Below are 135,992 nucleotides of genomic sequence, written 5' to 3' on the forward strand. Positions count from 1 at the left end.
CAGTGATTCAAGTAATGAATCAGAAAAAAGGACAAAACAAAAAAAAGGAAAAAATCAGCAATTTGCAAGAAAATATACTGACTATCTATTTGATAACTCGTAAAAGAAAGACTTGTCAGAATAACAGCTAGAAAAGGAAAGAAAAGTCTAGAGTGGTAAAAAATTATCAGAATAATCAGTTGTACCATGAAAATTTGATTTTCTCAGCTACATGCTTAAGAGTCATTCCGCCCGTCCGAAAAGACGCAAACAAGCTTTTTACAACTATCCAATTGTTAGTCGTGCAATCAATTCTTGTTTCATCAAGTTTCGTCAGTGCACAGATAATTTTAGCCTTCTTTCCAGTATAAAATATACCTGCAATTGCTAATTTGTTCTTCACGAGGCTGAGGCCCACCAATGAATTCCCTGAAAACGTATATCAATGAATTTATGCCATTTAAACAAGTTGTAAACCAATGGAAAAGTTAAATATTACTTACTGTATAATGCATAAAATAGTGCCAGTTGGACTTTCTATTCTTGACCTTTTGTATTCAGAAAGAAGCGTAAACAAGTTTCCATTCAAAGGCTCGACGACGAGCCAAAATTCCTGTGATTTCTTTGAACCAAAAATCAAATATCTCAGCATTGTTCATGGTTAGTATCCCGGAGAATGGTGAATGTCGTTCCATATCTTCCCTGTCCTTCATTTGACAAATGAGCGCTTCACAGGGTCCACCATCTTCAATGTTCCGGTCCAAACTCTAACTTTTGGTCCTTCTTCTTCGTCAAATTTAAACCAATATTCTAGGCCACCAATACTCTAATCTTTCTTGATTATCATTCTTTCACAATTCTAAAAAAATAAAATATTATCATTATTCACATTTTTTACAGTTTTGGGTTTAAATAATTAATTTTAGTATTCCACATTGAAAAACTGGAATGGAATGAATTTTAGTTTCTTGATAAAATGAATGAACAAAATTCTACAAAATCCACCTCTTAATATATACTGATCCTTCAATATCATGAATCGCAAACATCATTTTGATTAGTGAAAGTTCCTTTGTTTTATTTTATGCTTTCCCTTTTTTTGGTAGTTGTCAAACAAGACAAGTGTCACGGGTTGCTTGTTTTCCTATAAGCCAACACATCGTGCGGCACTAGCAAACGTTCAAGACTTAAACTATGAACGGTTGGCTAGTTCTACCTAAATACAAAGTATGCGGAAGTTATGTAGAAGCATAAGAGTAGTAGGCAAAGATAGAAGTATGTGTGACAAATGACAGCTTATATTACACTCAAAACTCTTATACAAGACTACAAATGGAAAGGGTTTGACCTATTTATAGACAAGCCAAAAACATTACACATCTCTAAAGGATTTTACAAAGTGTACACCTAAACATGATCTCTAAAAATATTCTATACAAAGTGTGTGTACATTTGGACTCTAGAAACATTTACACAAATCGCATCTTATCCACAAGATTCTAGACCATTCCACATGGCTCTTGGATAGTTTAGAACGTTCCACAAGCTTCTAGTATATGCTACATAATTCTAACAACTTGTGACACAATTTTCATGCCTTAGTTAAGCCTACAAGATTTGGCACTTAGTTGGAGAAATAAGGTGTGGGACTACTAACGGTCCCAACTTTTCTACCAAGACTATTATGTACAGTGCTGCAAAACTTAGTCAACTGGGCATGGTCGCGCGCGGGTTGGGTGCAATCTATGTCACAAGGAACTTGGCATAAAATGCACTCTAGCAACTAATGAAATGATATTTCACAATTTCCAAACCAACTAACCAAAAATCTAATCGAATGAACACAATCACACAAATATGATCAAAGGAAACTAACGAAACTTCAAAAGACCCATATGAAAAATTTACATCATTCATTCTTTTTCATCTAACCAACAAGCATTACATGGATGTCAAGCAAAATTTATGGACATCAAGTAATAACTTGCATAAGCCAACAAAGAAGCACTAATTTAAAGCCATAAAAGATCCTAATACTAACCGAAGGTATTTTTTTTTCCTTGGGTTAGTATTTAACATGGATCAGTACCTCCTCCTTCCAAAGTCTGTTTTGATTGAGGCTGGGAAGGTTAGCATTCGGGAGAAAGCCGACATCTTCACCGAACATTCTCACTTTCCAAAAATGGCGCCAAATGTAATTTTTGAGTTTCAACCAGTAATATTATAGTGTACAAACTATGAGACTTTTTTTTAAAAAAAAAAAATAGATTGTGAAGCTTGCAGGTTTTGTTTGGATGGTGATAAGATGTCTCATTATCCCAAAAAAAAGGAAGAAGAATAAGTATCGCCGTCGGTGGTGAAAGTAGCGGAGAAGGACGGCTGTTCCGCCTGAGCCGTAGTTTGTCTTCTACTACTAGTAAGTTTGCTCTCCTTTTCTTAATCAAATCCCATACTACTAGTATATTTTAGGGTTTAGGGAAATGTGCGTTTAAGACATACTCCAATAATTTAGGATTTTTAAAATGTTATTTGCACTCCAATAATTTATTGTCTAGCCCACATCTACATGAGGCTCAATTGGAACTAAACTAGGCTACAAGCCGGAGCACATCAAGGTGTTAAAAGTAATTTTATTTTTTGAAGCTTAAAATTTTTTCCTTGTTTCAAAAAATAGAAAATTGTAATCAAAACTTGGATTTCTAATTTGTCTGAAAGCTAAAAAATTTGATTCAAGTTCAAACCTAACAATTATGCTTGTTTGAAAGGTGAGTTTTTTGGATATTTGTATAAAATTGTACTGTAGATCACTGTAGAAGTTGTAGAAAAACTTTTGTAGAAGTTTGGGTGTTTGTAAGATGAAATTTTTTTTTCCTTTTCATTTTATTTCTTTCTTTTTCTTTTTTCTTTTATTTCTTTCTTTCTTTTTCTTTTCCTTCCTCCCTTTCCCGCTTCTTCTCCCTCCCTTTTCCTCCCCCTGTTCCCTCTCCCGAAACTTCCATGGCAGCAACTAACAGGTGATTCTTTTTTTTTCTTGCTTTTTTTCTCTTCCCCTCTCCCTCCCCCGCCATCCCTCTTCTCCCTCTCCCTTCCCCTTCCTTCCCTCCCTCCCCTTCCCTGCCATCCCTCTTCTCCCTCTCCTCTTCCCCTTCTTTCCCCCGCCACCCCTCCCCTCCCCCTGCCTGCTGGTAGTTGCATGCCTCCTGCAATCAGCGAATCAAAAGACACATCTTTTTTTGATTTAACCATCAATTGCCCCACAGATTCCATAACTGATTTGTGTTGGGTTAATATTCACTGCAATTTTTGTCCGTGGTTCCAAGGAGCATGTGGACTCAAACAAGTCTAGCAAAATCACAGAAATAGTTAGGCTTCAACCCGTTCTCAAGAAATGGAAGAATTCTCGGGTGGCTCTAGTGCCGTGGTGCCCAAAGGGTATCTAGCAGTATACGTGGGAGAAGGGCTCAAGAGATTTGTGATCCCAATGGAGGATCTTCGCCCCCGCCCCCCTCCCCTCCCCCCCTGCCCATGCCATGCAGCTTGAAAACACAATGCAATTTGATTTAACCATCAATTGCCCCACAGATTCCATAACTGATTTGTGTTGGGTTAATATTCACTGCAATTTTTGTCCGTGGTTCCAAGGAGCATGTGGACTCAAACAAGTCTAGCAAAATCACAGAAATAGTTAGGCTTCAACCCGTTCTCAAGAAATGGAAGAATTCTCGGGTGGCTCTAGTGCCGTGGTGCCCAAAGGGTATCTAGCAGTATACGTGGGAGAAGGGCTCAAGAGATTTGTGATCCCAATGGAGGATCTGGGTCACCAAGCTTTTGGGATTCTACTGACAGAAGCTGAAGAAGAGTTTGAGTTCCAACAAGGAGTTCTAAAGATCCCTTGCCAAGTTGCTGTCTTTGAGAAGATCCTGAAGATGATGAACAAGAGGAGGGATGCGCCGAATGCATTTCACTTGCACGATTTCAGGCAGAGGCGAAGAGGGGAAGGGGAGAGAGAAAGAAAAAAAAAAGAAAAAGAGCACCAACAGATAGGTCAAAGGGGAGGGGAGAGGAGCAAAGAGGGTGAGGGAGAGAGAAAAAAAAAAGAGGAAGGCCAGAATTGGCTGCCGGAATAGTGACTGGCGCCGGCAGCGGTGGTGGAGGTGGTGGCCAGCAACGAAGGACGTGGTGAGTTGGGTGGGGGAGGAAAAAGAAGAAAAGTTGAAGAGAAAGTTTTTTGTGTATTTTTTAAGTGTGTAGGTTAAAAATTTTGATAAGTTTTTTGGAATTTCTGTAGCAAAAGTTGTTAAAAAACTAATTTTATACAAACTTGATAAAAAATCAAGGTTCCAAATAGGCCTAATGTTTTAAAAAAAAGGGTTCGAACTTGACAACGTTCAAATATTAGGACCTCAACTCTGGCTCGAGCTTATAGAATCTAAGTTCAAACTTATGAAAATTCAGCTAGTTAAAGCTCAAATCGACTTTTATATTTTTTTGTAAATTTAAATATCCAATTTTGGCAAAAATATGTTGAAATGCACAAAAAAAGAATTTAACGAGCTCAATACTATCCAATATAGGTCCAATCTGACTTTGACCTCAAATTCTATGTTCATGTAAGTTTCGAACTGAAACCCAAGCTTCAGATTCAATTTGTTTGTAGCCCAACGAATGGAACCCAAATGCATCCTCGTTTAGTTGCTTGATGTATCAAACAGAGACAACATATGTACAAGTCGGACTCCAGCTCCTATAAAGAGCCCCTTGTAGGAATTCAACTATAGCAGGTGGTAAACTGGAAAATAAATTATCACTAATGAAACCGATTAAATTTCTTGAGTACATTAACATTGCGCGGGCAAGAAACTTTAGCCTTGAAAAACTTAAAGAGCATCTCTTTTCTAATTTAATTTAATCAAAAATTAAATAAGAATACATTGATGATATAAAAGAAAAAATATAGTGGAAAGAGTAGAATCCTAATTTTAGTATATAATTCTATTCTAAATGCTATTACGCAAATTATTGCATAATTGTGAATGTAGGCTCCAATAGATTATGATTAAGAATCATGATTAGATTAAAAAGGAAAAAGAAAAAGTGATTACCAATATGAAGAAATTTGCTTCAAGAATGATATGTGAAGATCGAATGAGGAGATACATTGACCAGGTAATCCTCAGCTATAGTCACAATAAACAGAATTATTTACCTTTACGAGGCACTAAAACAGTTTTCTCTACATTTCGCTTTCATTGGTTTGTTATTTCACAACCTCGGTCTTGGTCATGCCCATCGATTTTCAGAAGTTATAAAATGCAGTGTTTCCCATGACCTTTGCTAATACGGAATCCATATCTTGTCAGGTTGAAGACATTGAAGGTATCATACATTGTGAGGAATCATGTCACCCTACCTTTCATAGATGATCAGGTAGTTTCCACACACACCGTCTGTCAGAGTAATTGGTGAAATAAAATGCATGCCTATAAATTAATCGGCAGCTCTCACTTTAGTATTTAATTGTTCGTTTAAAACATAGCATGCGACCTCTCACAGATTTTTGGGCTTTGCCAAAGCTCTGAACGACGTCCTTGATGGCATGGCAAAGAAGGGTTTACCAATTCCTCCTGCCTGCCAAAATTAAGGATGGTAGCCACGAGGATCTTCCTTCTACTATTTTAGGAACACTTTTAAAATCACACCTTTGCTTCTACGGCACTTTTGTCACGTCTTTGTACATGTCTTTAAGTTCTTTTTGATCAATAATGTCTTCAAAAAAAAAAAAAAAGTAAACCACAACTGTGTTTTGCATTTCCAAAATAGAGCTACCTTGCAGGAACAATTAATCAAAGAAAGATCAAGGGGAGAAGAGTCGAACTCAGCAAGATCACCACATCTGTCCATCTTCTGGAAAGCATTGTAGCCATTACTTAAACAGGTTACGTGAAAATCAAAATATTCATCCACACCTCGAATAAACATAAATATAACCAGAACTTACTTCATGGACCCAAAAAAAAAAAAAAAAGTGGGTAACAAGGAGGTGCAGATTCTTGCATATCTAGAAATTCACACAACAGATAATGGTTCCCTACTCCACCCTCGTTGATCCCTGCAAATGGATTTCATTCACAAACCCACTAAGAAGACAGAGAAAAGCAAAGGTTCATTACAGTTCCTGATGTAAAATCAAACGTCGTTAGAGATCACATGCTTGACTACAGGGCACCAGAGGCATGATTGAACATTTAGGATGTTGAATTGAAATGACATAAGATCAGACACTAAGGACACAATTTTAGTTTGAGATTCCGAGCCTTTGCAGATAAAAGTGTTAGCATTTTGCAATATGTATATTCGAGTAAAGAGAGCAATCGGGGACCCAGCCCAGAATTTGAGCACAGATCAGAAGCATCAGAAACAGTAGTATCACTACAATCCCCATCATCTTGCAGTCCAATTGAATTATACCGGGAGACAAAATAGCTTGTGTCATTCATACTTTCAGGTTGTGGTACAAAGGCAGCCTATGAAAACAATCACTGGCAGATAGTAAATAATATAGGAAAAGTGGTGACAGTAACCAAGCAATTTAAAGGAATGTCCTAAATACTAGATTAATAAACAGCATTCTGAGAGTTGTTATTCTTAAATTCAAGATAATCCTTTTTCTCCTCAAGTCATTTGTGCAAACAAAAGCTGATAATGACCACATTCTGCAGGAAAAACCGCTAAAAAAATACAAGCTCATAATTAACCACTCCAAACATGAAAACTCAACACATAAAGGAACAAGAGCAAAAGATATTTCCACTGCTGACCTTTTGTAAAGCAAGATTGTCCCAGTCAGCTGCCGTGAACAAAGGATGTGCTTTGACCTGTGCAAGGATCAAGGAAATGTTAGATTATCTTTGGAATGCACGACAACTTATTTTCTCAGTGATCAGAACAAATAGATAATTCTCTTATTTGACAACAAATTATGCAAGGTCAATTAAACCTCTGATGCTCCCTTTGCTCCAAGCTGCAGATCTGGGTCATGGTCAAGAAACCTACAAGATTGATTTGACATTAGTCATGTGGAACAGGTAGTCTAGTAATTGACAGAGAACAGAAGCGAGGCAAAAAGAAAAGGCAAACTATTGCGAGATGCTACAAGGAGACAAAGGTAATTTTAATTTATAATTGCTTTGATCTTGCTTCTCCAAAAAAGCCATAAGAGAGGGTATAGTTGGTACGTTGAAGTGCTTCTTTCAAGAGTTATAGCGTATATCTGTGCACCTTAATCTTCAAAAATTGGAAAGAGAAAAGTCGATACAAAGAAGTCAGCTAGGAGCATTAACAGCCAAAGTCATCAGAGTAAATTTTCCTTGGCCTAAACTACATGTAATTGAGAAGTTCCCTCTTTTTATTCAAGAAACTCAACATTTGAGAAGAGAGGCTAACTCACTGACTTCGATAGCATCTGAGCCCTGTTCTTTAAGTGTTAAATCCATGAACTTAAAATGATAATTTTCCTGTAACACTTTCAGCAATCATGGAAAAGGTAACAAAGAAGAAAAACCAACTAGAAAATCGAAAATTCAAAATTGTTAGTTGTTTGTTTAGGCCATATTAGCTCGCTGTTCGTGCAATAGAAAAATTAAACTAGATAATTACCTCGAAACTTATGACCAAGTCATTACATACTTCTAAACAATGACTACTAACTGACTTGCATTATATTCCAGTCAAAGAAGCTTTTTACCATTGCAGACACAGGCAGTTGGAACTAACCTAACTGCAGCATAAAACAATATAGGAACCACGAACCAAAATGTTCGAGATAATGCCTAGTTGCTCATTCTGAGACACAGGAAAAGACTTCTATAAAATACTGCACGTTACAAATACACTATGTCACCACATATAACAATTTTTTTACAAACTAACCTGTCAATCAAGTCTTGGGCTTCATGGGACATCTCAATACGAACAGAAGGCCAAGGAATAATCATGTTCAGTATAATCATGTCAAAAATTATCTGTCCAGCCAAGAAGATGGGCAGCTGGAGGGAGTAAGAACAAAGATAGTACTAACTCTCATTGCACAAAGTAAAACTATTTAATGTTTGCTCATACAGGGATTAATAAAGAATTTATAAGAAGACTTATGTCACACGTGCATGGAAAACATTCTGCAGACAATAAAAAGCAATATACGCTGAGTCTATGATGCTTTTTCCTCATCTTAATGATGCATGAAAAACCAAAAACTTAATTGGTCCATTTTGTCTACTTTTGTAATCACTTGCTCCGACGTCGAAAAACATTAAGAGCCTACTCAAATCAATATAATGGACACTGCCTCTGGAAGTTCAGTGGTAAATGGTGGAAATCCTATAAGGAGTTCAAATGTTATAATTGCAATAGACCGCCAGTCTGCCGCAAAACCTGCAGATAGTTCATGAAGTCCTGTTATTGCTTGTTCATCCTGCAATACCTCCAATCACAATAGAAACGGAAGACAGAGCCGCACAATGTGGTTGATTGCTTTTGTTCATGAAGTCTGCTAGTAGGACTGTTTGTGTGAGATTGCAATTCCCTGCAATGATACTTCCACGGCATCAGAGTACCCACGCACTGTTCTTCTTGGGTTCAAATCCCACTTTCTGAAGGTTTTGCGGCCACTCATTTTCTTTCACTAATATCAGCGGGCACTCTGTTTAATAATTTTACTAAAGTATTTTGTTATTAGTACAATCGGATTGAGATATCCATCTCCACCAATAAAACCGTTTTTCTGATGCTAGGAGACGAAAGTATTTGTAATAGAAAAATCGCTTATTAATGGGGTGCTTTAGTTCGATGGAATGCAACTAGCTAAAATTCCTACCTTTCTTACACGACTAAATACAGGAGAGGCTCATATGCCTTGAACCCTTTCTTTATAAAAAAAAAAAAAAAATCACTTATTTACAACCTTGCCATATACACCACAATTTGCAGGAAAGAAAATTACATGATCTTTAACTTAAAACAGAATTCTATCGTCCCTAGATTAATTGCCATGAAAAGACAATTCAAGCATCAAAAGTCATAAAGCCCCATAAGCCAAGTCAACCTAATCCAGAGTGAAGAATGCTTTCACGCAGAGAGGATATCAAATTCATGGGGCATGAAATCTTCACTCGGTCTGTAGTATTTGTCTGGCGAATAGAGACCCAAATTTGTCACTTGACTTGTATAGAGGCAAGCAAATCTCTCCACCTGATACAGATCCTCAACTGAATTCAGGGGAAAAAGAAAAGAACGAAAAAAAAAGAGGGGATACTTCCTTGCAAAAAAATAATAAAAAAGAGAGGAAAAACTCATGAATACTTCTGGTCACCTGATGCGCAAAGCGAGAATTTTGATAGCCAGTTTTCATCAGTTGTCCCCAGGCTTTATGGAACTGAAAAGATTTCAAAAACGTATATGAAATAAGCTTCACAGAAATGTCATGCTGAACATGGATTTTCAGAGAATGATTTGGTCATGATTTTTCTTGAACTGACAATCTTCAGCAAAATATGCCAGCGTCATTCTCTATTCCCAAACGCAAGTCCAAGTTTGTAAGGCCAAGCAAGATACATAAAACACTTGAACTGCTTACCTTTTGGTGACATTCCCGTTGGGCCTGTTGGTGACTTAGCCTCACTTGCTCTCTCAGAGACTGGAGTAAAATTATTCAGTCAGAAACTCGTCTGTCGACACTTTGGACGACAATGATACTTTCCAGCACAGAGAATAAATAGCAACACTCACAAATATGTAAATATAAAAAGATTACAAACCACTGTAAGCAAAACAAGCTACGCATTTACATGTAAAGCATATAAAAGGAAACAGCAAAAATGTCTTGGATCATTTATTTGCCCAAACAGTAATGTTATTGTTGTTTAATATTATTATTCTCATTAAAGTCAGTAATGTATAGACATTGTTGGTTGAAAAGTCATCTTTGACAATTTCATGCCTCAATAGGTGTATAAACTACCTGTAGTTTTTCAATCTCAGATGACATCTCTTCCTTGTTAATATCCACGTGTTCAAACCTGAATCATACGAACATTTAAGCGTGAAATTGTTAAATATGCTGAATATCAAAATAAGATAAATTCCCTGAAACCATTCTCCAAAAATCTTCACGTATATGATTTGGACCCAACAAAACTTGGGTGACTTCAGGACAACGAAAATGTTCAAGGGTAAAAAGAAAGCAAGGGGTACAACCGTCCTCCTCACTCACTTTTTCTTACTTTTATCCACATTTTGGGGCCCGAAGAAAGGAAGGTAGTGGTTTACTACACATAACTGACAGAGAAGAGAGCACTTACATGAGAGACCACTTCAAATGATGTATCTTATCTTCAATGTGGTCACGCTCACTCCTCAACGACTGAAGTTGCTGCAGAGAACAATTAATCACTTGAGGAAGAACATAAGGATAATAACATGAATTTCAAACATAATGTAAGTGCGTTCTGGTTATTGTCGACACCATTGTAATCTCAATGAGTATGAATTTGCTCAAGCACTCAATCCTATTCGCTTTTCCTAGTTATTTAGAGAGAAGCACGTTTTAGCATGCCTCTCATATTCTTCATGTAGAAAAATGTAAAGAAAAGAAAAACTAAAAGTTATTCCACATGAAACTATGATTTGGTGAACATACAAATTATCATCAGCCACATACCTGCTCTCTGCAAAAGACAATAAAATACAACCCGCACGCGTACATGTGCACGCACACACCGAGAGAAGATAGAAAAGGAGAAATAATCAACAACAATCATTAATTTCTACTTCCTTGAAATATCTAATAAGCGTTTCCATGAAAACTATTCTACTAAACAGTTCAGTAGTACTATCCTTCTTCTGAAAGCATAAATTGTCACTACATTATTTTCTAATTACATAATATGAAGACAATGCCACTTTTTGAATCTACTTCACTTAGCCATGAAGGAAAATAAAAATCATTTTCTTTTCTTGTGAAAATAGAAGAGGTAGTTTATTTGTCCGGCTCATTCACTTAATGAGTTGTCTTGACGGAGTTGCAAAATTACCAGAATATTCAACTAAAATCAACCAAAATCAATTTCTCATAACAAAGTATTTAATTTTGCAACAATTACAAACAATGATAACCGTATTCGCTTTTAAAAGTCTATTATCTGCGTATAATAAGATTGAAGAGGTTAGTTGCATCTACACCTTGCGTGTATCCCTTATTTCCCAGAGAAGTTCGACCTCCCTCTCAAGCTCAGGAACAACAAGCATTGTTCTCCACCCTGTTCAAAAGACATATCTTCAACTTCATTCTGGCTTTCGAAACGAAACAAAACAAAACAGGTGAGACACAGCACTCATTAGATATGGTGATATCTCTATGCTATTCATTTCAGCAGCTCACCACTAATTATAGTAACTTTTGTTGGACCAAAGTTGTGAGTGGAGAAAACAAAGTCTATAACTTATAAGAACAACACTATTAGGAATTCGAGCATTAGGTTTACCATTTTAATATTTAAGTTAATTTGCTGCCCAGCTGACGTCTAGCAGATTACATATATAGGTAGAACCAAATAGATGATACCTCATATTAACAACATTCTGTGAACAAGTACATGATTCACATTTGAGATTAAAAAAAAAAAAAAAGAAAGCGTAAAAACTTCTACTAGATCATACACCAGATTATGATCAAATGTCGTTGGGATGCATATGCTCTTTGAACAGATTCAAGTATGGTAGCTTCCTTCCTCCAGTTAACCAAAGGGAAAAATCAAAAAGGAAAAAAAGATTTCCATCAACAACAAAGACGTGCAAATGAAAGGAATTTTAGAAAATTTAAAGCAAAAATTTTGGGAGGCTTGATAATGACTAACATTTTTTGTTGCCAAACAGTTAATTATAAGCATGGTGTCCTCATCTCGTAGACAATAAACTTGACTGAGTGCGTGCTAATATTACAACGAGGTATGCAGGAAACATTTATGATGTTTCAGAAAAAACTAAGAATCCTTTTTATTTGAGAAAATAAAGTTCTTTTTGAAATTTTATTCGCACTCAACTTTAAGCAAATTATAGGATAGGAACACATGAGAAAATGGTAGAAGGTATACCAAGAACTTTTTTACTGCGTAGGATATCTCCATAAATGTGATCCCCAACATAGAGTACCTAAAAACAGACCATTAGTAACAGATTTTACACCATAAAAGTCAATAAAAATTTACACAATATAAGCATCAGCATAATGTATCTTTGAATTATTACTTCCTTTCCTTATCAGAACAAAAATTATAAGCATGATCATTAAAAATACTACAATTTATTTCTCAACACTCTGCCATAAAGGAGCCTGCATGCAATTATGTATGTACCAATGCAATGATTGTACAAGTAATCAATTCTAGCTTACTCGCAGCAATTTGCACTAACAGAAGCAACACCGCTTTGTAAATGCCTGAAAAGTATAAGAGAAGTGAAGGAAAAAATTTTGATAAATCCAATACCTGCGAGCTTGATTCAATAGATAACAATTTATGCAGATGGCCGACATTTCCTCCCTGGAAAGAAAATAACGAACTCAACTATCATAATGAAGAAGATTGCAAATTCGGAAACGAATACTAAAAGAAAATGATATATGTTCACTTTTTTGCATAGAGGCTATTTTTTTACTACATCTCAAGCTCAATATTTACCTGGAAAACTTTGCATTTCTTGTTCAGACCGTTTGATGGCAGTCTTAATAAAGTATTTCCTACCTAGGAAGTGTAGACGAGAGTCAATAATGGATCTCAAAACATGTAAGAGATTGGGAATAACATATAATCAGGGAACATATATCTACCTGATGTAGTTAGTGAGGTACATCAAAGAACAGAATGGCTGGAGATGTCGTATTATAAAGATCAACAAGATATCAGACTGACCTGAGCCATAGGCGTTCCATTATCAGTATTGAGAAGCATCCCAGACTCTGGAACAACCTCAAATAGATTGGCACGAACTTCATCATGGAAAAAACCAGGCTTGGCACTGCAGGTTAGTTTCCTTTAATCCTTCAGTATGGGAAAACTGATCATAAAAAAAAATAAATAAAAAAAAAACCTAATAGTGCGAGTATCAATCAACTTCAGAAACATAACTACGTCCAGCTAACAACTCCATACACTGAACGTTATTTCCCCCATCTATATCTAGGATACCAATACTGCCAACATCCCCAATATGGGCAACTGTAGTGTCACTTTTTCAGCTTATGAAAAAGCTGAAAAGAGCAGAAGAACAATGGATCAAAATTAAAACCTCTTATCACAGTCCTAAGTCACCAAAAATAGGACTCCCAAAAGTTTAAAAAAGAATTATTGAAGATGACCCGATTAAACCCACAAATACACATTACTACAAGCACCATTAAGAATACAAGATTACGGTGTTAGTGGAATTGACCAGGCACAAGCCAAAGAACGTTTCAATTTGGAAAGTGGAAAGTTACCAAAGGAAGCCACTTTTGCATCCAACCACTTAACCAAACCTTTACTCTAGGCAGATCTTGTAGTAAGTGTTCGAGAAATTAAGCCAAAGTAAGTCATCCACAACGGCCATTGGCCAAGTATTTATTCTTTTTTTTTTTTGTAGGGTGAAATCTCATAAGAGCCATATCACAGAAGTTCAATTGAACTTACGGCATCAGAAAATTCTTATGTGTCCACATGCATATCCTTTGGTTCAGCAAGACAAGAATAGCTTACTCACTTAAAATTGAAAATACAACTTCACACCAAGTCAGAAATAAAAACAAAAGGACTCGACTGAAAAGTTTAAGATTCAAAGAAATGATATGACCAGTGCAAGTAAGAAGTGTGAAGTAGTTACAAGAATAGCAGCATCAAGAAAACAGATAAAACACTATTCTGCTTGGCCTACTGCTTATTAGTGGATATACTACAGCTAAGAGGAAAAAACTGACCTGCCAGTAATGACCACATCAAAGTACCTCAGCCAATCAAAACTCAAAGGTGAGCAGCCATCTACACTTCTGGGTCCACAAAGGAAGTTCATGACAATGTTGGTGTAGTCCCATAGGCTGCATTAAAAACAACTTTACGATTTTGCTATCTTATCCTTCAAATTAATGAAAGACCTAGCTGCCAATGAATTATCTAATTCTTTATCTCCATCAATGCTCAAAGTTTGACCACATGACTGGCATCAATTTACTGAAAAATCTAGGAAATTCCTGTAGAAGCTAATAATTCTCAGCCAAGAAAGAACCATCAAAATTCACATTTGCAAGAGTACATCAGTCTAGTATGTATGGCTGTTATCCACAGAATTCATTTCCTTCTTTTCTTCTAAGGAATATATTAAGGGAGAACACGATTTTGCTGAAAAAGTTGCGAGTGCATATCATTTTTTCACCAGTACAAGACCATCAATAGAATTTGGAAGTGCCTAAGTGCATAAATGAGTAGGATTTTGAATCATGCTTTAAACATAGCATCACCACTCACCCACTCAAAACAAGGAAAGATGTTAAGGTGGAAAACGCACAGAGAACCTGAATCAACTTGTAAGCTTTCGCTCCGCTTCAAATTTTTTCTTTTATTCTTTTTCCCCAAAGTGCTCCTCCCTTCAATTTTTGATTTGCTAGTCTTTACCAAGTCATTTGCCATGCTATTTATTAGCATTAGTGAATCCTACTGAACATTTAATCCTTCTACAAAGTCAAAGTTAAATTTGTCAAAAACCAGATCTTTCTGATAAAGTACGTTCTTCCCAAGAGTTGAACTCATCCTTAACAGTATGAACAAAGACCTATAGCCCACATCACCCATAAGAGAAAGATCCAAGGAGATTAGTTTGATTACACTATGAATTTGGTGCAGTAGATTTTTCATGTTTGGTGAGTTGCATGATTTGCTTGAGATGGAGAGAATGAAGGAGGGGCATGCATTTGTTCATTTGCAAAGAGCATCAGAGAATTGAGTTTTAATATGGTTCAGCAACGTGGCAAGTTGGTTTTTCATCTTTGGTCAGAATCAGATGAAAATTTGCTTTCAACTTCTATTATCCCCCACCCAGGAGAAAGTGATATATTTCCAAAAAGATTTATGGGCTTATGTATTGAACTTAGAAGTTTGTCTTTACAAGAACACATTTAAAGAACAAGAATAAAACATCCCCCTCAAGAAATAGCTAATTGGAAGTAATAGAAAGGTTTAGTAAACTAACAAGTCAGACTAAATCAGAAACCTTGGTTATTGCATCAATAACTTCATTTTTGACATATTTACCATATCAACCAAGCATATTATTGGAATATATTCTAATTCTTTATTCTGGGTATAGAACATATTCATGCTAATTCTCTGAAGCTAAAAGCTACCTATGGAAAGGGTATATGGGGCAAGTTAAAATGTCATCACCTGTTTGTCACCAAAAAAGTTGCACGTCCAGACTCTCTAAGCATTTTGAGCATGGGAACAATTGCAGTATCCTCATTAATATACCTGATAAGTAGCACAAAATACAGATAAATATCACTTACAGATGAAAGAAAATATTATAACTACTAGACACTGTAAAGTTATGTCCAAACATTTTAAAACCAGCATACAATGCTATCTTTTACATTAAAAAGTAAAAAAATTATATGTTCACATATGATATCAATGAAAGAACCATTCTGAATACCTTTTCGGATCTTCAGCAACCATCTGCTTCAAAGTCCCATCACGATGGCACAGGTCCACTGCAGCTCTAACATCCTTGTACATTTGAGAGTAGCTGTAATCATATAGGAATTTAGAAAACTCAGAAAGCGAGGAGAAAAATGACAACTGTATAACTAGCTAAAATTCTTATCATTTGATGATATGCAGATGCGTAGCACGAGTTCATTTTCAAGAAACAATCTAATAGAATCAGTAAGTTAGATATGACGATGAGCTTTGCTATGCTGCATTTTTGACTGGGTTTCGTGCTATTAATGCTGGTTTTGAATTGGATGTACTTAAATTGTCCGTATATACAGTTGTTGTACACTGCTAAGCAACCTGATCTGCATGAGGTTGAGAATTAAATATCAAGCAGTACAAGGAAAACGTTATCTATGATCTCAAATACTTTCCAAAAATGATTTCCTAATGCATAGGCAGCTCAAATGTCTTTACGTACTAATAATTCAGAAACCACTAATTATCCTTCCCAAAAGGTGTCTGTGTTTATGAATACCAAAACATGTATTACACAAGGAACAAAGTTACCAATATCAATATCCCCAGAACCAACATAGTCACAGCACAAGGTCTTAAACTAATTGAAGTTAGAAGCAGAGAGTGAATTTCTGACATAACATCAAAATATCTGAAAGCTATGGTAAGTCTCTTACTCTACCCTGCCCAGAAGTTTTCCAGGATTGTTATCCTTGAAGTCCACAAGCTGAGCAAAGAGATAGGCTTCGGCCAGTGAAAAAAGAGTATCAATGAGAGCATAATCTGGCTCATCAAATGAGTCCCGTATCAAAGTACTTCCATAGGTAGCAACTTTATCTTCCTTTGACATCTCCCTAAATCCATGGTAAGCTACTTTGACATACTTGTGTCTATCCATCTGAGATATAACAAATAAAGAGGGTTGTTAGTGTTATACTTGCCCTATGTGGCGCACATAAACTTAACTGCGACCAAAACCTTTTTTAACAGCCTTGAATACAAACCTTCAAAATATTGCCTCTCTTTTTGTCAAGAACTAAACCTCTGACCATGTACTTCCAATCAAAGGTCCATTCCAACAACTACAAAGAACCCAAATTAGTTAAAAGGCTATATTTCTTGCTTCAGAGTCAAAGCATTAAAAGGTCCATTCTTTTATTTGTCTAGGCATTTTTCCTTAACAAACGCATTCACTAAAGGCATTGTTTAAAAGACGCATTCAGTGAATACATTGTTTCGAATTCTCACTATTTGCGAACTCTTTTTGAAAAGTGCCACTATTTCAGAATTTACTCCTTATAAAAGATTTAGTATTACCCAAGGCAAATCAGGTTAGAGACCCTTTCTCATAATCAAGTACAAGCTCAAGTTTGTGTACGAACCTCCGAAGGGTACCCTAGATCATAAACTAGCTTTCTGACTGTGCCTCCATAAGCCAGAGATTCAAAAGTCTCGGGCTTGTATTGTGCCAAAGTGTAATCCATGTCAAATCCGACAGCAACAATATTCTTCATGTTTAAAGATCTATTGCAGAAGATTTGTTTTCCTATGTCAATTTTATGCCCTCCTTCAGGAGACGACCATATATGAGGGTCCTGACCACCAAATCTGCCAGTGGTTCTCTCAAAGTCTGAAGTTTTGCCATCTAAGTCAGTCCCATCCATTGTACTGCCAGTATGCATCTGTTTACTTCCTGCTATATTTCACAAAGAAACTATATACAGTAAAGATCATGTTACATGAAGTCAAGCCTGCTTATCAAACAGAATTTGAAAGTGCATGATAATAGCCATTGACTAGTAGAAAAGGGAAGGAAAACAAGGCACAGAGAAAGTAAAAATGGACTAAGCAAGTAACTTAACCTTGTCAGTTTTACTTACAAACTTAAAACAACCAAAATTCGCAAGTGTGATGGCCTACAAAAGGCAACATAAATATACTGACCCACTTCAGTGAATTTCATGAAAGCATTATAGCCTCAAATTTGAACTTTACACCAAGAGGGAAAGAAGAAAGGATAAGATTCTGTCCCACAGCCAAAATTTTAGCAGCTTACCTTCAGATATAATTGTAAATGAACAACGAGGCACGGAGTTAGGTTCCAACTTGTAAGCCTATACTCCAAGATATGCTCCAGGGGACACCTATATTTAACAAATCTTTCACTCTTAGACAATCCACTAACTGAATTCACGCTATCACATGTCATGACTAATCCCAGGCAAAAGAAAATTCATAAGCACCAAATTTCCCCGAATGTAAATAGCAAACCAAACCATGCAGGCCAGAGTGATAAAAAGATAAACCTGGAGACCCCGAAAAGGCCAACTCTAGGACAAATCAATAACAAGATAACTTTTTAGTGAACAGCATTGATCATAAACATTTCATCCCTATTCATTTCTTTCTACTTATGACCCAACATGTTTTATAGCTGGGACAACTTTTATCCCACGAACAGCAATTTCAAGTAAAAAACTCATTAAACCCAAATAAGCCTGTAATATCTATTTCCTAATAAGTTTAAAACTACAGCCAAGGAAAGGAGGCACACCATCAAGCACTGATATTTTAATCCCCGTTAAAATGAAAGAAAAAGAAAAGTCGAAACAAAATTTGGTTGAAATTGTTAGGACAGATTTTTAAAGAATTATTTAAATAAAGAAACAACATGCATGCACAATTGATTGATAAACTTGAATCCTAGAAAATTTAGAACGGGACTCAGAAAATCAGAACGATTGAAATTTCAAGGAACGGAGGACGGACTAAAAAATAGTAGTGAATTATTGAAATAAGAAAAAAGCAACAACTTTAACAAAAACTAGAAGAAAGACAATATACATCAGAAATATAACAGCATAACAAGCATGCATGTTGACATGAAACATGGCATCCAAAAACGATACCATTAAAGAAACAAGCATTCCCCTCTTCAAGAACAAAAACTTTGACAATTCAAGAACTGCCAATCAATGAACAATAATGATGATGGCCAGGGTCTAAAGTTAACAGCTAATAAGGAGTGCTAAAAAGAAGGCAAAGAGGTGCAATCCAATGATTGAAAAAAAAAAAAGAGGAGGACATAGTAAAAAAGAAAGCACAAACCTTTAGGACGGAGGAATTTGGCTGCGTCAGAAGAACGACGAGAAATACAAGTTGAAGCGAGAATTCCGGAATGGAAATGGAGAAATGTAGAGAAAGAAGGATAAGAAGAGGAGGAGGAAGAAAAGAGTAGTAGGTCGGGAGGAGGAGAGAAAAGGGAAGAAAGGCAGTGGGAGACGGAAACAGGAAGAGGACGCTTGGGAATTCGCATCTTCAACTTAAATAGACATTTGGATTTTGGTGATGCCGATGATGCAATTTTGGGAAGGCCAGCAGATTTACTAAAAGATGAGGAATCGGATACCAATACAGATACGGATACGGTTACGAATACCGACACGGATTCCACCGCTCCCTTAACTATACTGATCCCTGAACCACCAATCCTCTCCTTCTCTTTTGCGATAAAGCCACGCCTTCTTCCCAGCGATATTGCTGCTTGTGCTGATGTAGTAATTGGATTTGCTAATACTTGAGGCATTTAAAGCTGATTAAATCCTGTTTTGCATGGTTTTTCCAGCTTACGGAAAGGAAACAGAATTGAGAATCCAATCCCCCCTTTCCCACCGGATCAGCAAATACTTTAATGCACCGGAACTCACACGTGGATGGTTAGTCCAGTGTCAGGTGGCGGCGGCGGGTGACGCCTCGGTTGCGGTAATTTTTTACGGCGGAGTGGTTGTGAGAGTGATTTTAACAGTTTTTCTTTTCTTTTTTTTTCCCCCCTGTTTGATTGTGTGTACTATGTAGTGGACAGTGGTGTTGTACCATAACCGGGAGCTGGGGTTGGAACTTGCACAACAAATCCCAGAGAGAATGGAACGGCGGAAGGAGAAATTCAACGGGCTGGATTGGGTTACATTTGGGTGGGGCAATCGACGTGGACTTTCGATGGGTCCCATGCCTTGAATATTTTGGCACATTTTTATTTTTCCTTCGTGCATTGTGTTGTTAACGTTATCTAGAATAATTTATAGGGATAATTTCAGAAACCTCCCCTGAGGTTTCTGACATTTACACTCACCTCCCCTATGGTTTGAACAATTACACTAACCTCCCCTGAGGTTACTAATCCTTTACAAATTCAGTCCAAATGATTAAAATATTGTTTTAGAAAATGAAATTAGAATTTTGTATCTGATTTGCTCTTTGTGCTACATGTCCAATGAATGACAAAGTATTACAAATTAATTAATAATTAATAAACTTTAAGGAGCGTAGTTTATAGGCAAATATGTATTACTTATTTAAAGTACCAGCTCTTTACAGGTATTTTACTTTCAAACATTTACTTTATTACAAATATTTATTCTCAAATACAGATTTCTATTTACTCTCAAATATTTAATTTTTGTTAAATAAAAAACCTACCTGTTTTTCTTCCGTAGAAATATTAATATAACACTTTTTCAATTTTAGTTATAAATATTTATGTATTTAGCATAAATTAAATGATTCAGGATAAAATACTCATAAAGAGCTAATACTTTACTCATGTAATGGATGAAAACCATAAAAAATTAATACTTAATGGGCCATTTCTTTTTTTTAAAAATATTTAATTTATATTAAATAGATAACCTACTGATTTTCTTTTTGCGAGAATATTACTGTAACACTTTTTACTTTTTAATTACAAACGTTAATATATTTATCATAAATTAAATATTTGAAAATAAAATATCTGTAAAGGGCTGGTACTTTAAATAGGTTATATGCATTTGCCTATCAACTACACTCCTTACTTAAATCAATAAACTACACTCCTTATATTATTTAAAGTACCCGCCCTTTACAGATATTTTATTTTTAAATATTTAATTTATGATAAATATATTAACATTTGTGATTAAAAATTAAAAAGTGTTACAGTAATATTCTCGCAAAAAGAAAATTAGTAGGTTATCTATTTAATATAAATTAAATATTTTTTTAAAAAAGAAATGGCCCATAAAGTATTAATTTTTTATGATTTTCATCCATTACATGAGTAAAGTATTAGCTCTTTATGAGTATTTTATCCTGAATCATTTAATTTATGCTAAATACATAAATATTTATAACTAAAATTGAAAAAGCGTTATATTAATATTTCTACGAAAGAAAAACTGGTAGGTTTTTTGTTTAACAAAAATTAAATATTTGAGAGTAAATACAAATCTGTATTTGAGAATAAATATTTGTAATAAAGTAAATGTTTGAAAATAAAATACCCGTAAAGAGCTGATACTTTAAATAAGTAATACGCATTTGCCTATAAACTACGTTCCTTAAAATTTATTAATTATTAATTAATTTGTAATACTTTGTCATTCATTGGACATGTAGCACAAAGTGCAAATCAGGTACAAAATTCTAATTTCACTCTCTAAAACAATATTTTAATCATTTGGACTGAATTTGTAAAGGATTAGTAATCTCAGGGGAGGTTAGTGTAATTGTTCAAACCACGGAGGAGGTGAGTGTAAATGTTAGAAACCTCAGGGGAGGTTTCTGAAATTATCCCTAATTTATATAGCGGAGAATTTTGGTCTCGGTATATTTCTTACACCGGTAAAATAAGATGAATTTTGGCTTTCTAAAGAGTCTTCTTGGGTCTCGATAATCTATTGTAGAATCTATCATATTTTATAGGGAAATGAGCCTTTTTTTTATTACAATGATATTATTTTTATAATCTAATATATCATATTCTATAAGGAGGGGAGTCTCATGATAACATTTCTATAACATAATATATTCTATTTTATAGGGAGGGAGAGTCTAAAAGGGCTATGTAAGGGAAGAAAAGCTTTACGATAATATTTATATAATCTAATGTATCCTATTTTGCAAGGAGAGAAATCTAAAAAATCTATATAAGGAATTAGCAAATATACAAATTTGACTAGATCAAAAGAATAAGGTTTGAACCCTAACTTACAGTTCAAAATTTAGTGGTTAAAAAACTATTATGAGAAGAAAATGTCCATGTCTGGTGTCTATCCATATGGCTAATTCTTTAAATATTATCCAAAAAAATAAAAAATCGCATAAATGCTTTTTAGATAAAGCCATGTTCTAAATATATGCCTGTGGTGCTGGCAGGCAAAAAAAAATTTTTTTAAATTTAGAGCGCTATTGTGCACGACAGCATCTTGAAATTTTTTAATACCAAACTAACTAACCTCAAATGTCGCTCCATGCCATTCAGGAGACGACTGTCAATTGATGAATTCGAGGGATGCTCATTCGAATTGCTACGTGCTTTTTATGACTCGTCGAGAATCTCTAGCCTGTCTTCTCATGTTATAATAAGGAGTATATTGTTTAAGGTGCCTCTCGAAAACCACTATTTTATCACATTTGATTTTAAAAATAAATTATCGACACCAAAATTATAAGCTCCAGAATAGACTATTAATTGGTCCCAATAGTTAACATTGCAAATTTTCTCAAGATTTTAGTGTGAGGTTTTTTTCTTAGGTAAAACACTAAGACCTTAATTGATTATCCCGTTCATTCCATTTCTCTCATATTAGTAGTTTGACATCAAGAAATGAATAAAAAATAAATCAACTTCATATAATGAATATAATTGGATGGATTGAAGACCAATTCCGATTTCCTCACGAAAAGCTAAAACGGGAAAATAAAAAGAAAATTATTTTTTTTGGCAAATTTCTACCAATAATGCTCATTTCAAAAAATATCACATTTTTTTGTGTTTTGTGGGAACCTCTTCCTGGTCGCTACATGTCTAAAATGCGGTGACCATGAAACATTATTTGCTTTTTCTTTTTTTTTTGTTATGTATCAAACTACTGTAAAAAAATTTTTACTGGAATTTGTTAGAATATTTTACAACCTTTTTCCGAAATTTTTTCGCTTTTACATGTAATTTGTTAAGTCACTTGCTACTAGGGACTTGATATCAATTCAATATCTATAAATAGAGATATGATCATACTACAGACATTAATTAATGAATAGCATTTATTTCAATATTTATGGATATTATTTATAAGACTTTAATAATTAATGTCTAATTATAACTGTCCAATTATAATGTCCAATTTTTTAAAACAATTGTTTTCTCTTCCGTCTGAATTTCTATTTCATTTATCAACAAAGGCGCGTGAAGGGAGGAAGATAAATGCAAATTCAATTTTATATTCTCCTAAACACCATTTATAAATATGTCTTTCCCTTGTTCCCGTCCAAAGTCAATTCATGTCAAAATTGTCAATATAGAATGGATTCCATGGAAATGTTCAACCCTATTTGGTTTGGATTACTCTTGCCCCACCCATTTATCAATAATCCTCTTTCAACCTAGCTAACATAGTCCCCATAAAAAAGAAATATTCAACATGGCAGCACGTAATTTTAAAAAAAAAATCCAAGATGCTGTTGTGTTGAAAAAAAAAATCAGTGCGGCAAAGCATATATTTAGCTAGTGCCATAGGTTTCTTTTACAACAATCGTAGAGCTATCAAGCAAGACATGATTTCTTTTGCAAATCAACTACCCGTTGCAGTACAGTATTCGGATTATGTAACTTCTTTTGAAGATAAAAAACGCACAAAGATACTGTGTTTGGTATTTGGTGGCAGTTGTTAGGTATTATGCAAAAACTTTCAAACCGGGGGTTCTATTATATGCAAGGTTTTTTGATTGATTGAAAAAGCAAATTAAGGGGGGTCGATCTATAAATTTTGATATTTATCTATTTTTTTATTTTTATCTAATTTTTTCCGAGATTTTCTTGTATTTTCATCTGCCTCTATTAATTTCATTTTTATGTTTTTGTTTTGAATGCATTAGAAAATCTTTTTTATTTGTTAGCTCAACACTTTGATTGTCTTGTCTAATGCCTTTGTTTGAATTTGTTTTCATTCTGATAGCTAAAAAGAAAAATTCATTTGCAGTTTGAACAGAAAGAAAGCAAAGAGATGAAAAGGAAAGAGCACCCAAAGGAGAATGCTAGTGAAACAGTATCCGAAAACGCAAATGAAGAATTTGTAAAAATCTCCATTATCCCGAAACCAAACCAGAGACACAAATGAAATATTTGTAAAAATCTTTAAGTACTTTCACTTTTGCAGGCTCGGACTACCTTAAATGGTCATAGGAGACTTTATTGTAGGATGATAGTTGATTATTATTAGTTCTCATAATTGATGATTTCTTATGATTTGTTAAATCATTATCGAAGAATCTGTAAAAAGTTAAGTACTTTCACCTGTGCAGGCTCGGACTACCTAAAATGGTCATGGGAGACTTTATTGTAGGATGATGACTTGGATTATTACTGATTCTCATAGTTGATGATTTCTTAGTATCTGAATCAAACTAAAGACATAGACGTTGGTAATCAAGAATTCTGTCCTTTCCTTTTGTTGGCTGGATTGAAGATTCTTCTTGAGTCTTGATAATGATCTCTTATTCTCTTTGGAGGTTTGTGATGCCTAGTGAAAGAGCTAACGTCATGCATATGTCTAGTGAAAACTTCAAAAGAAAAAGTTAACATGAGAAAAAAATATGAAAACTCGTACTAGATTAGGGGTAAAAGTATACTTAACGAATGTTTAATAGATATTGTGCACTTAATCTGTCTAATTTAATTATCTAAAAAAGTGTACTTAATTTCTTACCCTTTCTTATATTTTTGACTTTTTTCTAATTAAAATTTTATTTCTCTAAAAAACTAACATAAAATGTTCGTCCTTTTTTTTTTATTGAGCCAACATTAAATGTCGGTCTTAATTGATGTTAAATTGAGCACCAGTTAAATAAATTCTTTTAGTTATCATTCTTGGTATTCAATATCTAATTTTAATGTGTAAGTGATGGGGATGCAAGTTGCAAAATTCACGGTTTATTTGTAATGGTAATCTTTGCTTGGCTAGAGCAAGAAAACGATCAAAGTAACGCTTTCTCTATGTCACATGCTAAAAATGAACTTTTATCTATACAGTAGTAAAATTGTAACACATAGCTTGTTTGTAATTTTCTTGGAAAGCAGTCAATTATTTATTTTTCTTTTTAGTTTTTACGAAAGCAATAGATAGTCAACCACTTTGTCCAGAAGTGTTGAAAAATAATTTGAAGGGTAAACTTTATGGAGAAATCAAACTTGTTTTTTTTTTTTTTACTTCGTAAGGATTTGGAAAAAAAAAATCGATTCAGTAAATTGGTTTCCTTCGATTTTTTTGGATTTGCATTTCGTTTTATATTTCAGAAGAGAACCCGAAGACAATAATATAGGCCACAAAGCTAACAAGATAACTGGTACAGTCGATTGGTTCTTTTGATTATCTACAATAGTGCTTAGTTCATTTATTCAAATAGTATAATAGAAAGCTTATTGATCTAATTTCAATATTATAAAGGGAAAATGACCTGTTTCATTCTTCACATTTCGCAAATATATTCTTTTCATCTCTCACTTTTAAAATGAAGCAAATTTGTCCCTGACATTTAAAAATTAAAGTTATTACATCCCTGAACCTAATTTTCAATTTGAATCGAACCATTCAATAACCCAGTAATAAATTTCGGAAGTAGAATTGATAGATCATTCGGTCAATTTCATCATATTCACATGACATTTATTCAACCAAAAAAATAAAAATTATAACATAAAAGGTCATTCTTTGTCTTGGAATAGTAGAGTTTTTTATTGGATAAATCTTTTCATATACCGTTAGTATATTCGCTTGTGAATCTAAATGTGTGTCATAAATATAAAATTTGGTGTTTAAATTTAAATTGAAATGATATGATGGTACATAAAACTGTCAGTGTATACAATGATAATTTAGAAAAGATTAATCTTTCTTTTTTATGTTATAATTTTTTATTTTTGGGTTCATTAAATTTTACATGAATATCAAGTTGAGTTAGCCAAGTGATCTACCAATTACACCCCCAAAATTTGTAATCAGGTTGATTGGTGGTTTGATTCAGATTGAAATTTGGGTTCAGGGATGTAAGAACTTCAGATTTTAAATGTCAAGGACGAAATTGTTTCGTTTTAAAAGTAAGGGACGAAAAGAATATTTTTGTGAAATGTGAAGGATGAAACCGATCATTTTACCTATTATAAAATGTGGAGAACATATAGACATTAAAAAATTACTAATAGAATAAGCAGCATATGCACAGATGGAACGTGTAACAGAAATTCTGCATCAGATGCTCATCTGGATTCCTGCTTCTGTGCTTCGCAGCATGGGAATATCCGAACATGGGAGCAAGTAGCAACTGCAAAGTTATGCCTTCACTTTGTATAATTTTTTGTTGCCTTTCTTTTTTTTTTTTGGGTCCAATATTTAGAAAACTAGAAGAAGAAAGAGCAAAAGTAGTCTTCTACCAGAACATAAAACTTCAAGCTTTTAATGGCATTTTATAGCACGTTTTTATTTCTGGTACTAAAATGAACCCTTTATGCAGACCATATCAGGCGCGGGCTATGAGTTGAAAAATTCGTAAAACAAGGGGTATTAGTTACAAAAACTTTTCAAAATTATAAACCATGATTTTTTTAACCAACTAGGAAATTTTCCATAATAGGTTAGATTAGGTTATAGAAATTCTATCGTTGCGACAAAAAAAAAATTCCTATACGAGTGGTCGCACGGTACTGAGGGACAGAATTTCTGAACTTCAACTCTTTATGCTACTATTAAATTTTTAGATGGCATTCCACACCAACAAATCAGAGTGGCGCAGCGGAAGCGTGGTGGGCCCATAACCCACAGGTCCCAGGATCGAAACCTGGCTCTGATATGAAGAGTAGCTTCCGATTTTCCACTTGTTGGATACGTTTTCTTTTTCTCTATTTTATATTAGTTTTTATTATGCATAATAAAAACGACGTTGATCACCGGGGGATGTAGCTCAAATGGTAGAGCGCTCGCTTTGCATGCGAGAGGCACGGGGTTCGATCCCCCGCATCTCCATTTCCAACTCCTCCTTTTTCTTTTTCCCAGCGCTTTCTGTCTTTAAACGTCAGTTATTCTCCTTTTTCTTTTTCTCAGAGCTTTTTCCTTTTTAAAGGTCAGTTATTTTCTTTTTCCAGCGCTTTTTCTTTTTAAACGTCAGTTATTTCGTTGGATGGAGCCAATTTCAACCAACGGCCAAAATGCCACCGCCAGCACCACCAACTCATTCTCCAGTTATCCCTAGCACCACCCTCGCCGCCCCATTCCTTCCAAAATCACCCGCGCCAGTCTCACCACTTCACCTCTCCCCCACCCCGTCCCCTCATGAAACCATCGCAGTCTCACGCCGACGCGCAGCCTCTTTGCTCTCAATTTTAACTGTCCCTCCTCTACTTCTTTCAGTGCATGACCCACCCACAGCTTCCGCATTCTCCCTCGGCATCTGTAAGCTACCTGCTATTCCTGAATCTCCTCCACTCTTTTGCTTTTTTCATTGTCAATTCTTTTGTCAAAGTGATTATGAATTTCGTGGGTAGGTATTGATTATGAATTTCTCCCTACTACAATTAATGAATGTCTCAGCAGGACCGAAGAATTGGCTGAAAGAACAAAAGAAGAAGTCGTCCAAATTCCTGTTAGCTCCGGTTGATGCTTCTCGGAACATCCTCCGCTCTGCCTATCTTCTAATGAGTACATATTCCTCTCCCTTTTTCGCTGTTTCTACAATTATTCCTTCTGTTTTATTTACTAATATGCCAGTCTAATTGGATTTTTGTTTGTTTTTGTTGTGGGGTTAGCTAAGGGTGAAACGGAGTATGAGGAGAATGACTTGGAAGAAGTTAAAAAGTTGGTGACATCTGCTACTAGAGATTGTGTGGCTGAACAAAGGAATTCATTTGTGGCTTTCCAAGCTAAGACTGGAGTAGAGGTTAATTTCTCTTATTTACTGATTTACGTATTGATATCTTTTGCAGTAGTTACCTTCTTAATTTTTTGAATTTAAGTATAAATTACTACTTGAAATTGGATAAGCATTATCCTCCTCTTTTAAATAGTACTATAGCATTTGACAAATTGTAGAAGCTTGGTTGGGTAAATGTGGAGTATCCACCTTAGAAAATCGAGGCAAAAATAGAATATGAGAATGGCAATGAATAGGTCTATATTTTGCATATTAAATCAGATGCTAACTGGAGCTGTCTAAACCTCAGGTCTGCACCTTCCGGTTAATTGTGAAAAATGCATCTTCTTTGCTTGATGATAAAGATCCCACAAAGTTAGAAGCTGAATCCAAGCTCACTGATCTGATAAGGTACCAAATTCATAGTATTTTTTGTCAAATTTTGCTGAAAATTTACATGTTACAATCTGTTCACATTTTGACATGGTCATGGATGACTTGTGAAGGTCATTAGTTTATGTTTCTTCAATTTAGGTTGGTCAGCTGAAAATCTCTTTTCATAGCTGGCTAATTGAGCCTCAGACTTGTGCATAGCATTGAATTCACAATTTAGTTGTCCAAAATTTCAGTTCTTTATATCTCCTACCTGTTTGACGACTAGTGGAGACATTTCTGCAATTACAAGGTGATGGGGATTAGGGTCTGTCCAAATGAGATGAATCGTGCATCTTACAGTTAGTCATATTTAGACTGCTAGAAATGAATGCAACCTAATGAAACCATATCTTCTCAGAATCCCTCCAGCTAAATTTGTCAATGATATTTTCTTTGCTTAACAACTGTAGATCGTTTACTTCTCTCAGTGATATGACCAATGAAATAGATGGTCAAGCTGCTTCAAACAGGTATTGTAATATGAACTTTATGAATTTCCAGCATTTTAAAACTTGTGTCTTGACCAATGCTTTCTGCTTCACCCATTTCTGCAGGCAAAGAGTTGCAAATGCTCTTATGGATGCATTATATTCCCTTGACAACTTTGAGCAGGGAATCAAAGATTGCCTTGAAATTTAATGTTCAGATACTGGATTCTGAAAAGAAAAAAGAGCAAGAAAGATTTTAACGGTGAATCGCTTATTAAATATATTGCAAAGAGGAGGTCCAAGAATGTCATCGTTGAAAGTTGGGGCTGTTTTTTATTAGTTCAATTTCGTGTTTCTTTATTTACATCATGGTTGAAAGTTGGGACTGTTTTTTATTAGTTCAATTTTGTCTTTCTTTATTTATGTTCTCATTTTGTGACAATATGTATATTATTCCAGCCAAAATCTTAGTGCAAACTGAAATGGTTCAAAAACATAGACTGGCTTATGCCCCTTAGCTTATGAGCATCTGACAGGTAATTTAGTAAATGCATTGCTTCATTAACGTATTTACTTTGGAATACCTACTTATACCTACTAACCTCTTAACAGCTAATGTGTGTAAAAATGTGTTATTATTTGATGTTATCTGACCAAACAAATTATACTGAATAGAAACTGACTTCAAATGTTACAAATATGGTTTTTCTTTTTTATTTTTTCATCATACACCTGCACACAAGTTGACTGCTTTCATTTTTCTTTGCTGTTGAGAAAGAATTTAAGATGGTCAGGTTGGCAGAGAACGTAATCTGACATGTTATAGAAGTCCAACCAATAATAAAGATGCCATGTGGTTTCCTAAGTGATCTTTGCTATGTTGTCAAGAACTCCGCAGGTAATTTATACATTCAAAGAATGCAATCGGACTGGTTGTGTTGTCATCGTCTCCTTTACCTCAGCCTCCCAAAGGAACAGATAATTGATTGGAAATTACCATAATTTGTAGAACTATATCATTATTTTGTCACTGGAATGCAGTTTGCACTGCTATACTCCTGGGAACAGTAAAAAACGATTGCGCTTGAACCTGTATCTATATACTGAAAGTTAGGCTAGTATAAATCTTAATAGTTGGACTTGGTTCATTGAATAGTTGGACTTGGTTCATTGAATAGTTTAATTGGGTAAGCCAGAGGCTTGGACCAAATATAGCCGACAGCATGGTGTTCCATCATCTGGGTGAGTTTGAAGAGATCTGGGCAAGGCTCGCAATTTGTTGAACAAGTTTAATGGATCATGCAACAGGCCGAAGTGTGCATCTGGATCACCAATTTGAGAGAGCTTAACATCAGAGAAACCAAGAGATGGCAGCAATTGTTCCGGCCAATCACAATAGAAACGGAAGACAGAGCCGCACAACGTGGTTGATTGCTTGTTCATGAAGTCTGCTAGTAGGACTGTTTGCGTGAGATTGCAATTCTCTGCAATGATCTTCAGTACTTCAACGGCGTCAGAGTGTGTTAGATAGTACAGAATACCTTCTAATACCCACACTGTATTCTTCCTGGGTTCAAATCCCACTTTCTGAAGCTTTTGTAGCCAGTCATTTTCACTAATATCAGCTGGCACTCTGTTTAATGATTTTGCTGTCAATAATGGATTCTGATTTTCAGTTGTTGAATCTGCTGCTGCTTGTAGTATAGTGGTTTTTGTTTGCAGGACCTCAGGGAAATCAACCTCAAAAATACTGCTTTCTTTCAAGCAACTCAAGCGATAGGCCCTTGTATCCATACCTGCAGGGTAAGCAGAAAATTTTGACTGGCTTAGAAAGTATCAAGAGAAGCGCCTGATACAGGGACGATGCCATTTAATCTTTCCTCTAACTGCACGTGATTTGCAAAAGTTTAATCTGGGCAGATATTGTACTTATTGGAGAAAAGAGTTGCTGGAAAATATGTAACATTTGGCAAAATAAACATTGTTTTTTATTTGAGTAACATTGTGAAAGGTTTGGTTCTGTAGGAACTGGACTCTGAATCCCTTGTCTGAAGCATTACGAGTTCTTAATTTAATAGGTACCGCATACTGTAAGACTATCTTGCATTTCCCCTTCCCCTGAAAAGCAAATCAAATGAATTAACCATGATTATTAACGTGCTCGCTGGGATCCTCTGTATCTAACCAAACCAATAGATCGTCTATGAAATATGCATTTGCTATCCATCAATTCGCTTAAATGAATTTGATGCTTCAACTCAATTGTTACTAACTAGCTTTGGCTGTAATGCTTCGCATCTTCCATAGGTGCAAGAAGAAACAAGTTGATTTTTTTTTTTTTATTCCCATCTGACACTAAAAGTGAAAGTGCAAATGCAGCAGGTTAGTGAAGGGGTTCACCTGCACCAAGGAGGACAATCTGCGCTGCTCCACCACCAAAGGAATTGAGAGCTGCTTCAATTTTTGAATCAAACCAGAGGGTCCTAACAGCAAGAATAACTCCAGATACTTCTCTGGCATTGTTGAGGCGATCTTTCTTGATCTTTTCATGAGCAGTCCTCAAGCTTGTCTCTCCGGCTAGCAATTCAGCTAGTGGATCATGGACGGCATGCTTCCACAACGCTCTTCCAGCTGCAGTCTGACACGCTGATTGACGGGTGGCATCCCAGTCATTTTGTATCGCTCTGTGGATTTCTTGAATGGCGTCAGTGTACGACAAGTCAGGTAGTTCCAGTTGTGGCCAGGACTGGACGTCATTTGATCGGCCGATCTCTTGATCGGCCATTTTTCTTTGCAATGCTGAGCTTTAGGGACTAATAGAGGAGAGCGAATGAAGAGATAGGCCATGAAATATATAGCACATTAGTGCAAGAGGAATGCTTAGGTAGAAGGAATTTGATTCTAAGGGATAAGGAAAGAGAGCCACACACAACCGACGTCGAGAAAAAGCTCAATCGTATCCAGCGTCTTTGCCTAAAAGAAAAGGAAGGTAACGAAAGAGTCCACGACTACCCACCTTTTCATATGCCCATGTTGTTTCTCCTCCCTTTTTTTTTTTTTTTTTTAAACTCCAAAGCCCTCCTCTTCCTCTCCCTCTCTGTGTAAACTGTCCTTCTACCAAGTTGCAAAAAGGTAGCAGAAATTGGTTCCCACCAACAATGACTTCTTCTCAAAATTGGGTGGTTCCAGAACTCAAAAAAAGTAATCTGTCCCTCTAGGTTCTCGTTTGTCCTTTAGTCTAGCATGGTTGCAATCAACCATCTTTCCAATATTGTTGTTAGTCGTACGTCGACTTTGGTGCACCGAGATAAATGGTTTTTTGTGGTTAAAATTAAAAAACATTTTGCATTTAGTTGCCCGTAGTTTCCTATATATCTCACTGTATAGTGCCTTTTATCATGTGGTAGCCAGCTCCTAAATCCAAACAGATTTGATATGTAACAGAAGGGAAGGAGATGCGAGAAGGAGAAACGAAACGGCAGTCCCAGAATCCCAGGAGATGCTTCATTGCTGAATTCTGAGGTTTTGGACCATTGGGGTTGCTAGGTGTGCGTTCAAGTTAGTTTACTGATAATCTGATGCGATAACGTGGTGGAAGTTTGGACTCTTCCTGGGACTTGGGATCATCTGGAGCTAGTTGAAAACGATGTACCAACAAATAAAAGGGAATTATACTTCTCTTTCCCTTTCGGTTTTTTCATTTTTGGCCTCAAATTAGAATACTTGTGGTTGAGAAGTTAGCATCCTGGAATCCAGTATGCTCCAAAATTGTTTGGGAATTTTTCCCTTTCTTCTAGTCCTTTCTTTTTTCCTTTTTCTTTTTTTTTTTATGTCAAATTGGGACGGTTGAGTTGAGGCCTGAGGGACGTTTGCTTGCTTTCAATTTGAAAACATATAACACATTCTTTGGGAAACCCAAAAACAAAAGGTGCGGTGCACATCAAGCCAATTCCACACAAGTGCAAAGAAGAGAAATCCATAGAATTTCCATACATTAATTGCTGTTACATAAGCCCAAAGAAATTCTCTCTCTAAGAGGCAGCCACCATCCCTTTAGCATTCCTCAATTTCTTAGAAATATCTTGAAAATTTTTATTTTTCTTAATTTCCATTCAAGGCCTTGTTTGTATTGTTATTTTTAGAATTTTTTGTAAGAAAATATGCTGTATGAATTTGGTGTATTTGAGATAAAAAAAAAAGGGTTAATTCCACTTTGTCCCCCCAAACTTTGGACGATTATCCACTTAAGTCCCTAAACTTCAAAATGGGACACTTAAGTCCCTAAACTTATAAATACCTCCCACTTAAGGAAAATTGTTAACAAATCCTGAATGCCGTGGGTGGTCAAAGTGTCCCATTTTATAAGGGTTTAGGGTTTTAAGTGTCCCATTTTATAAGTTCTGGGACTTAAGTGGGAGGTATTTATAAGTTTAGGGACTTAAGTGTCCCATTTTGAAGTTTAGGGACTTAAGTGGATAATCGTCCAAAGTTTGGGGGGACAAAGTGGAATTAACCCTAAAAAGAAAATAATTGATAAAATGTGTTCATCGAAAACGTAAATTTTTTTTTTTTTTTAAAAATGACATGTTTCATCCCTTCACCATTTCGCAAAAATATTTTTTTCGTCCCTCACTTTTAAAATGAAGCAAATCGCCCTAACATTTAAAATTAAACCTAATTATATCCCTGAACCTAATTTTCAATATGAATCAAACCATTCAAATAACCCAGTAATAAATTTCAAAAAATGAAATTGATAGAATCATTCGATCAATTTCATCATATTCACATGACATTTATTAATCCAAAAAAATATAAATTATAACATAAAAGGCCATTCTTTGTCTTGGAATAGTAGAGTTTTTTTTTGGTAAATTTTTTCATACACCGTTAGTATATCCGTTTGCGAATCTAGATGTGTATCATAAATATAAAATTTGATGTTTAAATTGAAATTGAAATGATATGGCAGTACATAAAACCGTCAGTGTATACAATGATATGGCAGTACATCAAAACCGTCAGTGTATACAATGATAATGGAGGAAAGATTAATCTTTCTTTTTTATGTTATAATTTTTTATTTTTTATTTTTGGGTTCATTAAATTTTACATAAATATCATGTTGAATTAACCAAGTGATCTACCAATTACACCCCTAAAATTTCTAATTAAGTTGATTGGTGGTTTGATTCAGATTGAAATTTGGGTTCAGGGATGTAAGAACTTCAGTTTTTAAATGTCAATAACGAAATTGCTTCGTTTTAAAAGTGAGGGACGAAAAGAATATTTTTGTGAAATGTAAATGATGAAACCGATCATTTTCCCTTTTTTTTTTGCTGCAAAAAACCACAATCCATGCATGTGGATCATGGATGGTATAGGCTGGTGGCTTTTTGAAGCAGGCCTTAGCCTAAACCTGCTGGCCCCAACAAAATAAAAGCGTTTGGCAGTGTTGTGTGTGGGCCTCTGAGGCCATGGCCCATGGCTGCAAGTGAAAAGCATGCCCGTTCCGACACTCCCAATTGGCCCAATAGTGCTCATTAGATTCCGTGGGGCATATTTCGCAACCACCACGATCCTCTGCATTTACACGACAAGTAGTCTACTTTTTATATAAGAACAAAATATATAAAAATTAAAGTTGAAAGAGTGATAGCACAATTAAACACAATTAAATAGCACAATTAAACACGCAGTGGAAAAAATCGAATCCGGACAGTTAGTTGATGACAAATGCCCTCAACTTCTTGGAGACTCAAAAGCCAAATAATACACAAATTTGAGTCACAAAAATTAGCCACCAGGGGCTGGAAATCAAACAAACACTAGACTACTAGCTTGTTTGGATTACTATTTTTTTTTCTTCAAAAAAGTTTTATATTTTTCGTAAACATATTTTTTAATTATTTTTTTCTCATATACATCAAATTCCTAAGACATCTTTTTTTTATATAAAAATTCAAAAAATAACAATCCAAACAGACTCTAAGAATAGCAGAATAATAATAATAATAGTGGCAGTAGTTTAGACAATTAAAAATCGTATGGATTAGGATTTTGACCCTTGTAAAACTTCGGGCATTTCGCACAAGTATTTGCAATATCCAACATTAATTCCTATAATTCATAAGACTATAACTTTGATCGATCTGGTTGTTTAAGAACCTAGAGAGTGATGATTTGGCTGTCATTGTAATTTCTTGGCTTACATCCAATTAAGCGAGATACATTAAACTCACCAAGTGATCTATAATCTTTGTGAAAACTTTACAATAGTAGGTTGATGGTGCATAACTTCGATCGATCTGGTTGTTTAAGAAGCTAGAGAGTGATGATTTGGCTGTCATTGTAATTCCTTAGCTTACATCCAATTAAGCGAGATACATTGAACTCACCAAGTGATCTTATAATAGATACTTTCTTTGTGAAAACTTTAGATTAGTAGGTTGATGGTGTATAATTTTTGCATGAGCATGTAAATATAACAAAATAGTGGTCATTATTACTGCATCTCCCTTCTTTTTTTTTTTTGTTCAACTGTAAATATATGAAACTACCATTAATATTATCCCTTGTTTGATTCATTTTTATACATGAAATTAATCATCCGATGGAAATAATCTAATAGATAAATTAATCCGTGGTTTTATATATTAGCAATTTGATGGGATAAGTAAATGTCATGACATTTAATATTTGTTGAATTTCAGTAACATAAAAGAAATTACCAATATGAAATATCAAATGAATAACCCAAGAAATTATAGGTAGGATAATCTCAATAATCTCTATATAATTATATGTGTTTGGATTGCATATTATTTACATCTTATTTATACGAATTAATTTACTTATATTATCAACATATTTTTTCAAACATCTTTTAAACTTATATATATCATGTCAAAAAAATAATATAATATTTTTTTAAAAAATTATTTCAAATAATCTCCTATCCGACATAAACTGAAAGCCATCGTTAGCCATTTTATCCAAGAACCAGATGTGCCCGACAAACATCCGAGGACGAAATCTTAAAACTGCACATTACGGAAGCAGTCAATTCGGATTGTGATCAAACCGAGGCAACTTAAAACACCTCACTGCTGATTAAAAAGCAAAATAAAAGTACTACTACTACTACTACTACTACTACACTTGTAAACCAAGCACAACAGCATCGGAAGGAGAAAGAGAGGGAGAAAAAACCAGCTTGCCTATTGGTCTTCCATTTTCCAAGAAAACATCAAATTTAAGGCAGCAAGCTGGTGAAGTTGTTTTCTATTGCGGGGAGAGAAGAAGACGAGTGGGTTTTCTACTATCCTTAGTAGGAGGATATGGCACAGGACGATGTTAATTGCTGTGAGTCGAAGTTTTTTCTGTTCTTAGCAATAATTGTGGGATTGGTGCTATTTGCTGGGCTCATGGCTGGTCTCACCCTTGGCCTTATGTCACTGGGACTCGTCGACCTCGAAGTTCTTAGTAAATCTGGACGCCCCCAAGATCGTATCCACGCCTGTCTGTGTTTCTTCTATTCCTCTGCATCCTAGTGTCTGTGTGAACTAAATGGTGATGATGTTGTCGCTTTTACGGTTTTACAGCTGGATTAACACGAGATCCTTGATTTCAATTAAGGGCTTTTTTTATCAAAAAAATTAATAAAGATTAGAGCTTGCCCTTTTCTTTAATTGTTGTCGGTACTGTATATGTTTGTCTGTTGTGCGTGCTTACAAATAGTACTGGTGTCTCAGAATTTTGATTTCCTGAAGCATCAGGGTAGTATTATGGTAATGGAATGTGATGAAGTTAAACACTACTAGCTATAAACTTTTGAAAGAATTCATTGTTGTGCTTACATAAGTTTATGTTGATACTTTTGTTCCAGAGCAAAAAAATATTGAAACCTAGACCGGACTTGTGCTTAAATAAATTTAGGGGCAAATTGATCTATCAAAATAGTATTGGATTTGCTATGCTGTGTTTTGCATGATGATTGATTCACGATAAGGTCAAGGTATATGACGTGTATGTGTGGTTAGTATCCCTATTGAAATCATCTGTTTTGGCAGCTAAAATACTTCCAGTGGTAAAAAATCAACACCTATTGCTTTGTACTCTCTTGATCGGCAACTCTTTAGCTATGGAGGTTTGTAGAAGTTTTATTTGTTTGCTGACATTTTGTTCTCAAAGATCCGATACTGACCACTCTTGTTCTTTTTTCCTCCCACAGTCTCTTCCTATTTTGTTGGACAAGCTTGTACCTCCATGGGCAGCAATTCTAATATCTGTAACACTCATCCTCATGTTTGGAGAGGTTTTTTTCCTTATCAACAGAACTCTAGATCCTTGGTTCTTGACCATTTATGCTTGTGCGGGGATTATGTGATCTTTCTCATGCAAGTGTTATTTGTTGCAGATACTTCCTCAAGCAATCTGCACTCGTTATGGATTGACTGTTGGGGCAACAGTGGCACCCTTTGTCCATCTTCTTCTGTGGATATTCTTCCCTGTTGCTTATCCAATCAGTAAGGTACTCTTATCGTACCTCTAAACAGCTATTTCATTAGAGAAGAAATGTCATCTTTTTGTATGTGGAAACAAATTAAAAACCTAATAAGTTAGTCATTTCATCAAATGGCTATGATATCAGGTAACCGTGTTATTATTGCTCCGATTTAAATTTAATATCTTTTATCAATTTGATTCTAGGTACTGGACCGGATGTTGGGGAAAGGGCATGCTGCCCTTTTACGCAGAGCAGAGCTTAAAACATTTGTGGATTTTCATGAAAAAGAGGTATCCAATCAAAATTTCAAGTTTGCCAAGTTCATTGGATCCATATGTTTACATTGACAGATGCATGTTATTGCGTCTATACGTGTCTGTTTGTCAAATGTATCATGTGACACAGTAGTCTCTGAATACTTTCTGATTTGAAGAGTTTTATGTTTTTTTTTAAAAGAAAAACTTGGTTATTCTTCGGATTGATTCTCACCTACAATACCAATGTTCATATTCTCCCAAAAGGCTGGAAAAGGTGGTGATTTGACACATGATGAGACAACAATAATTGCTGGGGCGCTTGAATTGACTCAGAAGACCGCAAGAGATGCCATGACCCCCATATCAAAGGCATTTTCTCTTGATCTGGATGGAACACTCAATTTGTGCGTTTATTTCTTGCTTGTAAATTTGATTATTCTGTTTTTGAAGTGATGTTTGTTGTCTAATCTCTTCCTTTCCATGTGCAGGGAGACACTTAATGCTATAATGACTATGGGCCATAGTAGAGTTCCTGTTTATTACAGAGATCCGACTAATATTATTGGTCTTATATTGGTAATTATCTTTCTTAATGTCGGTGGTCTTATATTGGTAATTATTTTTCTTAATGTGGGTGGTCTCGTTAATGGATTGTTGATAATGCACATTTTCATGGGTGGCTTAGGCCTGTTACTGATGATTATCTTTTTTGCACTTGGTTGTATACCTAATATTTAGTATGCCAAGATTTATGAGCGAATTTCTGTATAATATATTCTTTAATTTCTACTATGTGCAGGTAAAAAATCTTTTAGCTGTTGACCCAGAAGATTCAGTTCCTTTGAGGAAAATGACAATCAGAAAAATTCCTCGGTAAGGATGACCTCAATCTCTCTTTGGCAGGCCCAATAAATCCCTGGTACTCCTGAATAGATTTTATGTGGCTGGTTAGAATGAGACATTTTTTAGGTCATGCAGTTACACTGTTATAGTTAGGTCTCGACTCTGTAATCGTAGCTGCACATTTTCTGCAACAACACAAGATTGCAAAAGAAGCAGTTCTTGGTGTTAAACACCTTTAAGTAATTGAAGGCTTTCCTAGTTTCTATGCTAGTAAGGAGTTGGTGATATACATTTATTAGAGATCACCTTTGACAATTCTGATAGTGAAAGTCTTGGATACTGACCTTTGTAAATGTCAGTTAGGTCAAATCTGATTAATCTCCAGGAATAGCTCTAATCTTGATATATGGGTTTGATTCAGGTTCTAATTTGATTGCAATGACTTCTACTTCACTTGTTGTGGAGGTCAGATAGACTCTACCTGACAATTGACCAAGGGAAGAACTTAATTCCTAGTGTTTCTATCTCTCTTTATGCACTTGATCTTTTGACAAGCATTGCATGACTTGTTCTCTTAACACAAGTATGATAAATTCTTAATTGCTTATTTCTCCTATAGCATCACCTCTCTTGCTGTCTATATCATATTCCCTTGTTGTTGTATGATATTTTGTTGGGGATGCCTTCTTTTTCATGCCAGTTAACATTTTAATTACTTGCATGCCTTTGTCATACTAATTTTTTCTTGGTTCTTTCTTGAGCATTAGTTGTATAAGATTCTGTGTAACTAAAAATTTATTGGTGCTTCCTCAGGGTTGCAGAAAACATGCCTCTATATGATATATTGAATGAGTTTCAGCAGGGCCACAGCCACATTGCCGTTGTGTATGAAGATCTCAACAAGACAAAAGAGACGCCAAAGAAAACTAAAGGTTGAAACTTTGAGGCAGCTTCTTGCAACTTGTGGCAACATGTGATTTCCCCCCCTTATGTTAAACTCTCACTTAAGTCCAAACTGTCAATGCTCTTTTTGCTTATGTTTTTTAAGCTTCCTTACTAGTGAAACCAAGTCAATCCTAACTTTTCACTTTTGTAGATTTTTGTTTTCCTTAGCCTCGTCTATTTTGATCAATTTTATGCTTTAGTGCTGTCTTTACGAATATGCTGTTTCCTGAGCGAACTATTTTTGAGAATATGACAGCTTGCTTGGCAAGTAATGGAATTTGATGTGTGAACCCAATTGCAGATCCTGACACTGCTGCAGTTAAATCTGACTCAGTTGATGCTTCCTTGAGCAAGGGAGGTGCAGATCAAGCGAAGAAGAAAAGTCCTCCTCCTACTCCTGCTTTTAAGAAGAGACACAGGGGTTGTTCATTTTGCATTTTGGATTTGGAAAATACTCCAATCCCTGAGTTCCCACCCAATCATGCGGTGCTAGGTGTAATTACCATGGAAGATGTCATCGAGGAGCTTCTTCAGGTACTTGAGATATCATATTTTTCTTTCTAGTCATTTTTTAACTTGAACTAGTGGCCATAGGTCTTTGTTGCTTACAAGGGCATGAAGAATTGATGGCTCTTTTTTGTCTTCACTCTTCAGAACAATTCTTTTTAAAGTACATTTGGGCCTTTCAGTGGTTATGCACCCTTTATGGGTATTTAAAAGCTTAATGAATTGACCGCTTGTTAGCTGCTTCTAATACCTTGCGTACAAATCTTCATCACTGCATATACCTTTTTTGCAGGAGGAGATATTGGATGAAACTGACGAGTATGTAAACATTCACAACAGGTAAGCACATATTTCCATTTGTTGGTTTATCACAGGCTTCATAGGTAAATCCTTGGGTAAATTGAATAAGATCATGCCAACTCCCACAAGATTTAGTCTTGGTTGTCTATGCCAAAAAGCCTTGCAGCCTCTGTCAAAACACTGGACCCTGCATCCTGCGAGAGGGTTAGGAGGATAATTTCTTCACAATGCCAGCGAAGAGGGGCCATTCATCCAGGAATTAAAATGCTTTAGTGTTAAACACAAGTAAAGCTCTTAGAAGGAAGTTGAGAACATAAACAAAACATATTAACTAAATGCTTTCTGTTGCAGGATTAAGATTAATATGAATGCGTCGCAGGAAAAGCTTCCCGAATTAAATGCTATAGAGTCTTCTCGTTCACATACTGCCTCAGAGGTTCCTGGTCCTCACAGCGATCAGCCGGTCTATGCCAGAACTTCACGATAACAGGCCCTCCAGTTACCACACTGTACCACTGTTAAAGTGTTCAAGAGAGCTTCGTTTAGCCGTCCTCATTGTTCACTGTACAATCGTTAGGCTTTGCGTCTGATACTCCAAGGGATCAATTGTATCATATTGTTGTAACTTACAAACAAATGTTATACTTCTACTTCTGAAAAAAGCAATATATTTCATCATAGAAGTTTGATCAAATTTGGACATAAGAAGAGTGCGAGCTGTGTATTCCACCGCCCAGTTTACTTTTTCCCATATGTTGTGGAAAATTACATATCTAGATAATGAATTAAGTCCTTTAGGTTGTGATAAGGATTTTCTTCTGTTATTGGTGAGTTAAAGATTTGTGGTTCGTCTTGGACTGTTTGTGTGTAGATACTGATATAGTACAACTAGATATGGCCATGGTTTCAGAATCGTCGGTTTTAGTTTAAAACTGACAAATTCGATTTTTTAGAAAGGTGAAACCAATCTGTCTTGTAGGAATGGTTACAGTTACTGTTCTTGAATTTTCGATTTCGATTTAAAAACTGATGATTTTGATTTCTGTTTCAGTTGTCGTTATAAAATTGATTTTAAGAAAATATGACAATGAATGTAAATAAAAAAAAGAACTTTATTGTTTTATTATGTGCAAAGAAAAAGAAAAATTGATGTATATTTTATGAAAAAAATATTAGATTGGTCTTGAATTTATATTAGTCATGGAATATAGACTTACTAATAGAATGGGATAATGGATGGTTGGTTTAGGATTGGAATTACTGGTATTAGATGTTGACTATTGATATTGAATTCTAAATTGATCAAATATTTTCTTAGTCTCACTTTGAGAGTCTTTTTTCTTTTTTGCACACAATTTGAGAAAAATTAGTTGGCTTTATTGGAAAAGTAAATCTATTATATTATTTTTCTAAAACACCCTCACGTTAATATTAATAATATAACCAATCAAGATACTTTTACATTAATTATAACAATAATTTTGATAGAAAGTTGTATTATTCAAGGCATGAATTAAAACAATTATTGAATAAGGTGGGTTAATATTTAGTGATAACAAAGTATATTAAATAACAGCATTTTAGAGAAGTTAAAAATTAATTATATTTTTTAATTGAAAAGTAAACTATAATTTAAAATAGATGAAAAAAAATGGAACGGAGGAAGTAAATTTAGGTAGCAAATATTGTTCTATACGATTTGAACAAGTTTTAAATTGTCTGTTCTAATTCAAAATTTTGGTAAACCTAAATTAAATCTTTAGTTACGATTATAGTTTCGATTCCGGTTTCCAAAATTTGGTTTTGATTTCGATACAACAAATTATAGATACTAGTTCAAATCCTAACAGTGGCCACCCTAAGTACAACTTCATCCGATCATCCATCACATATTATGGAACAACTCTCCCAAATCAATCTTAGTATGAGTTTAATTTTCCAGACAATCGAAAGAGAAAAACCATGACTGGAAGGCTAATTAAAATTGTTTTGATTAAATATTTAAGTGCAGGCCAATGGCCATTGACCATCTTTCCTCCTGCTGTCCAGAAACTCGCAAAGACAGCCCCCGATAACATTGGCAATTGCCAACACGATGTAATCTCGAAATTTATATGTTCTAGTATAAGAACATGGATGGATTTACTGCTAAATTTCTTCCTTCTTTATTAACCATCTCCATAGATAATAGAAATAAGTAATACTATTATTAATGCTACTCCTAGATCCTAATTACGATACAACCCCGGGCATCTTGGGGGTTAATCTTAAGTTGCTTGCTTTGCATCACCAGATCGTTAGAATCTTAAATTAGATTCCCACTGCTAAAACTTGACCTGGGTTTCCTCTCGTTTCTTTGAATCCACTTCTTGATCTTCCTTTCCTTCTACACTTCTTTTTACAGTTAAAACTTCACTGTCTTCCACCTCTTAACCGTCCAGAAGTGCGCATTTCCATCGTTCTTGGGCTCCCAGATACTTTTCCCTAGTTTATTTTACATTGGTTTAGATGATTGCTGGGGTTGCAGGTACTGATGTTAAAGACACAAAACATTTATGGCAATAGCAAAGTTTGGTCGGCTGGCAAAACGGTCTTATAAATCATATGGGTTCTGTGTGAAGTTAACTGCAGTAGTAATCTTGGGTCTTTGTTTTGTATTTGTTTGGTCTGTTTTTTCACCCTCCAAATTTTCTGTGACTTCCCAAAGAGAGACTTTTGATGATTTTGCTGAACCCGTATCTGCAAATGGAAGAGTTACTGATTCTGGGGTTCATTTCAACAAGAACGAACTCAAGAATGGTAAAGAAAGTAGCTCAGAAAAGAAAGGTCAAATCTTGGAAGAAAAAGACAAGAAAAGGGTTAAAGGTTCTCCACCGTTGAAATCTGGGAATATGCATAAAGATCAGAAAAATGTACCAAAAGGGAAGAAACAAGGGGATAAAAGTCCGAGGCATACCAAACAGGCTGGTGAGCAGAAAATTCCAGAAAAGGAGAGATCTGAGAGCGATGATTTGCAGGAAGAAAAGCAAGATGAGGATGTGAATGGCAGTGAAGAAGACACAGAAAATGGTGAGGCAAATTTAAATGAGGGGGAAGGGGTCCAAGGGGATACTGATTTAGCTAATGCTTTGGATTTGGACGAGGAAGGAGTGGAGAAAGTCGAAGATGATAGCGGAGATTCAACAAATTCGAAGAAGAATAAGAAAAAAAAATTGGGGCCATTATTCGATCCCAAAGCACATTATTCTTGGAAATTATGTAGTACAAGAAGCAAGCATAACTACATTCCTTGTATTGACATTGAAAGTAGCAGTGGAAAACTGCAGAGCTATAGGCATCATGAGAGAAGCTGCCCCAAAACATCTGTTTTGTGTCTTGTCCCCCTTCCCCTTGACGGTTATGGGACTCCAGTAAAATGGCCTGAGAGTAAAGTAAAGGTACGCAACCTCAGATTCTGATTGGCGGAAATTGTTTTGAGTTCTCTATTCTTCTGACTTGTAGTAAAACTGGCAGATATTGTACAAGAATGTAGCACATCCAAAACTGTCTGCATTTGTCAAGTCACAGAATTGGGTAGTTGAAGCTGGAGAATATCTGGCTTTCCCGCAAAATCAGTCAGCACTGAAGGGTGGAATTCAACATTATTTGGAATCCATTGAAGAGGTGAGTTTTTGGGCTTGGCTGTTACAACTGCTGGTATGTTTACGGTTTTCAGAAAGGTCTATTGATTTCTAATGCATCAGCGGTTTTTGCCCAAGTCTTGAAACAAGCTATTAAACTGGCCTTCTCATGCTGAGGGAAACTCTTCTTATTCTTATATGAATATGTCATACAGCTACATATCTGATGATCAATCTGAGATGATTATGACAAGGGTAAATAATGATTTATTAAAATTTAAATGTACCAATAATTTTGGAAAATGTGTTATCCAAATAATAATATCATTCAGCAAGTGCTCATTCTGAATTGTGTTTGGTGTACATGTCTTCTTGTGTTGTGTGTCATTTTGCAATACCTAAGTCTTTAACATAGTACCGAGTACATTTTGAAAGCCAAGATTCCAACTCAATTGTTATGCAACATCTTTTTAGTATGCTATGTTAGTTTTCATCACCTCTAATTAAGTACTTTCTTTTAGCACAACATTAACTAAGTGCTTGATATGAAATTGAATTTGGCGGGACTGTGTAGATGGTGCCAGACATTGAATGGGGAAATAATATTCGTGTAGTGCTGGATGTTGGATGCACAGATTCAAGCTTTGTGGCTTCTCTACTTGAGAAGAATGTGTTGGCACTTACTCTAGGTTTGAAAGATGACTTAGTGGACCTAGCACAGCTTGCCCTTGAGCGTGGTTTTCCAGCAGTAGTTAGCCCATTGGCAACACGGCGTCTTCCCTTTCCTAGTGGTGTTTTTGATGCACTTCATTGCAGCGAATGCAGCATATCATGGCATTCTAATGGTCTGTGTCCTCTTATCTTTGTTCTGTTCCTAGTTTCACCTGAGTTTCATTAGAAATTATAGTTGATATGTCAGAGGGTTTTATTTTCAGGGGGCAGGCTTCTTCTGGAGATGAATAGGATTTTGAGGCCTGGAGGATACTTCATCTTGTCAAGCAAACATGACAGCATTGAAATTGAAGAAGGTTCTCCCTTTTGGCTTTGAGAAAAAATTCTTTTTCTTTAAAGCAGCAGTTTGTTTCATCAGCTATATTTAAGCAGCTGTTCCTCTCAAAAATTTTTGTTCTCTTCTTCTTTAGCTGTTCTTGCTTGTGTCATCAGAGCGTTCGGATTGTTATACTTTTGTCTTCTTCATCTCCAGTTGCAATCTGCAAATTCTCGGAATAGCTCAAGTAGAACCTTAAAAATCCTCGTTCAAAAGTATTTATTCAACCAGTTTGTTCGGACAATGCATATAGTCATCGTTTTATGAACACCCAACTCTGGTCTCTGTCTTAGAATACGTAAGTAGTTCCTTTGAGTGGTGAAGTCCATGTAAAACTCCTGAGATTTAGTTAGAATATTATGATATGAAGTAAAACCTTTGTACAGAATAATGTATGGCTGTAAAAGGCAAAATGGTAGACTCCTTAAGAAGTTTAGCCAGTTCCTGACTGAATTTTGCGGAGTTTTGAAGAGGTAAAACTAGTTCCTCTGTGTGATCCCTTGCCTTTATGTTATATTCTTGCTCCATTCAATAACCAAAATTGTTTTTCTTCATGAAATAACATCTTATTGATGTCATTTATCCCTTTCTCTAGCCATGTCCAAACTTACAGCCTCTATTTGTTGGAATATCCTGGCTGATAAAAGTGATGAAGTCAGTGACATTGATGTTAAGATATATCAAAAGCCAGAATCAAATGACATATATGAATTGAGAAGGAAAAAGGTTCCACCTCTATGCAAGGAAAATGAGAATCCAGATACTGCCTGGTAAGTTGGTTTTCACTCTTTATAGGATCCATATCTCATTTTCAAGTTCTAAGCGGGGATGGTCTTTTGTCTTGTAAAGAACTCACTTTTCTGTGTATCATTTACATCTGGCGTGTAGCACTGTCACCATCCTTAGATTTGGTTATTTTTTCTTTCTTTGAGGTGTGGTTACTTGCTTCCCTCATGTTATCAGGTTGCCAGAAGATGCAAAGACGGTAATGCTGGTGAAACACATGCACTCTTCAGCATAACAGCCTCTCTATGTTTTGATGTCCCTGTCACTTTTCTTTTTATTCTTATGTTGCAAGTAGTTGAAACAAGAATTGTGAAGGAACCTTATTATATGGTTTTAAATTTTTGTATATTAGTCACTGCCGTAAAGATCATTTGGAGCTTTCACTTGAATGATACAGAGCATGCACTATTGTGCACTAAATCTGAAGTATACTTCAACAGCCTGTCCAAAATGGACGTGTTATTTATCTTGGTCATCTGAAGACATAACTAGCCAGTTTGGATCGTACATCTTGGTTTTGATAAACAACAAGATTAAGCACGATATTCTACCTCACTTGTCGGTCACATGGATAATAGTAGTCTCTAAAAGATCTTGTGAGAATCTGGACAACTGCACATTTTGCTAACTTATTTATAGTTTTTTCCACATTTTTGTGTACTAGGTATGCTTCAATAAAGAATTGCTTGCACTCCATTCCATCTTCCATAGAAGAACGTGGGACCGAGTGGCCAGAGGGTTGGCCAAAGAGGCTTGAAACATTTCCGGACTGGATAAACAATCGAGAGAAATTGATTGCTGAAAGTGAGCACTGGAAAGCAATTGTAAACAACTCCTATCTAACCGGAATGGGCATCGACTGGTCCAGCATCCGGAATGTAATGGACATGAAAGCCATAAATGGAGGGTATGCCATCAGATTGCCCAGATAAGATTTCCTTTTCTTGAAATATGTTTTTCTTGGAATCTTGATGTGAAGAGGAAGGGGCCAGAGTTCCAAATAGCAAAATCTATTCCATAACTGTTTTTGTATCTCTATGTTCATCATCAACTTTAAAATGGTGGTTAAAACCAAGAACCAGAAGAGGTGCAGGACTCTGATTTCAATTCATCTTTACAGGTTTGCAGCTGCTCTTTCACAACAGAAGGTGTGGGTGATGAATGTAGTCCCTGTACATGCACCTGACACACTTCCCATAATCTATGAGCGTGGCCTTATCGGCATATATCATGACTGGTGCGAGTCTTTTGGAAGCTATCCAAGATCATATGATCTCCTGCATGCTGATCATCTCTTCTCAAGACTTAAAAACAGGTAGAAGGAATTTTTCTCCAGTCATTATGTTCTCATTGGCTATTGCTTTTATGTTGCAGACAAGTCATTGATTGCTGATCTTACAAGGTAAAGATTTTTTTGGGTTTTTTTTTTGTTGCCTTTCTCACTCATTTATCTGGAACATAAGATGAAATTGTTATGTAGAAGCGCAGATGTTTAAAAGCTCAACTCGCTTGCACTGCTTGTACGCGTGAGGAGGAAGAAAAAACTTACAAGAATAATTGGATAAAAAACTTCCAAGAATGCTTTAATGGAAATTCTAAGATTTTCTTTCTAGATTCTCTTAACCGTTGTTATTTTTTGGAACATTTACTTCTTGATGGATGTGTGGGTTATTCCAAGATAATGTTCATTGCAGGTGTAAGCATCCTGTAGTAATTGTTGTTGAGATGGACCGCATACTACGGCCTGGTGGTTGGGCGATCATACGCGATAAGGTAGAAATTCTTGATCCACTTGAGGGAATATTGAGGAGCTTGCACTGGGAGATTCGTTTGACATTTGGCAAGGATAGGGAGGGTATTCTATGTGCACAGAAGACCGGGTGGCGACCATGAAGGTATTATTGGTTGTATTGACTATATTGTCAGTTTTGGACTGCTATCCTCCCCCTCCAAGCTTGGTAGCTGAGAATTGCTTGATGAAGACTGGTATGAAAAGAAAGGCTGTTATCTCAGCGAATTCTGTTGAAGATGTACATACCTTGTCTTTTCATCATCCAGCTGCAAACAGAATCAATGTTCACTTTCATCCACCCACCCCAAACCCGCCTATAGGGACGGGGTGTAAAAATATTGTGCAAAGGATACTTTCAATAGAATGTTTTCTGGTTGTGGTGTTGATTTCTATTGGGGTACAGTGTTGTGACATCTAATGAAAAAGAAAGATGGTTTGTACAGTGTCTACATTCAGCATGCGGGGCTGTATTCATGAGATGTTTTGACTCGACTCTGTTCATTGAGATGTACTGCAACAATACACATCAGTTTATATGAAAAATTTTCTTTTCACGTTTCAAATTCGTGTACCTTGTGCCTTCTCTAAACTTTGTGTTCAGTTAAATGCAATCTATGTTGGGAAGGATGATTGTCTTGCTGCAAAACTACATGTTGTATAATAATTAGGCCTAAGAGTTTGAGAATGTTGATATTGTATAATGACTACTCGTTTGGATTGCTATTTTTTAAAGTTATTATATAATAATGATTTGATGTTTATGAATTAAAAAAAATAATTAAAAAATATGTTGATAAAATACTTAAAAATATTTTAGCAGAAAATTGCAATGTAAACACCTATGCTATTCTTTTTTTATTATGTAAGTAATTTAAGTGCAATAAAAGTTCAAAATTCCAAACTTCTTGCAACTTTACGACATTAACAAAAGTGTCATTAAATTACTCCAAAAAAATCTGCTCTCTTAAGCAACAAAATTGTTTTCTGCCCAAAAAAAAAAAAAAAAATTGATAATAGTAACTGATAAACAAAAATAACCGTATAGCATTTTTTTTTTCCGGCCTTATTGGAGTCTTATAATTACATTTTGTAACTGCAATCATCAGAAACAGAGCAATCAGTCAGAAATATGACAGACCACCTGAACCCCTGAATTTAATTCCAAACATGTTCCCATCTCTCTCCCCTACGCGTCTCACCCTCCTCACTCTCCTCTCCGCCACCACCCTCTTCCTTTTCTACAAATCCCACCGCCGCCTTCTCCACCGTCTCAAAACCTTCAAAACCCTAAACCCTGATACCAGAGGCAAAATCTTTTTCATTTCTCAAACATCCACATCCAAAGGTCTAGCTCAACGCCTCCACAACCTACTGACCCTCAATAACCTCCCATTTGACCTTATAGACCCCAAAGATTACGAGCCGGAAGACCTATGTAGAGAAACCCTCGTTTTAGTAATCGCTTCGACGTGGGAAAATGGGGAGCCCCCGCAAAATGGGGCCTTTCTGGTTAATTGGGTGAATGAAAGTGCGGAGGATTTCCGGGTCGGCGCTGCTTTGCTGGTTAAGTGTAAATTTGCGGTTTTTGGGGTTGGGAGTAGGGCTTATGGGGAGACGTTCAATGCTGTGGGGAAAGGCTTGTCGGGGAACTTGAGGAAACTAGGGGCGAAGGAGCTGTTGGAGATTTGTGAAGGTGATGTGGACGGCGGGGATTTGGATAAGGTGTTTGATGGGTGGAGTAAGAAAGTCGTTGAGGCGTTAAAGGATAATTGGAAGGAAAATGGTGTGTATTTTGGGAATTTGAATGGCGTTGATGGTGAGGCGAGTGATGAAGAGGAGTATGATGATGAGGATGATGAGGAAGGAGAGAATGATGGGGAGTCGGAGCTTGTTGATCTTGAGGATATTGCTGGTAAAGGACCTTCAAGAAGGAAGGAGATGGTGGAGGCTAAAGCTAATGGAGAATTGAATGGTGTGACTGGCAAGAAAGCAATGGTGACTCCTGTGATCAGGGCAAATTTGGAGAAGCAGGTAGTTCGATGAAGTGTCTGTTTTTCAGATATTAAAGAATCTAGGATGCATGATTGATATTTAAAAAAAAAAAAGTTTTGCACCTTCGGAGTTTAATGTATGTTTTTTGAAATAATGAGACTTAAATCGTCTGTTCATCATGGCTTGCCTTCAGACTGGGTATAAGTTATTTGAAGTACCAAAAGCTGCTTCTAATGTAACAATGTTTGTCTGATGGTAAACTATAGAATACATCCGTTGACTATAATTTAGTTAAATTTTTGTATCTTCGTCATTGGCCTTCAACCTCATATTTGAAGATGTATATTTTTAGTCTTATTATGCTCTAGTAGTACATTATTAATATCCTCTATGTTGGTAATTTTGTTCTGCAAATCCTTTTCCTATGATTTTATTTCAATATCTGTTGGATTTCACAGTTTCTTCTGCTTTTGTGTGAATTTTGAGACTTTACATGGGGGATGATTTCAGCTTGTTTGATTTATTATGCATGCGGAATCACTTTGTTTTTGTTGGGTTTCTTAGTTTGCTAACATGTTACATTATGGTGAAAGGCCAATTATGTACCTGCATATCTTGTATCTAATTTTGTTTTCTGTAGATCTGTATGTAAAGTCCTCCATCGCTTTTGAACTCACAGCTATGTTATGGCTATTGCAGGGGTATAAAGTTATCGGGTCCCACAGTGGAGTCAAGCTTTGTAGATGGACCAAGTCTCAACTAAGAGGCCGTGGAGGCTGCTACAAGCACTCATTTTATGGGATTGAGAGTCACAGGTTTACTTTATCAACTCTTGACACTTATTGTACTATTGGTCGTTTGAGAGTTGCAATTAGACTACATAGATATGTCTCCTCTGGCTTGAGCACTGATTTACCTTATATCATGTGGATGTCATTACTGTATCCAAGTAAAAGCTTTCAGATCCTCATGTGTGAGATGGTCGCAAGCATTTTCACAGCCTTAAAAATTTTCTTAAAAGGCATTCCAAACTACAAACTTTCTCAACTAAATAGAGCCTAAAGTAAACCCCAGTCAACATGATTGTAAATCTTTTGTTGAATTGTTGTGTAAAATTTTTAACATGATTAGCCTATAGGTTATCTGTTCTTAGAGAAGGTAGTTGTTGTACTTAGAACTGTTCTAAGAGCGCTTTAGCGGTTAAGAGCTGCAGATGCTTTCCTGATAAGCTGTGCAGGTTTTTGTTGGTGCATGACTTTGTGGATGTTTCTCTGTTTCGTAGAGATTAATTTATATCCTTTTTCAAATCTTTAGATGCATGGAGGCTACTCCGAGTTTAGCATGCGCAAATAAGTGTGTTTTCTGTTGGAGGCATCACACAAATCCTGTTGGGAAGAGTTGGCAGTGGAAGATGGATGATCCTTTAGAGATTGTGAATACAGCTATTGAGTTGCATACCAAAATGATAAGGCAAATGAAAGGAGTTCCAGGCAAGTATTAAGGTTGCATCAACCTTTTTTTCCCATATGGAGTATCATTGTAGCTCTCGTTCGTGTAAGAGAATTAGAACATTCAATTAAATGCATGGTATAATAGCATAAAGGTGAGAGAGCTTTTAGTTAAAGCACTTCACTATCTAGGCTTTTTCCTCTTTAGTCCATGTTTAACCGCTCAAACTGATGAAAAGTTGTTACCCTAGTGTAAAGTTTTGTCCTGAAAACTGGATGATGTGTGGGTACTGTTAGCGTTGTTCTTAAGAGGCATATATACCTGCAGGTGTTAAGGAGGGGCGCCTGTCAGAGGGTCTTGCCCCTAGGCACTGTGCCTTGTCTCTTGTTGGTGAGCCCATCATGTATCCTGAGATCAATACATTGGTAGATGAGTTGCATCGAAGACGGATTTCTACTTTTTTAGTGACAAATGCACAGTTTCCGGAAAAGATCAAGTTGCTGAAGCCTGTTACACAGGTTTGCTTGTTTTGTTTCCGTCTTCAGTTCTGTTTAAATATCTAACTGAGTTTTGGTGCTAATTGTCACTGATTTCTTTCAATTGATTATGCAGTTATACGTTAGTGTAGATGCTGCAACAAAGGACAGCTTGAAAGCTATTGATCGGCCGTTGTTTGGAGATTTTTGGGAGCGATTTGTTGTGAGAATCTTCGTGATATTGAAATCTATAATTTGTTTCATCTTACGCTTTCTTCATTTTGATATCAAAATCTATCATTTATTTCATTTTAGGCTTTCTTCTTTATGATATGGAAACCTATTATTTATCCATTTTAGGCTTTCTTCTTTTCTGAACCATTTGGATGAATGCTAGATGGCTTAAAAAACAAAAAAAGAGAATGGGATTCCCTCAATTCTAGCACCAGTTGGATTGCGTGATTATCATCATAGAACCTTCCAAGTGTTCAAACTTGTCTTTGATTGTCAATAGGGAGAAATTAGGAAAGATGTGCTTTTACAAGGAGCTTCTACTTGTTTTAGTTTAGCTTTGGGATGCCTGGCTGCCTCAATGTAACTCTGCCCTATCTGTTTTTGCCTTAATCAGGAGTCCCTGAAAGCTTTAAAAGACAAACAACAGCGGACGGTTTATCGCTTGACTTTAGTCAAAGGTTGGAATACAGAGGATGTAGATGCGTATTCTAGCCTCTTTGGCACTGGGAATCCCGATTTCATTGAAATAAAAGGAGTTACTTATTGTGGATCGTGAGTTCCGAACCTAGCATTCTCTCCTCTGCCTCTGCACCTCCCCACCAAAAAAAGAAAAAGAAAACCTTCCCCAAGGGTCTTATTCCCCAAATGGCCTTTTGTTCTATTTTGACAGTGATATTGGAAGTGAAGTACTGAACACTTTTATAACAGGTCTGCTACGTCGAAGTTGACAATGGAGAATGTGCCTTGGCATTATGATGTAAAGGAGTTTTCTGAGGCATTATGTCGGAGAAGCAACGGAGAGTATGCGGTTGCTTGTGAGCATGTACATTCGTGTTGCGTTCTTTTGGCTAAAGTGGAGAAATTTAAGGTGGATGGCCAATGGTACACATGGATAGATTATGAAAAATTCCACGACCTGGTATGCAACTTTTCCCAGTGAAGTAAATTTACGTTGTAGCATGCATACATATTTAATGTCTATCTCATTCTCTGAAAATTCAGGTGGCTTCCGGAAAATCATTCACTAGCAACGATTACATGGCGCCAACACCAAGTTGGGCAGTCTATGGAGCAGAGGAAGGTGGTTTTGATCCAGAGCAAACTCGTTACAAAAAAGAGCGGCATCACAAAAACAGTCGCTGAGCGGGTGTGGAACTATTTTTGGTTACTGAAACAGGTCGGTCAGGTTGGAGTTTCGCCTTGAGAGAAAGTTGAATGGGTAGAGCAGCCTGCAGTTTTGTTTGCAGAATCAGGTTTTACTGTACACTTAGAAAGTTAATTCTGTAGAATAGTCACGAAATGCAACAAACACAACTACAACAAACAGATGTACTACTGTATCTTACCATCAAAGTATTCCTTTATTATGCAAATGGTTGGTGGTAGTGCTTATTTATGAACCGCGTTGACTTGCTAATGATCTTTGTCCTCTCTCTGTTACTTATTTTCTTGGCATGTGCAGACCACTGCGACGTTTTGTTTGTTAGATTGTCTGTGTCCCCTTCCCGTTGCTTCTCCTCCTGTACCATAATTGTCCTTTCCCCTCCTTTTCTTTTCAAGTCTCAACTCGCTCAAACAGGACAAGAACCTCCCAAAGTCTTATCAATTCCCCAAAATATAGTTCCCCTAGGGTTGGCTGGTGCTGGGGAAGCCTTTTCAGGTCCTGGCATCGGATGGTCGCGGTTCGACTCATGTTAATGTCTTGTGTCTTCTGGAGGTGGGGGCACAAGCACAGTGGGATTAGTCGAGTTCGGAATATTACTCCGTTGAATCCCGAATATTCACTGTGTCCGAAAAAAAAAAGAAAAAAGACTACCCCCTTTTCTACATACGCGAGTTTCTACGTTGCAGTTGAACAGAGTCCATTAATATATTTGGGGCCATGGTGAAGCTTTGTGGGGATGAAATAGTGTGTACCATTGGTTCCATATAGTTCAATTTGTAAAGAGCGAAACCAGGGAGCATCACGATTCTTTAAGACGAGGACTCGAGGGTGAAGGCAAATTGATCACTACAGCATCATCCTCTGGGGCCAGAGAAATCTTGAGCTTGGATTTGATTTGAGAGAAAAAGGGGTATCGTTGACAGTCGGCAAAGTGCTACCTATGGCAACGGAATACGGCGCACCATGACGCTGCCTTCTACTTGCTCGCCGTTTTAACCATTATTTGCCTAGTCTTCCATGGAAAATACTCGATTGCTTTTGATAATAATTGTCCAATCACTTATCAGTTGCGTTTCCAGCCTCATTTCTTCTCTTGCTTTTCTGTCACAGATTTTGTTCCCAATCAACGTCCAATGGCCCTACCCCAGGAGAAAGTTCACTTGGATGACTTATGTGCTCCATTTATCCTCTTCTTCTCTAATTTTTTTTTTTTTTTTAAGGGGGGAGGGGGGTGTTGGTGGGGAGTTGTTTTCCGGGTTCCTGGAATACGCGAATTTAATAAGATGGGCTAGCTCTAATTTCAAAATTTTGAGTACAATAACGAAAAAAACGTAGTCAAGAAAGAATGGAAACAGAATTTTCAGATGAGACGAGGAGGACTACTACTACTACTAATGCTGGAGGTGGAAAAGTTTGACTATCCCAGAGATCCAAAGCAAAACTGTGATTAACTCTAAAAAAGAATTTGATGGCATGCGTGATGGCTCCGAATCTTTGCTTGCAAATGATAACCAAAAGACCATTTCCCGTTCTTTCTTTTTCACTCGAGACTAGAAAACAAGAACAACGCAATGGAAATTTGCACTAACATGCAAATTTGTCCGAGTTGGCACGACTAATGCAGCCAACGCAGTACAGTTTGGCAAATACATATGAAAACAAGCCCATGACATTTATTTAACTAGCATCAGTGGACAGCAAATAAAATACTACAAAACTTCCAAAAAAAACACACACACTGGTAGATGCCAAGTATGAACCACTGAGCTTAGTTCAATGGCCACCACTATAGCGTCAAGGCTTGATGAAATGAGAGGTCAAGATTCAGATCCTGCCTCCCACCATTTGTCACTAAATGTGACATGCCATCTCAAGTAGCTACCGGATCGTCGAGGCCGATAGGTGGTTCAGTCCCCTCCGATTTCTTTTCGAACCTTTTCAGGTTTTCCCCATTCCCCATAGTATACATTTACCCATACTATAGAATAGATATAGGTCTGTCGTTTCTAGGGGGAAAAAAAAAAAAAAAGTAGATGCCAAGCATGAGGTAGTTAATTTGAACAGCACCACCAGCACTAGCTGAATTTGGTTCCAACCAAGGATTTAGTAATTAAATCAATACTGCATGGTATAAAAGATGCTTCAGAGTGTAACCACACACACAAAAGCTATACGAGATGTTTTCATTTCTGACCATATAATCTATCCTATCATTTATAACGTACGTACCTGCAATTTCAGCAAAGTATACATGTCAGCTAAAAAAAGAGTGTGTATTCACCATCGTTCCTGACCTACTATTTAATGGTGCAAGTACGGTAAAGTGTAGAGAACGATCAACACAAAATTTGTACGGCCTTGATTGGATTACAAGCTTTTCTCTGTTTAATGTTGGCCAAGTTTAATGAGAACGCTGCAAATTTTCTTACCTCACAGGATTTCAGCAGACTTCAGCACAAGGCAATGAAAAACCAGAACCAAGTATAGTGTAAAGGTGGAAGACAACCGCTGAATTAATTATTAATATCGAACGAAAAAAATGAAAAACAGAACGAAAAGAAACAAAATACTAAACCATTAGCACGATTCCCCAAACCAAACCCCACCTTTGGTGGGTGTTTTAGTTTAGCAAACATAAACCACACAAGGCAAAAAAAAAAAAAGGGCAAATTAATTCATTAATGATCTTTCCTCCAATCTTCTTTCTTGAATTCCATTCAACCAAAAAATCTTGAAAGAAAGAATTAATGGAACCAACAACTACGAGATTTAGCTGCTCTTCCTTGGCTTACTTTTGCGCCTGGCTCTGCTCCTTGGAGCCGAAAGCTGCTTTTTTGAAGAGGATGATGCTGCTGCTGCTGCTGTTGTCATCGTCGTCGTTGTGGCGTCTTCTTTCATCTTTGATGGCTGCCCTTTTTCTTTTTCATCGCTTGTTTTCACTTTCTTTGAATCACCTCCTTCAACATCATGGGCCTCCTCCTCTTGTGCTGTTTTCTCTTCCTCCTTCACTTCTTCCACCTCAGTTTTCTCAGCAATAATTTTCCGGGGTCTTCCTCTTTTCCTAGGAGTCAGAGGCTGCTGCTGTCCTTCTGCATCAAGGGATGATGATTCTGCTATTGCGACTGATAACTCCTTTGTCTTTTTCACCGCTTTCTTTTTACCCATAAATATGTTTTTCAATCAATTCCCAAACAAATTCTTGAGCACCAAAACAAGATATACTAGCTCCCCACCTGACTACCGAAATTCTAACATGGCCAATACATATTGCTCCACTTCCATATATGCAACTATATGTATTGGATTAATATTCTCAAATTCACAAAAAAAAAAAAAAGGAATTACAAACTTAATACTAGTAGTATTTCAATAACAAATATTTGTCTCTTCCTAGATCCTAGAGCCACTTAAAAAAAAGTAGTAAAACACCGCAATCCATCTTGAATACTCCTACCATGTATCTTCCACTCATAGCATAGCAATATACATATGGGAAAGACCGAACTTTAGCTCTCACTTTGATGCAAGCAAGCTTAATAAAATGGATAAGCCGCCTCTTTAGCAGAATCAGATGGTATTATATATAACCAGAAATGAAACAAAATCCACTAAGCTAAAACACACCTTTCTAGGACCATGTGCACAAAAATTACCTCCTTTTTCCTCTAGCTATGTGTCTTTCTTCAATCTTTCTACCCGGGAGAAGATGTCTCATGCAGAAAATATCTGAATATGAGTACACTACAATTAATATGCATAAGTTTACCTTATCCTTGTATGAAGCTAGCTTTAGTCGTTTTAGCTGAAGAAGAAAAGACGGGCAGTGACGAAAGAAAAGAAATGAGGTCGAAAGATGGAGAAAGAGAGTAGGGGTTGGCTATTGGCTAAGGCTATGGCTATCTGTCAATTCTACGCCTAGCCTAACCACGGTTAAGTTGAGAAAAGGATCAAGTCTGGTCAACAACTAATTTGAAAAAAAAAAAAGGGATAATTTCAGAAACCTCCCCTGAGGTTTCTAACATTTACACTCACCTCCTCCGTGGTTTGAACAATTACACTAACCTCCCCTGAGATTACTAATCCTTTACAAATTCAGTCCAAATGATTAAAATATTGTTTTAGAGAGTGAAATTAGAATTTTGTACCTGATTTGCACTTTGTGCTACATGTCCAATGAATGACAAAGTATTACAAATTAATTAATAATTAATAAATTTTAAGGAACGTAGTTTATAGGCAAATACGTATTACTTATTTAAAGTATCAGCTCTTTACGGGTATTTTATTTTCAAACATTTACTTTATTACAAATATTTATTCTCAAATACAGATTTGTATTTACTCTCAAATATTTAATTTTTGTTAAACAAAAAACCTACCAGTTTTTCTTTCGTAGAAATATTAATATAACGCTTTTTCAATTTTAGTTATAAATATTTATGTATTTAGCATAAATTAAATGATTCAGGATAAAATACTCATAAAGAGCTAATACTTTACTCATGTAATGGATGAAAATCATAAAAAATTAATACTTTATGGGCCATTTCTTTTTTAAAAAAATATTTAATTTATATTAAATAGATAACCTACTAATTTTCTTTTTGCGAGAATATTACTGTAACACTTTTTAATTTTTAATCACAAATGTTAATATATTTATCATAAATTAAATATTTAAAAATAAAATATCTGTAAAGGGCGGGTACTTTAAATAATATAAGGAGTGTAGTTTATTGATTTAAGTAAGGAGTGTAGTTGATAGGCAAATGCATATAACCTATTTAAAGTACCAGCCCTTTACAGATATTTTATTTTCAAATATTTAATTTATGATAAATATATTAACGTTTGTAATTAAAAAGTAAAAAGTGTTACAGTAATATTCTCGCAAAAAGAAAATCAGTAGGTTATCTATTTAATATAAATTAAATATTTTTTTAAAAAAGAAATGGCCCATTAAGTATTAATTTTTTATGGTTTTCATCCATTACATGAGTAAAGTATTAGCTCTTTATGAGTATTTTATCCTGAATCATTTAATTTATGCTAAATACATAAATATTTATAACTAAAATTGAAAAAGTGTTATATTAATATTTCTACGGAAGAAAAACAGGTAGGTTTTTTATTTAACAAAAATTAAATATTTGAGAGTAAATAGAAATCTGTATTTGAGAATAAATATTTGTAATAAAGTAAATGTTTGAAAGTAAAATACCTGTAAAGAGCTGGTACTTTAAATAAGTAATACATATTTGCCTATAAACTACGCTCCTTAAAGTTTATTAATTATTAATTAATTTGTAATACTTTGTCATTCATTGGACATGTAGCACAAAGAGCAAATCAGATACAAAATTCTAATTTCATTTTCTAAAACAATATTTTAATCATTTGGACTGAATTTGTAAAGGATTAGTAACCTCAGGGGAGGTTAGTGTAATTGTTCAAACCATAGGGGAGGTGAGTGTAAATGTCAGAAACCTCAGGGGAGGTTTCTGAAATTATCCCAAAAAAAAACTATCCTGCTTTGGCCAACCGGGGGGTACCGGGCACAGGCACATCAAGTGAAAATTACACTTGAGTTTAGAGTTTAGGGGGTATAAGCACATCAAGTAAAAATTACACCTAAGCTTAGTTTGGGCCATCAAAAAAATGCAAATGTGACAATCAAGTCATATCAAAATGAAATATTATTGTGCCACCAACATTTAATGTTTTTGATTTTGTGAGTTCTTGGTTATTCGTGTTTGAAATTTGATAATTTGAACTTCTAAAATGGTTGCATTATCCCTTCAAGAATGTGCAATTAGTTGGCCATGCAACTACGTCACGTGATTGGCAAAAAGGGCAAGATCAATACTTTCTCCGTTTCAATCATACTTTTTATTTTGGAATGTCTTAAAATATTTGTCATATTGAAAAAGTCAAATCATATTTTAGTTTCTCTTTCCAATATAACCCTTCTTATTAATCATATGCATGTTACTATTCTAACTTAAATTTTAAATTTGTGAGGGTAAAATTGAAAAGAGAAATACAAACATTACAATCAAGCCACTATTTTTAAAAAGTTGGATTCTCGAAACATGACTAAATAATTGGGACGAGCGGAGTATTAGGATAAATTCATTCTGACATTTGTGGAGTCGATCGAAACAATTATTTTGAGAGGTTGGATTTCCAGAAAAAAGATTTTGAATGGAAAGCATATTACGTTTATGTCACATAAATACTTTTGTGCTGATTAGAATTATTCATAATTAGCATGTAAATACGCCACTATCTCCACATATTTTCTAGGAGCACTGAGAGCACCTTAATCCTCAACACTAGATTAACTCATTGTGATCTAAACAACTCGTTGTAAACCTCTTGTGTCGAACACGAAAAATTATGGGCTTTGTCTCAAATAATTTTGATTTTCAAAAAGTCAAAATTAAATTTTAAAAAGCAAGTGACTCGTAATTTATAATTTTAGAGTTCTAGCTTTAGGGGGAAAAAAACCCAAAAACTATAAGAAAATTAGTTAAAAACATCACAAAACAGATTCTCTAGAATCAAAAGCCAGAATCGCGTCCAAAAATCAGTTGAAATCAAGGCCTATCTGGTGTTAAACTAGCAAGTACTCCACTAAATAGGAGTGGACAGTGGTGGGGTAAAATAAAGGAGAGGCTGCCGGGGTTGTGACTCGGTGAGCTATGACCGGAACCAGGGTGGAGGGTTGGGGGACTCTTTCCTCTTTACCCTTTACCATTTCGAGTTCTGACTTCTAACAATTGAGTGGGGTTAAAGGAAAGAGGTGGGGTACGGTCTATGACACACTTCAGTGTCTCAGTCTGACCACTGGTGTCTTCTTCTTTGCGGGTTTCTCGTATATCTTCTGGTTCCTGTGGACAAATTGAGTAAGTGGTCCGTGAATATTGGCCCTTGGATTCGATTCAGCTACGTCTGATGATCCATTATCCGATGAGGATCTACGGCCAGATGGACCACAGGTGTATATGATACTTGACCCACGGATGCAGGTGAACCCAAGTGGGCCTCATTGATATATATATATATATATATATATTAACTCGGGTTGGCAACACCCTCATTGACTCTTTTGACCAGCTACATTGGCCAAATTGTACAGTAGCTTTGCCTACGCAACGTTGCCAAATTGTACCTTTTTTTTTATTATTAGTGCCTACTAAAACCCAGTGAAAGTAGAAGACTCCTGGTCCTAGTAAAAACAATCAAAAAGAAGGGAAATCGTGTTGTCTTGTTTCCATTTCAATGGGATGCAAGAAACGTTACTACACTACTGTTTCTTTATTGAATCACACGCGTTCACAAGAATCTGCTCTTTTGACCAACCAAAGAACTCAACTTGCCTTGTCTCTATAATGTGCTTTTTCCATTTTGCAGATGTGAATAGGAGTATATTTTGCTTTGAAATTTATTGATTTTATGAGTTTTTAATGTTTATGTTATCTCGAATGGTTGAATCCTGTAAATTGGTTATAATGACCTTCTTCGAAGTTAAAAGAGATATCAACAGAGAGTGCCCCACAATTTTGTTACATCACATTCATCTCTCCTTGAGCTCTTCTGTTTCTTCTTTCCTGTAGCGTTGTTGACTTCCAAGCTTTTTTTTTTTTTTGAAACGATAGGAATATATCGATCAAAACATAACTTTACACTTGTAGAGCAACGGCTCCAAGAGACTTTACAAAGGTGTTAGACACCTTGAGGATTGTTCCATTCCTCATCAATACAAACTTCTCTATAAACTCATAAGTTAGTGCAGCCAAGTGAAGTCATTGTAAATGGGTATGAGTATACCATTATATTCAATTACCTATTTATGAGTTATTTAAAATTTACTTTTTTTTTTTTTGCATGTTATCTGACAAGAAATAACGATATTTTATTATTATTAAATTGATAAGAAATTCAAATTTATTTGCACAACCCTCACTAAAAAATTGAGTTTAAATGTATAATTATTTTAAAATGGTTATAAATGAGTGGGTCGGATCAACCCACTGTCCATCAATTAAATGGTTTTAATTGAATACCCATTTAGATCCATTTGAAATTAACGGACGGATTTAAGCGGAGTATTGATGGACAGATTTGAATGAATCAACATAATTAGGTTATTATTAACACCTCTAACTTGCAGTAATCTTCTTAATTAATAGTACTTTAATGACATCAGGCTCTTTAGTATACATTTTGAACGTGCAATTTTTCTTTTTATTAGAAGAGAGTGCAATCTGTGTAGTCATAGGTTGGCAAAATTTGTTGTTAACGAAATTACGCTGAAGAAGCTTCCCTACGTGGTTTAGAAATGCCGCGCATGAAGACTCTTTGGCAGTAGCTAGTTTTTTGTAGTACATTTGTATGTAGCCATATTATTGTTTACATATAAAAGTTGACATTTGACCAAAAAAAAAAATATATTGATCATGAGAAAGTTAGGATTTGTTATTGCTGGAGTTTTTATAAAGAGACGTACTAAGGTGATGTATGTAATGTATATAAGATAAAAATATGATTCGAAAATGTATTCAAAGAGAACTGAAAAAAAAAAAAGAAAATATTAGTAATTAGCGGCATCCAATGCACGGACAAACTGACAATGGGCTGAGAGTCTACCTGAATGGGCTAAAGCAGCTTCCATTATGGGCTAAAACATGTCGAAATCAACTAAACCCAATTCATTCGTGTGTAGACTGAAGCCCATTGATCCACTGACTCCTCGTCCTTTGCTTAACTAGCAATTAAGAAACATTGGATGAGAGCTATGCGTTATTTGTAGGGGTGTGCATCGAATTCGAATTCGGTAATTCGGAAGTTTGAATTCGGAATTTTTCGAAATTTTGGTACCTGGTAATTCGACCGAATTCGATTTCGAATTCACCAATTCCGAATTCGAATTCGTACCGAATTCAATTCGGAATTCGGTAAATTCCGATTTCACCGATTTCACCGAATTCGGAAAAATTTATATATTATTATATAATATAAAATTTATAAAATTTTATAAAATTTTATAAATTTTATAAAATTTATATAATATTATATAGTATAAATTTTATATTACATGTATAAAAAATATATTTATATATTAAAAACGAATTTGAAATCGAAATCGGAATTCGAATTCCGATTTCGAATTGTGAATTCGAAATCGGAAATTCCGATTTGAAAAACTCCATTACCGAATTCGAACCAAATTCGAAATATATGAATTCGGAAAATCCGAATTCGATTCCGATTTGAAAAACTCCATTACCGAATTCGAACCAAATTCGAAATATATGAATTCGGAAAATCCGAATTCGATTCCGATTTCCGATTTATCGATTTCGAAAATTCCGAATTCAATTCGAATTCGATCGGTAAATCGGAATTTTTCGATTTTACACACCCCTAATTATTTGTCTTAAGGCGATAAGTCAGTCGCTCGTTTTGGAGAACATCACTTTCATCAATCCAAGAAACCGACCTCGGCTGCCAAATGTATTGATTTGGATTAGGCTATTCTATTCATATGATCCCACGCTTCCCCTGTCCCCGGTCTCCATCAACATTTCTTCTGCCTCCCAAATACTCCACATGTTATGTTGATCCATACGTATCTGTCCGTCCATTGTTTAGCTGCACTGTACACCATACAATATAGAAGATGCATATAATTATAGAAAAGGCACATTTTTGTGTAGAATATTTCGTGTTTGGATTGCAATTTTCTAAAGTTTTTATAGAAAATGTACGGTAACAATTTGATATATATATAAGGTAGAAAATTAATTACAAAATGTGTTCACGAAAAAAGCAGAGATTTTTTGATGAAAAATCTCTTTCCAAACAAGGTACCCTCTTTCAAATATTCAAGATGATGGGCTGTCCCATTGAAAAAAAGCTGAGATTTTACTGTTTTTTTTCAAAGGGTACTGAAGTATACTCCTAATTTCAATAATTGATCGAAGGGAAAAAAATTCCAATGATCCCAACTAGTATTAATCGGATGAATTTTCGACCAGCCAATTATTAAAATGAATTTTTGATCCCGATCTATCAAAAGCGTCAAATGTTGAACATTTTGTGCTATTCACGAGGAATTAGCAGAGGCATTATAGTCTGCTCATGAGAATTAGTAGGGGCATTTTGGCATTGTTAGGTACGTCCTCCATGATCACATTAAACTCCATCTTCTCCTCCTTTGTATTTTGGCTTTCCTTCCTTTTGTATTTGAGGGATTATTTGAGAGAGAAAGAGGGGTCAGCAACAGCAGCACCAGCAGAGGAAGATGAAGTCTCTTTATTGTTATTGAAGATGACGTGGCCCGCGGGAGTAAAGAAAAAGGGGTTGTAAAATGTTCCTTTAATTAGGTTTTTTTTTACCGCTTTTTACTCGGTGAATTATCGTGGGTGGACGAGAATGCCCTTGTTAATTTCTTGTGGACCTCACGCGATTGAATAGAGTATTATTTGAAATATTATTTACAATAATTATTGTAATACTTTTTTATGATATGATGTATGTGAAATAAAAAATAGTTGAGAATGTAAAAAAACGAATGAAAAAATATGTCTATGATGCAAGTAAAATATTATTTAGAATAATTAACAATCCAAAAATTTCTCAACTAGTGAAATTGAAAGAAGGTCCAAAATTTGATACTTTTTGATAGGTTAGAGGTCAAAAATTTATTTTTAATTATTGAAGGGTGAAAAGTTGATCCAATTGATATTTTGAGGTTCCAATGGAACCATTTTTTTCTTGGACTAAATATAGTGGTAGTAGTGCATCTTACGGTCAGTGGCATAGACTTTGGACGGGAAGGGAGAAGTGGATAAGTCATCGAGTCCAATTTGTTTAGATTTGCTATAAAGCCGTCTAAAGGTTTAGATTTGTTGTCAGTGTACGAAATTAAGGCCACAAGTAGGGTGGGCGAGAACATCAAAAAAGCTGCTACCTTGGAGCCCTGAAAGCGATTCCATACGCCACAGATAGCCGGAATTTTGGATACCGCATTTTTGGAGACACGGAAATAACGATATATATAAGAGGAAAACGGGAGGGGGTTGGATGCACCAATATTTTCTTGGTAAGTTTCTCATATTTATGCATATTGTTTCATCTATTCTTTCTGTGGGTTCGTTATTCTCCTATTATTATTTTCTAATTTGGGGTGGTGAGTGTGTTGTTGGCTGGTTTTGAGATGCTTGTATTGTGGAAAGTTGTCAATTGCTGGTAGATCTGTTAGCCTTTTTGGGATATTGTCCTGGCCTTCTTACTCTCATGTCTCAATATATATCCCTCTTGTCTATCTGGAAAGAAAGGCCAGAGAGCTTTCGATTTAGTTTCTGATGGCTTTGGCCCTTAAGAATTTGTGGATTGAAATCAAAGGTTTCTGCTTTATTTGTCGTTGAAATCACCGTGCAAGTCATGGTGGGTTCGCGTCGCAAAGATCATGCACTGATTTTTCTGTCTGTTTGAGTTCCTAAAATGGCTCTCTCTAAATATTCTCTTTTTAGCTTCCACAATTTTGATTTTTCCCGATTGGGTCTTGGTCTGGTCTTTGAAGTTTGATACTTTGTTCTTTGGTTAAGCCTGAAGGGAGGTTGGTATTTCTTGATCGAATACTCTTGACTGGAAAAAGAAAAAAAAAAAAAGAGGCATTTGGTTTTTAGCACCCTGTTTTTTAGATTGTGCAGTTACGGGTACGTCATTTAGTTATTATTACGTCTTCTCTATTCCTGATTTCGAGGATTCTGTTCCTAAAACCAGGTTACAAACTGCTTTGACAATTCTTAGTTTCTTTCTTAGACGTATATGGAGTTTTGGTTCTCTCATTATTTGCTTCTAGTCACGAGAAATAAGAAAAGATTTTGGATGCAGGACCTGCAGTGACTCTTATTATAGTAATAGAATTCTTTGGAAGCAATTCGGTGAATTACTTTTTTGAATAGCAAATATTTTGTTATTTTGGAACAGGATGTTCCGGCCTATGTTGTTTACATTCGTCGGATTGGAATCTATCCATGATTTTACGTCAGCCAGCTTTCAAAGATTTTGGTGAGGATTGAACACCCTCCTGGAACAATATGGACAGCTCTCATGAATCGTTGAACAATGGTAAACCAGCCGATCCTGCACTGCAGATTATACGGCATCCTGCTTACCAATCTCACAGCAAATTGGTTTGGCTTGATATAAGAGTGTTCTATGTCAGAATCAGTAGTTTTATGGTAGATGATTCAACCCCAGAATGTCTGACCCTCAACCATATCCCTCTCAGCCCTGATACTCTTCTTGAAGTGAATGGTGCAAGGTGTTCTATTTATTCAGAAGGGTCATCATGCATTCTTCGAAGGGATAGGCTAGATAAAAAATCTGAAGAAGCTACATTTGTGAGTACTGACAGTATAAGGTTATCAGGGAGTGTGAAATTTGAGGTTTTCCATAAGGAAGATCTTGTGCTCTCTGGTGTTCTGGAGATGTCATGTAGTAATGGTTTCACCTCGAAGTATAATGGCAATCCTAGGAAATGGAGCATGAATTGTGAAACAGTGATGAGTGCTGGTGCAGGATTCCTGAAGGGCAAGCATATAATTAGTTCTGAGTCCTCGTCACCCACCATTGAAGTCTATGTTGCTGGTTGCTTCTTGGGTGCCCCAGTCATCTTAACCAAGACTTTGCTGTTTAATCACCGCAAGAAGCCAAACAGAAAAGTGGTGCTGGATTCAATTCCGGAATATGATACTGCGGCAACCAACAAGGATGATGGATCTAGAGCTGATTTGCAGGTTTTATTCTTTCCGTCTAGATTTATATTAGATATCCATTCTTTTTATGTTTGTACTGTAGTTTTGGTTTAGTGCTGGACCAGAATATTGTGTCTGGATGGTTCAAGATTGTGCAACCAAATTCTCCAGTGTGGGCACCGCCTAACTTTTATTTCTATGTAGGTTTTGGTGCTCAATACTTATGCATATTTTGTTTCTGAATTCCTAATTATTCATGTTTTTAAGAACCATTTGCTTTGACTAGAAAGTATCCCTGTATCATTTAACTCTGCATTCGACCTCAACTTGAAATGCATGCTAAAGAAATACAGGAAGTCAAAACATGGGTCCTTAATGAAAAGATTATAAATTTATGTTGAATTTTCAGCATCTTACCTGCTGTCTTCTCTCATTCTTTTTGTTTTTCTTCTTTTAGTATATTATTTCAAATTTACCTGCTCTCTATTTTTTTAAAATGTCAAAAACAAAATGAGTTAATGTATGTCAAATGACTAGGAAACCTCTACTGAGTTTTGCTGTTTCATAAAATATATTCAAATATTCAAGAGTCATCTGGAGCTAATGATGCAATAAAATATATCATGACCATAAGAACCTTTCAGTGGTCACCTTATCCTTTATTTGGAATTTCTCTATGCTTCCTCCTATGAAACATGTTTCTGTGTTTCATTTCGCCTATTTCTATTAGGAATTGGATATTGGATTGTGAAACAGAATCTTATCCTAGACATGTCATGGGGGTATGGTCGGGCACAGTTCTTAAAGTGGTGCTCAGTCTAATTTTTATTTTTATTTTATGTTATCCATACTCTGCAAGAGTCTGACATGCAGGACCTCATCCCCCAAAGGTCCCATTAAGTAGCTATCAAGTAGATTGGTGATTTCAATTTTGGGCCCCACCACCATTTTCTCAGTAGTTGCTGATTGAAAATCAACTTCTTGTTTTCCCCATCTGTGTATCTAAGAAAATCAACTTTGTTGAATATGTCTGAACCTCAGTTGCCCCGGATTACGGATGGCTGGAGCTGCTTTTAAGTTCTATATTACAAACTTCAATTTCTGCAACAGAGATGATAAATTTGTTAAAATGTTATGACATTTGTTGTGTCTATAAAGATTTGAAGCATCCCGAGTGTGTCAAATAAAACTGCACATTTTTTCCATGAGTAGCCCAAAAATAAATAAATAAATAAGTTCTGTCTTGACTTCTTGGCATACTATCACTTGTACTTTGTAAAAAATATGATCAAAATTGTTCGTATATAACACAATTGTTCTCACTTGGATAGTTATTATATTTTTCAATTGGATCCTGTGGATTCTCGTGTAGTAATGTGAAGGAGCCTTCCATGTGATGATGGCATGAAAAACATTTTGATTACTGAATATGTACTCTGTGTTGATCTATTTTGTGAATATTTTCGGACTAGTTGACCTATCATGAATTGGTCAAAGTAGGAACTCATCCAAATTCCTGGTCTGATTAACGTCTCCAAGTACCTGAATTTGAGTTGCTAACTGATTTGATGGTGATTACAAGAGAAACTAGTAGCATGAGGATGTAGCTCAGAACTGAGTCAGTAACTGATCTATGATTGTTGACAGTGTTTGTTTCTTTTTCAGTTTTCCTTGTTAGATCTTAAAAGCTTCTTGTTTGCAGTTATGTTGAGTTATAAACTTCCAAGTTAGAACTATGGTTTTAATAAACTGGTATCATCTGAACTGCCTTGTGCCTTTTACTTTTCATTGTCTTGTATTGGCCTTAATTTATTTTTAAAAAAATTATAAATATGTTTCCCATCAGGTATATAAAAGGCCATGACCACTTAATCTGCATTTTCTGTGATCCTAATGTCTGTCCGGGATTGTAATACTTGCAATGTTATTTGCCGCATCTAAGTTGGAATGGCAAGTCAGACAAACAAACTGTTTCGCATTTGAGTTTAAACAATGTAATGGCAGCCTTTGCATGCTGTAAAGACTTTCTTTTGGTGACTTTGTTGCAGGTAACGGAGGACAGAAGCTATAAACCAGAAAGTGAGGAAGAGTTAAACAATATGTACTGGAGACGAATGGAATATATAGAAGGTGAAGATGGAGAAATATCCTGGTTCAATGCCGGTGTGAGGGTTGGAGTTGGCATTGGACTCGGCATTTGTCTTGGAGTCGGAATAGGAGTGGGTTTGCTCGTTCGCACGTACCAAGCCACCACCGGAAGCTTCAGAAGGCGGCTTATGTAGTTCTTTTTGCGTCGCCATTTGTTTAAAACTAATCCAAAGGCAAACATACGCTTGGTATGCGAGTCTTGACTCTTCGGTGCCTATTCTAGCTGTGAATTTCTCTCTTTTTGTTGAAAGGGTTGGGGTTAACATTGTATTTTTCCATATACAAACACCCTTTTCAAGTTTTTTTTTTTTTTTTGGCTTTTCATCTTTGAACGTGTTTTTGTATTGATAAAGAGTGTCAAGAGATAGCATGCCCTGTAAGCTTTAGTACTGGCACTCCAAAGATTGTATTATTTTTGTAAATAGCTTTGCCAAATCTTGGATTGCAATAAGTTGCAGGCGTTTTCTGATGATGGTTTCTGAGTTCTGATAAGAGCCAAGTTGGTTACCTTTGAAGCACGTATAGGGCTGAAAGTAGTTTTTTGTAATTATTCAAAATGTACATGCAATTACTGGATGATCGACAGCAACTTACCGTGCTTTTAATGAAATTCACCTCCATTGTCTAGTGTTGCTGTTTACAGGCTCGTTGCCATTTGTCCAGTATAAACGAAGTCATCGATTTCCCTAAACTACTTCAGTTAGCTATCGTTTTTATCCAGCAGCAGCACTTTCCGAGTAAAATTTCCATGGACCATACCCCCGGAATGGGTTTAGACTGACGGTCACATCCAAGAAGAATTATCAGAGGTGAAATGCAAGAACCTGAAGTTACTAAGAGACAAGGCACGCTTGACTTGGCCATCTTTGCAAGTTGGAAAACGCAATGACAGTTGTGCCCCTTCTGTTAACATCCAAATTCTTTATAGTTAACATCTCCCATTGGGACAATAAATACTTCAGCATTGGAAAGCAATAGGTAAGTTAATAGCCTTGAAATTGGCTTTCTTTGTCAAGTTAAACAATTATTAGGTCCCATGGTATAGCAGCCTACCGTCAAGCAGGAGAGCCCATTAATCGTTAATATATATTATACACCCGTTCCTAGATTAAAGATGGAAATTCAGCTGGCAGGCGAAGCAAGGGTCTCCGGCTCAGGTGCAACCTCAGCTCCAGTAAAACCATTTGGATGTTTGTCAAAACCCCATACTTTTGCAGCTTTGACATCATCCTGAGCCATCCGCCTTGAGAACTCTTCATGATCATACTGCAACGTGGCTTTCCCTCCAAACTCTGTCGGAAGATTATCCACATCGAAATATGACCTCATGAGCTCCACACTATCCTTATTTTTTGGGTACACAAATTTCACCTTCTGAAAAGTCTTGGGATCCAAAAAATACTTGACAATCTGCAAGCACAGAAGCACGTATCAGGCAAATAGCAAGTTGTTCAAAAGTCTTTTACCAAACATGGTTATATGTTCCGAAACCCCCTATAGGATGTTCCACAATATTAGAATCCACCACCCTACTAAGCTCCTTTATAAAGAAGACTGTATTATGCCTATTTTTCAACTTTTATCTGAATAGTTGTGGTACTTTAGCATCTGAATGTGTAAGGTTTTAGTTGCTGGCAATAACCAGAATAAGAAAATTAGACAGATTCAATAGCTCAAGATCCTAAATACCCAGAGACGGAAATAAACTACAATTATGATGTACATCTGCAAAAGAAATTAACAGTGGTACTCATGATCTCCACTCAGCTCATTACAGACCTTCCAAAATGCTTCAAAAATACGTGGAGGACTGTAGAGGAATGCAACAGCTAGTCTCTCAGGGTAATGGTTTTGCAGTACGTTTACTGTGTCTTTGGCAGATTTGATTGGCACATTATTGGTTATAGACCAACCAGTGAAGTCTATTAACCAAGCCATCTGTTCTTGACCTTCAGGCAGATTAAGGATGGCATTTTCGATGAGATACACCAGATGTCTAATCTGGTTGTCGATTGATGTTGTGTTCTGCAACATTTAACAGCATCCCTTGATGATCACATTACGCAGAAGAAAGAAACCAAACCGATACTCAAAATAAATCATTTGAAGGAATCTACGCTAGAATTTGGTAGTCCAAGGACTTCACCTGCTTTCCAGGTCTCAGAATAAGAACGGTCCTTCCATGGCGGTCATGAAAATTAGCTCTAAATACCTTTCCAGTCTCACCCTCAACAGCAACCTCATGCTAACAAGTTTGATGGTTATAGAAAAGTTAGATTATGCACAATTTTCAGCATATTGGAGAGAACGAGAGATATGAGAAAGCATAGAAATCTGGGAAACATATTTGAGGAAAAAAATAAATATTTCATTTCAAAATTTTGATAAAACAAATTCTGTCTGATTCTAATATGTATTTCATCATTGATTACTCTAAGACATGCATTGAGCAGGTTTGCTTATGAATTGTCACAACAAAAGAACTATTAGGAATAAAGGATGAAAGAGATGAACAAAAAGTTAAATTCTTACCCAGCGAATTTCTTCTGGCTTGTAGGTTGATCTCCATCTTAGTGTCTCCTCCAACATCTTTTTTGCTTTATCTACATTCCAGCTTCTGGCTTCCAAGTATCTCTTCAAGCACGCATCACTGCAATACTGTAAACCACGTCCCGATAAAGGACCCAAAGCAGCCTTAAGTTCAGTAACCTGCAAGCATACCACAAAATTGGTAGTATTCATAAGAGGAATGACCGCAGTCATCAATGAAACCAACAGCACTTTTTACCTCCAAACTTGGGTTCAAAGTCAATATTTAAATGTCAAATGAGAAAAGTAAGTCAATTTATGTAATTGCAAGTAAAGTTACAAATTACTTTTATCTGACAAAAGATTGTACTTACTGGGAGCCAGCCCAGTAATGTAATGATAAATGTCTAGGTAATAGGTGATATAGCCCATTTTGGACTAAAACTTTAGAGTCAATAGACCATAAATTCCAAGCAAAAGGACTAAAACCTATTCAGACCAGGACCATATCTTTGCAGACTTAATTGAAATGGCTACTAGAGATGATTCCAACTAAAATTCTGGACATTAGACCTACTAACAAATAGTTTCTCATTGGCTTATTCACAAACTCATGACCAGTGAAATAACCAAAAATCATGTGTGCGCCAAAAAAGATGAGAATAGCTACAGCAAAATAAACATTGAAACCCACCAATAACAGTATTAAAAAGCAAAAAAAAATCTTCCTACAGATAAGCAGCCAAATTATGAATTAGTTTATTTAAGAAGTTAAATGAATTATGCATTTTACCACTTCTCAATACCTTTTCCTGCTGCTCATCAGAATCCTTCTCGTGATGTGAATTGTTCCACCGACGAAACATTGCTAGAGCTAGAGGAGTCAATCCACATTGAACAACAGCAATTATATTTAGTGAATTTATCATTTCAGCAATTCATATTGACTTTGAATGCTGACTGTGAAACTGAGGCAGACAGAATTAATACACTCAAGCAACAGCTAATTCGCATATAGAAAACAGTAAAAAAAAAATCTCAAGTCATAGGTCATCCTAGTGCTTAAAAAAAATCTCAGCTAATATTTAGTGCATATAAGCTCACCTCAACACATAGAATGTCACTGACTTACAGTGACACTTGAATGTCAGAGACATACAGTGACACTTGAAAGTAACACACGAGCTCACCTCCACATTGACTAATATGAAGTTTAAAGTTTTTAACATGATCACTTTTGGCCCAAAATTTTAAGTTATGCACTTCTACAAATTGAAGTATATATCAACTGTTAAAACTAGATCTACTTAGTATAGGAGAAAGCCCTCAGTCCGAAACAATTCAACAATGTTTACACCAGCCTATTCTCCAATGCAGAAGATTGCAACTTTTATTTTAGCCCTGAAATATTATATGAGTAATTGCAAGAAAATAAGAGTAAAAGTGAATGGATGGTAGCCCAGGTGATGAACCAACAGACCACAAATAAATGAATTATTATTGTGATCCAAGCGTAGCTTTTAAGCTGCTAACTCTTTTTAACCTCCTCCCACCACGGAGAATATGATCATCATACACGCACGCATTTAACTATATCCTAAGCACAAAATTTAATATTTCGCCTCATCATACACCAGAGCTAACCCATCCCAAGGAAATCTCAAAGAAATGAACTGAGAAATTCTGATAAAAGCAGTGCCAAAGCAATGAATTCCTGAATTCCGATAAAAATAATGGTATAGGAACCTATATTAAAAAGGCAAATATTTATTTAAAAATGTCTTAAGCTTTTGCCTTTATAGTATAGATGGAACAAAAAATCAAGGTTGAAACGTACTTTTCAGAAACAGAATGCCCGAAATGAAACCTTTTCCAAGACTTCTGTTCCTTCACAGTTAATATTCATTTCCACCAACGAACTGGGCTTAGAAATAGCAAACAGACTAATAGTTCAACGTTAACAGCTCCCTCTCAAAAAGTCCCTTTCAATTTTTTTTCTCACTTCAAACTTGTATATTAGAACCAACCAAACTAGCCCTTTTCAAGAAAACATTCAACAATCAAGATCCAATAACCCGCAGATTCAACAGATCCATTAATTCAATTCTAGCCCAAAGAAAAACCCAAAAAGAAAAGAAAAAGGAAAACAAAGCTCAAGCAAGAATATCCCTATACATAAATCCCAACTCCAACCACAGCTATAAAAAAAAGAGAGAGAGAAAGAAAGAAAGAAAGAAAGAAATTGATTAAAGCATCGGCCAGTGACCATACCTGGTTTGCAGAAACTGGGAGGCTAGAAGTGGAGAAATGAAGAGGTTTTTGGTGGGTTTAAATTTCCAAATAAAGCAGGATCGTGCAAATGGTTCTAGTCTTGCCTTGTAGCAGTTTGCTCACAAGATTTTCTCCGACGCGCGCACACACACTCACCAGTATAGTGTGTACTACGTATACACGCGGTAGAGAGAGACAGAGAGAGATGGGAATGAGATTTTTGTGGGAGAGTTATTCTAACGAGAATGGTACGGTATTTCGTCCCCTGAAGAACATTTGCTATAATTACAGGTTGGTTAGATTGTTGAACATCACAGCCCGCAATCGAACGGTAGAGTTTAAGTCAAATTTTGAAAGAGTAATTTCTTGCGTTGATCATTCATGGGATGTGAGGCAAGAATAAAGGGGGCTGTCATGTTTGGAGATCTCCGCCTCGAAGGCAAGGGACCTTCACATATTTGCCACCAGGAATTGAGGAAGCGAGGAAAAACACTGCAACTGCCACGTTACCCTTGACTTGAAAAACCTGAGCAAATTCCTTGGAATATTTGCAAAAAAAAGCTGGCGGTGTTCATTTTTTTCTGGTGGGTTCTATTCTATGTTTTTCTTTTTCTTATGTAGTGTAGCAAATTAGCTAGGTTAATCCTTTTGGGTGTGTTTAGGTTAGAGATTGTTTGAAAAAAAATTATTTGGAAAGATATTTTGTGATTTATATGAGATAAAAAGAAAGTTAAAAATATAAAATATTTTGAAATATATTTATAATACAAGTAAAATGTTATTTAGTTAATATTATATACGATATTTACACAATTACAGTTAGATGCATCGTACAAATATAAAATTTAGATTTTTAATTTAAATTTAAATTAATTATCGTGCAATTAATAATAACACTACTGTTAGTATATAGAAAATGAATCCTAATCTTAAAGAGAAAAAATATCTAGTCATTTCTTCAATTTTTTAGAATTGTTTTAAAATACCAAGTAAGCTGATTTTATTGGTAGTGTGGCTAAAAAATGTATTACAATGAAGAAGACCATCCAAAAAGCATATAGTCATTTGAAACACAATTTTTAGGTAAATGAATTGAAAATGTGATCTCTACGATTTTTCAGGGGCTTCAGGCAAAGATTGTCATTCGGCATTATACATAAAAATTGACAAATGCCAATTGGAAAGAGGACGAAAAAAAAAAAAGAATCGATAAATTCGAGAAAATTTTTATGGTTCATTATTACCCTAGAGCAAGTTCGGTCCGAATGAGCACAAAAATTGGGCCAATTTTGTACCCTACTTGAATTAGTAAATGCTGTGCTTGGAAACGTCAATTGGTCCACACTCAAAAAAGAAAGACGACGGCGAAAAAGCCTTATTTTCTTGACTAATTGGTACCCACTTTTTCTTTTCTCCGTTTTATCAGTACAGGGTCCTTCTAGAAAGAACACACCGAAATACTACTAAATGCGTTGGGCAGCGGGGTAAATTCCTGATGATTCGGTGGGGCCCGCTCTCTCAGGCGCAGTGGGATTAGTTGGGGTTAATGGCGGTGTCAGGTATCCAGTCCCAGACCGCTACCCCCAGATACCCCTGTGTTGACAAAAAAAAAAAAAAAATACTACTAAATGCGTGGTCAAGAAACCCCAAAGACTTGCCAGAACATAAAAAAGATCCGCTACAAACAAGAAAGTTGCAATGAGGGAAATGAATAGCAAAACTCAATCAATAGCAGTAAAAGAAAAACACTAGAAAACGATTTTAAATCATGCTGAGCTCATTTTCTTTTTTCAAGTAAAATGAAATAAGAATGGACAGACACTTTGGAAACCAAGTGGTAGGTTAATATTCCAGAAGACACCAACAAATAGGACATGCCATGCCACGACGAGCACAAGGATTCAATTAAGATAGAATTGAGTCCATCCACATTTGGTAGTTACGTAGTTTATTGTTTGCTTTAGTAGTCGCATTTGTGACCAAAAAAAAATATCGAATTCTTTTTTATTTGTATTTTAGAAAAAAAAAAAAAAAAGGATTAAGTTTTCTCTCTCCCTCTCTCTACTTTTATATTTGTTTTTAATATTAATACAATTATTAAGAAGAAAGAGATTAACGTTCTGATTTTTCTCTTTATACTAAAAAGAAAAGAGCCATTTCAAAATTTTTTGTTCTTTTTGTTATACAAAAAGAAAGGTACTTTTTTTTCTAAAGTTTTTTAAACTTACTAAGTTGGTTTAATAGTGGGATAAATAGCCTAAAAAATAATTCTAGGGACAAATTTATAATAAGGCTATAATATATGAGGTTGAATAATAAGAATTTGACCATTAGTATTAGAGTTAAAGTGATTAAAAAATAATATTAAAAAAATTGACAATGTCTTTAATTTGACCGTCAGTATTAAAAATAAAATGGCTAAAAATGAAATTAACTTTGTTAATAACATTAAAAGAAAAATTGATAATGATACCATCTATGTTAAGGGGTAAAGTAACAATACCCCAAAAAAAAAATTCATTTGTTGAATGATTAAAGGTTAAAACTTTTATCTGTTGGACGGCATAGAAAACTTAAGTTGTCACAAGTTATTCTAACAAAACAACAAGTTCATTATAAAAAGAAAACAAAAAGTTTAATGATCTAATAATTAAGGAAATTTCAAATAGTTCAGTTTAAAATTTATTTTTGCTATGCTCTAGAAAAAATATCCATCTTAAAATTTTATTTTGCTATGCTCTAGAAAAAAAAAAAGTCAGGTTGGTTATTTTTTTCTTCTGTTTATTTTTATTTGAGCGAGAAGACAAGATAATTTACCAGAAACACATTATTGAAAAACATACAGTAAAAGACAATAGTGCACGTTGAGCTACCACAACCGTTAGGCTTTTTTTTTTTTCAAATCACCATCAGCCAATTTTGAAACTACACCAAGAAATATATTAATCTTAATGCCCTCACACATGCCTTGTCTACAACATTCATGCACACGGGAACAAATAAACAAAAGAATTGGATCCAGGTGGACTCGAACCACCATCCTCTCAAATGAATTTACACTTGAGCGCTCTACCAGGCTTTGAGCTTATGGATCCTTCCAGAGCAACAAGATACAATTATACTACTTGGTATATTTCTTCGGGTAAATTAAATTATAAGCTCCATAACATTTTCTCACAGATTACCAATAATTTACTGACGGTTTTCCACTACTTGCTCTAGATTTTTACCGATCCACTTCCCCCGTCACAATGAAACTCGTTTCATAAACTTCAGTTTGACAAAACCAAATAGTATCAAAATTAATACATTCAATTCGAAAAAATAGTTGAAACTCGTCCCATCAACCATACCGGCCTAAAGGTCCTCAAACAAAAGGGTAAACATCATTTTTAGGGCTTCAATCCTCTTTGGATTATCTCGGCAAAATGATCTCCAAGTTACAATTTTGATGAAGCCAATGATTTTTTTGTCAGAAAGGTCACTTAGGCGAACTATATTATTATTTGATGATCGTTCCAAAGAGGCTTAAAATATCAATTTCTCCATAATATTCCACTTTTGCCCATAAAGACGTCCACCTGACAAACTCGACAAAATCACAAAAATGCCAATTTGAATGACAAAATCCCGAAAACTCAAAACAAGCCACCAAAAAAAAACACACAATTACAGCCCTTGGAACAAATATCCAATTTGAATGACAAAAATGCAAATTAAAGTCAATAGAACAGCCACCCATGACAACATGCAAACGTAACGTTCTACATATGCATCACTTAGACACAGTTTTTTTTTATCAGACTTATAAAGTTAATTAATTAAACCTAATCCCGAATTTAACCCCAAAAGCACAAAAACCGTGAGGCAAACTTGAGAACTTAACTACCCAACCCCTAAACCCCTTAGAATATGCCTTTTCATATGGTTACATATGCCTTTTCATAGTCACGGGGCCCTCTGAGAGAGACAACATTCAATTACACCTGCAAAAAACTGGGGAGCAGAAACAAAGCGTAAATCACAACAAATTCAGGCATCCCCAAACAGAAAAATCTGCCTTCTACCAGAACTCTTTAAAAACAGATTACTGAAACAAGTAGGAGAGGAGATTAAACATCACCAAGAGAATTAAAAAAAAAATGGCACCTACTGCGAGCATTAAACATTCGAGAACTTGAAAAGTGCCATCTATACCTTGATCGCTTGCCGTAGATAAACATTTGGGAATCGTTGACTTGATAGTGACATCTATACAACCTTGATCACTCGGGAAGATACACAATTGAGAAACACACGGGACTTCAGCATGACAAAATGTGAAAATATGAGATTGTCTCCAGCACAGTAACCCTACATTATTTTTGTAGGAATCCTTTTCAGCTTTGATGTAAAGTACCAGGGGAACCTCAATAGAAAACCAACAATTTAGTGTATTTGTATCTCAGCATGAAGCACAACATGCAGCAGCAAGGAAGCAGAATCAAGATGACAGCTTCACATAGCCTGCTTTACCATACGAGGGGAAAGCATGTAGCACCTGGGAAAACGCTGAATGCCCCCCAACAAATTTAGAAGGAATGGCCTACGAGTTGACTGCAATCCAACCATTATGCAAATTTTTCCCCGTAAGCCTTTCCCCACGGTTATTAGGCAATCTTCTGCAAGGCGTCCTTGATGGTATGGATTGGTCTCTCGTTCAGCAGCATCATCCAGAATCTACCAACATTGAATTCCTCCACTGCAACCCCTCCTTTTCTCAGTCTTCAGTCTCTGATCAGCAACTCGATCCTCATATTTTGAAACAGCACCATTCACGCAAAATTTAAAGCTTATATTCCACAATAAGCAAGTAAACTTCCTGTAATCCTGTGATTTCGCACATACATTGGAAAACTCTGTATCCAGCACCGGCAATATCACCAACCCATTATACATGCTAAATGCCCAATTCCTACATAAAATTCATCTACAAATACAATATGCAACGATGACAGTGTCAGACCATTCAACATGCTCACTTAACGACAACAATGTCCCAGAGCATGTAAATATCAACTGATCTGCCCTACCGTTACATAAAATCTAAAGACATTATTGAATTACTCCAAAGTAAGACAGCATTAAAAGGAGAGAAAATAATCATTCTCAAAGGCAAGTTAAGAATCTGCTGTGTTAAAAATGAGTCACAATTACTGGCGTCAGTGATCACTCCCTAAGCGTACATTAATTGCCTTGAATTAAACTCCTTAACGTTAATTTGAACATAATTCTTCAACATAAAATCTACTAGTGATCTTGGGCCTTCGTACTCCCAAGGTAAGTGCAATTAACAAAAATATTCGTTTTTGGCAGAAAGCAATCCAGTACATATTACATTTAGATTTTCAAAGTGAAAATTACGAAATTATTTCATGCATGAATCCTTGTTAGTCTTCGTTAGTCACGATAACTATGAGAGCTGAGGCGAGTTACCATCTCTCAAGAGAGGAATCTGTATGGTAAACAATGAAAAAGTGAAAGGCACTTGGACCAATCGGGGCTCTGCCTTCTATCTTTAACAGAAATAGATACCTGAATAGTCGTTTCAATTTTCAGTTCTTTTTAATCTATAGTTAGACCAATAATTAAAGTTCTTACAGGCAATATTGCAGCACGAAGCTATTGGTAAATTGTGCAGGAGAAAATTTCCATTTCCTGATATGAAAATGACAGGTTATCCGATTCAAGACATGTACCGCAACCAGATTCAACCGTCAATAGTTCATAGCAAAATGAAGATTGACTGCCGAATTCTTCGTTATTATAACAAAAGTAAAGATTACATATTAACAGTATAATCTTGTGTGTAGAAAATGACAACCAATTTTAGTTAGAAATTATTGTTCACTCTTCTTCCAAAAAAATTATAAAGCCTTCACTGCAGAATCCTTGTTTAAAACATAGTAACTGCAAACTTGCAAACTAGAAATAACATATTAACAATACAATCTTTTATGTGGAAAATGAAGGCAAACTTAGATAGTTGATATTTAGTTTTCACTTCATTTAACAAAATTAAAACGGTTCTAATCGACATTTAACTGCTTAGTTAAATTGCTAGATAAGGGGATAAAGGTATAAGAGTAACGTAATGCTTAGATACCGCATAGATGGGATTGCGAGGTAAAAAACGGACGGAAAACATTAATTGGAGTACCTTTTGGAGTGAGTGCTGTGGATCTGGAGACATATCCTAGCTTGCTGAGATGCAACCATTTGCTCAAGGTGGTCTTGCTCCGCCTTGAATGGGTTCGATTAAAAGCATCATACCATTCAAGGAACGAATCAAGCCACCACTTTTGAAGGATCGCAGGCGGGAGTTCACAAGGAAATAAAGAAACAAAATATAAACAACAGGACACGCGCACACAGGAGGGAAGAGCCGGGCAAAACCCCGTGCCATCTTCCCTCAAACACCAAAAAGTAAATTTTTATTAGGCATCTTTTGACCTGCCATGCGAGCGCACCCAACATGGCAAAGGTCGGCATGGACATGAACTCGTCACATTTTTTTCCGCTCTCTCTCTCCTGATTCTTCGATATATTTCTTCACTGACTTCAATACATGTAGAAACACATGCCATCTAATTCACCATGCAAATTATCAATAATTAAATTAACTAGAATTAAACAACCGGTGGATCAGATAACTAAACCTCCGTTTAATTGATCATAGGCTTCGTTACCCCATGCAGAAGCTCCCTTTCCGATCAATCATCTTCGTACTTCTGACTTCTCGGATCTTAAAGGTCCGAACCGATCTAACAGATCTCGTAGACCTTTCGTAGCTTACCATTCATCACAGCCCAATCTTCTTGACAAGCTGCACGATAATCACAAAATTGAATTAAATTGACAAATATACCGGAATCCTAAATCATTTGTACAAGAAAATAAAACATCCCCAAGTAGAACAATTATAAAATAAAATACCTCAACCAAAATCTTAATTGTCACGAGCCTTAGAAAATCTTTCGAATTTCCGTCCCAAATACTTCGAACCCAATTAAAATAACGACCAGCCTCTACATCACAAACAATAACACATAATTAATACAGATATATAAGCGAGAAAACAAGAAAATTAACCTCATCGCAAAGGATTCAGAACGAACCTCAATCAATCTCCCAAAAATACATCAAATCCGATCGGACATCCGCCGGCTTATAAGTCAAATAGAAAATTCGACATAAGCCGGACCAATCCTCAAAACTGCTCGATGCCATAGTCAATCTATAGATCATCGAACGATCTATTCAGATCGGGAGAGATAAATTGAAGAGGAGTAGCGAGAACGGATAGATCTGAGAAAAACTCATAAGTCAGAAAGCTCTGGAGAGGTTGCGAAATGGTAGCTGAAAGATAAAGCAGAGGAGACAGGGAAATGAAGAAGAAAACGATAATTTATTGAGGTGGGGATAAGATCGGACGGCTAGCAATGAGAGATGGGTTATTATTTTAACGGCTAAGAATAAGCGTGGACGTAGATATCGGTGGGTGGTGTTTGTGGTTGACTACGACATAATGAGCTGGCCAATTCAATCGGACGGCTGTTATTGGGTTTAAGCGGTGGGAAGATTCTCGATGCCGTCCTAATTGATTTTCTTTTTTTGTTTTTTGGTAAAATCTGGATGCCGTTTGTGACTAGGATGGAATAAGTTGAGACGTGTCCCAACTTGCTTCTCACGACAAAAAAGAAAAACAAAAAATAAACGTGCTTCTCACGGTTACGTGATAAGTTTGGATTTCAGCTTGGCCTTACAAAGTATCCTTTAAAATAATTTGTTTCTCTGTTTGTGGTCCCTAATCGCCAATTTAGACCAATCCCATTTATACGCTTTTCAGTACTTATCCTACTTTTTTTCTCTTAATTAAAAACATCATCATTTTTATTAAGATTTTGTTTGATAAAACTGAATCAAAATTCTGAAGTCTGAATTCTGAAATCTGAATACTGAAATAATTAATTTGCTGAATTTTAAACACTAAAAAAAATATATGAATGTTTGAATTTTAATGCTAAACCTATTTATACTGTTTGATAAATATTTATAGCTGAATGCTTAATAAATTTAATTTGACAATTTTGTCCTTATATCCTTTCATTCAAAAAAGAAATAGAATCTATAATTTAATTAGTTTAAAATTGTAAGGTATGAAAATGACAATATTTATTTTTAAATCAAATTAATGTAAAAGATGAAATTTATTATATGAGGAGTATGGAAAAGATGTGAAAGTTATTAAAAAGGGAGAAAAGAAAAACTAAAAATCGTTAGATAGAGAATATTAGATTGTTTAATTAGATAAGAATTTTGAATATAATTAACAAACAATGGTAGATTTGGTAGATAAAATAAGGTAATTGAAGTAATTCTATTGATTCTTATCATAATTAAGCATTCAGTTAGGATTCTTGTGCTGAAAAAAATACACACAGGTTCAGCACTGCTTAACAAGTTCAGCAAATAGATTTTCATTTATCAAACACTCAAAACATCTGAATGTCTGAAAAAATTCAGATTCAGCACTTTTTTATGTTATCAAACAGACCCTAAATCTGCCATCTGCATTAATGATAAAAGTTACGTTACCCGTATACAAAATGGAAACAAATGCTGGATGCTCCATATCTAACATAAATAATTTAGAGACTGAAACTTTAGGACCCGTTTTCTCGATCCACGCCACGATCCTCCTATAAGAACAAAATTATACTACTGTTGAAATTGAAATTAGATTCGAATGTGGTATATTCGAGTAGGAGATTTTTTGAAATAAATGTGATAGTACGTTTTAGGATATAATATACGTGAAATAAAAAATAATTAAAAATATAAAATATATTCTAATACAAACAAATAATATTTTGATATGTAATACCAAACATATCCCAACTTTTGATTTTCATGTTTTCATATGGTTTCCGGCCTTCTACGTACTCTCGCAGTGGTTTGTTTGAACTTTTGACGAGGACTGCATCTTAAGGGTGATGGGACAAGAGAGGACCTAACTTGTGTTTTCTGGATCCACTCCATCAAATTCTCACCTTAATTTATTACATATCTGGTTGAATTTTTTTGGACATTGAATCCATTTTAAAAGATCTCATCATTATTATTGGAGTTTAAAACTGGAATGATTAGCAGATCTAGCGGTGCAATGACTTGTCTTACTAGAAAATAATTCTGAAACTAGCCATTTGACTGCAATCTAAGAATCTTCATAAGCAATAGGTAGAGAGTGTTCAAGGGTGAGCCGATAGTTAATTGAAACTGCTACAACACCAGTTTCTACAACTACTGCATTAAGGTGTGTGTGTGATATGTAGAAAAGAAGATAAATTCGATCAAAAAGCCTCCGCCATATAAATAGACAAGAAGAGAAAGTTTTGTATCTCTAAACCTATTCTAACAAAATCACACCATTTAAATTGTACAGAACAACCAACTTTATAGGGAAACAATAATATCAACATTAAATTGCGCAAACCGAGTATCCAATTTCAGAATGGAAGCATTTAGCTGACAATAGAAACTACGATTTTACAAAGCAAATCATACCATTAAAAAAAAAAAAGAATGAAAGCTCACATAAAACTGAACCACCAAGAGTAGCTTCACCAAAGAATCATATTGAAATCCCACAAGTGCATGGCAATACAAATAACTATTTATTGGAAGGCGAAAGGAACATAACGGAAGAATGCGAAGGAGCGGACATTTAAAGAATCTGAAACTAATGCTCGGTTATAAATTCCTTAGTAAACCAACACTAATAATTGATGTAAGCCAAAATGAATGTCTCTGTAAGAACATTTAAGTAATTACACCAATAAAGAAGCTATTATGCATTGTAGCCATCTTAGAAAAGATGACCAAATAATCTCATATTTCCAAAATACCCAAACATTTGAACAAATCATCATTGCATCTTTTAAAATAAAATGATATTTCGGTGAACACAAGAGTACATATGCTATCTTAAATAGTACCCAACGCTATAATTACACTCAAAACAATCTCATAATCCCAAAATACCCCTACTCTTGCGGTTGAAATTCAAATCCATTCTTTAACCCAAACTATTTCATATAGTATAAGGATTACTTATATTTTTCAGATCTATTTATAACTTTTTAGATCTTTTATATCTGTTAAATTACATATTTATAATTTCTAGTTAAATCAAATTGTATGCTACAAATTGTGATGGTTGATTTCCAACAATCGATTAATGAAATTAGCTTTTTAGCAAAAAAAACGTATAATATAAATAAGGGTTAATGATTTTTTGTTATATAAAAAGGTATTATATAAACAAAGGGTAGCTTAATATCTAAATTAAAATTTCATTCCAACCTATATGATGGCTACAGATTGGCCTCCTCAACTGGTTCTACGAATTTTCCCCCTAATAGTTTGCATCTTTCAATTAAAATAAAAAATAGTACTAATTTTTTTACTAGCACAAACAACAAGCTATATAATCTCTCAGTACAGATGATCCATCAAGTCTCAAAGATCAATTTGGATAATAAATATTGTTTAAAACCATTGATTAGCAGATCTCACGATGCAATGTCTTATTTTACTAGATTCTTGTATTTTTCATATCTATTCATATTTTTAATATTTATAATTTCTAGTTAAATCAAACTGTATGATACAAATTGTGATGGATGATTTCCAACAATTGGTTAATGAAATTCATTTTGTATCAAAAAAATGTATAATATAAACAAGGGTTAATGAAATTTGTTTTTTTTATATAAAAAAGTATAATATAAACAAAGGGTAGCTTAATATCTAAATTAAAATTTCATTCCAACCTATATGATGGCCATATATTGGCCTCCTCAACTGGTTCTACGAATTTTCCCCCTAATAGTTTGCATCTTTCAATTAAAATTAAAAAATAGGTCTAATTTTTTTACTAGCACAAAACAACAAAGCTGTATAATCTCTCACTACAGATGATCCATCAAGTCTCGAAGATCAATTTGGATGATAAATGTTGATGAAACTTGAAGGCTTGGTGTGGTTGGGAATTAATAAGTCTCTATCACTGATGAAAAAGAAAATTGAGATATGGACATGAGTAATTATTTGTTAGGGCATGAGCAATGACTTCAAAAAATTGAGATATTAACATTGCAACTAAACCAAATCAAGCCAGCGGAACAACAAGAGTTCTTACATATTCAATCTTTCTAGTCCTTTTCCCAGATTCAGAATGCAAACCCATTTTCAAATGATTTTCCACCACGCAGAAGATTCGGCTGACAATTTTTTTAAAATCCGTTGAAATGAGGTTGGTGTGGTGGTTAAGCTTAGTAGTGTAGCCTTTCATAAAATGAGAATTAGATCCACTATTGCCTTTCACATGGTAAACTTTGATCAGAAGGCAGAATTGATTCTTTGCAGACTGCATGCACTTGCTTTTTCTCATATGATTCTTGCTAAGAATCAGAATGCAACTCATCTGATGATGCATAATACATTGGGATTTGTTAGGCAAAGTTGTTTCTCCTCAAATTGCTTTTACAAGAAGCTGTAAAATGCCCATGGCCACATTGCTTGGATTACAATTGAAGTCTAGAGTAACTCTCGAGTGCCACGGAGAATAGAGCAGCAGAGGCAGATAGCAGTGAGGCATAACGTTCACGTCAATCTTTCATTTCAACCTTACCCAACACTGAAAGATCCCTCGTACCTAAGTGAAGAGAATTAACACATTCTTTCTCATTTCAGTCCCATCTATACACGAAAAAAAAAAGAGCAGAGCCCCAAAAAAAATCTGAGGATGTTTTTCTATTCCCATTTGCCAAAGTCCGAAAATTATGACCTGTATGCTCTACTTCTCCGCTTCTAGCTGAACCGGTTCTTTGCTTTACCATTTTATTTTTGGCTGCTGTCAGGACATAGCATCAACCAAATCATGGCCGCAAAATCAGACTTTGCTCAGAAGCTGCTCCACGATCTTCGGCTGAGGAAAGAGAGAATGGCTGCCGCTCAGAACTCGAGCAGCTCAAATTTGACATCCAGAGGTAAAGAATTTCAGCCAATCATAAGATTTCAGCCAATTACAGGACTTGTTAAGTGCAGCATTGCTTTCTCCAAGTATAACTATAACTGTAGATTTGTTAAAGAAGTTACGACTATATTTATTGCATTTCACCATCGAATTCTCTGTTTATTACCTTTTGAGTATTATCATTTACCGTTCAATGGTTTCAAGCAATTCCAAAAGGTAAGTAGATTAAGTGGGAAATCACTGGTTAGGACACGAGATGTGATGAAAATGCATACATGCTGGACTTGGATAATATCATGCAGAGCCACATACCCACATGTTTATTTAGTTGCTTTAGATCTAATCAGCCTGTCTTGTTGTAGCTTGCATATCAAAGTGTAGCCAGGACCACACGTCCTAATTGCTTGTGCATGAGTTTTCATGAAAATTTTCAATGCGTGAGCAGGTGCACATGGAAGCCCAGGGCCAGCGTATAAAGGCTCTCGACAAGTTAAAGCTTTAGAACCTGTAAGTTTGATTTTGATGATATTGGAAAATTGTTTAATCCGCCTGAGACAGGCGAGTTTCTGCAGCATACTTTTAGCTGGTTAAACATTGTGCTATCCTGCAGGTTGGTCCTAGATCTGGGGGCTTAATCAGAAAAGGCAGTAGTGGCACTGGACAGCTTCGCATTGGAGACTCTTCAAATCAAATTGTTCTCTATGGAAAAGGCAGAAGTTCGGAGCATATAGGAGATCTGTCAACAGCTCTAGCGTTTGCCTTTGGAAATGGGGGGAAGTTCAACAAAATAGATGCTTCAGGCGGGAACCCAATGCTAAATTTTCTCCAGCGAATTGGCAGGAGATCTCTAGACACTGGAAGAATGGACATAGTGACTAATATTGATATGCATACTTCAACCACTCAGTTTCCTTCTTTCTCTCATATCCATATTCATGAAATATCAAAAGGGGTGCAAAAATTAAACCAGATTCTCAGAGCCTGTTCCAATGGCCTCAATTTTGATAGATACTCCGTTGAAGTTGGCAAGGAACTGCTCAGAGGTGCCATGGATTTGGAAGAGTCCCTCCGAATGCTGGTAAACCTGCAGGAAGCTTCGGATTACATGATCAATTCTCAAAGGAAGAATAAGATCAAATTGATTGAGGAAGATGAAGATGACGAAACTGAGACAGCAAAAGAAAATGACTTGAAGCAACTGGCTCGTCCAAGATTCTCATTTGATAAGCCCAACAGGAAATCACAAAGCACCAAGGAGGCACCACAGAATGGTATCAAGCAGCAATTGATGGCCTTGACATATCCGGAAGAAACTCCGAAACTGCAAGAAAAGCAACCTCGAAGTAGATCCAATTCATTCTCTCATGCAAGATCTGCTACTTGTGTTCCAGACCTCAAAGCTCTTTCAACGTACTTGGAACCAAATGGTCACTCGATTTCACATTCAAAACCTGAGAAAGGGAGAATACCAAATGTCATCGCAAAACTTATGGGTCTCGAAGAACTTGCTCCAAAAGATGGGTCGAAAACCACACCAAAAGAAATGAGATCCAAGAAAAAGGAAAAGACAGTCTCATTGAAAAGTCAAACTCCTGCGGACTCACAGGCTCAAGAAACAGGGAGTAACCCACCAACCACAGCTAATAAAAACGCGCTATCATCAAACAAATCAGCAACGAGGGATGCCAGACTTATGATGGAAGCAGAAAACTTTCAGTCTATCCCAAATGGCAGCTCTCCAGTGGTTGTTTCTCACAAAAACTCCCGTTGGCAGGACTTCGAAGCGGCAGCTAGAAAAGATGCAAGTCCAGGTTCAAAAAGAGCCACAGTGGCAAGTAAACAACAAAACAGAATCAGCCAACATGACGAAACGCTTGGATACACAAAAGTTTTACAAGAAAAGGAGAAAGCAGAAGATAACAAAGAGGACAAAGAAAAGAACATCAGAAAGGCAGGCGAAAGGAAGGATCTATTCTTAAATGATGTCCCGCTGCAAAACGGACCAGACAGACACAGATTGTCAGAAGGTGAAGATGTATCAGAAGAAAATGTTGAGGTCAAAAGAAATGCAAATCAAACAGGAAATAGAACTGCAATTCAAACAAAAAATAGCAATGGCGGCAGTATTCACACGAGCAAGCAACAGAAGCACCAAAATAATATGCAACAGCCGCAGATGCTTGAAAGACGTGATCATCCAGAAGGGAAAAAAAGGCAACAACCTCCAAAACAAAGATTGCAGGCTAGAGAACCTAAAGGAAATCAAGTGGAGTCAATTGTTACATTGAAGGCCAAGAACAGACCAAAAAGTTCACAAAAGAAGCAATCATCTGCAAATTTAGCTACAGCTGCAGCTAACCAGAAAAATGCAATGAAACACATTGAAGTAAAGCCGTCAAAAGATCTGGCCAACAGCAGACACCATGAGCATCGTGCAATACATTCTGTCCATTTCCCTCTGCCACATGGAAAAGCTAATTACACGAAAACGTTGACAGGTCAGACCCATCAGAAGGAAGATGCAGCAGTGAACAAAATAAATGGAACTTACGATGACCAGGCAAGATCAAACAATCATCAGTCCCCAATTCCACAAGAGAAGAAACAGCAGAAGGATGAGAAACTCAGCCACTCCAACGGAGTAAACCAGGAGACAAACATTGAATCTGAAGAAGCAAATCTAGGCATCAGAGGTCTTGATAAACCAGAAGTTAGCACAGAACCATTAAAGAGGAAGGATTCCTTGGACAATGAATGTGAAGAACAGAACTTCTCCAATTCGGGAGAAGAAGACTATGCACGTCTGGAAGCTTCAAAATCTCAAACCTGTGATGACAATGTAAAGATTAACATCGTCAAACTTATGAGCTGCATGAATCAACTATCGTTTAACATGGGAAAATAATCATATACTTCTGACCTATTTAACTTGTGGGTAAATTTGGAATATCCTGACTTGATGATTTACTGGCTCCCTGCAGAGTAATGAGATGACACCAGACATACAAGAAATTCCAGAAGACCAGCAACATGGAGACAAAGCAACAATGTCCTCCAATGATTTCCCACTGAAATCTCAGAAAGCCTTACATATTCAACTTACAGGTAAATGTGGGATGTGATATGTAAGTTGACACTATTAGCCAAACCTAAAAACAGTTTATACTTCTCCCATTGCGGAAAATATTTCCTCAACTTCATAGAATAAAAGAAAACATTCTGAGATTGTTATTCTCTTAGATCAACACTCTTCTTCAACGATAAAACTTTCCTTTGCAGAACAAATTACCTATCTAATTCATCTCTAAGGTTCCTTTTGTCCCTTTGCTTTCTTTTCATGGAGTGGCACCAAAGCATCTACTGCTTCTAATTTAACATCAACAATTTCCTACCAAAATTTTTTATAACGTGGTAGAACCTTAACTAGTCGTATATAACCATGGCAAGTACAGTTCTAAAAATTTATCTGTAGATATGCATCCTTGACATGTTCTCCCAATGCTTGATGTTGCAGGAATGGATGAAGTAAGTAGAGGAATTAGTAATGTGGTGCGTCGTGATCACACGAGGATCCCTCCAACAGGGGCAGCGGAGCTACTCACAGAATTTGAAAAGCATCTCAAGGAAAAGTTGATAAAAGGTCAACTATTTCTAAACACAGCAGAGGCAATTTTCAAACTCAACATACCTGTCAGCATACTTCATGGCCATGATCACATTGGTCGAGATACAGAAACTAAACTCATATTAGACTGTGGATATGAGTTGCTAAAGAAAAAGGGACAAAGACAAGAATTTTCAGTTTATCCATGCAAAGGAATGTCCATCAGTTATATCAAAGTAAGGTCATTGGATAATTTGGTCAAGCAACTGAGCAAGGACTTTGACGTGTTAAAATTTTATGGAGGGACGATTGGGAGCCAAGACTGTGATGCGGCAGATTACTTGCATAAGATGTTGGAGAAGGATTTCCGAAATGGGCATGCAGATGTGAGCAGCATGTGGGATTTTGGCTGGAATGAGAAGACATTTGCCTTCCTTGAAAAGGATGATCTTGTTAAGGATTTAGAGAAGCATATACTAAATGGACTTCTAGATGAGATCACACGTAATCTATTACACATTGCTGTTTCGGCTTGATTGTTTCAAAGCACACATCTTGACAGTCTAAAGATCGTATTTTGTTTATTAATTTAAGAAAAAAAAACCTATGTAATAGTTTTGAATTGAATTTTGCAGTTTTGTAACGAGGGAATCGGAAAACAAAAAGAAACTCTTTTTCTCAGTCACAATTTTGGCGTCTGGTTTGCTGCAATTGCACTTAGGTAACACACACAGTGACACGGAGATACCTTCATTTTCCACTATACATCCTAGCCTTCCAACTCCAGTTTCACCATGGTGTGTGTTTTCTCTCCTGGAAATTTGAATTTCCAAAAGGTCTAAATTTTTACTGTTTTTCTTGCCATTGCATTCGTTTGTCACTTACCTTCTCATTTTCCCATTCTCCATTGATAATCCAAAAAACTCTTTTGGCCAAATGAACCATGCACAGAACCCATCGCCAATTAGAATATTGGGACTAAAGTTCAAAGATTTAAAACTTTTGAAGAAGAATATGGTTAAATGCTCCTTTTAATTTTATTGAATACATTAGTTTATATGGCGTACTTTTTCTCTGGGGGTCTAAGACTAAGAGAGGATACAGAAATGGCTTCATTAGACGCAGCGTCTCTCCGAGAATCAGATTTGCAGCTTTACTTCACGAAAGTCTCTGATCACCCGAATTGGCAAACCAGAAACTGAAAGTCCCAGAACAGGATGTGTCGAAAATCTTGCCACTACAACTTAAAAGCGTAAATTTCACCCGAAAGCTTCGTTTGTGACTTTTGAAAATATGAACTTACAAGATCGAACACAGCCGTCTTAGCTCAGCCGGTAGAGCGCGTGGCTTTTAACCACGTGGTCGTGGGTTCGATTCCCACAGACGGCGTTTGGCGTCAGCATTTTGCCTATTACCTCCGCAGTCAATGCCCACTTGGTTTTACGAGTCTTTTCTTCTTAATGATTGTCGACCGCCTATGGGACTTAAATTAGTTGTGTCCCGTCTTAGCTCTTTTCCCATGTGTTTTCTGCATGGGGCCTTTCTCGTTTGAGAGTGGGATGGAGGCCGAAATTTGGGCTTTGGTGAAAAAAATTGGGGTGCATTCAAGATAGTACTATCTTTGAGTTTGAACTTCAAATAATTGAGCATTACTTGAATTCAAGCTCAAACGAACATTCCTATCATGCTCGAGCTTGACTCGAAAAAACTTGAACTTGCCTATCCAAGTTGAACCAAGGCTTATTTAGATTTTTAAAATTTGAACTTGACTCAAGCTCTAACTCAAAGTTTCGACTTATTTAGATTTATAAAGTTCGAACTTGATTTTGTAAAAACTTGAACTCCAACTTGAGATCAAAAAACTTGAACTCGCTTGTCCAAGTTCAACCAAGGCTTATTTAGATTTTTAAAATTTGAACTTGACTCAAGCTCTAACTCAAAGTTTCGACTTATTTAGATTTATAAAGTTCGAACTTGATTTTGTAAAAACTTGAACTCCAACTTGAGATCGAGTTGGATTTCCAAAATTAGTTTTCAAACATTTTCCAACAAACCCAAATATTAAATTCCAAACCAATTTTCAAAATTTCCAACAATTTTCAATATAAGTCTGAAAATCCAAATTCAACTAAATATAAGTCAACAATATACAGCTTTCTAATCTCAAAAATACCAAATGAAATAAGGCAAGAGTTACAAGAAAAATGTAGCTTTTTAATCTTAAAATCACATAATGAAATAAGAACAAATTTCAAGAATAAAAAGACCCAGCAACAATTGACAAAGATAAAGAATACTTATTTTAACCCTTGATTTCCCTGCCTTCCCAATTTTAAATCCCACAATTAGTCTAAACTTCCATCACTAAAGTAACAATTGGTATAGAGAGAGATGAAAAGAAAAGGACAACTAGAGAGAGAAGTCGCTCTTCTGATTTCGTGTCATTTACGACGACACGCCTGAGAGAGAGCTCGAGAGAGGAGAGGGAGAGAGATGGGTATTTGTGTTGTGTTTAAGAAGGAAAGCCATTGCAGAGAAGAAAGGAAGGTATGCAGAGAAACGCAAGTAAGATTGTAAGGGATAGGTTTCTGATTTTTGGGTGCTATATTTACTAATTTGCCTGTAAAAATAATTGTTTTAAAATATGGCATCGTACTAAATTTTCTAACAAGTTTGTATAAATATGTAATTTAATAATATTATAATATTCAAATGAGTAAACTATTTGATTAAACTCGTTGAGTACTCGAGTGCAGTATCTTAATACTTGAATCTGGTTCATTTATGTAATAGAGCATGCTCAATCTCGATTAGAACTCAGTCACTTGCGAGTAACTCACAAGTAGTTCGTTTGGATTATAGCCTTAGGAAAAATAATAATAATATTTGAGGTTTGGAGGAGAAAATAATAAAATTTGAGATTTAGTGAAAAGAAAATGACTTTAGACATCTTAGGTCTCATTCTCATTTGTTCTTTAACGTTTATCAACGAAATAGGTCTTCTTTTGAATAGCTTCAAATCACTCTCTTTATTAATTTCTCTCCACATATTGGAGATAGGTTTCCTTAATTCTTCATCCTCCTCCCCCATTACTCACTCTTTCTCTTCATTTAGGACTCCAGAACAAAGATAAGCATTTAGTTTGTCTTCTGCTGTCCCAAGAAGTACTGAGCAGGTGGTACTCATTGAAAATTGAAACTAACCTTAATGGTTAAGAATCTCGATGATGATGTCAAGAACCTCCGTTAAGTGGATGCTTTCCACACCTGTCTTGGATTAGCTGAATACACTACAGAATTTACCACTATAACAATAGCGAGCTTCATTAAGGTCTATTACATAGTACAGCAGATGAACAGCAGAATTTTTACGTTGAAAATATGATTTTAGTAGTAAATGTATGCACGAAGATTTTGATCCTTGTCATCTCAAAAGTATTACTTAAAAAAAGAAAGGAAAAAGGAAAAGCTAAAGGAACCTGAATCTGGAAATAAGTTTGACAAGCCTGCGCACAAAAAGTTTGCCCATCACCACAAGCTACCAAGAACAGGAACGCACGATAACTAACTCTAGGAAGCCATATTGTCACCATAAAAGTCATTTCCCGGTGGCACGCAAAGAGGAAAATTGACGAGAAAGATGCCTTTTTCATGTCTCCCCTAATAATTGACGATGGGTCCATGTTTTGGAGCAAAGCAAAGATAAAGATGCCCTGGTAAATACTAGAGTACAACTTTATGTGGGTGGAGTTGCCATCTAAGCAGACCATTAAGAACATCTTAAAGTTGATAAACCAATGCAGTAACCACCAGCTCTTGGGCTTTGGTGGGAGTGAACCTTGCCTCCCACTAAAATGTCACTTTCATGGCTCTTCTTCAAATTCAGACGGGTGCGTAATGCACTCGTCTGGTCCGGTGATGGTTCTGTCCCCATCGATTCTCCGTAAGCTCAGTTGAACCTCCTCTAATTAGAGTAAGAGTAGAAGTAGGGATGACAATTGAAAAAAAAAAAAAAAAAAACCAATGTAGTAGAGTTTTCTAAGAAAAAGGCAATAATTTCTATACCCTACTTTAACTCTTCATCGAGCTTGAATCAAAGCTTAGCCCCATCGCCAGGGCCAATTGGTCATTTTCAATATTCTTAAAGGACTTTAACACTTGACTTAGAAAACATTTTAACCACCTATATGTCTCATATTAATTACTGCAGTATTATTTCAAAAAAAAAAAATTTCTAAATAATCCTCTATCTTTCGAAACACGCTCAATTTATTCACAATAAAGGTCTCTTTCCGAGTAGCATATTCAAGCCTTGCCATGCTTGACATATGTTTTAAAAGGATAAAGAAGACGATGACAACATGTATTGATGTGATGCACCCAAGGTCTAATGTTCGACAGCTTGTTGCAAACTTCTTTTTACCTAAACGGGTTGCTTTTATTGTGGAAAGATTACTTGTGATCGAATTATGCTCTCCTTCTTCCCAAAGTTGGCTCTCCTTTATTCTACTATTCTATTAGAAGCTCCTTCCCAGAATGCTAAAATTGCAGGCTCTTTCTTTTTCTATGGTCCATTCCTTTTTCGTGAGTCTAATAGTGTAGTATTATACTTACAAAGACCGAAATGTAATCACGTTTCTAGGGAGAGAAAAGTAGACATCCAAATTGGAAAATGAATAACAAATAATTAAAAGGACAAAAAGTGATTTCTTAATGTACAAGGAAAAGTTGTTTCAGATTTAGAGACTTCCCTATGGACTGAAGGAGCTGGGAAACTGCTTTGAACGTGAATATCTGCTGGCTTATGGACTTTACGCTCTACCTTTCCATAATTCTCCCACGCTCGAGTCAAAAAGGAATATGTTTCCCCATCCCCAGCGAAGGGATAGGGGTAATTGCGACTAATCCAAATCACTTTTGTTTAAGGACTTGTTTCTAGAGCTGTTAAACGAACCGAGCTGTTCGGTAGCTCGGTTCGTTTCGGCTCGTTCGTGTTCGTGAAAGGCTCGTTCGAAATTTTAAACGAACCGAGTTCGAACGAATTTTTTTGTTCGATTAATAATCGAGCGAACACGAGCATGTTCGTGAGTTTTAACGAACGTTCGCTAACATACTAAACGAACGTTCGCGAACACGAACATGTTCGCGAGTTTTAACGAACGTTCGCGAACATAGACATAATTATCATTTAACAAATTTTAGGGTTAATTTTATGGCTGGACTTTTATATTTGGAGGGCAAATTTCTTTGTTTTATTTGTTGTTTTTATGTTAATGTTAGTTATATAGTTAATGAATAATAGAATTTAGTCACTTAGTGCTTTAATTATTTTTTAGAATGATTAATAATTTGCATGGCATATTTAAGGCATAAAATAATTTGGATTCGAGCATTTCGAACATGTTCGCGAACGGCTCGTTTATGTTAAACGAGCCGAACTCGAACTCGAACTCGAACTCGAACACGAATTTTACTTAACGAACCGAACACGAACACAGGTTTGGAGTTCGAAAATTAACGAACGAACACGAACGTTGTTCGAACTGCTTAACGAACAGAACTCAAACATGAGATACTCGGTTCGATTCGGTTCGTTTACAGCTCTACTTGTTTCTAAGGATGGTTAATGGAGCCGGGTCGGTCCGAATTCGGTTCATTCGTCCAAAAAAACCTGATGACACTAAATTATGTCAAAAGATTCAAAAGGACAAATCTTAGTACAAACAAGTGGAGGACCTTTGAAGATGTTTTAACTGTTGATCATATTTTATTACCATTTTTCATGTATTTTGGACTAATTGGATGTATTATTGTTGAAAAATTCTTGGTTTGTATATTTTTTGATAAATTGTTACTGGTTCATGTATATTTTAATGTTGTGGCCCTATGGATATTGATTAATTTTAGAACTTAATTGTTATAGTAATTATATTAAGAAAATTAAAGAACAATAAGTGAGTTTGAACTAAATCCAAATTCGACTCACGGTCCAAATATTTTGTAAGACAAGTATGAATTTCGCATTTTTCAATCCGGAATTCAAAAATGGTACTAACTATATGAGTCAAATCTAAACTTGTTAAAGTTTAACTCAAATGCCTATTTTTTTGTTTGGTAGTTTTGGCTAGAAAATCACAATCGTCATATTGTGATTTCTAACAAAAATCAAATTATTGTGTTGCTTAGAGTTAACTATATCGTTATTTTGATAAAAATCAAGTTTAAATTGCTCGAGCTCTTTGAAATTATGGAACTTTGCATACAATTTTATGTTTTTGATTAATTTGACGAGTCTAGTTGTATTACTCTTTCTCTAGATCCTTTTAATTGCCGAAATGGTGGAGTTGGAACGGATTTATTTGGAATTTTTTTGAATAAAATTGTAGTGCTTTTTTCTTAATATGATAAATGTGAGATAAAAAAGTGATTAAAAAATAAAAAATAAATTTAAAAATGTTTTTAAGATGTGAGTTTAAAAAAAAAAGAAAAAAAGCTATCCAAATAATTGGAGGAGTTGGAAGCTCTGTCGGTGGACTGGTTACATCTCCACTCCTACGTCGTAACGGCTATAAAAGAGGTTACTGTCGTCAATCTGTATATCCCTAATTTCATACTCTCACTACGGTCTTCTAAAATAAATCGAGTTTTGCACTAATATCATCTTCAAATTCCCATTATACCCCTATGACCAAACCCAAGAAACACTTGAACACACGCGGGACTTCTGCAGTCTCACGTGCACCCGCGGCTCCGGTCCGAAGAGATTACGTATTTAAAATGTACCTAGTTCAGTTAACCGTGGAATTTACAATTCAATTAGTTGCTCTGTTCATCTGCTCCACTGTCTCTACAGTGTGCTTTCAATGACCTTAATTTTCTCGGATCAAAAGTAAACTCCTTTCCAGTTTTGCCACGTTCCCCTTTCTACTCTTTCTCCTCGTCTTCTCATCTTCATCTTCATAAAGCAACCTAAACTTGAACAAACTTTTAAAGTTGCACTAGTAGTTAACTACCTCAGAGCAGAAACAGAGAACCCTCTTCAGCTATGGCAAATCGCCTTTTTACGTGGGCTTTCATTATAATTTTCTTCTTCCAACTAAATCATCTCTCAAGTAAGTTTCTCAGTTCTGGTATTACTCTGCTTTTAGTTAAAAAATGGAGTACATGATTTTTACTAATTAGAACTTGCTTATTTTTTAGAGCTTGGACAACAGGTAGTTGTTGAACTTGAATTATTTACTGGGCTTTGTAATTATTGGCAGGGTCAGAATCATTTATCGGCATAAATTACGGCCAAGTAGCAGATAATCTCCCGTCCCCTGATGCTACGGCTAAGATGCTGCAGTCTACTTCAATAGAGAAAGTTCGGCTGTACGGGGCAGACCCGGCTATTATCAAAGCATTCGCCAATACAGGAATCGGAATCATGATTGGAGTTTCCAACGGCGACATCCCGGCGATGGCTACGGACCCCAGCTTTGCTAAAAATTGGGTTAATTCTAATGTTAGTCCGTTCTATCCGGCGAGCAAGATTGTTCACATCAATATTGGCAACGAGGTGCTGTTATCCGGTGACCGGAATCTGATGACTCAGCTGTTGCCGGCGATGCAGAATCTTCAAAATGCCTTAAATTCAGCTTCCTTAAATGGAAAGATTAAGGTGTCCACGGTTCATTCCATGGCTGTATTGAGGCAGTCTGATCCGCCGTCTTCTGGCTCCTTTGATCCCAGCTTCGGTGACTTGATGAAAGGCTTATTGGAGTTCAATAATGCCACTGGTTCACCTTTGGTGATCAACCCTTATCCTTTCTTTGCGTACCAGAGTGATCCCAGGCCCGAGACCCTGGCTTTCTGCTTGTTTCAGCCTAACTCGGGCCGGGTTGATTCAGGCACCAAGATCAAGTACACAAACATGTTTGATGCTCAGGTTAGTAAAAGCAACACAGCTTCGATTTTTGGTGGGGAGGATAGAACTTTCTTTATCTGATCAAGAAAAGATTAGACCACATGTGGGGAGGGTAACGAAGAGCGAAGACTTCATTGAATAAATATTGTTCACTTGAATGAGCTTTGATACATATTACTATTAAGAGGTATCATATCTTAAACACTATATGATGTGTAGGATTTCTTTTTCCCCTTTTAAGGAAACTGTACGAGGTTACAGACTCAAAGCTTCAACTAGTTGTTGTTGTGTTAGGTGGATGCTGTTAGATCTGCCTTAAATGCTATGGGTTTCAAAGGAGTTGAGATTTTGGTAGCTGAGACTGGTTGGCCATATAAGGGTGACAGCAATGAGGTTGGCCCGAGTTTAGAGAATGCCAAGGCTTACAATGGCAACTTGATTGCACACCTAAAGTCTATGGTCGGAACACCATTGATGCCCGGAAAATCAGTTGATACATATCTTTTTGCATTGTACGATGAAGATTTGAAGCCTGGACCGGGTTCAGAGCGAGCATTTGGGCTTTTCAAGCTGGATATGACAATGAATTATGATGCAGGATTTTCGAAGACCAGTCAGGTGATTTCCAGACGATTGAAACAGAAACCTAATTAATTGCTTAGTTTGTACTTTAATGACTTAGTTGATTTGCTTCTATTCCTCGTTTAGACCAGGGTTCTAAATGTTTGTGCAACTGACTTAATTTCTGATGATTTCCTGAACTCAAAACGATTATCTCCATGTGGGTCTCTTGTGGTACATACATCTTTGCTGGGTTCCGCGTAACAAGCTTAGCTTTGCTTAGGTAATCCCTGAAGAGATAGCCACCTACCAAACGAAAAAGTTTCCATTGGAGTGTGCAATCTGTATTCACTTGTTGGATACCTGCAAGTCTTTTTGGAAAAATAGTGGATGAAAGTGAAAATTTGCTGAATTTATAGTCTATTCCCAAAAGTGATCAGTGAAAAAATGATACTAATTGACAAAATAATACTGTACTTCTAAGCTGGACTGGGATAAGTACAGCACAAAATGCAAAATCTTATCTTTACGCAGTGATAACTTTCAGGAGACTGTGATCTGTCTACATTGGGGGAAGCTCCCTTACCTTTAGCGTTCTTGACTTCTATAACTGAAGGCTTCCCTCTTTTTTGGTCTAGTTTTAATGCCATCCAGAGCTACAAGTTCGTTCCAGAGAAAATGCTTAGCTTTAATATCTTTCTCTGGATTCTGGAATGACACACGTTACTTTAATTGTGAAGGCTCCTTCAAATGCAAAGAATCCTGCAACTCCTACAATTCCTACAACTCCAGCACCAAAGGCGAAGAAGACTGTCTGGTGTGTGCCTAAGGCCGGGGTGTCAGATGCCCAGTTGCAGGCAAATTTGGATTATGCTTGTAGTCATGGAACAGATTGCAGTTCAATTCAACCTGGTGGGGCTTGTTTTGAGCCAAATACTGTAGCATCACATGCCACCTATGCTATGAACCAGCTGTACCAAACTGCCGGCAGAAATCCATGGGATTGTGATTTTTCACAGACTGCCACCCTCTCAACCACTAATCCTAGTAAGTTACTGGATTTGAACAACTTTAAACACTTGTTTGGGCGTGCATACATTCTGGGCCAAGGACCATACTACAGTTCTACTTTTAGCTGTGAGAAAATTTTCTGCTTAACATTTCTTAATCAGTCATGTTCTTGATGATACTTAACAGTTTCATGGATAATTTTATGGTCGCTGCTAGTTATCGGTTTCACAGAGTTAGACTTACCTCTATAGGGATAATGAGCTAGTATCGAAACTGATAACTGATATTCATCTTTAGCACGAGCTACGAACTTTTCAGGGGCTGACTTAATATCATCAAAGAAGTAGTGTTTATGATTTCCCCATTTCTACTACGATAACAATCTGATCATCAGGTGAAATGAGGAATACGAAAAAGGAAGCCATGCAAACAAACCTGTCCCATTCAAATAAATGCTCCTCTTTGATCTACTTGTCGCATTTTTCAGGGGCTGACTAAGCTGGTTTCATGGCCTTATTGTCTATGCTAACTGAATTTATTCTTGATTCTGAACCTTTTGCAGGCTACAATGCTTGTCAATATCCTGGTGGAGAGGCCTAAGAGTCCAGAGGAATCCAATTCAGTTGTTGTAGCTGCTTTTGAGCAATGGTGACTAGCACAGAAATTCTGATTCTTGGGTTAGTGGCTTGAGGTATAGTATTTGGTTTGGAGTGGAATGAGAGTCCCACGGTTCTAGTATGGGTATCTGCGTGGGGAAGGAATCTGCCTGATAATTGTAATTTGTAAAGGCTCGACTTGCCTAATATGTTGTTGCCCTGCTTGTGCTGTAGTTCACTGTTTCAATATTTATGTGGAATAGATTTCTTTACATCTACTATATATATCAGAAATTTGCACCCTGTAAAATTGTCGCGCATAAGTAGTTTATTTTAGAATTATTATCACAACATTCAAAAAAGGAATGCTACAAAATATCACCTTATCCTGTAATTATGGCTTGAAACTTTCACTTCAATTTTACCAATTTCATATGTACCGTGGAAAAATTGCCTTCTCCTGAATGTCTCAGTGTACACCTCTTCCTTTCATGTAAAGGTAATATTTTACATACGCTTGAAAAAGAGGATCATATTTTAGTGTGTTTGGATTGTCAAATTATTCTAAATAATATTTTGCTTGTATCATAAACATATTTCTCAATTCACTTTTTTATATTTTCAACTACTTTTTATCTCACATATATTACATCACAAAAAGTGCTACAGTAATTATTCCAAATAATATTCTATCCAAATGAATTTTACGGCCAAAATCTTGAACAGGAGTTATGTTACCCTTTTCATACACCATTTGAATACATGAAATCTGCCCATTATAGATAAAAAGTAAAAGACCAGATTATAATCATGTGCATGAGAATTGTCCCACAAAAATTTCATACAAATATTTCTTGAACACAAATGTGTTTCTTGTGAATTTTGACTAACCAGAACAGCATTACCACAGTTATTACAGCAATAAATTTTGCACACTACGAAAGGAAAAAAAATTTCTCTGCATCATTTTGTATGTTGTGTTTAAGGGTAACAAATTTAGACAATACGAACACACGATCCGTTATCGTCCAGCGGTTAGGATGTCTGGCTTTCACCCAGGAGACCCGGGTTCGATTCCCGGTAACGGAAATCTTGCATGTTTTTTCCTCAATTCTTTTAAGGACACCATCGCAAACCCAAAACAATCAAAATCAACTCTTGTTCGTCCCCTGATTCGACCGGGAGACTGTGGGCGCATTCTGAAATCACCGTAAACGACAACATCTAGTTGCACGTCAATTTTAAACTACCACCGTAATCGTCCAGCGGTTAGGATGTGTGGCTTTCACCCAGGAGACCGGGTTCGATTCCCGGTAACGGAAATCTTGCATGTTTTTTCCTCAATTTTTTTTAAGGACACCATCGCAAACCCAAAACAATCAAAATCAACTCTTGTTCGTCCCCTGATTCGACCGGGAGACTGTGGGCGCATTCTGAAATCACCGTAAACGACAACGTCTAGTTGCACGTCAATTTTAACTACCACCGTAAACCGTCCAAATCAGTCAAAATCAGCACCGCCCCATCCACATAAAGTGGATACCAATATTGAGAACGATCCCCTCGCGTCCTATCAGTTGTGGCACGTGACACTCCCGTGATCAGCCCCCATGCGACGTCGTTGGCTAGGTGGCTTTTTGACCTTTCCCAAGCTAAAGCCATCGGTTCCGACTGCACGCCAACCAGTCTATTCCATCATCGTCTTCCTCTGTTATTTCATTTTTCTTTTTCAACAGTCTTTCACCAAAATTTCTGTTTGGCTTGGAGGTAGCTATTACCGCTTTCAATCAAACCACCACAGGTACTCACCCCAAAACGATCCTTTTCTGTATAGTTTTTTTTAAAAATAATTGGTTTGACTAAAAATGTGCAATATGTGATTTCTGATGCTGATCAATGGTTCCCTGATGCCCAATGGAATTTCGTACATTTCTGTGCATTGAGGTTTTTGATCGTGTGGGATTCTAAGTCACAAAATTGATTTGAAACTGATGCAGATGGGTTCATCTTCTCTAATTGGCGACAGCGAGTCATGGAAGGATTTGAAGGTAGTGATTAACATGCCATGCCACGTTTTCTTTATTTTCCTATGGTTAGCTGATTATGGATGCATCTGCAGTTCCATGTTGAGGATATTAAGAAGACTCATTTGCGCGAATTGATGGCCGATACTGAACGTTGCAAGTCAATGATGGTGTATGATCCTGATTTAGCTTCCCCCATCAACCTACACTTTTTGTTGATTTCCTTTTGATTTTGTTAGCTTTGAAAAAATTTAGTTGGCTTTTGCATGTATTGAGTTAAATAAGCTGTTTTTAAGAAGTTACTGGTGTTCGATAAGTGATCAGTCGTCATGTTATAAAATGCGTGCAGCGAGTTTGATGGTAACCTGCTTGACTACTCAAGACAGAGAGCCACTCTTGACACCCTGAACAAGCTCTTGAGTTTAGCAGAGGTGAATTTGGAAACCATCATTTTTTTTTTAAGTTGGATAAGTTATTTATAATTTACTTATCTCTTTTTGTGAATAATGCAGGCAGCACATGTTAAAGACAAGATTAACAGGATGTTCAATGGGGAGCGGGTGAGTATCATTTCATATATCTGATAAAAAAGTACCTGCGTTTCAGCTATATTTCATATATTTGCATGGTTAGTTATAATTCTTACGGTAGGATTGTAATGTTTATTTGGTGGCATCTTCAGATAAACAGCACAGAGAATAGGTCTGTCCTTCACGTAGCACTCCGTGCTCCTAGGGATGCAGTTATTAAAAGTGATGGGAAGAATGTGGTTCCTGATGTTTGGGGAGTGCTTGACAAGATCCGGGAGTTTTCTGAGAGGGTCCGCAGTGGTGCTTGGGTAATTTCCGTTTTCTCTCTGAGCCATTTATGCATATATAATGCCTAAATACTAACTCATGGGCATACAATTGTAGGTTGGAGCCACGGGAAAGCCACTGAAAGATGTTGTTGCTATTGGCATTGGTGGTAGCTTTTTGGGCCCTTTGTTTGTCCATACCGCCCTTCAAACAGGTTTGCACATTTCACATTGGTATTAAAACTTCTTATTCCAATATTTCTTTGTTATATTTCCTGTTCATTTGGTTGACATATCCATAACTCTAATAACAAGAAGATGCTAAACGTTTACTGTTTATCTTTTGCAACTTATAGATTCAGAGGCTATTGAATCTGCCAAGGGACGCCAGCTTCGTTTGTAAGTGACCGCATAAATTAGTGTTTTTATTATTGATATTGGAGGACAAACCTATAAAATCGTTATTGCACCAGAAAGTTTTCTAATTTCTCATATCTTGGCACTTTCGAATTTTAAATTTGACGTTGAAATTTTAATCAAGTTATATTGCTCTAGCTTCTAGAATAAAAGGCATAAATTCATCTATTTCAGCTCTGTTTGGGACTTTTCTCGTTATTTAGAACATGATGCAAGACAGTTTGGGCTTTTGGAATAATAAAACTGTATTTACCCAGCTCATCAAGTTGACAGACCAGTGGAGGTGCATGCAGGACAACTTGGGGGGATGTGAAGTCAAAATGAACTAATAAATGAGTGATGACCCAAAATTGCAGTCTTTCTCCTTCCTTCTTTTTGGTTGGGGTTGGGAGAAGGGGGTTTTTGTTCTAATTGGGAGGTAAACTAGGTATTGTTGCAGGATCAATTCATTATTAGTAAGATCAGGTGGTTAAGAAATTTCTTACCTGAGGGTTTGACCTGATATGGCTGAACTGTGCATGTCGTCTTGAAATTGGTTTCTAAGGTGGCCAATTTTTGCTTCATTGCTCTTGGTTAGGGTTCAGTTGTAAAAATTTATCTCATTTCCATCTTCTAATAGCTTAAGCTACTCAAGAACGGTATAATGCGAGTGGTTGAGGATGTCAAAGTTGAGAGAAGAAAAAGAAGTGAAAAGCAGAAAAGAAGAATAGATTGGATTAGTTCAACAATGATTAAATTCTCAGGTAAATATGGATAACAGTTTGCACTCTGGATGCCTCAAGCAGTGGTCAAATTCATAAACAAATTACCATCAGTGAAGAAAAAGTTGATCTTACTCTCAAATAATATAGTGCTCTAACTTACAGCAATCTTGACATTGATCATCCCTTGCTCATTTGCATTTAAATTCCAGCTATATGGCATAATTTGGACAATCCTTGATACCTTAGTTCGTTACTTTTTCTTATTCTTAAAGTTGACTTAAACTTATTTTCTGCTACTTCTTTTCTTTATGTTGGGACTGCAGTCTTGCCAATGTTGATCCCATTGACGTTGCAAGAAATATTGCAGGCCTGAGCCCTGAAACGACCCTAGGTAACTAAGTTTTTTTTTTTTAATTCTGAGTCATTTTTTTAACTGCACTTTGGATGCCATTTTGAGCGGACTTGTGGGAAGTGCAGTTGTGGTGGTTTCAAAGACATTTACTACAGCTGAGACTATGCTGAATGCTCGGACACTCAGGGAATGGATTTCATCTGCATTGGGGTATGTATTACTCAATGATTGTCCTGAAGTGATATTTGTGTGACAAAATTTCATAATTTAGTAATACGAGTTTCTCTCATTACACCTCAACTGCATTACTCTCATGCATCTCTTGGTTAGAGTCAAACTGCATTAATCTGAGTTGGACCTAATCTAATTTGTAGGAGAACAGATTCTGTCCAGCTACTAATATCTGGCAATATGCTAGACATCTATTAGAAGTCTAGACTATGTAGCTCAGACTATGTTCTGTTTTTGAAGCCGGTTAAACTGTTAAAACTTGTGTATCTGAAGAACTTGTGCAAAAATGTGCTTTATCAAATTCTTCCTGACTCCCAATTGTTATTTTGTAGTCCTCAGGCAGTTGCCAAGCATATGGTGGCTGTTAGTACAAACCTAACGGTGAGGACGTTTTTCTTCAAATTCTTCTTTCTCATTGGGTTTTTTTTTCCCTTATCACTTCTTGCGGCTGGATTTGATAAGCTTTAGATCATAATCCCTTGCTTCAATTTTTGTGTGTCTTCATCTTTATTGCAGCTCGTAGAAAAGTTTGGGATTGATCCAAATAATGCTTTTGCTTTCTGGGACTGGGTGGGGGGCCGATATAGTGGTAAGTATCTTTAACTTGTCAGAAAAACTTCTCTTTCTATTGCACATGATGAACTTTAAATCTATTTGCAGTGTGCAGTGCTGTTGGAGTGTTGCCTCTGTCGCTGCAATACGGTTTCTCAATTGTTGAGAAGTACGCTAACTTACAGCTTTCTTCCCTTTTTAAGCATTCTGCAGCACCCATTGGGATTTTGATAAGCTGAATGATTCTGTTCATCTGATTTAATTCTATCTGCTGAACCACAAGAAAATTTTGGAGTTTTACAAAATTGCATAATTATCCATTTATATGGATCCTTGAACATCATATCCTTGAATATCCATTTATTCCAGTTATGTTTATCCTGTCATTTTGCTTTCCTATTGTTTTATAAAGAAATTTTGATTTGCTTTTTGCAGTAATTAAGTACTTCTCCTCCAATTGGAATTAAGTTTGAGATAAGATCAAGGAAGTTTTACACGTTTAAGCAGATCTTCACTTCTTATATTCTGAAGTCTTTTTTGTTTTGTAAGGCATCAGGACATAAAACTTGACATATTAATAATAATCTGCATTCTTTGGAATTCATATTTGGACTCAAATTTTGTTCGTGACTTCCTTGATGCTATTCTTTGAAACATTTTTGCTGGTTTTCTTTTTTTTTTTATTTTATTGCTCTTTTAGTACTCTTTACTTGTTTAGTTTTAGTGTTATATTTGCTGACATTCCCCATCATTTTCATCTTCAAAGGTTCCTGAAGGGAGCATGGAGTGTTGATCAGCATTTCTATTCGGCACCTTTTGAGAAGAATATACCTGTACAGACCCAAATAATCATCCCTTTTTGTGTCATTTATTATACATATGATTTATATAGCCCATAGATTTTTTGAATCCCTAGTTGAGAAGCATTTTTGGGGTTAAAGTACACTTATCTCTGCTGAGGCTTGTCATAAGTTCAATGACATCTCTAAAACATCCTGTATCGACATGTTCTGTGAATATAATAGGTCCTTATGCATTTGCCTGTATGTTAACCTCTCATCCATTTCCCAGGGTGTTTCTGAAATTGTAAGATTTTCTTTGGTGGTATCTGTGTTTGTGCTGGCTTCTTTAGCTCTTCCGAGTTTTCTTCTTGTTTTGCCTATCAGCAGGGACTATTTTTCCTTTGGAAAAATTTTACCTTGATTTCATACTTAGTTCTCGTTTCAGTCTTATTTAGTTTTTGCTGGTAGTGTTTTAGTGGTCCAGCTTTACATTTGCACTACACTTTTTCCTTCTCAGAAGCATTCTTTTATACTTCAGGTTCTGTTGGGATTGTTGAGCGTGTGGAATGTTTCATTCCTTGGCTATCCTGCAAGAGTGAGTACATTATCTTTTAAGAAACAACTATTTAGGCAGATTAATTTATTTATACTTCATGAAGCTTTATTTGGCTAAGCCATTACACTGAATGTTGTCTTTATGATTTCAGGCCATTTTACCTTATTCTCAAGCATTGGAAAAACTTGCACCCCACATTCAACAGGCATGCTGCTGAAACTCCTTTCGCTCTGTTCTCATTGCAATGCTTCTTACTCCTTTCTTATCCCAAATTTGGTTGCCTTCAGGTTAGCATGGAGAGCAATGGCAAAGGGGTATCTATTGACGGTGTGCCACTTCCCTATGAGACTGGTGAAATTGATTTTGGTGAACCAGGGACAAACGGTCAGCACAGTTTTTACCAGTTAATTCACCAGGTAGTGTTCTTCACCATAATACCTCTTCAATTTTTTAGACTTGCAAGGTTATAATATTGGACTATTCTACCCGTGTGAGTTTTCAGCTAATGCCATCTGTAAGTGAAATTAATAGATGTGGTGTGTAAGAGTCATATGTTTTTGAGATCTATGAGCTGGGGATTGCCTGCATTCTGTATCTGCCTTTATATTTTAAGTACATCATCAAATAGGCTTTTTCCATTTATGAGGTCTAACTGGTATGCAGTCAATCCCACTGAGCTTTAGTATGATCTCCTATATGAAAGAGTTTTGATTGTACTATCCTTGAAAAATCAGGGCCGTGTTATTCCTTGCGACTTTATTGGCATTGTCAAGAGTCAGCAACCTGTATACTTGGAAGGTAAATTTTTCTTTGTTTTGTATATTCCGCATTTGGGTACAAATTTCTGCTTCTGAGATTACCTTATCCTCATAGGACAAGTTTTGTTTTGCAGGTGAAGTTGTGAGTAATCATGATGAGCTCATGTCAAACTTCTTTGCACAGCCTGATGCTCTTGCTTATGGGAAGGTAATAAGCCAGTGTTTCTGCTTCCCTTTCTAGCTTCTCATTCTTCAAATTTGTGACATTTGTTTATTTGGTGAAGATCAAAATTAACAGGCCTCTCTGAGACTTGGACTATTAGTCTCCTAACTTCTTTGCTGTATCTTTTTTTCTCTTAGGTTTTTGTTGTTTTATATTGCATGCTGCTAATACTGTAAAAAACATGCATATTTTTGCACTTCAAATTTTCTGTATCCTAACTTATCTGCTTTCAGACCGCAGAACAGTTACTAAAGGAAAATGTTCCCCAGCATCTAGTTCCCCACAAGGTAATACCCCCACATCTTCTTACTAATATTCTTGTTCGTGAAAATTTTCTTAGCTTACAATTCTGTTACATTTGCAGACTTTTTGTGGAAATCGACCTTCTATCAGTTTACTTCTCCCATCACTAAGTGCTTATAACATTGGGCAGGTACGGGATTTATAAAGCTTTGCTTTCCTTTTGAACATTAGTTGAACCATTTTGATACTTTTTCTGGTTTTCCAAGAACATTTGGTATCACACTTACGAAATCTTAAATTTATGATGAATATACCCGTGGCCCAAATGGATTAGTTGGTTGTGAGTACAGATCAAACTATAAGGTTGATGCTTGTAACTGGACATCATGATGTAGGTCAAGATTTTGTGAGTTTCATTAGTCTTGTCTGTGTAGTTTTCAGAGTCGCTCTTGGATTACTGCTTCATGATATTGCTTATGGTGGAGCTTTGAGGACTTTAGGGTTTGTACTATTTGACGCTGCAGTTGTGGAACTGCATTGTTGAGGGCTTCATGAATGTTTTTCATTTAAATTCTTCTTACGTGAAAACCAACTTCATGACACCTATTGCTGATGAATAGCCTTTTCCTCATAGATATGAGTGCATCTACTTTTAACTTGGGGGTTGAATGAAAGTAATTGCTGTCCTCTCAGGGTACAACTCCCTAAATTAGACTAATTTTCCTTTCCTGCTCTATTTTTGGCACTATACTGGAAAATTTTAATGCATCCTTGATAAATATGTCAAGATCTCTGCTTCTGGCTTTGCTGATTTTGCTGATGGTATTCTTTTCCAGTTACTGGCAATCTACGAACACAGGATTGCTGTAGAGGGCTTTGTATGGGGTATTAATTCTTTCGACCAGTGGGGAGTGGAGTTGGGAAAGGTTTGTATTCCTTTGTACAAGATCTCTGCGACACTGCCAAGCACCGCATCCCCCTTCCCTCAAAACACAAAGTTTGAGTTAACTTTTCTTCTTCTTCATACTCAAGCAGTCATGCTGGTGCATTTTTTTTTCTCTCCGTTTCCTAAGTAATTTAAAAATTAACTTTGAATTTCTCCGCCAGAGGTAGTGTTGATTTCTTTTCTCCCCTTGTGGTCTAAATGTGATGCAGTCGCTGGCCTCTCAAGTTAGAAAACAACTTCATGTGTCGCGCAGGAAAGGAGAACCAATTGAGGGTTTCAATTTCAGCACTACCACAGTGCTTTCAAGATACCTACAGGTGAGTAACATGTCAGATTCGCAGGACTTAACATTATATTGACAGCACTAGGTACCAAGTTAAAAGTTTTTTGTTTTTGGCAGGCAAGTGCTGATGTTCCATCTGATCCTTCCACTCTCCTGCCAAAGATGTAGAGTGGCACTGGCGGCTGAAGCAATTGTTGCCACTTTGAGAGATAAATGCACCTTGTTTTACCAACTAATGGTTGTTAAATTGCGCCAGAGTTTGGATTTCCTCTTCACACATATCATTTTGAATGACTCAATCACCGCTCAGTATAAACAGTTGGTGGCAGTCTTCCACAAGCCACCTCCATGGAAGTCTAAGATCTAACTTGGAAATGTGGATGTATAAAATATTGTGCTCTCTGAGTTCCTCTAGTAGGCATGCTAACATGAGTACAGGACCATCTTGATGATTGGAATAAAAATATGTTGTTTGCTTTCACTTGCTAAACATTTTCCTGTCATGTGGTCCGAAGTATTACTAAGCTCATCTTTATGCAATGTAAGAGGTGGTCCTTTGTATGAATAAATTTTTGAGTATCAATAACTAGTTGAGTATCAATGTACGAGGTGGTCCTTTGTATCAATAAATTTTTGTATGTACTTTTTTTTTTCTCTGTCATTTAATGCTGCTGAGGGAAGGATATGAGGTTAAATGCCGACAGTAGGATTGCTCAAGTCAGTTTAGGCTTCTATTTTGATAAATAAATAGAATTTTAGTCATTTTCACCAAGAAAAAAGGGAATGGAAAAGGAGAGCAACAGTGAGTGTGTTTGGGATAGTGTGGCACTGTTGTGATAAACACCTGGTACTATATAATATAACAAAAATGAAGATGTTGACAGACATTAAATAGACGTTGCGGATAGATTTTTGCATTTTTATCGAGGGTAATTGCATCTTCTTTTGGATTTGGATGGAGTCCAAAATTAGCAAAGCACCAAGGGTCTAGTGTTCTTGAAGGAAAAAGGCACGTGCTTCCGGGCAGAAAGCCAATCTTTATGCCTGGCCAGGGTGCAAGTATCCGGCTGCCAAGCAACATTAGCCAATTGAACCTATTTCGAAGTTTTTTAGTCAAATCACAAATTGTCAATATATGGTCTCGGTTTTACAACAACTTCATTTGCGATTTTCTTCGATTGTTCTTCAGTTTCAAGCTGATCTCTTTTGCCGATGTCCGGAAGGAAATGGCTTGTTCTTTGGCTGAATTACCTCCCCCTCTTTCTTGCATCAGTCTTGTTGCTATAATTATTGTATATCTTATCATATGCTACCTTGTGATCGACCTCACACACCCAAACGACGACAGAAGTGGTGACAAAGATTGTCCGGGCTTATCTGCAGAAGAATTGCAAAAAGCGGCTTGTTTCTACTACCACAAGGTAGGATCTGAATCGACCTGTGCCATATGTTTGGATAGCATCCAGAATGCACAGTTGTGTAGAGCTTTTCCTCCCTGCAGCCATGTCTTCCATGTTCAGTGCATTGATCCTTGGTTGACCAAAAACATGACCTGTCCATCTTGTCGATCACTTTATGAAGTTCAACAACGTTTCTGTTCTTGAAGATCTCACGAGTATCCACTAAGTTATAGTACTGCGTCTGTATACAATAGATTCGTAGGTTTTCTTTCCTATCAGAATGCTCATAAGTTTTCTTTGATATTTTTCTTTTCGTGATGTTGCACTGATAAGTTCGAGCATGAACGTTAAATTGATCATTTTTGCTTCGTTGTTCATATCGTCCCCATATGTTATGATTGTGTTCGAGAACAGCTCGTTTCAATTCTGGGAACACAGTTCTTGGGAATAGCATCAAACTGAAAATAGTGAGTAATTTCTTTATTAACAGAATGCAAGAGGTTCCAAACAACATTATTCGAGAGATAACGAAACCATTAACAAGCAGCTCTAAGGGTGGTCAATCAGGGCTGATGAACCTCCACGACTTCAGGTGTTGCATTAAGCTCAATGACCAGCTGAGCAATTCTGTCTCCAACCTTAACTACAAAATCGACATCAGAATGATTGTACAAGATCACAAAAACTGGATTCTTGTCAGCATCTACAACACCACCTCCAACTTCAATCGAATGATCCCATGCCAGGCTCGACCGTGCAGCTAGAAAAAGAAAGGTTAAGGCATAAGGGCATAGGCTCCTGGAGGGGAGAAAAAAAAAAAGTTCAATTATGCGGAGAAAGAATGCTATATTAGTACCAATACGACCGTAGGCTCCTGGAGGAATGTCAATGCTCAAATCTGTAGAAATCCTTGCCTTGCCTCTGGCTGGCACTTTGGTATCTGTTGCACTGAAGACCAAGTCGGAACAGAAAAAGAATCAGATTCTCGCGAGTAATATCGCTGCACATAAGAGTTAGTTTAGTACCTGAAAAGATCATAACCAGCAGAATGAGGAAACATTCTTTTAGGCAACGTAGCTCTATCAGAAAGCCTTCGTACGTATAGAAACGGCATGAAATTCTTGAGAGCTTCAGATAAGCCGATTTGATCAACCATCTTGCTCTTTGTTTGTCTGCAGAATGAGTTGGCTTTTTGCTACTAGTATTGACTATTGGGGGTAGTTTATACTCAAAAAACTGTCGGCTTTGGTGGGTGGTCCATAGTAACTTTGATTTTTTAAAGAAGACTTTTCCGGTGGGCAGACCAACCAAGAGCATTGGATAAAACACACATAGAAGATACAAACTACGGAATTGCTTTTCCACCGGATTTGGAATTTGGTCAGAATCGGCTGCGTATATTTACGTATCTTGAGAGTGTGTAAAAGCTTGTCCCTGATTCGCAGGTCCCATGTCTACTACGTTTGGAAAAGGAAAAACTGGTGCATTTACAATAGCCATCAATGAAAACATATCAATGTTAAGAATTGGTAAATTCTGGGCAAATTTTCTGGAACTACATCAAGCATGACCTTTGTTGTTCGTAGGATTGCGCTCGATTTTGATACAAGTTCCAGCCTAACCCATATGGATTCTGCCCTCAAATACCCAAAAACAGAACCGACCATCCATTAACAAAGTACAGGGCTACTGAATTTTAGCACTGCTACGAAATGAACTAGAAAAATAAATTCAGTTCTATCTAGATCCACAGGGGCTTTAAAGTTTAAACTCCGGTAGATCCAAAGCCACCAGATCCTCTGACGGTTGCATCCAGATCATCGACCTCCTCCACCTCCGGAGTCACAATTTTCTGAACAATCAGCTGCGCAATTCTGTCACCGGGCTTGACTTCGAAATCAACGTCAGAATGGTTGAACAAAATCACCCCAACTGGACCCCGGTAGTCCGCATCGATCACTCCAGCCCCAACATCTATTGAATTCTTCCACGTCAATCCCGACCGCGGGGCTACAACCAAACAGAAACCAATGCGAATCTTTAACATTAAACTCCAATTAACTGAACATTAATCAGAAAAATTTATTACTATTACCAATACGGGCGTAGGTTCCTTGAGGAACGGCGATGCTCAAATCAGTAGGAATCAAAGCCTTGCCTCGGGCCGGCACCTTTGTTTCAGCAGCGCTGCCAAAATAACAAGCACCTCAAAAATCTTTTAGAGATTATTTTCCTGATTAAGAATCGGTTATTGCTCTTGCAAAAACCGGAGGAGATCGATAGATATTACCTGGAGAGATCATAGCCAGCGGAAAGGGGAGAACCCCTAGAGGGCAAGATTGCATTATCAGACAGCCGTTTGACTAGAAAAAAAGGGGGTGCCTGTTGGATTGAACAATTTTCACGGTCGAGTTTCTGGACTTTTGGAGTGGGTTCTTTGACTTCAGGGCTATGGTTTTGGTGATTCATGTCTTGGGCCATGGAGAAAGAACTCAAAGAAGCAGGAGGTTGACGAGGGTAATTAATTAATCTGGGTATTTGCTGGAAATATGATGGATTTCGCTTGGTAGAGAAGTTGGAGAAATTGGTGGGACTGGGGATAATAGAGAGGAAGATTGTCCTGGACATGAGGGAATGCGGAGACCAATGGCGCCAAGATTTCCCGCCATACCATCCTAAAAGTAAATGCACCCTCCAGTCTCCACCAAAAAAGACTGCAACTTTTGTTTGGATATCCAATGCAATCAATTAATTTTTTTGCAAATGAAAACATATCCAAACACACAAGTAGGAAGTTATTTGGAAACAAAAATTTTGAAATAATTTGTAGCACTTTTATTGTGTTTTAATGCATTTAAGATAAAAACATGTAATTAAAAAATATATTTATAATACGATCATAAACTTCTGCTAATGTTAATAAATTTATCCTACATATTTATATGTAGACGCTTATATGTCATCGGACAAGTTTTATCACAAAAATCATGCCTACACGGCTATACCTTTTAACTTTATCAAGACTACAAAACTATAACCAAATTCTTTTTTTTTATTTTTTTGATAATAACCAAATTCTTAAATAGCCTGAGCACCATTAGCGCCCTGTTTGCCTTCATCATAATTGACATTGGCAAGATGTTCATAGGTGCAACTTTTTGCACATCTAGGGACTTTGATTTAACTATTTTTTATACACACTAGCCATCTGCGACATATGATCATAAGTGCAAGCCTGCTTGTCAAAATAGCCATCATGTAAGCTCACGTCTTCTACTTCTGACATCGCACACAGGCATATGTTTGCTTAAAGAAATCCACGGAAAAGATAAGATTATGCCAATACATAATTAACGGCCGATAACTAGAGTCCGCCGGATGGACCTTAACTGATGCCAATTTTGTTAATTTATTTACCAATCTAAAACGTGAGTGACTTCTCATGGGCCAAACTTTGAGTAATATGATTTCTACTGAATTTATTAAAGCTTGAGTTTAAGCTGCTCCAAAAATGTACCGAGTCAAACTTAAGCTTGGTTTTTTGTTGCTGCATTAATCTTAGGATAGAAAATGTAGCGAGTCAAATTTAAGCTTGATTTTAGTTGTTCGATGAATTCTAAATCTTAAGGCTTGAAAAAATGTAGCGAGTTAAATTTAATCTTGACTTTATTTGCTCGATCGATCCCCTATTCTAGTATGAGTTCAGTAAAGTTTTTTGCCTCTATCAAATTCAAACTTTCACTACTGTAAGTGCAAAAATCGTATGCCAATATAGGAAATATCTTAGTGTTAATCTCACGTAGAAGATGGATCAACTATTGATACTATTTAAGTTCCTTTATTATTTAAACAATCACAAGTCAAAGCAAATAATTTACACTCAAAACATGTAGAATACTGTAATAACAAGGCTCGTAGGATTATTGAATTCCTTTCTATACTAGCATAGGAATTATCATATCAATTTAAATTGCATAACCACGTTAAGATTTTTTGAAACAAATTCAAGTAGTTTTTAGTTTTTTGGTATTTTGTTGTATCTTTTCACTAGCAAGATTTATTTTGATAAATTTTGTGAAACCAAAATTTAGAGGCATTACTACTCAGCCTAAGTATTTAAAACCACATAGCCTACCCATAGAAATGTATACATTGATCACCATATTGCTCCTTCTTATTTGAATTACACTAGCAGAAATATACCGTGCTTGCGCACGGTAAAGAATTAATGTAATGCCCAGTAGGAGCATTACAGAGCATGAATTTAATAAAGTACTATAATTTGTATTTGTAGTATGTTGAGTAAAAATTAGGTAGTATAGGGGAGATAATTATAAAGATGGAAAAAAGGATACACTAACCATTAATTCAAATGACATAGCCATCTAAATCAAGAATCCAAAGGGTAGTAGAAATTTATTTGTTGCCATCTTACGCGGAATTTGGTGAGCAGCGGAATGCAATTATAAATTAAGGAAATGGAGAACTTGGCATTAATTAAAAAGGGGATAATTAAAGTAGAATATAATAAATTTAAATATTTGTCCCACTGTCAGTGCAACAGATTTTTAAAAAATTGTAGGCATTTAAAGTGAAGAGATAACTCCATGTAGGCAAAATAATTTCCTGTATTTGATAGAATTAAAGAACATTAATTCGGCTGCAATTTCCTAAATGGTTGGAATAAATCTGCGGACTGCAAAGGTAAATTGCGTATGGAAAAAATAAAGGACAATAGAAGCTGGCATTCATATGCCTAGTGAACATATAAGAAGGACAAGGTTTCTCCTGGAATAAACGTAAAAGAAGTTGGCTTAGTTTTACTGGTCGGTGCATCAGAGAAGATGCAGAACTTATTGTACCAAGGGAACAACTTTTCGACTCCACGCTTGTCGAAGATGAGGACAGTATAGCAGGACTTTGTTTCAGGGATAAATACTAAAGCGTCGCCAAATTGTAGCTGATGCTCAAAAGTAAATGTGTTCCAATTTGTTGCAAACCGTCTTCGACGCATTCCAACAGTGATTATCTTGTTTCCAGTTCGTAGGGTCACCAGAGGAGTTCTGTCACCGTGTATGAAGAAGGATACAAATTTGGGCACTTTCTGTTGTTAACCAAAAGGAAAAAGTTATTAGTGGGAAAGAAAGCAGCGAATGAAAAAATAAAAGAAGAGATAACTGAAGCTTACAAAATTATGTTGGTTTTCCTCAGTGAAGATCTCATAGAATGATAGACCATCAGCGATGTCTTGAACGAAATCTGGTTTCATTGCTGATACTACTCTCTGACACTGCATTCTTTGTTCTGTGTTTCATAAAAAAAGGTAAGCGTACAAAGCTGGCAAATTAAACAAGGACAATGCTAAAAATCTGGAAGTGTTTAAGCATGAGAAAACTAACTTTTTGCGATAACATGTTCTGGAGCGTCCAACAAACTAGGTAGTGGATGACTCCAAGGTAAGTAGCCATGCGTTTTTGTTGCTGAGTAATGGAGGACGTCGAACATCAAGTTTCCGGAATGTCGAAGGAACATTGTGTCGTTTTCATGGATGATATTATTCTCGCAGAAGTCTTGCCAACCTTCTCCAAACCAAGTTTCTAAAATGCTGATAGTCCATGTTCTATAGCCTTCTCGAATAGTTATTGTACGCTGTTGATGGTTTCTTAGAAGCAGCAGAAATTGAGCAGGGAATATCTAATTATTTTGAAAAACTTTGGTTATCATTAAAAAAGGCACATGTCATGAGGGAAAAAACTATACAGAATCAAAAGTACCTGATTAGAACCGCTACTCCTAAAGAAGAAGCAGCATTCCATGCTGCCGGTAATATTTGGCGGAAGACTGGAGGATCCAACGCTTTCAGAGAACTCCATACTTGGTTGTTATAAGTGTAATTAGCTTCTGAGGCTGAATATTTTAGAAGGCTGTTCTTGGCATATATATATAGGGCCTTCATAACATAAACAGATAGCATTAATTGGCCTGTAAGAGTATCTGGTAACCAGTGAATTTATTTAAAATGGTTGAACTAATAGCTGTAGGATCAGTAATGGATGCAGAAAAGGCAGTCTTGGAAAGATGCAGCGTGGTTTGATGTTTGAAGCCAACAGTTAAGTCATGGCACATTGTTCCAGAATGAATGAACGGGAAAGGTAAAAGCTTTGATAAATGCACTGGAGAGTGGAACGTTCTTTGCTGCTGGCAGTCAATGCTAATTCCAAACAAAATGAATGGTACAGGATGATTATAGCGCTTATGGTACTTGATATGGTAACATTATAGATTATGACGTTTCTAAATTAAGTTGCAAAAGGCATGCAAATTAACAGGCAAAAAGTAAGAGTGTGTAGAAATACAAAGATCAGATGCATGAAAATTCCTTAGCATTTGCTAGGCACATCAGTAGCATGATAGTGGTAAAAAAAGTGTTGAGACTTGGTGTCCTTCACCACACAAAAAGGCACCTAGGAGCCAACGCAGAAAAAAAGATAGTTTGCTTGGAAAGGAAACAATTCTAAGCTTGTCTGGCTTTTTTCTTGGGGCTGGGCTGAAGAGCTTCAGAGCTTAATTGCCTCTGCTCATCTAACTCGTCAAATTTTTGAAGAAGAGAAACTTTAGCTTTAGAAGAAGACATTCCGCCTGCTGAAAAGTAGTAACCATACCTGACTCAGTAAGATGCCTCTTCTATAGAAAAACAAGTATGGCTATTCATGCACATGTGAAACAAAGATGATTAAGTAGAGGCTATAACCTGATGAAGGACAAATAAAGCCCTGTTCACTGGAGCCTGTAACAGAAGCTTGTTCATGAGAAGCTTCCTTGTAGTATACTATTGTGAAACGTTGTTTTGCATCAGCTAAGGGAACCTGTACAGGTCTTATATACGCAAGGAATTTCTTGGATTTTAGGTCCTCATGCAGAACCTCAAGTGGTAGCACCATATTTTGCAATGGACAAAACAAAAGAATGTATATACATATACATAAATACATATACATATGTGCTGACACGGCATGGTAAGAGCAAACCTGAAAATAATGCTCCATTGCTTCTTTTGCTGTGAACGTTAGCAGTTTCTCAGTTAAATCGCCAAACATTGTGGCTGTGACTGTTCCGGTGTCATCAGAGAGGTCAACATCAAATTTACACCTATTAAATATGCAAGTTTTATATAAGGCACAACAGAGGAAAAGAAATGATAATGTAATGAGCAGCAGCAGAAGAAATGATAAGAAACAAATAAAGTAATGATGGTCAGACCTTGGTTCAGCCTTGTGCTTTTGTTTACAAGTATTACACATGAACAAGACATCATAATCGGCAGACGTGGAGCGGAAGCATTTTTCACACCCCATGTACCAAAATTTTTGGAAGATGTGATCAAATGAGAATGATGCTTTGACCCACACATTCTGAGAATAAAGCCAGTATATGAATTAGCCAAACTATTTGAAGGCTGAAATCCACTGATAATGCTGCAATCAAGACAGTACCTTGTGTTTTGAGCTGATATTTGATATATCAGTAATTTTTTTATCTGCTTGGAAGGAGAGATCAAGATTGTATCGATTGTATGTTTTCTTTGCAACAATGTTTGCAAGGCATTTGGCATTTCTACTTGCCCTGTGTATAGGATATTAAAATGGTGAGCTAAGCAGGGAAAAGAGCATTTTTTTATGCGTACTCGAGGTTGAAAAATAAAAGAGTGGCACCAGCTCGTAAGTATCTCTGATTGTCAAGAAACAGATAATGTATATAAAGTCCATAAGCAACAAATACTGAAAACTATAAGAGCAGAACCAGTTTTTGAGTTCCCTTGCTTCTTGGACAGATGGATTCACAAGGATTGCTGAATCAAACCAAGTAGAAAGAGCCACTTCTTAAAAAAAGAAAAGGGGAAGCAATATGTGATTTGAAAAAATGAACAGATAGAAAAGGTTAGATGGCAAAACATGTAACCGGCAACTGTTATACTCACCATTATAATTTTGAACCTTTAGCCTTCTTCCAATAAGAACAGGATAGTTCTGAATTTTTGAAATAATCTTGGAGCCTTCATTGTCAATAAAAGCATTCCACATAGACAGCATAAGTGTCTGCAATCTGACATATTTGAAACAGAGGAACTATTATTTTTTTTGTTTGGAAAAGGCTGCAATCTGCAACACCAGATAGTTATTGTATACAAAAACAAAGATTCCTTACTCTTCATTAACAAGAACAAGCTTCTGGACTCGTGCTTCCTTTGAATTAACGGTGACAATTTTTTCATCCAAAGCAGCAATAACAATTCCCATAATATCTAGTGAGAGGAACTCAAAAAATAAGACTTAAAGCATATAATAACAAAGGTAGATCAGTATGGTTAAAAAGAAAGCTACTGACCAACAGAAGTGAAAACGATAGAACAAACAGAAGTGTGCAGCAGTAAAAAAAATGCAAGACGAAAAATAATAGCATGGACAGGCAGAATAAAGCTGTAGGCAGGATAAGCAGAAGGAATTGGGAGGAAAAAAGTAAAACAAGACGAAAAAAACATAAAGATTAGTACAGGATTAGGGACAGTGAAACTGGAACAGCACTTACAGCAGATGTAACAGCGAGCAGCAGAAAAATAGCAGGAACACTGATTGAAGAAAGGCATAGAAGGAAACAGATGAGAAGAAAAGCGCGAGTAAGAAGAAGTGGAAGCAATGTACCAAACGAAGTAAAGGGAGAAGAAAAGGAAGTTGAAATGCAAGGGAAAGAAACTGAAATGATTACCTGGCTTCTCTTGCATGCACCAGAACCCAGGAAAGCATGGCCGAAGACGTGCATTTTTTTGCATGGAGACCATAAAAATTAATGGATTGTTGGCTGCGTATGCTGAGAGGGGAATCCGCCGACCAATGATAGAGACCAGGAAGGCGTCTGCTTTTAATGGCGCGATTATTAATGGCCTGTTTAGTTGGTATACTAATCCAGCATTTGTATTAGCAGTATAATAAGCAAAAAAAAAACTGTACTAAATATTTATTTGAAAGGAGGAGAGAAAAAGGGAAAAAACATGGGTAGTATATAAAAAAGAAGCAAATACTGGATAGCGAAATAATACACGGAAAAGAATTGAAAACAAAAAAAAAATAGACTAAATAGAAGATAGGCATATAATATACAATATAATAATACGAGTAAAAAAGTGAAAAATGTTAAATAGAGAATAAGACGAAAATTATTTAGCAAAAGAGAAAAAAGATAGTCAGGTAGTAATAACAACAGAGCAAGTAATATGAAATAGGGGATAAACAACAAGTTTTTTTAAAACTGTATGAAATATTTATTTAAAAATGTACGAAATATTTATTTGAAAGGAGAAGAGAAAAAAACCATGGGTACTATATAAAAAAGAAGCAAATACTGGATAGCGAAATAGAATAGGGATAAGAATTTATAACTAAAAATATATAATATATATATATATATATATAAAGGCTAAATAGAAGATAGGTATATAATAAAAGAAGGGGTAATAAAAACAGCAGGGGAGAAAAAAAAACAGCAGGGGTAATAAAAAAAGAAGCAAATAATGGTTAGTAACCAATCTGAATTGAGAAGGAAAAAATAGAAGATAGATAGTGCCTGATGACGGATGACTAATAGTGCATGATGACGGAGGAGGACTAAAAAGGCAACAACAAACTTTAAAAGAAGAATGGGATGCAGGCCACGTGATTTGCACAGGAGTTGGAGGACGAAAGACCAGCAAGAACCAAGCTCCATTCCCACTTTATATAAAGTTCTTTATATATACAATACTTCCAAAGTTAATAACTTCCAGAGTGTAAGTGTTTCAAAAGACCAAAAAAAGTATTTTTGCTAGAACATTAAAGAAAATATAAGGTGGACAACATATATTGATTCTTAAAGTTGATTCGAATATGTTATATACTTCGCAACAAGGTATGAAAAGTGAAAGACAATGATCTTAAACAAGTTGAAGACATTAATCTTGAACGATATAAAAGTCAATAACACTCTATTTCACCCAATTGCAACATTTTTCTCATTAGTTGTTAACTTGATACGGGTTTTAGGATAAGGTCAAACTACTACTTTTACAATATAAAAAAAGAAGACAAAAGAGATTAATACAACGGGATTACCCTTAGTTTGAAAAAAAAAAAAAAAACCAAGAGCCCAGGTACAAAATCAAGGAAAATTTCGTAACCACGTTTATCAGTTTAATCTGTGGGGTCGGTTAAAATTAGGGATAATTTCAGAAATCTCCCTTGAGGTTTGTAATGATTGTAGTTACCTCCCTTAAAATTTGAAAAATTATAGAAACCTCTTCTAGAAAATATGTTTTGATAACAAATAGGGATGCAAGTACAAAAAGTCTAATGAATATCCTATATTGCCCCTTTTTGATTTACAAAACAAAGTAGATGACAAAAGAAATCGAATATCAGCATTACATACGAAATAAAAAATTTTAAGGTAATTCTTTACAGTAAACTTTAGGCCATATTTCAAGGCATCATTTTTTAATGTTTGAACTTCCTTTTTTTTTTCCTTTGCTAGGTAAGTTGTGAAGAAACTATTTTTAACAAATACATCCCCACTAGTAGGTTATTTATAAAACTAAGTAAGAAATCCATTTAAATGATTTAGGAATTAAATACGATTTATTAGGTGAGATGAGGTTATAGCTATTGAATAAAGAAATATTTGCAAAATGCGGATTGTTTTTCCTTTACACCAAGTTTTCATTTAGAATTTGTAAAGTTATCAAAGTTATTATAGTCTTCTTAACAACACTAAAAGAGATAAGTGTGATTTTTCAAATCTTAAGGGAGATGGCTGCAATTGTTAGGGAGGGTTATGAAATTACCCTTAAAATTATGCTAAAGAACATTAACGAGTTAGGGCTGCTGAAACTTTAAAAAAATCAGGCTGCGTCCTGACCAATAATATAAAGCCACATCATCAGGTAGCCATTTTAACGTGCCCACGTAGCTTACCCTGAAACAAAATTAGAATCCAGAAACCAAAATAGAAATTATCTCATCCACAGAGTCCATCACACTCCTTACTTTCATTTGTTCCCCAATCGACCACACGATAAAACCATTCAGGGGCTTAACAGTCAATTCATTAACAGCGTGGAATCCACGCCGGAGCATGAGCGCGTGAAAGTATCGACTACTCTAATCATGGGATACGAGACGCTTTTGCTAACGTACGCCGCGATGGACACCCAGCAAAACTAAACCCGTCTTTTCCAATTATCCACCCTTTGCCCTTTGCCCTTATATGTCCCCCAATTGCCTTCCCCTCTTTTTTACCACCTCGGAGCAGTCAATCAGAAATTAGCAGCACACAGCAGCAGTAGCAGCAGGGTTTCTTCGGCCGCAAATAATTCTCTACCTTTTCTTTGAGTCGTCTTCATCAACGTCCATGGCTGATAAGACCGACTTCGATTCTCGCCCTAGCCAGATCTCCAAAGGTTTCCCCTTCTCATTTGATTGATTTTTATCTATGTACATTTTATCTGAAGTTTGTTATTAATTCTACATTTTTCATCCGTAGCTGATTGAAAACCTAGATTGAAGCCGCTACCTGTGTGTTTCATCGCGGCGCGTGAAAGATGTTTTGTAAGGTTTAGGGTTTTTGATTCGTCCATTGAAAGCTTCTTATTTTCTGTGGATGAGAGGAGAGAAATGGCGATGCTTTGCTTCTGTTTTTTATCTTAAAATTTTTTGGCTTCCCCTGTCGTAGGAAATTCCTGCTGAATTTCTAGTGGTTTTTGTTTGATTATAGTTTAAGTTTTGAACCTCTTTTTTGAGATTAATTTTGGGATAAATTGCGTTTATGCTTCGCGGTGGTTGTATCGGTTTTGGTTTATTGGGTTTTTTTCGGGGTATAATCTGAATGCGGGGCCAGGGCGCCGCTTTATCTTTATAGGAGTGCGAAATACTTAGCTGAAAAAAGGGTTTTGCAGGTATCTTATTCCTGTTATTTTCTACTGATGCATTTTTTGTCTTTTTTCTGGTATTTCTTTTCCAAAATTTGAAATGCAGAGCAGATAAAAAATAAACGTTTTGTTGAATAGCTGGAAATGATAGTGTTGTAGCTAAATTACGAGTACAGATTGTTTAAGTGATCATGCTTTCTTGATTTCAACCTTTTTTTTTTGGAAAAAACAATTTTGGATATGAATTTTGCGTGTAGATTAGATGGAAGGTCAATGAATTATTAGGTGACAGACTGTACAGGTAAATAAGAAAACCTGTACAATGTGGAAGTCACGTGCTACTTGTACATTTGCAATAGGAATACCTTGAAATGTTGAAATTACTGGTAGAATGGGGGAACCTTTTTGATCTGGCTAACCTTTAGAGAGTGAAGGACTCTGTAGACATTTCAATTTACTGCTTTGCCAAAATTTGAAACCATGGTCATCTTAATCGGATATTAATCTTTTTTTTTTTTTTTTGTGAATGAGCTGCAGACGTAATTTCTTGAAAGAGCTAAAAAGAAAATGTCTTTTCATTTCAATGTTTCAATCCTCTTTTTGTTCACGATAGCTCTTTGTGTGATATTGGTTCAATTCTTTCTTGTTTCTGTTTTCATTTTAAGAACTTCTGCTTGAAATTCTGAGCTCAGTATATGTCCATTGCTTGTGAAATTTCTTGGCCTGTCCCACTGCTACATCGTGCATATGGGGCTTTGGACTAACCTTGTCTTACCAGAGTTATGCTATTCTGTAATTTAGCTGTGAGGGAGATTGAAGTACCCAGTTGAAAACCCTCTTCTTAAAATTTTTTCCCCCTTGTTAGTTAAAAAAGTTTTAACAGTGAAGATCTCATTTCTATTATCTCCAAAGTTCAGTTACAACAGAAAAAGGTACCTTATTTTTGGATCATTTCTATTATCTCAAAAGTTCAGTTACAACAGAAAAAGGTACCTTATTTTTGGATCTTTGTCTTCTGGTTTGCTGCTGCTTCTTCTTCTTCTTGTTTTGGTTTCTGGCCTTGAATTGTGATGGTAAACATTTACTGCTGATTATGCAAACTGTGTGGCTCTTTATTTTTAATTGTATATGGAACATGTTTGAATAGCTGTTCTATGATACAAGACTTTAGGCGTGTTGCTGCTAACCCTTTGTTTGGATGAAATGGAAGGAATGCATTCTCTTTTCCTCCCCTGTGGGCAATGTTCTCAATTTTTGAAGAGCTGGTGTCATGATGTAATAGACAACAATTGACTGGCCATTTCCTAAATCTTGTGTCATACTGGAAGTGAGGATGTATCATCCTGGCTGCGATGGTTGTTTAAGAAATCATCCTGTTTGCAATGATTTTCTTCTTCTTTGATGGAGTATGCTCTGGCCTATTTTATGTCTTGATGTTTGATTATGTTATAGCCTTTCCCCTCTCTGTAGATGCACAAGTGTCGGAGAATCCTATTCCGCTTTCACCGCAGTGGCTTCTCTCCAAGCCAGGGGAGATTAAGAGTGGGATAACTGGGGTATGCTACTACTTTACTGTGCCCAGCACTTTAATTTGTCTAATTACATCTTTTCTCCCTGTAGTGATAAGTAGTACCTTCCACTGGTATTAAACATGTGTAGGAATTTTGTTTGAAAACCTGTAGGATTTTATTTTAGAGCATTTCTTATGTCTTCATGGGAATGTTACCTGTTTGTTCCTGTAGCAGGAGAACCATTTTGTCCCTCATCCGGGTTATTCCAGTCGCTCAGATATCATGAAATCACCTGGAATTGGTGAGGACACACGCGAGATCAATAAGAAGAAAGATGTCTTCCGGCCTTCTGTGCTGGATATGGAATCTGGCCGGCGTGATCGCTGGCGTGATGAAGAAAGGGATACCAATTCAGCTGTTCGTAGGGATCGATGGAGGGATGGTGAGAAAGAGCCTGTTGACAACCGCAAAACAGATCGTTGGACTGATTCATCAGGAAGACAATATGCAGATGCACGCCGTGGCCCAACTGAGCGATGGACGGATTTGGGAAATAGGGACGGCAACCATGATCAGCGTCGGGAGAGCAAGTGGAACACACGCTGGGGGCCTGATGATAAGGAGACAGATAATGTGCGTGAGAAGTGGGCAGAATCCAGCAAAGACTCAGACCTACTTCTTGATAAAGGGCCATCCAGTCTTGCTTATCATGGAAAGGAAGAAAAGGAGGGGGATCATTATCGTCCTTGGAGAATGAACTCCCACAGCCGAGGAAGGGTAGACCCTCCTCCTCACCAAACTTTGACCCCAAGCAGACAGGCTCCTGTGTTTACTCATGGTCGGGGACGTGGGGAAACTAGTGGCCTGACCTTCTCTGTTGGTCGGGGTAGAGTTAGCTCTGTCAGTAATGCATCCGCTCAGTCTTATTCAGTTGGGTATGTGTCAGAAAAAGGTGAAACTGCCCATGGAGAGTCCTTACCTTGGAGATACAGTCGAACAAAGCTGCTTGACGTATACAGGACAACAGACACGAGATCATGTGAGAAAATTTCCAATGTCGTCCAGCAAGTACCTCCACTTACCCAAGAAGAACCCATAGAACCTCTTGCACTATGTACACTGACTAATGAAGAATTGGTAATAGTTGCCCTGTCTTTTGGTTTAATGTGAATCTGATATGTTGTTTTACTTATATTAAAATGTTTCCGTACCTTTGGTGGATAGATGGTCTTGAAGGGAATTGACAGGGGAGATATTGTCAGCAGTGGTGCGCCACAAATTACTAGAGAAGGGTCTATTGGAAGGAACTCAACTGATTTTCTGCAGTCAAGACGGAACAAGCTTGGTATTTTTGATAATGAGACTAATTTATGACCTTCGATGTGTGCCATTCTGTATTGATATTAATTGCATTAATATGGTATTCTGTGTTACAAAAGTTTTTGGTACTACTTGGCTCTGCAGGTAGTAAAGAAGATTTACCACATGACATAAATGATTCCAAGGAGGAAAACATGGAAAATGCTGGTGGTGGTTCAAATTATTCAGAAAGCATGTCCCAGGAGAAGCAGGTTTACTCTTATGGGGGTGGTACAAGGGTTGAGAGTGTGCAGGATTATCAGAAGTTTTCTGATTATAAATTTAATTCTGAAGGTACATACACAAAGCCTAATATGATACCCAACTTCATCATGAAGCTAATTTTTGTGGTAGTTGTAGGATGATATAGGTTTTGTGATAGAAGTTAGTGGAGTTTCTTTCTTGAAAGTTTGTTCAAATTTATATTAACTGATCAATTGAGACTATTTATTGCTTCTGTAACATTCAGGAGAGATTAGGCTAACACTTGTAACTACATTTAGACATATGCATGTATATATACATTTTTTGTCTCACTTGATAAATACAATGGAGGTCCTAAAGCACAAGCTTTTCCTTTGCATTTTGCGAATGTCTGTTTTGAACATCCAATGTTGGGCCACTGAATAACTCATGTTGCATGTTCGGCTTCAGGAGAAGACAACACTCCTTCTAGGAAGAATGATGATGTGCCTATTAACAGAGAACCAAACATGCAAGGACCTCCCTCTATTCTACACGGAGGTACATGGCGGTCCTCATCAATTGGGGAGCGCTCACCTTCAGTCTCACATGATTGGAGAGAAGTTCCTGCAGCTGTAAATTCCAGGGCTCCTGATGTTGGTAGGTCAGAGTCACAGAAAGACGTAAATGCTGAATGCGAAAAACGCGTGGCAGATCAATCATTTGCCAGACTATCGCGGATTGCTGATGATTCTACTATAAGAAAGCAACCAACTGCAATCTTCAACAAGGAACAAGAGGTGCAGAAAGTTTTGCAGTCTTCTCCTGAAGACCTGGTTCTTTATTATAAAGATCCACAAGGTGAAATTCAAGGTCCTTTTTCGGGGAGCGATATTATTGGATGGTTCGAAGCAGGCTATTTTGGCATTGACTTGCTAGTACGCTTAGCTGGTGCACCACCTGAGTCATCATTTTGTCCACTTGGAGATGTTATGCCACACCTGCGTGCCAAAGCTCGTCCACCGCCGGGATTTGGTGCAGCAAAGCCAAATGAAATCACCGATGCATCCAGTCGGCTTAATTTCAGCAACTTTGGAACACTTCAGTCTGGTTTGAATGAGATTGACATGGTGAAGAATGAACCTAGGTATCAACATCATTCAACAACAGAGGCTGAAAACAGGTTCCTGGAATCGCTGATGACTGGCAATTTGAGTGGTGTCCAACTTGAGAAGGCTGTTCTCTCTGAAGGTTGGTCTTGCCACTAGAAAGCTTCTGCATTTTATTTCTTGGCAATCAATTGTTTCCATTTTTAGTCTTACAAGAGAACTTTGACATCTATACAGGTATCAGAGGATATATTGGAAATAATACCAGTGCAGCACCTCCGTTAGCAGCTGAAAATGCTGATAATGTGTATCTGTTGGCTAAAAAGATGACACTTGAGAGGCAGAGGTCTCTACCAAATCCCTATTCATATTGGCCTGGGCGAGATGCAGCTACCCCTCTTCCCAACTCAGAGATTCTCCAGGACCCGTCAGTGCCTCATTCAAGACTTCTATCTTCGCTTGCTGAAAATGCTCGTCCGCAGCAGACTTCTCCCAATGTTGATTTGATGGCCATCCTCCAAGGTTTACCTGAACGATCTAATACAGTTCTTAATAATGGAGCAAGTGGTTGGCCAAATTTCTCAACTCAAGGAGGGTTGGAATCGCTTCAAGATAAGTTGGACGTACATCAAGCTCAGAATTATCCTCCTCAGGCTGCATATGGAATTCAACAACAAAGGCTACAGCCGCAAATAAATTTACCGAGCCAAGTTATGGAAAATTCTTCTAGCATGTTTAGTGCTGAAAAACTACTTTCTTCTGGTCTTTCTCAAGATCCACAGCTCTTAAGTTTGCTGCAGCAACAGCAACTACTGCAAGCTCAATCCCCAGCTGCATTACAGCAGCTCAGTATAGTGGATAAAATTTTGCTGCTTAAGCAGCAACAGAAGCAGGAGGAGCAGCAACAGTTCCTGCGTCAGCATCAACAATTTCTTTCACAAGTGCTTCCTGATCATAATTCACACCAGAGGTTTGGCGAGTCCTCTTATGGCCTGTTACAAACTGCTGGATATTCTGCAGGAATTGCTCCAAGTGATCATTCGCGGTTCCAGCCATCTCATGAATTGTTTCATATTGGTTCTCAGGTTCATGCTCCTAATTTGAAGGATGAACGTGTTTCTAACTTTTTACTTTCTCAGAGTGTTTCTGAGGTTGCCAACCAAAATGTTGGTGCTGAAACCCATTTACCCCATCAAATGTTTGGTACTGCTGCCCATCAGAATAGTTGGAATTATCCTTTATCAGAACAAGTTGATAATCTTGAGCAGAAAAGTTCATTGACGACTACTAGCATGACTGATTCTTTGTCGCATATAGGAATAAGAAACGGTTATCAATTAGATCCATTGCAAAGTAATGAACCTATTGTAGTTGCTACCTCTAAAGCTGCTGTAAGTTTTTGTGAGGGGGAACATTTTGAAGAATCCATAGCTCTGGAACCACCTGCAGCCCTTGAAAGTGATGAAAAAGACTTTTTCATTGGAGAGCAGGTAGAAGTTGTAAAGCCGGCAGCTGAAGCCAATGAAGGACTACAAGCTGAAGGAAAGAAAAACACTGAAGAGTCCTCTGTGGTGAAGGAAGTGAAAAATGTCGAAGCACGCGATATGAAAAAATCATCTGATAAAAAGTCAAGAAAGCAAAAGGCCTCTAAGGCTCAGTCTTCTGACTTGGCAAAAGGAGTGTTGAAGACACAGGAACTGAGGTTGGGAGAAGTTGAAGGCACAAATGGTAAGATAATAAAATCTGATACACAAACTCTTCCAGATGACCTATTTGTGTCTTCTGCAGCCGAAGAAAAAGAGCATAAAAGTGATAAGGTGACGGCTGACATTGTACATGTCCGGCAGGGGCAGAAGTCATCCATTTCCAAAGATGATAGTGAAACTCTTGATGAAAATGTTGAACTAGGACAGGCTGGGTCTATCTCACAGTTCAATAACACACAGCTACAAGCTGGGCAACGAGCTTGGAAGCCTGCTCCTGGTTTCAAGCCAAAGTCATTGCTGGAAATCCAACAGGAAGAAGAGAGGAGAGCACGCACAGAAATTGCAGTTTCTGAGACAGCCACGGCTTTCAGCTCCTCGAGTGTTTCTACCCCTTGGGTGGGGGTGGTTGCAAGTTCAGATTCCAAGTCAATCAAAGAATCTAAGCTAGACCCAGTAAGTGCCACCTTAAATATTGGCAAGTCGGACAGCTCCCGTAATCAGAAAAATAGGAAGAGCCAATTGCATGATTTGTTTGAGGATACCATTGTGGCTAAGTCAAGTGAAAGAGATCCAGAGATTTCTGACAATTTGTCTAGTTTGCCTTCTGCATCTGCTATCAGCTCACACAGTGATCCTGTTGATGATAGCAACTTCATTGAGGCTAAAGATACTAAGAAGAGCCGTAAAAAATCTGCTAAATCTAAGGGTGCTGGATCAAAGGTTTCAATTCCTACTGCTGTGTCAGATGTGTCAGTGGGGTCAAGTCCCATTGAGAAAAGTAAAAATTCTCGTCACCAAGAGAAGGAACTATTACCAGCAATTCCTTTGGGCCCTTCCTTGGGAGATTTTGTTGTCTGGAAGGGGGAGTCTACAAGTTCTTCCGCGGGTCCTGCATGGTCTACTGACTCTGGAAAGCTCCCAAAACCTGCATCATTGAGGGACATTCAAAAGGAACAGGGAAAAAAGGTCCCCTCACCACAGATCCCAGTGCCTACATCACAGAAGTCTGCACCAAGTCAGCTTGCACGGGGAGGTGGTTCTTCACGGTCAGCTTCTGCATCTTCTCCAGCCAAGGCTGCATCTCCTGTTCAAATCAATGCTCAAGGTCCTCTTTCAAAGCATAAAGCTGAGGATGATTTGTTCTGGGGGCCCGTGGAGCAACCCAAGCAAGAGTCAAAGCTGTATGATCCTTTAACTTGCTTTTTCTTTCTAAATTCTAGTGTATTCATGAGTGTTTACTTTCATTCATCATTCGTGGTTACCAATTTTTTAGATACTATGCAAATGTCATATCGAGTATTTAGTGATCAGCCTAATTTAATATTGTATTGGACATAGTTTTTAACTGCATGATTTCTAGATCTTTTTATTATTTTAAAATTCTTATTCTTCCCCTGCATCTGGATGATGTTATGATGTATAATGGTCCTCTCAGGTATATTAGTTGTTTCAACATATAAATTTTAAGTTTGTAATCTGATAGACGGTTCTTAACAGCTAAATTGCTAATTTTTACTTATTCAAAAGTTCTTTCCCTGCCTATGCTTCTTATAGCATGGTGTATAATGGTCCCCCTGGGCATTTAATTGTTTAACGAAACAACATTGCATAATTGTTGCCATCTCAACATGTTATTTCAAATTTCTTGTGTTACTCAAATGTTTGTTCAACTTTTAAACAAGAAAGACACAGCAAGTTTATAGGATTTTGGTTCAGTTCATGTATTGCAGAGTCCTTTGTGAGAAGCTGCAGTTGCGAATGCACTGTGCTAAGAGTTTTACCTTACAGTTAAGTAGCAAGCTTGGTAATAACAGTGTCAGTTGTTTGCCAGATGTTTGTGTCATCTATGTTAGAAAAATTTCTCTAGCAGTAGGTGGTTGCTTTCCATTCGGGATAGTATTCCTTCGCTCTTTGGGATAATGCTTGTGTACTGCATTGGTGAATTTGTTTTGGGAGTGGGGGGCAGTTAAAAATCATGGAAGATTGCTGAAACAATGTGATACCCGTCATCTGTAGCTCTTTCTTCTCAAATTCACATTTAACTTGATGTGCTTGTGACAGCATGCCTTTCGGTTTCTGTGATGTACTGAGATTTCTGCTCTTTTGGGCTGGGAGTTGAGAAGAAACAGACATGAAGATGTGATTCATTGACTTAACTTATCAGCATTTTTCTCCTAAGCAGTGGGAATAGTGTTTACTCATGGAGATATGGACTGTGGGAGACTTATAGAATCTTGAAGCTGTTATATTTAGGATTCCTAGATGAAATTTGTTTGACAGTGTATTTGTGGCCATTGCAGGTCCGATTTTCCTCAACTCGGAAGCAGCTGGGGAAGCAAAAACACCCCTGTTAAAGCATCTTCTGGGGTGGCATTAAACCGTCAGAAGTCTGCAAGTGGAAGGCTGGTGGAGCATCCATCTATTTCTAATGCTTCTGCTAACTCATCTCTGAAGGGAAAGAAGGATTCCTCAACAAAATATTCAGGTATGTAATCTACATGTGGGTTCATTTGCTCAAGGCTAATCACTTTAATATTGAAGAACTTCGTTGATCATGTTATTGCAGAAGCTATGGATTTCAGAGAATGGTGTGAAAGTGAGTGTGCCAGGCTTATTGGAACAAGAGGTACTTGCATGAGTCTAGCTGCTTGTTTCGTTTGATTTGGTTGTATGTTAATCTTGGATAATTGGTGCTTGTTCTAAATCTGGGGTATAATCAATACTTAACACACATGAAAACGGCTACAAACCATATAGCAGTTTTCCCACGCCTAGAGTCTTTTTTGGAAACTTGGATCTAATCTGTTCATTTCTCTCTCTTAACAGAGGTACATATGGTCAAGGAAACCTATAGTTTAATCTTTTCTGCCTGCTGTTGTGTCAAAATACAGTACCCCATCCAGTGGACGTAGAATTTTTATAAGGCAGCACAATATCCCCTGAATCATCTGAGTCTTGATGTGTTATATGGGTTGGGAGACAATTGTAGCATTAGAAACTTGTGGGAATTTTCCTTAAAAGTAGATGCCAATGATAATTACTGTAACTTTGGTTGCTGTGATATCTATTATATTTAGAGGATCCTGGAGTGCTTATTGCATATCAAATTAATGCAGCCGTGCCAGTATATGTCATTCAGAAAATGCTCTAATTTCTTCTATATATATATAAATGGATATTACTTTGACACCTTTTCCCTTTCTTCTAGATACAAGTTTTCTAGAATATTGTGTGAAGCAATCTAGATCGGAAGCTGAAATACTTCTGATAGAGAACCTTGGTTCCTTCGATCCTGCCCATGAATTCATTGACAAATTCCTCAACTACAAAGATCTTTTATCTGGTGAAGTCCTTGAAATTGCTTTCCAAAGTCAGAATGATCGAAGGGTCACTGGCTCAGGTTCTGGACAGATGATTTCTGACGATGGTGGTTTTAGGGGAATGGACCAGAGCAATGCAACTGCTGCCGATGCTTCCACAAAAGGGGGAGGAAAGAAGAAGGCTAAAAAAGGAAAGAAGGTAAGCCCTTCGGTGTTGGGATTTAATGTGGTTAGCAACAGGATCATGATGGGAGAGATTCAGAGCGTTGAAGATTGAGTAAAAACTTTGGGCCTTTTGTACATACATTACCTTGAGGTCTTTTGTAAATGTTTTTCTTTTAGGTTTTTTGTTCACTATAGAGCTGCAGCAGTGCTAGGTATCTGCTCGAGCAATTTTGTGAGGGATTGTTAACAGGAGTACTAGTTACTCAGCTATAGATTTAGCGTGGCTTACCCGTCAAAAGAGGTGGCCTTCTTTGTATCACTTCTGAAGGGCCTTTTAGCTGCTATTTATTTTCACGTGTTTTGTACAACCGTCCTTTCTAATCAACCTTCCATTATTTTTAAGAAACAAGTGCAATTACGTCCCCCATCTTTCTATACTATCAAGTGTTTCTTTCCCCGTAGGGTGAGGCTCCACGGCCCCAAGAATGGCAACAAGGAGATTGGATGTAGGCGCAGGGCGTGTGCTTGTGCGTGTTCAAATTTTTTTTTTTTGGTGGTGTTGGGGGTGGGGTTGGTGAAGACAGCTAAAAAACTTTTTGAGTTTATGGATCCTCTGTGCTATAATTTTTAACGAATTGAACTTTTTGCAGATGCGTATTGGATTCGTTCAAGTTTAAAAAAATATTCGAAATTGTTTGTAAACTATTAGAATAGCTCATGTACACATATATAATTATATGAATAAAAATAAAAATAAAAATAAATACATTTAATATTATTAAATATATAATATATTATATTAAAAAAATTAAATTACACATAAATTAGCATTATTTTTTTTTAAAAAAATCAATAAATACAGTTAAGTTTATTCTAAAGAATATATTGTTTATTAAAAAAATAATTAAATCATTTTCAAAATCTAATTCAAGGTTGAATTCAAATATTTTTACAAATAAATGAATTGAATTCGAACAATATTTATAATTCGTTAATATTCGAGTGGAACTTGAATCACGTTCATATAATACATTAATAGAGTCTAAACACCAAGTATTTGGCTCGATTTGACTCGATAAAAGCTATACTCTATTTTCTCTCTCTCTCTCTCTCTTCCCTTTTTTCACCTGGGGTTGGTCAAGACACCTAAACTACTAAGTTCGTTGATCCTCTGTTGAGTATGACCTAATTCTGCAAAACTTGCTAGTTTGCAGAAATATGTTTTGATTCTATCTGATAATCTTCATTGATTTGTCAAACATTTGGTTTCCCTAAACTGATGCTGCCTTTTCTGGTTTCAGTCATTCCTTTCAGCGGTCGTTTACCACATCATAACACCTGCTGTAATAACCTTCATCTATCCAATGAAACTACACTAACGTCCATCAAGATAATAACTGCAGATTACTGAATCTTTGTCCTAGCTATCTTCTAAAAGAACCAGAGAAAATTGGGCCTGGTTGAAGAAAATGCGAAGTACAGCAAAAGAGGACGCAGCACCAAGTTACCATATACAGAAGAAAGGTACGAGTCGCGGTCAAAAGCTAGCCTTACTCACATTCAATGAAGAATCATTGCAAGTTGCTGCAGTCATTGCAGCTATTTCTTGAATCTTTTGGCATCGAAGAGCAAATTGTCTAAAAAATGTCAAGTTTTCACAGAGAGATGATACCAGATGCAATGAAAGTAGCTGGGAAGATCCAAGCTCATGCTTGCTTGAGTTGGAGTCTGCAGTTGTTCAAGTACAAATACCGCTCCCAAAAAAAAAGGCACAAATCCCAGGCATAGAGGCAGCATCATGAACAATTGATATTTAAACTTGCTATCAAATTGAGTAAAGTTAAAATGTCATCAATAAATTTGCAGATGACTACTACTACTACTACAAAATCTTTTACACTTCAACGTATAAATAATCTTAAATGTTGGCCGGTACAAGCAATTAAGCGACCAGATGATCATGCAGTGCACTGTTAATAATCCTCATGCTCTGTCGGTGCTGACTTTTTCTCCTCCCGGTTGGGTTGCTAGCTTACTCTCTGTGGATGCCCTAAAGGAGAAATGAGTTAAAACACGTTAATGGAAAAAATAATTTTTTTACCTATTTTAGCTTAAGTAGTTCTATACAAGTAATTGTGCAAGCTAGGTGTCACAAACTTACAATGATACTTTCCTACTACTCCCTTGAATTGCTAAATTATGAGCTGAAATCTTCTGTGAACTACTTACCATGTGTTTTTTTTATGAAGACACCAACGAGTGTGTATCATTTAGCTAGGTTTTTTGCACTTTAGTCCCAGTCCTACTACTTAGATTGGATTCATATTCGATCTTCAAATTGCTATGGTTGCACTCATTAATCACACTTGATCTTTTTAAGAAATCAGTTTTAGTACCTCAGTTTTACTCATAACTCCAAATTATAAAACATACACATATTAGTCAGATACAACCGAGTCTAACTGAAGTCCTTAGTTTGATATCAGAAACAGAGAAGATTCAATAATTAGAAACCAAAACGCGCAGACAAAGATGCCAAAAAAGAAATAAAACAAGATCCAAGGATTGTAGAATGAGAATACGAGAATGACCCTTTTTATTTAGGTTTGAGAGGGTAAGGCGACAACCACTGAGTAAAACTTTGGCCAAAAACTATCATTTAGCTATCGTCATAGAAAACAATTAAAGAATTCATCTCGCCTGCAGTCAGAAGCCAGAAAATATGGGAATTCACCTACGGATTAAGATTTTCGTGTAAAGAAACAAATGAACGTGTCAAGTGTCAACGTTGACAACCATATAACTCAGAGATCAAGCAAATCCAGTATCCAAATTCTATAGCATAATGGCCATCTATGAGATATTCTGCCCTTAGCTTATCTAACAGAGGCCAATTTCCATATTCTAGCAGAAGAATTAACTTTCTGACTCTAAATCTTGCAAGTTGCAACGTCAACACAAGGAAGTTCTATACAACGCACAGAAAGCATGAACACAGGTCTGGAAGACATCGAAGGATGAAAATAGCTTAGACTTTCCACAGAAATTAGTTTGGCCCAGAATGTTGAACCAGCCACTCCTTGTCTTCTTTGCATTAAACTAATAATGGTATATCCAGCAATACCAGAGCAAATCAAAACTCTCAAAAAGATTTTCTTTTTCTTGTACTTGTAGCACAGACCTGAGAAAAGGGTTGTCGCTAATCAAAAGAAAGAAAGGAATGTAAAATGTGCATCTACCTCTCTATAGAGTTGTGAGAAGACGGTTCAAGTTGATGTATAAGCGTGGAGCGCACCAAGGACATCTTGGCAATCTCGGAAATGGCAGCGTGTCGGACCCTGGGGACTTCACTAATCAGATCCTCGTATGCTGCCTCAAAAGCCTCTCGCCAGAAAATAGGCAACTTCACAGTCTTGCTCTGAGTATACACATCCCACAAACGCCTCACCATCTTCTCCCTCTCCTCCACTTCCTGGAATAGAAGCCCCGTTGTCAGGCATTAATAGGAACCCAAACATCCCTAACAGTTTTACTAAAAGAGCATGTATGCATTATGATAGTATTGGCAACATATTTATAAGTTGCTTGATCTTTAAACATAAACTGCCTCTAACAGTTTCAATCAAAAGCAAGGCAGCCTAAGTTAAGCTGTTTGATTGAGTATTACAAATCAATTTTCAAGGAAGTAGCAGTAGCAAAGATAATTTTGCTAGTAAGTTGGTTAAAGGCTGACCGCAAGATTGCATCAACAACAGGACTAAATTGTCATACACCAACCCACAAACACCCAAACATTGCAAAAAAAAAGAAAAAAAAGAAAAAAAATGAAACAATTATAAACAGAAGAAAAATGTAGTAGTACCAGAATATCGAGGTCGTGGTGAAGTGGGGAGCCAAAAAGGTCATCGGAGACATGGTTGAGGTGAACCGAAGACCATTTGAGAGTGACAGAGCCAGTGAACATGGACCAGAATGCTAGCAGAAGAATTGCAGCCAAGGCCCAGAACTTGTATTTGCTTCTACCCAAAAAGCCAACCTCAGAGGACCCCTCTTTCTTGTTCACAGCAGCATTTGTTGTTGTACTTGCTGCTGCTGATGTTGTCGTTGTCTGTGCTTCTTCGTCTTTCATATTTGACTACTATATTTTGCCCCACCCAAAAAAAAAAAAAAAAAAAAAAAAACACTAACCCTCCTAAAAAGTTTAAATTCAGTCAAAATTTTATTGATTCTAGTACAGGGGTGAATTGATTGTGTCGTCTGGGGTTGCTTCAGTTTCGTTTAGTTAAGAATGCAGAGGCTTACAATGTCAGACACCGACAGTCTGAGCTGAGGATTGTGGGGGAGAGAGAGAGAAATGGAATGAGTGGAGTGATCAAGTGCACTGCGAAGCATCGGATAACATGTGGGTCTTAAAAACTCCACCGACGGGGGTGGGCTCGACCAGATGAGATGGCAGTATTAAATTGGAGCAAGTGAAATGAGTCTAATACCTCATCATACGACACCAGCGATGGCGATGGAGTGGCTTGGGAGTCACAAAGGCCGCCAGGATCCCCAACCCCCGCGCCACCCCTCGCTATCATTTTTATTTTTTTATTTAATTTAATTATATATATATAACATTAATAAATGCTCTGCTAATTATTTTTTAAATTTTTTTGCAAAACATTGAACGTGAAATAAAGTCATTTTGATCTTTTGAATTTATTTCTTCATGTTTGATGCCATATAAAATCTAAATTAATTGCTATTGTTTCTTTATACACAACATGCAACATGTATCAAGAAAAAAGTGAACTAATTTTACAACAATAAATTGATAAAAGAAATTATATCAGTTTAGCACAATAAAATATCATACTATTATTTATATCTTATTATATATTTATAAAATATTAATATCATAGTAATATCTATTTCATGTTATATATATATATATTAAATTATAGGTGGGGAGCATAGCGGGGTCCTTGTTCCCACCCAATTTAAAGTAACCGGAGAAAAATATCCCCATCCATTAATGGCGGGGAGCATTTCTATTGACGAACATGCAGTGGCTTTGGACTTACATTAATAGCGCTTGAATTCAAGTCTCGCTGTCAATTAAAACACGCTTTTGATAAGCGATTTTTAAACGCCGGTGTAAGCGTGGACTGCTGGTATCCTGACCTTGAATAAGGCAGGCCTTCTCTCCGTTTAAACCTTTTCTAACCAAAAAAAAAAAAACTAGAAAACACCAAAGAAGCAGATTGTACCGAGGACAAGACAAAAATTTTCATTTTTTTCCCTTAAAATAATTTTCTAGTACAACGTATAGCAATATATAGTTGAGATCGATAGGTAAGTAGTGTAATACCAGTTATATATATATTATGCTTTTCTTTTTTCTTCTTTTTTTTTCACAACTTCAAAATAGGCTTGCTTGAATCTCATATTACATACAATTATACTACACAGTGCCAACCATCAATTGCTGAGCAAACAGATCTGTGTATATTTTCAACGAATCAGACCTCACTCAGAACATTTGATTCATTTTTTTGGGTAAGCCCCAACAAAGATACTATGACGGTAGAGTTACATATTTGATGGTCTGCATCTCATGGGACGCCAGCCCATGAAGCGCCCCAGCAGAGCTTGACTATTCGCTAATTCATATGCTAAGCATATACTCTTATCAACTAAGACAGTAGACTGGTTGTTTCTTGCTCCTGAATTTCACCTCACCTTGATAGTCAAAATTTTTTTAGTTTTTTTCCCCCTTGAATACCACACTTCATACAAGTGAAAACTGTCCAATTAAAATGATAGTAAAAGAGTGATTAATAAAAATGAGAGTACAAATAATAATATTTCCCTCTTCTTTTGCAATTAAATAGATACTAGTTTACAAAGATGCATGGATGGCAACGGCAATAAAACATTGTAATAGAGCACCATTTTTATTTTAGAAAAGGAAAAAACAAATGAAACCTTCCACTCGTCCAATATGCTATGATTATATATCTTGGAAGTGATTAATACCCTATAACATTTGAAGACCACATTGAACACTAGTAGTAGAAGCAAATTCATACACGTCCTGCGAGTGGAAGTGATCTATTACTCTATGGTTGTTAAGGTCGTTTAAAATTGAAAACTAACTACATCTCAGCCTCCCATGTCCGAAAACTAACTAATAACCCTTAGGTCCCATAGTCAAATACTTTCAGGAAGATATCTCGTTGTAACTCCTACAGCTAAGTCAACCGAAACAAAAACATGCGGTGAAACTAGCAAGCTCACATAACGTTGACCAAAATCCATCAACGAGCATATTCAATAAGGGCTGTCGACAGAACAGCCGTCGTGGTGAACCATAACACTAGCTTCATACTCCACATTTACAGACATTATTATCTGTAACTGGAGGAAATCAATTGAGCGGCGGCATATTTATGCTATTAAGATGATACCTAGTATAACCTGTGCAAAGTGCAGGCTCAAGATCAGAACA

At 36.4% G+C, this 135,992-nt stretch overlaps 17 protein-coding genes, 2 long non-coding RNA genes and 4 other non-coding genes across 32 annotated transcripts in view; 14 read left to right on the forward strand and 9 right to left on the reverse strand.

Annotated features, from left to right (window-relative positions):
• Nucleotides 1-3,689: 3,689 nt before the first annotated feature.
• Nucleotides 3,690-5,620, forward strand: LOC113749202 (auxin-responsive protein SAUR32-like). Its single transcript, XM_027292880.1, has 3 exons — nucleotides 3,690-3,958; nucleotides 5,340-5,406; nucleotides 5,516-5,620. Exons 1-3 carry the CDS (start codon nucleotides 3,690-3,692, stop codon nucleotides 5,618-5,620), a joined length of 441 nt encoding a protein of 146 aa, XP_027148681.1.
• A 3,294-nt stretch (nucleotides 5,621-8,914) lies between these two features.
• LOC113748619 (5'-nucleotidase domain-containing protein 4) lies at nucleotides 8,915-19,612 on the reverse strand. Of its 4 annotated transcripts, none has more exons than XM_027292108.1 (18): nucleotides 18,837-18,920; nucleotides 17,785-17,872; nucleotides 17,111-17,421; nucleotides 16,733-16,810; nucleotides 16,406-16,626; nucleotides 15,709-15,801; nucleotides 15,441-15,524; nucleotides 13,982-14,098; nucleotides 12,942-13,047; nucleotides 12,711-12,773; nucleotides 12,519-12,572; nucleotides 12,126-12,183; nucleotides 11,215-11,291; nucleotides 10,335-10,405; nucleotides 9,995-10,052; nucleotides 9,611-9,670; nucleotides 9,347-9,409; nucleotides 8,915-9,225 (listed from the first exon to the last, which is right to left on the reverse strand). In XM_027292108.1, the coding sequence occupies exons 3-18, from the start codon at nucleotides 17,408-17,410 to the stop codon at nucleotides 9,103-9,105; spliced, it is 1,626 nt and encodes a 541-aa protein (XP_027147909.1). In that variant the 5' UTR covers nucleotides 17,411-17,421; nucleotides 17,785-17,872; nucleotides 18,837-18,920; the 3' UTR covers nucleotides 8,915-9,102. The 4 variants fall into 4 exon arrangements, with proteins under 4 accessions (XP_027147909.1, XP_027147908.1, XP_027147907.1 ...); XM_027292107.1 differs by having other exon boundaries at nucleotides 17,111-17,424; XM_027292106.1 differs by lacking the exon at nucleotides 17,785-17,872 and having other exon boundaries at nucleotides 18,837-19,612.
• Nucleotides 19,613-26,534: 6,922 nt separating this feature from the next.
• TRNAM-CAU lies at nucleotides 26,535-26,606 on the forward strand. Its single transcript has one exon. It is a non-coding gene; the product is annotated as a tRNA-Met (tRNA).
• Nucleotides 26,607-26,706: 100 nt separating this feature from the next.
• Nucleotides 26,707-26,779, forward strand: TRNAA-UGC. The gene has a single exon. It is a non-coding gene; the product is annotated as a tRNA-Ala (tRNA).
• A 145-nt stretch (nucleotides 26,780-26,924) lies between these two features.
• On the forward strand, nucleotides 26,925-29,420 carry LOC113748594. 2 transcript variants are annotated; one of them, XM_027292065.1, is made up of 6 exons: nucleotides 26,925-27,205; nucleotides 27,344-27,451; nucleotides 27,559-27,689; nucleotides 27,973-28,073; nucleotides 28,508-28,567; nucleotides 28,652-29,420. In XM_027292065.1, exons 1-6 carry the CDS (start codon nucleotides 26,962-26,964, stop codon nucleotides 28,734-28,736), a joined length of 729 nt encoding a protein of 242 aa, XP_027147866.1. In that variant the 5' UTR covers nucleotides 26,925-26,961; the 3' UTR covers nucleotides 28,737-29,420. The 2 variants fall into 2 exon arrangements, with proteins under 2 accessions (XP_027147866.1, XP_027147867.1); XM_027292066.1 differs by lacking the exon at nucleotides 28,508-28,567.
• A 206-nt stretch (nucleotides 29,421-29,626) lies between these two features.
• On the reverse strand, nucleotides 29,627-31,500 carry LOC113748592 (putative S-adenosyl-L-methionine-dependent methyltransferase MAV_4441). Its single transcript, XM_027292064.1, has 2 exons — nucleotides 30,926-31,500; nucleotides 29,627-30,321 (listed from the first exon to the last, which is right to left on the reverse strand). Exons 1-2 carry the CDS (start codon nucleotides 31,308-31,310, stop codon nucleotides 29,705-29,707), a joined length of 1,002 nt encoding a protein of 333 aa, XP_027147865.1. The 5' UTR covers nucleotides 31,311-31,500; the 3' UTR covers nucleotides 29,627-29,704.
• A 4,047-nt stretch (nucleotides 31,501-35,547) lies between these two features.
• Nucleotides 35,548-40,734, forward strand: LOC113749438 (DUF21 domain-containing protein At1g47330-like). Of its 2 annotated transcripts, XM_027293181.1 has the most exons (12): nucleotides 35,557-36,046; nucleotides 36,598-36,674; nucleotides 36,759-36,842; nucleotides 36,945-37,058; nucleotides 37,238-37,324; nucleotides 37,556-37,695; nucleotides 37,780-37,867; nucleotides 38,091-38,164; nucleotides 38,948-39,066; nucleotides 39,381-39,613; nucleotides 39,879-39,925; nucleotides 40,238-40,734. In XM_027293181.1, the coding sequence occupies exons 1-12, from the start codon at nucleotides 35,866-35,868 to the stop codon at nucleotides 40,371-40,373; spliced, it is 1,380 nt and encodes a 459-aa protein (XP_027148982.1). In that variant the 5' UTR covers nucleotides 35,557-35,865; the 3' UTR covers nucleotides 40,374-40,734. The 2 variants fall into 2 exon arrangements, with proteins under 2 accessions (XP_027148983.1, XP_027148982.1); XM_027293182.1 differs by lacking the exons at nucleotides 38,948-39,066; nucleotides 39,381-39,613; nucleotides 39,879-39,925; nucleotides 40,238-40,734 and adding an exon at nucleotides 38,556-38,934 and having other exon boundaries at nucleotides 35,548-36,046.
• Nucleotides 40,735-42,093: 1,359 nt separating this feature from the next.
• Nucleotides 42,094-47,697, forward strand: LOC113749501 (probable methyltransferase PMT28). Of its 2 annotated transcripts, none has more exons than XR_003464538.1 (8): nucleotides 42,094-43,323; nucleotides 43,400-43,549; nucleotides 44,081-44,351; nucleotides 44,442-44,534; nucleotides 45,150-45,324; nucleotides 46,005-46,247; nucleotides 46,461-46,742; nucleotides 47,035-47,124. XR_003464538.1 is itself a non-coding variant. In XM_027293257.1 (8 exons), exons 1-8 carry the CDS (start codon nucleotides 42,442-42,444, stop codon nucleotides 47,231-47,233), a joined length of 2,208 nt encoding a protein of 735 aa, XP_027149058.1. In that variant the 5' UTR covers nucleotides 42,094-42,441; the 3' UTR covers nucleotides 47,234-47,697. The 2 variants fall into 2 exon arrangements, 1 of the variants encoding a protein (XP_027149058.1); XM_027293257.1 differs by having other exon boundaries at nucleotides 46,461-46,655; nucleotides 47,035-47,697.
• Nucleotides 47,698-48,257: 560 nt separating this feature from the next.
• LOC113749889 (S-adenosyl-L-methionine-dependent tRNA 4-demethylwyosine synthase) lies at nucleotides 48,258-52,723 on the forward strand. Its single transcript, XM_027293764.1, has 8 exons — nucleotides 48,258-49,163; nucleotides 49,824-49,939; nucleotides 50,439-50,614; nucleotides 50,901-51,091; nucleotides 51,186-51,272; nucleotides 51,678-51,835; nucleotides 51,992-52,202; nucleotides 52,286-52,723. The coding sequence occupies exons 1-8, from the start codon at nucleotides 48,300-48,302 to the stop codon at nucleotides 52,424-52,426; spliced, it is 1,944 nt and encodes a 647-aa protein (XP_027149565.1). The 5' UTR covers nucleotides 48,258-48,299; the 3' UTR covers nucleotides 52,427-52,723.
• A 2,381-nt stretch (nucleotides 52,724-55,104) lies between these two features.
• LOC113749528 (neurofilament medium polypeptide-like) lies at nucleotides 55,105-56,309 on the reverse strand. Its single transcript, XM_027293294.1, has one exon. The coding sequence runs from the start codon at nucleotides 55,611-55,613 to the stop codon at nucleotides 55,218-55,220; it is 396 nt and encodes a 131-aa protein (XP_027149095.1). The 5' UTR covers nucleotides 55,614-56,309; the 3' UTR covers nucleotides 55,105-55,217.
• Nucleotides 56,310-63,281: 6,972 nt separating this feature from the next.
• LOC113749434 (uncharacterized protein At1g01500) lies at nucleotides 63,282-67,884 on the forward strand. The gene is made up of 3 exons (XM_027293177.1): nucleotides 63,282-63,558; nucleotides 64,449-65,260; nucleotides 67,267-67,884. Exons 2-3 carry the CDS (start codon nucleotides 64,559-64,561, stop codon nucleotides 67,498-67,500), a joined length of 936 nt encoding a protein of 311 aa, XP_027148978.1. The 5' UTR covers nucleotides 63,282-63,558; nucleotides 64,449-64,558; the 3' UTR covers nucleotides 67,501-67,884.
• Nucleotides 67,885-68,245: 361 nt separating this feature from the next.
• Nucleotides 68,246-72,383, reverse strand: LOC113749134 (phosphatidylinositol transfer protein 3). Its single transcript, XM_027292800.1, has 6 exons — nucleotides 72,167-72,383; nucleotides 70,702-70,769; nucleotides 69,899-70,075; nucleotides 69,513-69,611; nucleotides 69,146-69,391; nucleotides 68,246-68,776 (listed from the first exon to the last, which is right to left on the reverse strand). Exons 2-6 carry the CDS (start codon nucleotides 70,759-70,761, stop codon nucleotides 68,489-68,491), a joined length of 870 nt encoding a protein of 289 aa, XP_027148601.1. The 5' UTR covers nucleotides 70,762-70,769; nucleotides 72,167-72,383; the 3' UTR covers nucleotides 68,246-68,488.
• A 3,826-nt stretch (nucleotides 72,384-76,209) lies between these two features.
• LOC113748726 lies at nucleotides 76,210-79,581 on the reverse strand. Its single transcript, XR_003464452.1, has 3 exons — nucleotides 79,324-79,581; nucleotides 79,142-79,233; nucleotides 76,210-79,031 (listed from the first exon to the last, which is right to left on the reverse strand). It is a non-coding gene; the product is annotated as an uncharacterized LOC113748726 (long non-coding RNA).
• Nucleotides 79,582-83,564: 3,983 nt separating this feature from the next.
• On the forward strand, nucleotides 83,565-88,490 carry LOC113749203. Its single transcript, XM_027292881.1, has 6 exons — nucleotides 83,565-83,730; nucleotides 84,130-84,258; nucleotides 84,691-84,752; nucleotides 84,856-87,084; nucleotides 87,227-87,350; nucleotides 87,760-88,490. Exons 1-6 carry the CDS (start codon nucleotides 83,565-83,567, stop codon nucleotides 88,383-88,385), a joined length of 3,336 nt encoding a protein of 1,111 aa, XP_027148682.1. The 3' UTR covers nucleotides 88,386-88,490.
• Nucleotides 88,491-89,165: 675 nt separating this feature from the next.
• TRNAK-UUU lies at nucleotides 89,166-89,238 on the forward strand. Its single transcript has one exon. It is a non-coding gene; the product is annotated as a tRNA-Lys (tRNA).
• A 5,432-nt stretch (nucleotides 89,239-94,670) lies between these two features.
• LOC113748839 (glucan endo-1,3-beta-D-glucosidase) lies at nucleotides 94,671-98,233 on the forward strand. The gene is made up of 5 exons (XM_027292413.1): nucleotides 94,671-94,961; nucleotides 95,112-95,776; nucleotides 96,050-96,373; nucleotides 97,057-97,363; nucleotides 97,890-98,233. The coding sequence occupies exons 1-5, from the start codon at nucleotides 94,895-94,897 to the stop codon at nucleotides 97,925-97,927; spliced, it is 1,401 nt and encodes a 466-aa protein (XP_027148214.1). The 5' UTR covers nucleotides 94,671-94,894; the 3' UTR covers nucleotides 97,928-98,233.
• A 707-nt stretch (nucleotides 98,234-98,940) lies between these two features.
• On the forward strand, nucleotides 98,941-99,012 carry TRNAE-UUC. Its single transcript has one exon. It is a non-coding gene; the product is annotated as a tRNA-Glu (tRNA).
• Nucleotides 99,013-99,573: 561 nt separating this feature from the next.
• Nucleotides 99,574-107,442, forward strand: LOC113749037 (glucose-6-phosphate isomerase, cytosolic). The gene is made up of 24 exons (XM_027292671.1): nucleotides 99,574-99,724; nucleotides 99,921-99,971; nucleotides 100,043-100,119; nucleotides 100,297-100,378; nucleotides 100,460-100,507; nucleotides 100,630-100,785; nucleotides 100,862-100,958; nucleotides 101,100-101,142; nucleotides 102,188-102,255; nucleotides 102,342-102,426; nucleotides 102,780-102,828; nucleotides 102,964-103,036; nucleotides 103,108-103,168; nucleotides 103,766-103,832; nucleotides 104,320-104,376; nucleotides 104,489-104,542; nucleotides 104,625-104,753; nucleotides 105,072-105,135; nucleotides 105,230-105,303; nucleotides 105,552-105,605; nucleotides 105,683-105,751; nucleotides 106,398-106,487; nucleotides 106,717-106,824; nucleotides 106,908-107,442. Exons 2-24 carry the CDS (start codon nucleotides 99,921-99,923, stop codon nucleotides 106,956-106,958), a joined length of 1,707 nt encoding a protein of 568 aa, XP_027148472.1. The 5' UTR covers nucleotides 99,574-99,724; the 3' UTR covers nucleotides 106,959-107,442.
• Nucleotides 107,443-108,649: 1,207 nt separating this feature from the next.
• LOC113750042 (deoxyuridine 5'-triphosphate nucleotidohydrolase-like) lies at nucleotides 108,650-109,372 on the reverse strand. Its single transcript, XM_027293958.1, has 3 exons — nucleotides 109,216-109,372; nucleotides 109,047-109,138; nucleotides 108,650-108,950 (listed from the first exon to the last, which is right to left on the reverse strand). Exons 1-3 carry the CDS (start codon nucleotides 109,344-109,346, stop codon nucleotides 108,754-108,756), a joined length of 420 nt encoding a protein of 139 aa, XP_027149759.1. The 5' UTR covers nucleotides 109,347-109,372; the 3' UTR covers nucleotides 108,650-108,753.
• Nucleotides 109,373-109,652: 280 nt separating this feature from the next.
• LOC113749715 (deoxyuridine 5'-triphosphate nucleotidohydrolase-like) lies at nucleotides 109,653-110,826 on the reverse strand. The gene is made up of 3 exons (XM_027293542.1): nucleotides 110,481-110,826; nucleotides 110,286-110,377; nucleotides 109,653-110,200 (listed from the first exon to the last, which is right to left on the reverse strand). The coding sequence occupies exons 1-3, from the start codon at nucleotides 110,816-110,818 to the stop codon at nucleotides 109,956-109,958; spliced, it is 675 nt and encodes a 224-aa protein (XP_027149343.1). The 5' UTR covers nucleotides 110,819-110,826; the 3' UTR covers nucleotides 109,653-109,955.
• An 8,711-nt stretch (nucleotides 110,827-119,537) lies between these two features.
• LOC113748935 lies at nucleotides 119,538-129,921 on the forward strand. Of its 3 annotated transcripts, none has more exons than XM_027292535.1 (10): nucleotides 119,538-119,675; nucleotides 121,614-121,699; nucleotides 121,886-122,791; nucleotides 122,879-122,999; nucleotides 123,119-123,307; nucleotides 123,668-124,447; nucleotides 124,543-127,192; nucleotides 128,312-128,496; nucleotides 128,578-128,637; nucleotides 129,220-129,921. In XM_027292535.1, the coding sequence occupies exons 1-10, from the start codon at nucleotides 119,627-119,629 to the stop codon at nucleotides 129,606-129,608; spliced, it is 5,415 nt and encodes a 1,804-aa protein (XP_027148336.1). In that variant the 5' UTR covers nucleotides 119,538-119,626; the 3' UTR covers nucleotides 129,609-129,921. The 3 variants fall into 3 exon arrangements, with proteins under 3 accessions (XP_027148336.1, XP_027148337.1, XP_027148339.1); XM_027292536.1 differs by having other exon boundaries at nucleotides 121,889-122,791; XM_027292538.1 differs by lacking the exon at nucleotides 119,538-119,675 and adding an exon at nucleotides 121,443-121,498.
• A 1,188-nt stretch (nucleotides 129,922-131,109) lies between these two features.
• LOC113749944 lies at nucleotides 131,110-133,895 on the reverse strand. Of its 2 annotated transcripts, none has more exons than XM_027293830.1 (3): nucleotides 133,359-133,895; nucleotides 132,736-132,968; nucleotides 131,110-131,535 (listed from the first exon to the last, which is right to left on the reverse strand). In XM_027293830.1, exons 1-3 carry the CDS (start codon nucleotides 133,623-133,625, stop codon nucleotides 131,529-131,531), a joined length of 507 nt encoding a protein of 168 aa, XP_027149631.1. In that variant the 5' UTR covers nucleotides 133,626-133,895; the 3' UTR covers nucleotides 131,110-131,528. The 2 variants fall into 2 exon arrangements, with proteins under 2 accessions (XP_027149631.1, XP_027149630.1); XM_027293829.1 differs by having other exon boundaries at nucleotides 131,110-131,546; nucleotides 133,359-133,891.
• A 1,517-nt stretch (nucleotides 133,896-135,412) lies between these two features.
• Nucleotides 135,413-135,992, reverse strand: part of LOC113748615 — a 2,349-nt gene continuing 1,769 nt past the window's right edge. The window contains exon 2 of the long non-coding RNA XR_003464425.1: nucleotides 135,413-135,961. This is a non-coding gene — a long non-coding RNA (uncharacterized LOC113748615). The remainder of the gene's footprint in view (nucleotides 135,962-135,992) is intronic.

The sequence above is a fragment of the Coffea eugenioides genome, chromosome 10 (genome assembly GCF_003713205.1).
Source record: "Coffea eugenioides isolate CCC68of chromosome 10, Ceug_1.0, whole genome shotgun sequence".
NCBI classification, from domain to species: domain Eukaryota; kingdom Viridiplantae; phylum Streptophyta; class Magnoliopsida; order Gentianales; family Rubiaceae; genus Coffea; species Coffea eugenioides.

Excerpts from the sequence above, each read along its gene's own strand:
- LOC113749202 (XM_027292880.1), top strand. The coding sequence starts at position 3,690 with ATGGAAGAATTCTCGGGTGGCTCTAGTGCCGTGGTGCCCAAAGGGTAT. Across the intron at positions 3,959-5,339 it reads TTTCACTTGCACGATTTCAG|GTTGAAGACATTGAAGGTAT; the intron begins GCAGAGGCGAAG and ends ATATCTTGTCAG. Across the intron at positions 5,407-5,515 it reads TACCTTTCATAGATGATCAG|CATGCGACCTCTCACAGATT; the intron begins GTAGTTTCCACA and ends TTTAAAACATAG.
- LOC113748619 (XM_027292105.1), bottom strand. The coding sequence starts at position 19,314 with ATGCCTCAAGTATTAGCAAATCCAATTACTACATCAGCACAAGCAGCA. Across the intron at positions 17,425-18,836 it reads CAAATTCCTCCGTCCTAAAG|CAGGAAGTAAACAGATGCAT; the intron begins GTTTGTGCTTTC and ends TGTGAAATATAG. Across the intron at positions 16,811-17,110 it reads ATCTAGGGTACCCTTCGGAG|TTGTTGGAATGGACCTTTGA; the intron begins GTTCGTACACAA and ends GGTTCTTTGTAG.
- LOC113748594 (XM_027292065.1), top strand. The coding sequence starts at position 26,962 with ATGCCACCGCCAGCACCACCAACTCATTCTCCAGTTATCCCTAGCACC. Across the intron at positions 27,452-27,558 it reads CTCTGCCTATCTTCTAATGA|CTAAGGGTGAAACGGAGTAT; the intron begins GTACATATTCCT and ends TTGTGGGGTTAG. Across the intron at positions 28,074-28,507 it reads AAGCTCACTGATCTGATAAG|ATCGTTTACTTCTCTCAGTG; the intron begins GTACCAAATTCA and ends TAACAACTGTAG.
- LOC113748592 (XM_027292064.1), bottom strand. The coding sequence starts at position 31,310 with ATGGCCGATCAAGAGATCGGCCGATCAAATGACGTCCAGTCCTGGCCA. Across the intron at positions 30,322-30,925 it reads GATTGTCCTCCTTGGTGCAG|GTATGGATACAAGGGCCTAT; the intron begins GTGAACCCCTTC and ends CTTACCCTGCAG.
- LOC113749438 (XM_027293181.1), top strand. The coding sequence starts at position 35,866 with ATGGCACAGGACGATGTTAATTGCTGTGAGTCGAAGTTTTTTCTGTTC. Across the intron at positions 36,047-36,597 it reads CCAAGATCGTATCCACGCCT|CTAAAATACTTCCAGTGGTA; the intron begins GTCTGTGTTTCT and ends CTGTTTTGGCAG. Across the intron at positions 39,926-40,237 it reads TATGTAAACATTCACAACAG|GATTAAGATTAATATGAATG; the intron begins GTAAGCACATAT and ends TTTCTGTTGCAG.
- LOC113749501 (XM_027293257.1), top strand. The coding sequence starts at position 42,442 with ATGGCAATAGCAAAGTTTGGTCGGCTGGCAAAACGGTCTTATAAATCA. Across the intron at positions 43,550-44,080 it reads ATTTGGAATCCATTGAAGAG|ATGGTGCCAGACATTGAATG; the intron begins GTGAGTTTTTGG and ends GGGACTGTGTAG. Across the intron at positions 45,325-46,004 it reads GAGAATCCAGATACTGCCTG|GTATGCTTCAATAAAGAATT; the intron begins GTAAGTTGGTTT and ends TTTGTGTACTAG.
- LOC113749889 (XM_027293764.1), top strand. The coding sequence starts at position 48,300 with ATGTTCCCATCTCTCTCCCCTACGCGTCTCACCCTCCTCACTCTCCTC. Across the intron at positions 50,615-50,900 it reads GCAAATGAAAGGAGTTCCAG|GTGTTAAGGAGGGGCGCCTG; the intron begins GCAAGTATTAAG and ends ATATACCTGCAG. Across the intron at positions 52,203-52,285 it reads ATGAAAAATTCCACGACCTG|GTGGCTTCCGGAAAATCATT; the intron begins GTATGCAACTTT and ends CTGAAAATTCAG.
- LOC113749528 (XM_027293294.1), bottom strand. The coding sequence starts at position 55,613 with ATGGGTAAAAAGAAAGCGGTGAAAAAGACAAAGGAGTTATCAGTCGCA.
- LOC113749434 (XM_027293177.1), top strand. The coding sequence starts at position 64,559 with ATGGACAGCTCTCATGAATCGTTGAACAATGGTAAACCAGCCGATCCT. Across the intron at positions 65,261-67,266 it reads GATCTAGAGCTGATTTGCAG|GTAACGGAGGACAGAAGCTA; the intron begins GTTTTATTCTTT and ends ACTTTGTTGCAG.
- LOC113749134 (XM_027292800.1), bottom strand. The coding sequence starts at position 70,761 with ATGTTTCGTCGGTGGAACAATTCACATCACGAGAAGGATTCTGATGAG. Across the intron at positions 70,076-70,701 it reads CTGATGAGCAGCAGGAAAAG|GTTACTGAACTTAAGGCTGC; the intron begins GTATTGAGAAGT and ends GTATGCTTGCAG. Across the intron at positions 69,612-69,898 it reads AGCCAGAAGAAATTCGCTGG|CATGAGGTTGCTGTTGAGGG; the intron begins GTAAGAATTTAA and ends CAAACTTGTTAG.
- LOC113749203 (XM_027292881.1), top strand. The coding sequence starts at position 83,565 with ATGAGAATTAGATCCACTATTGCCTTTCACATGGTAAACTTTGATCAG. Across the intron at positions 84,259-84,690 it reads CTCAAATTTGACATCCAGAG|GTGCACATGGAAGCCCAGGG; the intron begins GTAAAGAATTTC and ends ATGCGTGAGCAG. Across the intron at positions 84,753-84,855 it reads AAGTTAAAGCTTTAGAACCT|GTTGGTCCTAGATCTGGGGG; the intron begins GTAAGTTTGATT and ends GCTATCCTGCAG.
- LOC113748839 (XM_027292413.1), top strand. The coding sequence starts at position 94,895 with ATGGCAAATCGCCTTTTTACGTGGGCTTTCATTATAATTTTCTTCTTC. Across the intron at positions 94,962-95,111 it reads CCAACTAAATCATCTCTCAA|GGTCAGAATCATTTATCGGC; the intron begins GTAAGTTTCTCA and ends AATTATTGGCAG. Across the intron at positions 95,777-96,049 it reads CAAACATGTTTGATGCTCAG|GTGGATGCTGTTAGATCTGC; the intron begins GTTAGTAAAAGC and ends TTGTTGTGTTAG.
- LOC113749037 (XM_027292671.1), top strand. The coding sequence starts at position 99,921 with ATGGGTTCATCTTCTCTAATTGGCGACAGCGAGTCATGGAAGGATTTG. Across the intron at positions 99,972-100,042 it reads AGTCATGGAAGGATTTGAAG|TTCCATGTTGAGGATATTAA; the intron begins GTAGTGATTAAC and ends ATGCATCTGCAG. Across the intron at positions 105,752-106,397 it reads GTGCTTATAACATTGGGCAG|TTACTGGCAATCTACGAACA; the intron begins GTACGGGATTTA and ends ATTCTTTTCCAG.
- LOC113750042 (XM_027293958.1), bottom strand. The coding sequence starts at position 109,346 with ATGGTTGATCAAATCGGCTTATCTGAAGCTCTCAAGAATTTCATGCCG. Across the intron at positions 109,139-109,215 it reads GCTGGTTATGATCTTTTCAG|TGCAACAGATACCAAAGTGC; the intron begins GTACTAAACTAA and ends CTTGGTCTTCAG. Across the intron at positions 108,951-109,046 it reads AGGAGCCTACGGTCGTATTG|CTGCACGGTCGAGCCTGGCA; the intron begins GTACTAATATAG and ends TTCTTTTTCTAG.
- LOC113749715 (XM_027293542.1), bottom strand. The coding sequence starts at position 110,818 with ATGTCCAGGACAATCTTCCTCTCTATTATCCCCAGTCCCACCAATTTC. Across the intron at positions 110,378-110,480 it reads GCTGGCTATGATCTCTCCAG|CGCTGCTGAAACAAAGGTGC; the intron begins GTAATATCTATC and ends TTATTTTGGCAG. Across the intron at positions 110,201-110,285 it reads AGGAACCTACGCCCGTATTG|CCCCGCGGTCGGGATTGACG; the intron begins GTAATAGTAATA and ends GTTTGGTTGTAG.
- LOC113748935 (XM_027292535.1), top strand. The coding sequence starts at position 119,627 with ATGGCTGATAAGACCGACTTCGATTCTCGCCCTAGCCAGATCTCCAAA. Across the intron at positions 119,676-121,613 it reads CCCTAGCCAGATCTCCAAAG|ATGCACAAGTGTCGGAGAAT; the intron begins GTTTCCCCTTCT and ends CCCTCTCTGTAG. Across the intron at positions 128,497-128,577 it reads TTCCTCAACAAAATATTCAG|AAGCTATGGATTTCAGAGAA; the intron begins GTATGTAATCTA and ends ATGTTATTGCAG.
- LOC113749944 (XM_027293829.1), bottom strand. The coding sequence starts at position 133,625 with ATGAAAGACGAAGAAGCACAGACAACGACAACATCAGCAGCAGCAAGT. Across the intron at positions 132,969-133,358 it reads ACCACGACCTCGATATTCTG|GAAGTGGAGGAGAGGGAGAA; the intron begins GTACTACTACAT and ends CTTCTATTCCAG. Across the intron at positions 131,547-132,735 it reads TCTCACAACTCTATAGAGAG|GGCATCCACAGAGAGTAAGC; the intron begins GTAGATGCACAT and ends TTTCTCCTTTAG.